The sequence below is a fragment of the Excalfactoria chinensis genome, chromosome 4, assembly GCF_039878825.1.
Source record: "Excalfactoria chinensis isolate bCotChi1 chromosome 4, bCotChi1.hap2, whole genome shotgun sequence".
In the NCBI taxonomy this organism is placed as follows: Eukaryota; Metazoa; Chordata; class Aves; order Galliformes; family Phasianidae; genus Excalfactoria; species Excalfactoria chinensis.
Window position 1 is genome coordinate 40262691 of NC_092828.1, and position 138206 is coordinate 40400896.

Sequence of the window (138206 nt, forward strand, 5' to 3'; positions counted from 1 at the left end):
TCTATGTGGATAATGGGACATGTGGGGTGAAAGCACATTAATTTCTTGTGCCTTGTTTCTCTCAGATGACTGTCTTTTCTGCTGTAGCACCATAACCTTGATAAGGCACTGCTGAACCCACACGCTGCTGGGGTCCTGCTGCCCATCTGCACCTGCTGTGTGTCTGGGAAAATGCTCTGAAGACCAGGAGGGAAGCAGCTTTGCATTCTCTCATCTCTTTTGTACTGGCAAGAACTGCCCTGAACGACATGCTGCTGCCTGCTTCTTATAGGAATTCTATTTGAGGGCTGCTCCAAAAGCAATGCCCCTGCTTTATTATGTTGGCCTGTGATGTCAGGTGTTGGTGGTACGGTAGTAGAGCAGAGGTTGCCAACCTTTTGTCTTGCCTGAGCTACCATAAGTGGTGTTGTCTTGGGCTGCACATAAAATATTTAACACAGTTAATGTATATAATAACAAAACTTATATAAAATAAATCTTTTATTAAAACATTAAAAAACAAATAGAGAAACAAAAGCATGAAGGGCTTGAAAAATCAACCCTATGAGGAGAGGCTAAGGAAGCTGGGGCTGTTTAGTCTGGGGAAAAGGAGGCTGAGGGGAGACCTTATCGCTCTCTTCCAGTATCTGAAAGGTGCTTACAATGAGAAGTCTCTTCTCACTGGTGACAGGACAAGGGGAAATGGCCTCAAGTTGTGCCAGGGTAAGCTTGGGTTGGACGTTAGGAAACACTTCTTTACAGAAAGGGTAGTCAAGTACTGGAATAGGCTCCCCAGGGAGGTGGTTGAGTTGCCATCCCTGAATGTGTTTTAGAGCCATTTGGATGTGGTGCTCAAAGATATGATTTAGCAGAAGGTTATTAGAGTTAGGGTACTATGGTTAAGCTGTAGTTGGACTTGATGATCTTCAAGGTCTTTTCCAACCTGGGTAATTCTATGAAACTAGTGGATATGTGCCATACAATTATTTGTCACCACATGAGTTAGCACTGTGCTGTGTCCCATGCCTTTGTTTCAGCCCAGACCCATTTGAAGTTGCTAGTTCATAGAATTACTCAATCGTGAACCATTTCAGTATGAAATTTGCAGTTGGAACATAATATGAAGTATTCTGGGACAGTAATTTACAGCAGTGTCATTCCTGAAGATCTTTCAATGAAGGGAGCAGCATGGGAAAAAGAAGCATGGTCACTCCCTGCTTGTCTCTTACTATGGGCTGACAGGATATAAGGTAATACATATACAAACATGCACACACACACATGCTGCTTGATAGCAGAAAATGCCAGCTGTGAAAGGAAGGATCAGCTCCCTCAGCAACTCTTCCTGAGAAATTCAGAATCATGGAATTACCCAGGCTGGAAAAGACCTCAAAGATCATCAGGTCCAACCACAGCCTAACCATAGTACCCTAACTCTAACAACCCTCTGCTAAATCATATCCCTGAGCACCTCATCCAAACAGCTCTTAAACACATCCAGGGACAGTGACTCAACCACTCCCACCAGAAGCAGGTGTGTATGAGAAACTTCTATGCTCTGAATGGAGCTGGAGCCATCCAAGTAAGTGTTCTCCAAGCCCGGAAAAAGGATTTCAGCAGAAGAATTCAATCCAACTCTGCCAGATTCATGCATGTCTCGTAGAGTCATGTCCTTAGGGGCTGTAGGACTCTCTAAAGAGCCCATAAAGAAGAGAAAATAGCAGAATTCAGTACAAACTCTACCCTATCAGTGTGGAGTGCAATGCAGTAGGTAATGTCTCTGCCTTGCCTATTGTAGAGTACAATCGGCTGAATTCAGGAAACACAAAGCATCTTTATTTCCACAGTATATAAGTGGAGAGATTTTTCTGAGTAGCACAGTAAATTTTTCATGAGAGAGGAGCAGGCCTTGGTGAGGAGAGGCTGGAGAAAGCTTTCTGAATCCTGCCTTTGTCTGCAACACAAGTCATCTCTCTATAAGTGGTTCTACATGAAGCCCAATTTGTTTCACAAGAAGAGAGACCTCACATGTTATTATCCAGCAGGTAGCACGTGAAGGAATAATTGCTACTTCTGCTTTTTCGCTCCTATTTTGCTTTCATTTCCTATGGTTTTGGTGATCTTTCTTCTGCTCTTTTGTCCACCTTCACTCTGCCAATTTAAAATGTGGAAGGAATTCACAGTAAAGGTGACTTCCACATGTGCTAGAGAAAAGGTGGGATGGAAACGTTGCAATTTCATTACCTATTCCTTTATGGCTAAATTTGGGTTGTTGCTGGGTAAATGGGATACAGTGTGAAAGCAAAGCATGGGCTACATCTGAATCTGCCTCTTATCCTTCTCCAGGCAAGCTACTCAGAGAAAGATTCATGACGTTTGAAGAAGCCGTCCTCAATAGGAGAGCACTTCTCCATCTGATCACAGCACAAGAGAAGGAACACGAAGACAAAGTATGTTCATCTTCACCTTTGCATTGATGGCAAGCCTTGTTCTTCAATATGGGCAACGCACAGTTTGTCAGTGCATAAGGGCTACTATGAAAGCTATTAGTCAGAACTTCTATTCAGCTTGATTTGACCATTGCCTTTGTTTGAAGAGTGTGGGGGGAAAAAAGCTTTTTCTATCTGTACAGATCAGAAGGAGGGAAATAAGGATAGTAACATATGAGCACAGAAATGGAAAAGGAGAGCGTGCTAAAAGGGATCAGCTCCGAACATGCTGCCTCCTTATGAGAAACTTATTGGGCAGAGAGGAGCTAAACTAAGCAGCACCATCTAGTGTCAGGCTAGGAACAGAGCTGGTGCCTTGATCCTTCAGGGACTTCTGCCTGTGTCAGTCAGATTCCTTCCAGAAAACCTAATGCACTAATCCATTAGGAAATAAGCGGTAATTTCTAGATAAAACAGGTCTTAGCTTACTTTATGTTCTTCTCAAACAGGACTTACACAAAAAGTAGCTCTTTCTTGCACTGAACTCACAATTCAATTCAATTTTTTCCCCTATTACGCTGCTGAATGCAGTGATTCCTTGGTCCAGTCTTGTGACCTCGTTTTTCATCTTTGTCTAGTTCCTCATTAATCATTTACATGAAACGGTAACAAACATGCCTAGTAACATTCTTGATAAGCACATATTCATCCACTTTTTTTCCTTTTAGTAAAATCCGTAAAGAGGACGTGGGTTTGGTCTACTCCATCAAGCCATGATATGGGCCATGAACGTGTGATTCTCCCTAATACCTAAAGCTCAAATTCACAAAGGCATTTAAGAGCCCCAAACCCATATTAATATAACTTGCTGTCATATATTTATATATGTGTATATGTAATAATCATTGCTTTTTATGGTCCTCCCTGAAGGTCTACTGAGTCCAGCATGCACACACCAGAATAAAAACTTGGTCAGTGCTACAAAGACTACTGGACGTTCTCCACAGTCATGATTACCCCAGGAAAGGCATGAGTTCTGTGGATAAACAGTGGAAGCACTCAAGTTAGAAGCAAGTTTGAGTGTGCTCGTTTTGAGAGCAAAGAAAAATGTTCAGTCTGAAAAGTCTCTGATTCCCAGTTCCTAAGATTCCATCCCTTGGTATATACCGGACTTTCTGCACCAAATCAAAACGACTTCTGGTAAGTAACATCCAAGACTACTTTGTCTTCTTTCCACTTCACTGCTTATCACTCAAAAGGTTGTTTCCACCACCTTAATGCACTGCACAAGTACCAAGTGCCCGCAGCCCAAAGACAATGGATTGGCTAAGGCCACAGGAGGGACTGGGAACGTCAAGGAGAGTTTAGAACAGCAAAGCCAAACCTCCCACCACTCTGACCCGAAAGACACGCTTCCTACTCTACTGGAATGCAAAGAGCTGTGTGTGCTGACATACTGCCGAACTTCAGGTGCACTGTGTCAGAAGGAAACATCTTCAGCCAAGAGTGGTGTTTGTGAGCATCCTTTATTCTTAGACTGTGTTAGCCTCTAACAAGGGCTGTTTTTCTATGTCTAGGGAAAAAAAACAAAACCATAAATCAGTTAAAACAAGCACATAAAACAAAACACAGGAGAATGAAGGAGAATGAGGTTGTTATAAGGTTTCTTTAAAGAAATAGGAATCTTTCAGCTGCTCCCAGAGGAGCTGTGTTCTCTTAGCAGCGGGCATCTAACCATACAGCTTTAAGTCATGTTTCGATAAGGGAGGTGTTCACTGACTTTTGTTTCAGTGTGTGGTTTCCTGGTCTGTGGGGAAAGCTTATGTTTTCTGTTTTTCAAAAACTGGAATTGTCATCTACATCACATTGACTTGTGAAGACAGAACTCCCTGAGGTCCCTGGGTGGTGCCCACAGTCAGTTTCAGAGGACTGTCATGCAAAGGCTCAGCAGTCAGTTTTGCCTTCAAAGCAGACAGACGAGGTTAATTTAGTCTACTATTGCCATAAGCAAATGGTCATCTCTAGGAACAGTACGATCACACCCAATACCGCTCCAGTTTGTGAGCCTTCCCAACAAACCAGCCAATCACCACTCCTAGCTGTGATCATTACATGACTCTGTTCCCTTCTGCAATATTTGCTAACTAATATTGCTCTCTTTCTTCATTAATGATTTGCAAAGAAACAACCATAATTCATATTCCAAAAGTCGTTCTCCCATGTACCTATTTGCTCACCATTTCTAATTAAGTTCATGAAAGATTAATTCCTTAATTGTGATGTTTATTAATTATCTGTTTCTCCATTTACAGATTGGCAGCATTACTTCTATTCCTTAATTAGCTCACAACAACTGCAGAAAATGTGAGTCATCTCCTTCATTCTCTCTGCCTCTTGGGCAAATTATTGGCTGATTGGTCTTCTAGTCCACCTACTGTCCTACATCTTGCTTGCAAGAAAGCCATTGAGGCCCTGGAGTGTGTGCAAAGAAGGGCAATGAAGCTGCGAGGGCTCTGTTGCACAAGTCTTATGGGGAGAAGCTGAGGGAGCTGGGGTTGTTCAGTCTGGAGAAGAGGAGGCTCAGGGGAGACCTTATGGCTTTCTGCAGCTTGTGAGGAGATTGTGGCAAGGTGGGGGTCAACCTCTGCTCCTGGGTAACAGCAATAGGATGAGAGAGAATGGCCTCAAGTTGTACCAGAGAAGGTTCAGGTTGGATATTAGGAAACGCTGATTCTCTGACAGCGGTGATGCAGTGGCACAGGCTGCCCAGGGAGGTGGGTGGATGTGGCACTGGGGGATGTGGTCAGCAGATGGTCTGGGGGTTGGATGTGATGATCCTACTGGTCTCTTCCAACCCTCATGATGCTGTGATTCTAAAGAGAGCACTCAGGCACCTGAATCCCCTCCCAAATCACGCACACTGAGGGAAGGTCTCTATCCCTCCTCCACTCCTGGAGGTGCCTGCACACCTCCACACTCCACAGGTGCTTCAAGCACCACGGACGCCCCAGCACCCCACCAGGAGCCCTCCGTCCTCCCCCTCTCCTACAGGTACCCCAGCCGAGGGCTCAGCCCAGGCCCTCCGCGCCCCGCCCCTCCGCTCCGTGCCCGGCCTCTCTCCATCCCCTCGCCCGTTGTGCCTCGCTCCCTGCCTTGCCCCTCCGCACTCCGACCGTTGGCTCACGGCGATGGCGGCGAAGCTGACGATGCGCATTCTGATGCTCGTTGTCCTCACCGGTAGCGGTGGCCGGGCTGGGAGGGTGGCAGCGGGGACGGTCCCGGTCCCGCATCGAGGGCTGTGGGAAGGGGAGAGAAAAGGGTCGGGCGAGGGCGCGGGGAGAAGGACGAAGAGTCGGGATGGGGCGAACTCAGGCAGGACCCGGCCGGTAACGCCGCCTCTCTCCCTGCAGGGCTGCTCTTGTGCCCCGGAGCTGATGCCAGCACCCCGGTGAGTGAGGCTTGCCCGCTGCTGAGACCCGCAGCTGCCTGTGCCAGCAGTATGCCTGCCTTGGGGCTGCAGCGCTGCTGTCCCGGGGAGCTGGCCTCTGCGTTCCCATCTGTCACCTGCCGGGTCTGTGCGTGTCCTTCCTGTGTAAAGCCGTGCTTGATATCCTTTGTGTCTGTCTTCCCCAGCCGGCGTGCGAGAAGTACAGCCGTCTGCCTGGATGTCCGAGGGACTACAACCCAGTCTGTGGGACTGATGGACAGACCTACGGCAACGAATGTGTGCTCTGCCTTTCCAACAGGTAGGCACTTACTGCACATCCTCCCCTTCCTTTCTCTGCGGAAACGTTCACCCTCACTTCCCCATTAAGTGAAGAGTTATCACTTGCTCACTGTCTGTTAACTGCGCTTCTAGCATTTTCTCAAAGTTCCTTGCATTGGTTTTTATTGTGATACCTATAAGTAGCTCAACTTGGGTTAACTGCTAGTATTAAGGAGTGTGTCACAGCGTGGGCTTTGCTTGTAGTGTTCGCACAGTTCACACGCTGCCATTAAATACAAACATAGAATCACAGAAAGATTTGGGTTGGAAGGGACCCCAGTGATCATTCAGTCTCAACCCCCTGCCCTGGGTTGGCTGCCTCCTCACCAGTTCAGGTTTCCCAGGGTTCCAGCCAATGTGTCCTTCAGAGCCTCCAGGGATGGGGCATCCACAGCTTCTCTGGGCAGCCTGTGCCAGCAAATAAAACTTCTACCTGCTACATTTAAGATTTAATAGCAAGTGTTATTGTATAGTATGCAATACCGGACTCTTGGACATCTCCCATCAGAAATTTACAGAAAACATGAAAGACCCAGCTGAAATGCAGCTGTAAGTGAAAAGAGTTTACTGTCAAGATCCAATTTCTTGCGCTCCCTTTCACAGAGAAAAGTAAGAATGCCAAATGTTAGGAGAAAATACTGTTGTGCCATTCCGGTTTTCTAACAGTCAAGAATAAGATCTCCTGCTCTCCTTGAAAGGTGTCATTTTATCCTTTAATAATTTCATAGTTTTTAAAACAACTTGAAAACACAGAACATCATACCCTAATAAACACTGTTACGTCCATTGTGACTAGCTAGAAAGCTCTGCAGTGCAGGTTCTCATTACAAATTGAGAGGAGCTGCTTTGTGAATCAAATTGGATGGTGAAGCACCATTTATATTAATATGATAAGAAAATAATAGGATTCTTGTTTCTATCAGAGGGGAGACGTGCAGGTAGCAGAACAGCAGTGATGGACGTTTACAGAATCAGAAATACAGCTCAAGGAAGGGAAAACTAAAATATGTTCCTGACTTCAGGGTGAAGGGAAAGGTTAATTGTGACGGGATCACTTGCAAAATTCAAATGAGCAAGTTAGAGAGAGCATGGGTCAGAATAGGGGAAATATCAAAGGTGTCAGAGGACAATTTAAGGAACTAATATTTAAAACAATGGATGTTTTAGAAGTGTATTTTAACATACTTTTCCACATCAAAGTATGTTTACAAGTGTGCAGATCTGCAGAGTTTGGTAACGTTCTCGCTGGTGTACATCACAAACTATCCAAGAAAATAACAAAATTGGAACAAAAATTGGCAAACCAATTGGCAAACCTGCAGTCTGAGTAACATTTAGAAACCCCAGCAAATCAAGGGGTGCATATAGTGCAACCGGTGAAAAGGGCAGAGAAGAGGCGCTGTCATGATACCTTATCAGGAGCCTATCCGTTTGTGCTATGTAGAATGGTACTGGAGTAAGTTATTAAGCGATAGACACATAGACAGCCAGAGGGGGGGAAAAAGAATGAGTAAGCAAAGCTGACACAGATTTGTCAGAAACAATCCAGAAAAATCCATGAGATAACTTGCCTATCAGAGTAGAAGGAAGCAGAAGTGTTACTCCTTGACTCTTCCTACTGAATTCCCAGCATTAGAACTTCTTCCCATGATACAGACTGTGAAGTTTGGCTTGCATTAGTGCTTTGCCATGGACACTTCAGTCCTCACTGTGAGATTTGTTGTGTGGTTTGATACTGCTCAGGTTTGCAGGGTTTTTACTGGGTTCTTATAGGTAACAAAGCCTGAAGTGAGGCTGTCTCTAAGTTATTAGCTCTGTGTGCGTAATTCATCCACCTGTTCATCAGTTTCTTTGCAATAAGGCTTGCTGCAAGTAATGCAAATAAATGTATTGCTACTTTTAGCTGAATGTATAAATATATTGTCCCTTTTAACTGAATGTTAACATGGAAGAGTTTGCTTTATAAAATGTCTCTGTGAAATGAAAGTGCGGTGCTTCTCCTCTAAAATATTTTCTGTTCTTCTTGCAGCGAAGAAAATAAGAATGTCCAGATTTACAAGAATGGAATGTGCTGATATGGCAGATGTCAACTCTTCAAGCAAATGAGGACAAAGTCAGTCCAAATAGAAACAGCTCATTAAAAGTAGTTTCTCTGTAGTCTGCCCTAGTAAATAAACTTGCATTTTAAACAAAGTCCTGTGAGTGTACTTGAACCACATAGCCATAACTTAGAACCTGAATTTCAATTGATTATTTCATGTAAGACTGATCATAGGGCAATGAAGAGATACCCTGGCAGCTTACCAGGAACAGTCAGTTCTTTGTGAGGCACCAAGAGCCATTTCCCACAGCACTACCTGGCAGCAGCCAGGTTTCAGCACCTCCACCTTGGGCAGCACAAGCTACCACTCCTTTCTGGAAGGATCAGAACCCCTGGGGCCCACAGCCCATGCCTGCCTGCACTCAGTTAGTGTAAAGAATAACTGTTTGCAAAGTGATCTTGTGTGGCTTCACTGGAGGGCAGGAAATTTAGAACAGTGGTAGAATGGGAGTATGGACGCATGCCACAGGCCCTACTGCTTTCTAGTCTTCCTCAAGAAATGACGCCTCTCATTCAGCAGAGATCTACAGAGAAGGTGGGTACAAGAGCTTCTGTATTCGGTATATCGAACACATTCTCTTTCCTTCCTATTTCTGGGGCCATTGACTTTGGAAGGAGTTACTTGGAGGGGAAGGAGTTGGCTTGAAGCATGCTGAATTACCCAGGAACAGAGGCCACAAGACACTGCTCTGGGTCTTGCAACCCTCTTATTCTTGATACCCAGAAATGCTTGGATCAGGCAGCATAAACTTTTCCACTGAATCAAACCAGAAGTATTTCTTTTTGATGGAACAGAAACTCATAAACTATATACATTGCCCATCTTACTGTAATAATTAAACAGAATAACTGAAACAGGAGCTGTCCAAAGTCTTGTTTTTGTAAACCTCTTTGGATTAGACTTTAGCTTTTATGTATTGTATTGTTATTCACCTTCCTGTCAGACAGACAATCCATCAATTAGGGAAACTTTTATCAGGTTTGTTGTAACTGCTGTGGCTGTATTGCCTAACTTCCCTTTTGTTCTTTGCTGTAGGATTTTGAATTGTGCTTTGTAATTCCTGCTGTTCTTCAATCAGTTTAAATGTACGTTTCCCTCTGAAGCAAAGAAAAATATTTCTCCTAAGAAGAGAGAAGCTGATGTTTAGCATTAAGTCATGCTATGTTTGTCTCTGCCAGGAATAAATAAATTCCCAGCCTCCTTCAAATTAAAAATTAAGGCTGGATTTCTTACCAGTGTTGTGTGATCGCTATATTTGATCTGTCAGATGCATAAAAATCCATATATCCCTTTGATTGCTTGATGCATTGACTTGACCTCATCTACTAATGGTATTTATTTATGAACCGGATAAAACCAATAACAAAAAAGGATGTTATCATCACCTTTAGACACCAGTGGGCCATATGCCAAGCACTAGCTTATCACATTTGCGTGACAGTAAGAAGGGATTATATTAGTTTAATAGCATGATTTTGCAAAAAAGACATGAAAGGATCTCTTTTCTGTCTGATCTCAGATGGCTGGATAATATTTTACTTAATTATTATAATTTTTGTCTGTCTGCTTATGTTATTTTCTAACTTCCTAGGATCAGCACAGACTTGAAGTGATTGGGAGGAGAACATGCAGCCATCTGTCTTAGTCAAGTCAAAAGCTGTCACATTAGCTATTGCTGATGATGAGGAAGGAAGGGCAAAACACACAACATATATTTTTCCCTTACTGAAGTTCAGTGTTTCTCTCTAATTAAGAAATTGTTGCAAAAATATACTTCAATGTTGCCTTTAATTCTGCGGTCACGTTCTTTTAAGTACAACACCTATGTAATTTTTGCAGTTTGCTCCAACCAAAATAATAGAAACAACAACAAGAAGAAGGAATGGCCACCATTCTTGGTCAGTGAACATCCTGAGAAATGCAAAGTAGAGCTGCTTGCTGCCTCTGAGGATCTGTGTGAATTTATTTGCAACGCTTTCCTACGTGAATCAATATTGATCTCTACAAATCAGCATTTGCGTTTTCCTGCCAAGCAAGAGGTACGTACCATCCTTAGATCAGAGATTTGATTCAAGGCCTGCCATAAAGTAGGCCGTGAAAACATGCCCCTGGTTCCCTGGATCAGTATGAATTATTTTGTTCCTCACTGCTCTAAAACAAGGGCTTTTTAGTGATTAAATTCCTGACTTTCCCTCCCATTGAAACATCAAAAAGGATACATGCATAAACAAAATGTTCTGTAGGTTTCACACACTGTTGCCCAGCACACACTGTGGGTGTGCTCAGGACTGCCAGACTCCTGCTCCCTGCTTGGTTGTCCTCAGTTTGGCAGTGCTCAGACCCTTCTCTTCAGGCACTGTTTTGGCAGTTTGTAGATTTTGTGAACCAAAGGCATTATCACGCTTGCATGCTTCCCCTTTGTTGCCAGTGTGTTGTTAGCCTCTTCTGTTAAATAGTTACTGTGTTTGTCCTGGGTTGCAGTGGACCATGAACAAGAGCAGAAAGGAGAGGTCTAACATTGAGAACCGTGGTCTAAATTCCACAGGAGACTGGTCAGAGAGGCAAGCATTAATTTATGGGGTTTTAATATTGCTCACTAGGTGGCAGCATTTATTCTTTTCTGCACCTCATTTTGTTTTACGTTCTCAAGTCCAGAAGGGATCTATGAATAACTATTGTCTGTGTACATAAATATTCTGTAGGAGTTGTTTCTTTTCATGCATATTATTAGTGTCATTACAGCCCTGATACACAGTCAAACTCATTAAACTTGGCAGAGTGAACTTGTGTTTTTTCTCATCATTGAATCCAAGTATGTTCACTGCAGAAAACTCTACAGGATAATATTTTGCAGTAATTTTATTCTGTGGACAGATGCCTTGGAAATAAACCTACAGTGTTCACTGCCATGCTTAGGATTACACTTATTATCTACCAGTGAGAAGTTTTGTGAGATTCTGGTACACTTATAACATGCTCTACCTTTCAAGGAGATGTGATATCTTTTCTCTGGACTTCATAAGCAAAAGCATTTAGGGTTGACTTAAAGCTTCAGACATACATTATTCTATTCCTGCATTACCAGTAGAAGAGGCAGAGGTGCTGAAAAATCCTTTGTTGTCATATCTGTGTTTGGAAGTTGTGTAGGTTTGCAACTGTAGTGAAAATTTAAAACCACATGTATTGTTATCAGCTGAGAGCTAGCTAATAGGGAAAGAAATGTTTGCCTACTCTTCTTAGTTGATTATATTAATTTTGCTATATCATCTCCCGACAGACACTACTTTTAGACTCTGCAATGCACAAGCCAGAAGGCATATATGGAATAATGTGCTAGAGCAGGAATCTTGTACACAGTTTCAGCCACCATGACAATAACTGCTTTCTGCCTCACCAGCAGCTGGGCTGAACCTGAACCAAGTAGTCAAGGGAATGTTACCAGAGTAGGTTTTCATTTCCTGACAGTCTTTGGGCAGTGAGAAAGTAGAGATCTCTCTCCTTCTTTTTACCTTCTGCTAGCTCCCTAATCAGACCCTGATCAGAGGACTGAAGACGTTGTGCTGACATCAAGTGGTGTATATGAACAGTCAGGAGAAAACTGACTGATAACTGAAAAAATAGTTTAAAGAAAAAAAAGTGTGGGAAATCCATACATATCATCATAATGTATTTTCTTGTCCTGTTAAGTGTTCAAAAGATCCAAGCAGAAAACCAATTTGATGCTAAGTGATACAGAAGAAAAACCCAAACAAGTATGAGGCACTGGCACAGGTTGCCCATGGAGGTGGTAGAAGTCCTGGAGACACTCAAGGTCAGTCTGGATGCAGCTACCTGGTGTAGCTGCTGGTGCCCCTGTTCACTGCAGGGCAGTTGGGCTAGATGATCTTTAGAGATTTCTTCCAACTAAAATGATTCTATGATTCTGTGATCTCAGTCTCTCAGAAATGCTGGGGGTTTTTTTGTTTGGTTGGTTTTTGTTTTTTGTTTTGTCCATTTAACAGCCCAGAAAACACGTCTTCTCCTATCTCTGAGCTCCTTTCCATTCTACTCTTCTGAATGTGTTTGGGCTCTGGGCATGGGAAAAAAAACACTGAAAAATAGTCTTAAGCACATTCCTTGGATTTTTCTCATCACCACTGCTCTGCTGATGCACTGTGCAGCTGTGCAGATATATATAGGCAGAGATACTGCAGAGAACCTGCCTATTTTGACATGCAGATACTTGATCTGAATGATTGATTGTGTGTCCTGAGGAAGTAACAGGGGAGGCAGGTAGATGCCAAATCAAAAACAGTAGTCAAGCGGTAGGAACTTGTACTTGCTCTGCAGGCAGGAGCTCCTCCGTTCCTGCATGCCAAATAAAGAGTTCAGCATTGTTTCATTTTGTTATCCTCTTCGCTCAGCAGTGAAGTGGTTAACTGTGGTTAAATACTTTATGCAGAGGAAGTACATCGGATCATTCATGCTTCAGCTCCTAATGCTAGTGAAAGACAGCTAGGTTGTGACAGAAGCTTTAAAAAACTCAGCTGGAAGACAGAAGTTGTGCAGTGATGAGATCACGTTTAGTCCTCCTAAAGCACTCAGCCCAACTGAAAGGTTTCATTGTATTTGAAAGGAACGTGTCTTAGAACTAACCCTATAGCAAGGCCCAGGCCCTGATCCAGCCCAAAGACTTCTCTGCAGACCTTCCCCAGCCATATGCTCCCCTCCTTGTAGTGCTTCCTCCCTGTGTCAACGTTTGTCAGCTGTCTGGTGACCTAAGTGGGTGAATGCATCTGGGTCTTTTGTAAGAGTAATCAGTTCCCTGATTCAGTTGTCTGCTGGGTTGCGCAAGACCTTTTGTTGGCCAACTAGGGTGAGGAACAAGACAAGAGGCAGGGAGGAGGCGTTGCTTTCTTGAGGAACACTGGTTTAGCACATGCACTGCACAGCGGTCAAAGGTTGTGTTATTTACATGCTGTCACTGGTGTATTAACTGCTCCATGGTGAGGGCGATGAAATACTGTGCTGCTGTGAGGAAAAGGCAACAGGGGAAGGGTAACATAGGCTGCAATACTGGATCCTCCACTTTAACTGCTTGCTAGTTTGAAGAATAGCCACAGGTTCCTGGACCTTGATGAGCTCCTTGCACAACATTTCACACAAGGTCTTGTTCTACTATTTCACATCCCTACATTCTAAAAGTCATTGATGGTCTTGTCAGTAAAGTATAAATTTGCAGTCAGTATCAACTGAAGAGTTGTATTTAAATTCCGCTGAGGCCATGGAGTGCAAAAGATATCTTAAAGTAGGCAAGTTGAATGATGTGTGCGCCACCGGGGCACACAGGCAGAGGCATTAATATCTCCTGATTTCCAGGGTTTCTGTTGACTGTCTCTTCTGTGTTCTTCATCAGTCAACACAGTGTTGCTGTCCCAAACATAACAAAAGGTTCAGAGTCTCTGATTTTCCATCTCTGCACAATCTGTCTTATGTTTTGTAGTGATACTTTTCGATCTCTTAGCATCAGCCTTCGAGAGGAATCTGGCTCCATCTTCTCTCCAGTAGGTAGTTGTGGATAAAGATGCTGTCCTTCTTTTTTCCAGGATGTGCAAATCTAGATCTCTCAGCCTCACCTTGCACATCCTGTGCTTTGGTCCCTCAAGCATCAAAGTGGCACTGCACTGGACTCACTCCAAGTCCCAAAGTCTTTTTTATTGGGTAGCCCAAACTGCACCCATATCCAGATGTGGTCACATCCAGTCCCAGTACATAGGAAGAATGGAAAGAACCTTTCCATTTATTCCTGTTGTTGCACTCCTGCTCTATGGGAAAGACAAAAGAGAGATCCATGCAGAAAGGTTTGATTTTTTTTCTTTGAACAGAGAGCTAAGACTCCAATTTATCACAGAAATGCTAGCTCCCTTAAGGTGATGTTTATGTGACAGCTCCATTAGTCTTCTCAAATTGTCTGTAGAGCCTTAGCTGCTAGAGATGCTGAAGAGACTGAATATCTCTTTAAGAGTTTGCAGGACAGGAGGCTAAATCCAACACAAGAGCTCATCTCCTCTGACTTTGGCATCCAGAAGTTCGGGTATGCCCCTGAGGAGTCAGTGAAGTCAGGGCAATTCATAGCTTAAGCTATGCTCAGGAAGAGAAATGTCTTTGAGGACAATACCTTTCTGTCCAGGAAGTGTATCATCTGCCTGGACTGATTTGCTTGGCACTTTTAAGCCTAGTGCACTGATAATTGACAAAGCAGCAACAATAGTTCAAGAGGGAATGACCTTAAGTTGCACCAGGAGAGGTTCAGAATGGGTATTAGGAAACATTTATTCACTGAAAGAGTGGTGATGCACTAGAATAGGCTGTCCAGGGAGGTGGTGGTGTTACCATTCCTGGAGGTGTTCAGGAAACATAGAGGAGATGTGGCACTGAGGGATATGGTTAGTGGGCATGGTGAGGATGGGTTGGCCATTAGATGGGGACCTTAGATGTCTTCTCTTAGAGGTTTTGTATTTTTTTTCCAGCCTAAATAATTGTGCAGTTCTATGAATCTAATATGTTCTGTTCCTCTCAATTCTGATGCGGATCTCTAAAATGGCTTTTTGGTCTTGCTACGAGAGCAAGGAACACAGCACAAAATGTAAGGTAGAACTATATCCCACTGCACCATAAGGAAAGGAGTATCCCAACAGCTGACCTTGCCAACTGCTAACAAAATATATGTTTTTTTGTTTTGCCTACAGATTGTATTTACCATGATGACACAATGGCATTCTTGTGCACCCAGATGAGCTGTGGGAATGTTGCTGTCCCATGACAGTTCTCAGTGCACTCAGACCTCTAATCCAGCCTGACAGTCAGTAACACAGGCTGAAAACAGGAGCTAGTTCAAACCGGCACATGTACAATCAAAACAAGCTGCAAAGCATGGGTAACCCCTACAAGCTGATATCCCACTGCAGAGATGGTGATCTAACTCAGCAGTACACATCACAGCAGCACAGGGATGACGCTAAGTTGGTAATGGGTAGACAAACGAGCTACTTGTAATCATCCTGTGATCTGTGTCTGGAGACCTCAATGGCAAGGTGAGATGACACTGTTACCTTAAGCTGTCCTTGATGCCTTGACAAAGAAACTGTGGGACACCAACAGTGCTGTACAGCAGATGGCAGTGAGAGGCCTGGGTAGTGTCATCAGTGGAACACCTGAGAAGGTGAAACAGATTTTCCTTTGCTGCCTCCAGGTGAAAAGATGCCAGTGGAAGGCGGTGCATGATTGAAAGGAGACTGAACAGATTCAGAAAAATAAATGCTGTTTTTTGCTAAGATCACATTCCAGCCTCTGAAATCAGTGCAGATACAGAGGAAAAATGTACACACAAAGAAATGGATTCTTGGCCCAATATCTGCCTTGGAATTGTTTCTAAAAACCCTTGGAAGCAATGGTAAAAAATAAAAAAGGAAGGGAGAGGCATGAACAGTGAGAAGCACTTCATCACTGAGGAAGCACAAGGAAGCTGCTTCTGACACAGGACATGAAGGATGTTGTTTCTTCAGAGATTACCAGTGAGAGCATGTTGGCACCAGGTGAACTCCCTTTGCGGTGACAATCACTTTCATCTCTTCTCCTAGTGGTCTTTCACTTGGAGAAGGTCACTACAGTCCCAGTTACTGGGCATATCTGTCCTTTGGCTCCCCACGTACTGGAAAACTGGATGCACACCAGTCTGATTCTTGCAGCTGTGACAGTCTCTGGTGCTAAAGGTGCTTTTCAGCCTGGAAAAATGAGCAGACAATGTCTTCGATTTCCAATATTTCTTCAACATTTATTAATATTTAAACAATGATATTTATATTATTATATTTATAGCTTTTATGGCCTTGTAAATGGAACATTTTGGTGTAACATTTTGGCTGAAGATGAGCTTTTAGCATTTTCTAAAAGGGAGAAAAGGACAAACTGAGGCAGCAGACATAAAGGAAGAGAGAGAAGAAACTCAAGGGTGCTCCTGCACAATCATGTACTTCTGCCAGCTACACTGGCAAAGCCAAGAGCTCTTCTGAAGGAGAAATTTGGCTATAAGCAGGGGACCAAGGACATGAGTTGTCCTTCTACAAACTGGGCTGCTTCATAACAGATAAAATGAACCAGGCTTTTCACTGCCCCATGCCAATAGGCTTGTTCCCATTCAACTCTTTTCAGACACATTCTCCAGTGTGAGTGCACTGCTGGTGCTCTCTGTACTGGAAGGGCTGAGATCCCTTCTGAGGCTGAGTGCTCCTTACTCCGCAGTGCTAATGCAGGGTATGCAGTATGCAGACCCATCTGCTCTGGCAGAAGACATTCATGAGAAAGTGGTCACAGAAATCCAGTAGGAAGATCACTGCTCTCCAGCAAAACTTTCCTGCTCAGGCTCCTAGCCCATAGATATTCAAACCTAAAATAAACACTGTGCACTAACCCCAGCTACCTCCATTACAGAGTAGCTAAGGATCATGGAAGCTCCCCACAATGTTTAATAGACAAATCAGTCGCTGTGGCTGTACTGGGGAATTTGTCATGACTCAGACAAAGCTAAAGCACAATGCTGCCTTCCACAGCACCTGGGCAGTTCTCTTCTCTATAGGAACAGCCAGGGAAGCTCCCAATGACTGGGAACATCCCAGGGCAATCAACTCACTCCCCATGGCTTCAAGGCTGTTTGAGCAATGACAAGTCTGCCATGAGCATACCCATTTTGGTCAGCCGTGTGGAGAAGACTGTTGGCAGCTAGAACCCAGCTAACTGTGGCACTTTCAGTGCCAGCAGCAAAAGTCAGGTTACTACAGGCTAAAACATGTTCTAAGTTAATGTCACAGAAATCTCTGACAGCTGGCAGCCAGAGGAGAGTACCTTTCTCCATCTCCTGCCCTCCTTGTCCTATGTTGTTGTGCCTGCCCCTGTTCCCACCACCCTGCAGTGCTGGTGAGGCACCACTTTCCTCTTGTCTTCCCTAGCAGCTGGAAACCAGACAGCTCTGGGTGATGCAAGCTGTGCTGCTGCATGTCCAGCTGCTGACCTGTGTTCCCAAGCCCTAACATCAGTCTGTTTGGACACTAGTTTTGAAACTGAGGTATGGAAACACTTTGGAGGCATAGATGGATAAATAGCATTCACACAAATGTTTCTTTCACTGCAGTTTTGCTCACAGACCTGTAAGCAAGGTTTGTTGGGTGCTTCCCCATGTCAACAGGCACCTACCTTTTGTGCTCACCCTCTTGCAGTGGCAAATGTAGTGTCCCAGATGAAACCAGCTGCAAGAGCTGCAGGGTATGGCTGGCTGGGGGCAGTGGCAGGGACCCTTCCAGCTGCGAAGTGTCATTTGCAGGTGCCCCAAGGGTGCCCCAGCAACCATGGGTGTGTTGCATGGAGATACCCCCAAAGACAGTCTTCAGGCTTGTGGTGACAGCTCAGCTGGTGGTCACCTCTCTGCAGGTGCCCAAACTGGTCTGACAGAAACCAGACCGCTGCTGGCTGCGTGTCACCACCATTGCAAGGGCCAGGTCCTGCCAAGGCTTTGCAGCCAACACCCAACAGGCAGGGGCACCCACCAAGCCCCTCACAGCCAGCAGGTGGGAGGACAGCACAAAAAGTCACCTTTTAACTGATGGATGCTTCCCACAGGGCACAGGGTGTTGATATACCACCCCCTCAGAAAAAACACTGAAGAGGCCAGGGATGGTGGCTGGGCCTGGTGAGCATGGCACTGATGGGCTGCCTGGCCTGGGGACTGGACATGGAAATGTGGTCCTTGTCCCTTGCTGTGAGTGCTGAGGGGAAGTACCTGATCACAGTGGTACAGCTGCAAAGAGACGCTCATGGGTGCCTGTGCTTACCCCTCCACATCCCCTAACTACCCTGGTCTTTCTGCTCAGCATGCCTGCAGCCAAAGGTCACACTGGTGACACACCTGGTAGAGTGAGTCCCTGCCCTAGTTAGGGACTTGAGTCAGGACTTAGGAAGCCCAACAGCTTTGCCCTAAAGGTTCTGACAGGGATTGCTTTCTATAGGCATCTCCTAGCCTACCAGCTCCCCTACTTTCACCCTGAAAAATGTGCAACCCTTTGACATGTTGGGAGGGCACTTGTTCTTCTTCACATTCCCCTCTCGTCAGGAGGAGCACAGAGAAAATCTACGCATCTCCTCCTGCCTCTTCCCTACTTTCCTGATCCCTGGTGCTGGATCCAACGTATTCCTGGGCTGGGCACACCAGGCACCTCACACATGTGATGCCCAGCTGGCTCTCTGCATGCTAGGACCTGCTCTGCCTGCAAGCCATGGCAGTACTGTTGAAAAGCCTCCTGGCAAGAAACTGCAAGCATCAGAGCCCATTTTAGTAACTTCAAAACAATCTGGTAAGTAAGAGGGAGAAAAGAATGGAGAAAGATTGTACCCGAGGCAGAGATTGCACATGGAAATACCAAAGAGATTACAGTGTTCTGTTCTCTCAGAAGTATTGGCACAACTGGAGAAGCAATAAAGCACCACAGTTTCCATCAGCTTGGTGGTATCCAGTGGACAAAAGAATGGCAGGGATCTTATTGGAAGCCACACCTGATTTGTTTGGCCTGAATCAGCTCTGATGCTGAGGAGAGACAGCCTCTACCCTGCCTACTGAAAAAAAAGACACCAAAAGGAGAGTGCAGCCCGGAGGGACGGTGAGCAGCCCAGCTCATGGAACGGGGATAGCAAAAGCTCCAGGGAAGCTCCACTTTGGTCAAGGGGAGTTAGCCAGTGTCCTTCAGAGCTACAGCAAGGGAGCAGCCTGAAAACGTGTCCATGGGGATACAGCATTGCCAGGCATCGTTTTTCTGGGGAAAGGCTGTTTAAGTTGTTCTGTGCATCTTTTGCTGCTTTTTTGCCAGCTTTTTGATCAAAAGATCGGTGATTCAGTAAAGTTATGTTTCAGAGTCTCCAGCAAAGGCATTTGTTAGCTGCTTGCACTTCTGTGGAGCAATCCAATGCTTTTCTGGGGCAAGTGGTTTTTGCAGGTAGGAACATCATCAGGTGCCAGAGATATCCTTTGAGTCAGTACTGACCTGTTAGGAAACTAAGTGAAATGGAAGCCAAAAAATTCTGTAAAGCTGTGTAGCCAGAAAACCCCAGCACATCATTATAAAAAAGAAAAACAGGAAAGCAAAGCAGAAGATGGCTTTTGCAGTCCCCTTTTGCATTTGTGTGTCACGGGGAGAAGGGAAGATTTTGTTCTCCTTCTGATGTTGGTTTTCAGGGGGTGGAAGAAGTTTCGGGAAAGTGCACAGGTCACTTCTCTGCTTTCCTCTCCAACCTTTTTCCATCCTGTCTCCACTCTTCTGTAGGGGAATATTCAAGCCAGGATGGCCTTGAGCTATGCGTTCATTTCTCCAAACAAAGCGTCTCCAGCCAACACTCTGCCGTAGTGCAAGTACTTGGATGATACCCAAGTCTCTGCGAGATGAGTCCCGACAAGTGGGATGCCAAACATATGCTGCAACTGCCGGCTGCTCACTGCAATGCCACGGCATCATGCAAAATTGTTGAGTGCACATCGTGCCAGCTGCACTTTTTCCCCTGAAGGAAGGAAGATTTCTTGATGGGCCTGGAGGCAGTCTGCATGCTGCTCCTTTAATCTGACTCTCCTGTCAGAGGGACTGCATCTGGGGCCAGGATATTTTCCAGGTGAGGCACAAACTCCAGCAGTACTTTGACTTTCTCCCAGGAAGAGAAATTCTAAAGGACTTCAGGATCAGAAAAGCGTTAGTTTTTGCCATCCAGATACAGGCAGTTTCACGACCTGACTTTAGCGCTGTTGTTGCAGGACTCCCAGCAGCCCTCATACCATTTCAGTGGCACGTCTCAGCCTGAAATATGTCACTGCCAGCGTTCCCTGTGCAAGTCTGGGCTGGATTCAGAGGTAAGGAAAATAGTTCTTTTTTTTCCACATTGAAAACATTCTCTCTGTTGATAGCAATAAACGATGGAAGAGAGAAGTCCTTCCTATTATTCACATTTTTCAGTGTTTGGGGCACTTGCATGAAAGTAGATTACAGCTCACAAATGCAAGCAGAGCAGCTGGGCCTGCACTCCTGTCCCTCCAGCCACGTCTCCTTGACCTGCTCGCCATGGCAACCCCTGCTCCTGTTGCTCAGCACCAGCTACAAACATGATGTATCCTCTTGGCTGGGTGCTGGCCCAAGACACACAGGTTCGGGTCTTCTCCCAGGAAGTTCCTCTCCCAGCACAACTTAGTTTGTCGTGCAATATCACTGTAGTAACAGCACTTCTGCTTGATAAGTGCCATCCCAATAGGAATATTGGCACTGGTTTGTCCACTCTTTGGCACAGATCTCTTTGCAATACCCACACTTTTGCAATACCCATGATTTAGCCCATGTCTCCCCTCACACTACAAAACCACTCAAAGTTCAGAAGAGTTTTGTCTAATTGCTGAACACACGGTAGGCTTTGTGCTTGTGTTTGTCCAGCTGCTTCTACCCAGGGGCAAGGCTCCAGCCAACTTCACAGCATTATTTTGCATCCACTGCCAGTTTTCCTTTGTTCTGGCAGATCAGCTTAGCCATTGCAATTGTCAGTCCTTTCTCCATTGCCTCTGATTTTCCAGCATCCCCTTCCAACTGTCTGGAAGCTGAGAGAAAATTGCCTCCCCCTCTTTTCACTCCCTAGGACGTCTCTTTGGAAGCTGCTGCCAGATGCTCCCTGTCCTCCCCAGTGGGGGCTGCAGGCTTCCAGGCACTGCCAGGTGTGAGAAAACAGGTCTATAGCAACGGAGGTGTCCTGTCCCACTCCCCATACCCTGCCTGCAGCAGCAGCACAGATTCGGGATCTGATCCTGTCCTCCCTCAGCCTGCCAGCATTGCAGGGCTGACTGAAGCCAAGAGCCTTAAGCCTGGACAAATCATTTACAGGGAACTAAAGTAAAATGAGAAAGAAGCCCTTTCAGGATTTGGTCTTGATGAGCCTTATGGGTCCTTTCCAGCTTGGGATATTCTGTGATTCTATGATTCCCCTAAACCCTCAGGAAGCAGCCCCTCGGTGTGATGCCCCATCAGGAAGCTGTCCCCTAGTCCTGCAGTGACTAGCCCAAGCAGCTCCCCATGCCACCCCTCCCAAGGGCCCCGGCACACATCTAACCATGCGTTGAGCTCTGCCAAGGAGATCAGTGCCAAACCTGAATTACCAGCCCCAAGAGGAGCTGTGGATCTCAAAAGCTCCTGCGATTTGCGGCAGGTTTTTCAGGCCCCCGCCTGTCACACACACGCAAGTACTTAAGCAGTCACCTAAGGACCTGTGGGGTGTTTCTTTTACACGCTTTTGGTCCCTACCAGCCCCAGGTAAGTGCAAGCTTTGAGCTGGGGATGCTGGAGCAGATCTGCAGCTGGGGATGGGCTGGGGGGACAATACAGGGGCTGATCACTGGCAATGGAGGGGCTGGAGCAGCACCACAGGGCTGTGATGGGAGAGCTCTGTGCTGGGACGGGGGCAGGCAGAGACCCCAGGCAGGGAAAACCATGGGGACTTGTCTCGGCCTCAGCAGCTGCTGCACTGTTTGTGCTGTTCCCATCCGATGTTATCTTCCAAAAGGCTGAACGGACAGTTCACAGGATGCATGACAGGTGGCTTTTCCTTATTTATGGTGGGGTCTGGTTTATTTTTAAAGCCTCAGCCCCACCTTATCCTGTGCACTGTGCTGGCTGATGTTATCCACAGCCATACCTCAGCTCAGCAGGGGACAGAGCAAAGCTCAGGATGGAACACGGCTCTGCAGCTGAGCAGCAGAGCAGGAGGTCCTGTTTGCACGGAGAGCAGCTCACTGCTTTGATCCCTACAGTGTTAGTAAATAGCTGCAAGCCAAAAACAGGTGTCTGCATTCCTATTTCAGGCCTGAAGATGGGGAGAACACCGGGGAAGGGGCCTGATAAGCCCAGCAGCTGCCATGAGATCCCACCAGTTTGGCAGGGATTACTGCTCTGAAAGTTTTCCAGGGGCTTCAGATGCAGTAAACAGTCAGAAAGCTGCACATCCAGCCAGCTATTGTGTCTGTCTTTCAAAAAAGCAAAGCTGAGCAAATAGAGATAATCTCTTTTCTAGAAAAGAGACTGCTTTTTTTTTGCCAGGGTAGTAGATACTGACAGAATGAGCAGAGCCTGGCTGGCATCCTGGAGGTAGAGAGGATGCCCCTTCCTGCTTGGGCTGGAGCTGGGAGCCCAGCCCTGAGTGTCTCTTGGGAGGGAAGGTCTACATCCATCCTCCTGCTCCAAATTCACACAGGGTCTGAAGAGGCTGAATCTCAGACATCCCCAATGATGGAGGTGCCCTCACTTCTCTGTCTCTGTCCCATTTATGATTACCCCATCACTCTGAAGATTTTGTTCTCACTATCTAATAAGCTTTTCTTCTGCTGCAACCTTTGTCCACTGGCCATTATTTGTTGGCTGCTCACTCCAAGGTAGGCCCAGAGGTACAGTTAAATGCTCTGTCAGCCATGCCAAGAGCAGCAGCTGCTGCCTGCATAGCCTCTGTGTGCACAGCAATGCTGGTTAGAGCATCTGCAGCCCACAGACCTCCTGCAAGCTGCAGCTGGTAGCTATTCTCACATTGCTCCACCTAAAACCAAGAAAAATGTGACTTCCTTTCTTCAGCTACAGACATATGTAGCAGACCAAGTGTTTTTGGTGCTGTGGTTTCATTTTGACATCCAGCATGCCATTTCTGTTGGGGTATGCTACCCTCTGTCATAGAGCTGAACAAGTGCCATGGTCCCACAATATTTCTGAAAGATGCAGAGGTTGCTTGAATCCTTTCTTGCAGTAGAAAATATATATTTTCCAATGCAGAATATTAAAGCTAGCAGTGGTGTCTTTCAGCAGCTGAGCAGAACAGTTGTGATTCTCCACCTTTCTGTCAGGTTTAAAGGAATATAAGTATGAAAACCATCCTTCCTAGACAAGCGGGTGGTCCTGTGCAGCCTGAAAGCCAGACTTCAAGCATGAGCTGACAGCAGGTAGAAGACATTGTGCCCTATGGGAATACACCTCAGTGACATGGGGATTATCACAACTATAAAGATGAAATAGGAAAGTTAAGAGGCACACGTTTCTTATGCAAAGCAGTGCATACACATTAATGCTCATTAGTGCAGCAGGCTGCAAATGCAGCTTTATAAACTGCTAGGACCTCTTGCTGCTGATGGCCTAGGCTAGACACATGATCCAGAGGTGATGGGTTGTGAGGAGCCCTTTGGCAGGTAGCGTGGAGTTGATGAGACCATGGAGGAGCAGAAGGACTTGGGCCTGATGGTGAGCCTGCTGGCCATAGTGCTGGAGAGCAGTGCTCAGGTCCCAGGGAGCTTCTTCTTCATTCCATGCATTGCTCGCAGAGAGCCTCCAAAGGGCCTCCAGCCATGTGAGCAGCACCCACCAGGCTCCCAGCAGCTCACAGGGACAGAGCTTTACCTGCTTTCTCCCTGTACCTCTGAATCAAGCTTGTGCTATGGAGGTCTGCTCACTGTTGCTACCAGGCCTGCAGCCGGTGCTCTGCAAGCACAGACAGCTCAGCTTGCAGTGCCTGGGCCTCAGGGCCACCTCTTACTGGTCCATCCATGACAGTGGATGATGCCATCCACCAGCACGCTCCATCATGCTTAGGGCTACAAAGATGGCAAAGAGTCTGGAGGGGAAGATGTGTGAGGAGAGGCTGAGGTCCCTGGGTTTGTTCAGCCCAGAGCAGCTACAGCTCCTCGCTGGGAGCGGAGGGAACAGCATGGAGCTGCATCTAGGGAGGGTCTGTTTAGGTAAGGAGCAGACTCCCCAGGGTAGTGGTCACAGTGCTGAGCTGCTGGAGTCCTAACAACATCTAGACAACACTCTCAAACATAGGTTTGGATTTTGGGTGCTCTTGTGTAGAGCCAGGAGCTCAATTCATTGATGCCTGTGTGTCATCCAACTCGGGATCTTCTATGACTCTACAAAAGTTGCTCGAGCCTTAAGCAACCACTGTGTCACAATCAGTATTTGCCAAGTGACTAAAGTAAAGCAGGCTTTCTCACCACCAGCTCTATTTATAAGGCCCTATGCAAATGCCAAAGAATCTTCCTATTTGTCAAAGCAATCTTCAGCAAAGGAGGCTCACTGGAGCATTTGCATTTTGGGATAAAGTTTGGGGACAAGGATCTTCCCAGCTTCTTAGGCAAACAGGACAGCTGGCTCCCTGCAACCTGCAAGGTGATTTTGGAGCTAAGCCTTATCCCAGCAGTGTTGCCATTCAGGTGAGAGCTCTCAGGCACCCGATACACCCCAGGGTACAGTGTGGGTTAAGGTTATCCTTCAGCTGGGAAAACAGTTGGCTTTAAAGCTACGCAATTGGTGGCATAAGCATTAAGGTTACATCTCTAGAGCCAAAGGGAAGGAGAAGCTGTGGAAACAGGGAAGGTGGGCAGTGGGTGGCCCAGCAGAGATATGGGCTGGGCAATGGGAAGCAGGAGAGCAGAGCGAGAAAGGCCACATTTCTGAACCCAGCTCCTCCCCTGCCACCGCCCCACAGCTCAGTTTCAGAAACACAGAGTCAATTCACTCAGAAAGACTTGTGTGTCCTCGGGTTTCAGTTGGCTTGCCTTTGTGCCAAGCGGGAGCACACGTGGAGCCCTGCAGAAGAGAGATGTGGGGCTTAACCAAAGCGTTCTGCTCCCAGCAGCTCCTTCATCTTTTGTCTTGTGATTCCCCTACATAAACTTGCACGGTGGCAGGGGAGAAAAAAGTGAAAACACGTGGCTGGATGCCAGACGTTGTCCCGTGTCCCATAGGATACCTGCATGTTTTTTTAAATTAATGACTTTAAACGAACCCTCCCCCACTGCACTCGTTGCTGTGACATCACTCCCAAGTGACGCCCAAGCCTAAATACGGCTGTAAACAGGAATCGTCCCCACGGGAGTCACGCTGGCTATAAATCCAGCAGCAGAGAGGCTTGCTGAGCAGAAGAGAGGCTACAGCTTCCTGCCGTCTGGGGATGGTGAGGAAGAACTGCTGGGTGCTGCTGGGCATGCAGCTACTGCGACTGGGAAACTGAGGCAGGCACTGCTGGGAGGGGCAGGGCTGGGAAAGGAGCTGTGTCCTGCCTTGGCCAGAGGCTGCTGGGGAAGAGGGAGCTGCTGGAGACAGGGATGCCTAAGCTGGGGCTCAGCAAGCATAGTCCTTCCGGTCTCAGACTTGGCAATAACCCCAGCCCCTTTCTGTAGTGCCTGACCCCACCATCCAGGAGAAATGGCCACAGAGAAATCAGTGACTCCTACTGAAGAGCAGCTGGAGATCCTGGAGTACAATTTTTGCAAGGTGAACAAGCATCCTGATCCCACCACACTGTGCCTCATTGCAGCTGAGACCGGGCTTTCTGAAGAGCAGACCCTGGTGAGTGTGCACGCCTCAGCCTCCCCTTGGCACTGGTCCTGCTCTCCCCACACATGCCTCTGCACCCTACGCACCTCCTGCTTACCCTGTCCTCTGTTCTTCATCATACACCCTGCGATCTTCTGCTCCTACAAGCTCCCTGCTGTACCTCTCATGCTACCCCATTACCACCTGCACCCCTTTGTGACCCATGTACTCCCTCCTTACACTCTTACACTGCACACGACTGCACCCTGTGTACTGCACTAACCAGCCTTTTTTTGCATTGCCAACACCACACTGCACCCATGGAGCCCTGCTGAACCCCACCTCCTCCCTGCACCCAACCAGTTCCTGCCCCTGCATTCCCAAAGCCCCTTCCCCTGTAACTGCAGCCACCTGGGCTTCCGAAATCACAGCTGGATGCCCTGTTGGTTTCCTTATGGCTCCAATGCCCCAGCCCCAGGCTGGACTTAGGGGCTAGCACTTTCAGCACCTGCTATGTGTCAGTAGCTGGCAGCAGGGCCAAGCATGCTGTCCATTCCTTTCAACATAACAGTCCTGATAGTTCATTCTGACAGTCCCAGGTACCCAAATGACCATTGGCTTTGTATTAAGAATAAATTGTGGTCATTTTAAAACAGATGCAGGATAGATACAGTTCCTGCAGGATATGCTGTAGGACATACCTAAACTGTGCCAGTTCTCCACCACTGCAGTTAGATAGTCCAGCATCCCTGGACCTGTATGTTAGGAAAATGTCAGCCTCTCTGAGAGACATGGAGGGCTCTAACTGTGCCTCCAGGGAGAGCCTGCTTCTGCTTGGGACTTGCTGAGTGCCTTGTGCTCCATCTGGCTGCCTGCTGGGTCTCAAAGGCAACCAGCTCCTTCCCAACACCAGGCTGCAGAGCACCTCTCATTTTGACGCAGATGAGTTACAAACTCCTAGATCCATAGCAGGTTTCCTGGGTATAGAAATCAAACATACACGCAAAAGAGATTAGCAGCATTTTGCAGAGTTGCCAAGCATGGTTCTGGAAAACCCAAGGGATAGGAGAGGCAAGCAAACAATGCCAGTATTTAGCCTGTCCCAGGGAAGCATGCTGGGTGTAACATCCAGGGCGCTCCCAGAGATCTGAAGATGAAGGTCACGTTATGAATAGGATCAAGAACGAGCTGCGATGTGCCTGCATTACGTACGGCACAGACTCACCACTCCTGACACTTGGAGTGCTTCATTGGCCAGATATAGCAAGCATTTTAATGCATTCAAGATGCAGATGTACTGAGTCAACAGGACATGATGGTTAGGGACAGGAAGTGAAATTTTTTAGGAGGCAGGCAGGCAATCTGCTGGCTGGATGTGGTCTAAGGCAGAGCTAGCGCGAGAGCCACTTGCACTGAACACTGTGGTTGTCTCATTAGTGACTGGAATGGCTTCAAAAATAGCTGTGAACAAATATAGCAACGGAATGAGCAGCAACAAAGCATGTCACAGGCACATGCCTAAAGACAAGGCTGAGCTGTGCTTCCAGCACATGAGTTTTACTTCTTACTGAGGTGGTGTGGCTCTACCCAACTGCTTTTGTCCAGCATTTCAAATTGCAGCTGAGTTCAAGAGGCACCAGCAGGTCTGGGAGCTGTGTTAGAGGTGCCAAGTCATAAAGAATAATGTAGCCATGAATATTACTTGAAGGCTAAGATAAATTTTAAACCACCTTAAAAATCTGTTTGTCCTTAAATCTGCATAGTTAGTGCCGCTGTATTTTCCCTCTCAGTCTTCCTTAAGCAAGTTAACTTTTGGTTCCTGTTATTTTGGGGCCTGCGATGACTGTTTCACTGCTACAGTCATTTACACAGACTCTATCCAGGAGGCTTAGCCTACTTTCTCTGTTTGCAAGACAAATCTGGACTCACAACAATAAAATGTGGACTCATCCAAGCTGCCAAGGTCTGGAAAGGCTTGAAAGAGGTGCACTCACAGGTGACAAAACCTTTTGGTTATGAACACCTTGCTAAAAGCAGCATCCTGAGTTTCCTTCACCTCGTTCCACATGCTGGCCCAATCCTCACCTTTTGCAAGGCTTCCTGAAGGCTTGCTCAGCCCACTGCACTCAGTCTGTTGTTTTCTTTTTCCTTCCAGAAATGGTTCAAGCAGCGCCTGGCAGAGTGGAGGAAGTCTGAAGGGCTGCCCTCAGAATGTGGGTCTGTCAGGGACTAGAGGATGCTGCTCCTGGCCCCATCCATCTATGCTGTAAACGATGGTGAAGATCTTCAGAGTGGGTTTACTTGGGGTTCTCCTGTCACAAAAGTTTCTAAGATACAAAGTAATACCCTGATATTTAACATAATTTTTATTTATAGAAGATTATATATATATAAAATGTATGTATATGTGTATACAGCTTCTGATGGCTGCATAACTTGTCTAGCAATTATCATTAATAGCAGCTGCACAGACCAGGAAATCTCATGCCCTTGTCCTGGGCTCATGGAAAAGCTGTCATGAAAGGTTCAAGCACAGGACGGAGGAACAGGGATTTCTTTATATAGCTTTAGTATATAGAGAATCCAGAGAGGAGGGCAATTGGAAAACTTGATGTCTTGTTCTTGTGATGTCTTGGTTAGTTTAAGGTGCCCAAGCCAGCTCTGGATATTGACAAGCTAAGCATCATTAACAGACTGAGCCAAGGTCCCTTGAATATATGTCTCACATTTCTGTTAAAGGTCATTGAAGGGAGAGAACCAGTCTTTTCTTTGTCCAAAGCATGAATAAAAACCAAAGATTTTTTGTGAGAGAAGCTGTGTTGTGTCCCTGCCCTTTACCCCTGCCCCAGGAACAGAAGGCACACTCCTCTGGATGGACAACACTTCTCCAAGACAGTCAGCAGGCTCCGTGTTTTTCCCCTCTTGCCACAGTTGGGCAGCCTCTGGTTCAAGGGCACCCTCCATCCATCCACAGCAGCCCACGCAGCCCTGCACACACCCCAGGCATGGGCTGGCAAGATGCTGGTCGGGGGGTTCCCTGCAGGGTCAGAGGCCAGCTACCAGACTCTTTATGGCTATTCACAAGCCAGAGTGACTGTGCTGGGGCACTCCACTGAGGCCAGTTTCTGGTCCATCCTGGCACAGGACAGACTGAAAAGTAACAAGCATTATAACCCTGCGACTGTACCTTGTACAATAGGATCAAAATCCAATTTCAGTAGATCAGTGAGATGATTAGTCTTCTAATAAATCCTCTTCTAGTTTGTGGTTAGCTGCCTCTACTATTCCTGAAGGAATCAGCTTAATGCAGGGAAGACTGAGATACACTGACTGGCACTTAAACTGCCATGCACTTAGAAGAATCCTTATTTTTACTTGTTCTTTTCTTCTCCTGCAACAATACGTTCATTTTGTCCCTTGCTGAAAAGCATCACTTTCACATCAGTATCTCCAGCCTACTGCCAGTGCTTGGATTGCCAATGCCAAGCACACTAAACTCACTGGAAGCCAATAAAATCAGTTTCTCCTGTGCCATGTCCTGCACAGGCTGTGCTGCTCCCATATAATCCAGCAGCCAAACTGTCTCACCCTTGGACCCAACTGAAGCTCCAGGTTTGCCCTGTAGAACGCAGCACAGATACCCATACCCAGTAATGCCACTATTCTTGGGCATGGCAGAAATGATATAGCATCCCATGAGAGGGTTTAAATAGTCTTTTGGTTTCCCCATATAAACCTAGTAAGAACAGTAAGGATATGAAATGTGCCCTTAAAAACATACAAATGCATTATGTCTCTGCTGGGACTATTCTTCTCTGTCTAGAAAGGAGCCCACTCAGCCCACAGCTGTAAAGGGCTGCTGGTTTTATGCTGAGCACCCACCTTATTAGGCGCTGAATTTCCTAATGCTGCACAGGTGGTTGCTGTCAGCTTGAAAAGGACCTTCAAGCAATGAGTCTGCTTTTACAGTTCCCAAGGGATGTGCAGAAAGGGTCATTTCATTACACCTCCGAAACCCCTGCAGGGGTTTCATGATTGCGTTTTTCTTGCTACACCATTACCACCTAACTATACCACAGGTATGACGGTAGAAATAATAACAATGTTACGGTCAGGGTGTGCCATGGAAAGTGGGTGAGGTTTTACAGCATGTTAGTGGTAACTCTCACGTGCCCAGGGCAAATTTGGAGTTGCTCATCCCGTATGGAGAAAGAGCGACAGTGTGAACTCTCCCTTGGTGGGAGAGGGTACCAGGACAGTTGTAACAGCACAGCAGGATGGTGGGTCTGTGGAGACTTTTGAACATACCATAACTCTAATATGTTTAAGGGTTCTCTTTCTTTCCAAGTATCTTTTCACCAGTTTAATCCAGTGAACTCAACAGCCCACAGATTTCTGTGCTCTCTCTGATCGCAGATACGTGAATTTGCAAACCTGCTCTCACTGCATGGTTCTTTCAGGACAGGACAGGGAAAGGGGGAAAGCATGTTTCTGTTTCATAACTTGCTAGGCAACCTTAACAGGTAGGAGATGGATGATTAGCCAGCCTAGGCTGCCCAGACAAACAGAAACACCTGTTATCAACACTTTCATAGTTTACTGAAAGGTACTATGGGGACAGAACTGTTCCCACAGGGCTTTAGGAGCACAGGTGAAGACATATTCCTTAAAGGGCTTACAGACTTTGCAATTTTATTTCAGCTCATTGAGTGCAGATGTCTTAGATGCTATAGAAACACAAGGATATAGACAGTTTGTACCCCAGGACCATGTATTATGCAGCAGTGAAAATGTTTATACTGAATATTTACCAGAACAAAACAGTTCATCTCACACACTTATCACAGTCTGTTCCTGATGGGAAGTGTCACAGGCCTGGAGAAATCACACGATGTGGGCAGCTGTGGCAGTCTCTACCATGCAAAAAACACGGCAGACGGGCACCACTTAATATCACCTGGCTGCAAACTCTCAGGGCACACAGCCCCAGCAAACGTTTCTCAGATGACAGCTCAGCACCACAAAGACCTTCGTGTCAGCGAGCTGCTGCTATGGCATCTCACTGCAGACCCCCTGAGAGATGTCTGCTGACTTATCTCCCTGTCATACCTACGTGCTGCTGGAAACACTGCAAGCACAGCTGCCTGGCACCTTGGTGGGAACTGCTTGCAGGATGCTGGCCCCCTGCCTCCAGGTCAAGACAAGACATGCTCAGGGAAGTAGTACTTTTTTCAGGAGCCAAACAACAGTTTCAGCAGTTTCTGCCAATTGGCTCTCCAAGAGCGTTTCCTTGCAAAGGTGCAAAGGGGTAAAGGACAACTGTACAAAGTCCACCTCCAGACTTGCTGCCTTACAGAGCTAGCATTCTCCTTGCAGAAGGCTCAGCAGCTTGCATGCACAGTGAGCACAGCCACGTTCAAACCTAACATCAAGTGCCACTCCTCAGCTCTGCTTGGACACAGCTTTCCAAAGGCTGCCTTAAGATCCATCTAAGGGAGGAGTTACACATATATCAGTCATGTCCCTCAACTCATGTGATGATCATAAAGCTTTCTCCAGTTCTAGGAAGATGAAGGTTTTTTCTGTTGGCGTTTCTTTGGTGTTTTTTGCTTCGTTATTTTTTTTTTTTAATGATGGCAAGAGCTATGAACAGGCAAACATCCCCACACACGATGTATCTTCAGCAGTTCTACAACCTGAAGGAATTAAGCAATACCACTGACAAGAAGAGAGCCCCAGGAAAACCTTTGCCATTTGATCCTGCTTATGCTTTCCAGAGGGAAATGAGGCCTTGCTGCAGGCAGGCACAGAAATACCCACTTTCTGCTGCCCAAACCACTTTTGAGTTCAATCTCTTGTAAAGCTGTGAAGAGCAGTAAAGCTAGCAGGGCCAACCCAGTGGTACTCAGGTGCATGCAATGCAATGCAATGCACCTGAGTGACTGGAAGAGGAGGAGCCAGGATCCACCCCTTTCCAGACCTCATTTAAGGGTATGCAGCCCAGGCAAGGGTTTCTTGCTGGAGTTCCCTACCTGAGTCCTTCAGAAGGTAAGCAGATTCTTTTCTTTGTTTCTATGCCTGTTGCATTTGAGAAAATCTTCAATTGCTGCAGTCCAGGACTTTGCTATTCTGTTATTGTTGTACTTTCCATTGCTTTACAGCACCCTACAATACAGACTGCCTTCTTGGCTATCAGGAGATGCTACTGGCTCGCAGTGAGCCTGCAGTCAACAGCACCCCCAGGAACCCTCCTGCTATGCTACTACCTAGCCACTAATTTCTTATTTGAACTTGTGTCTGGCATTGTTCTAGCCCAGTTTTTTTCTTTATTGAACTTCACACTTGCTAACCATCTAGTGCTCCAGTGTATCTGACTCCTCTGCAAAGGCCTCTCTTTCCTTCAGGAACTCAACAGCACTTTCCAGTTTAGTGTCATTAGCAAACTTGTTGAGGGTATATTCTACTCCTGCAACTGGATCACTGATAAAAGTGGAGAACACAAGTGGCTCTAGAATGGAGCCTTGGGGGAATACTGCTAGCAATCAGCTCACAATCAGTTGTAGACCCATCCACTACAACCCTTTGAGCTCTGCTATTCATCCAGCTTATTACCTGGATTATCGTGGTCTTATCTGATAGGTGAATAATTTGTTCAGGAGGATGTTGTGAGTGACAGTATTATAGGCCTTATTAGAAATCCAGAAAGATTCTGTGCAACATGTTTCTTTCACCCACCAAGTGGGTGACCATATGATAGGAAATCAGATTGCTAAGGCAGGACTTTGCTTTGATGAACCTGTGTTGACCATGGCTGATAATACCTTTGTTCTTTAATTGCCTCTTAATAGCACCTAGGACAACCCTCTCCATAACTTTTCCAGATACTTAGTTTAGACCAACAGGTTTGTAGTTCCCTGGGTTTCCTTTTGTGCCCTTCTTGTGGGTCAGTATAATGCAGCTTGGTAAACTGCTGAAAGAGATCCAGCTATAACATCTTACTCCTTCAGCACTTAAGGGTGAATCCTGTTAGGTCCCATGTAGAATCATATAATCACAAGGTTGGAAAGGACCGACAAGATCATCTAGTCCAACCATAAACATTTCTAACACAAGCCACTAAACCGTATCTCCTAGCTCCTCGTCCAGATGCCTCTTGAACACTGCCAGGGACGGTGACTCTACCACCTCCCTGGGCAGGCCATTCCAGCACCTGACTGCTCTCAGAGATAAAAAGTTTTTCCTTATGTCTAATCTCCTTTTCCTAATCTCTGTACTTATGAACATTCAGCTGACACAACTTGCCTCTTAGAATTTCATTATACAGTTTCCCTCTTGAAAGGAAAGGCAGGCACTGCTTTTAATGAGGAGTGGGGGGAAAGGCAAAGCCAGGCATTGTTTCCACTGTGTGTTTTGCTGGTTCATTGTAAATCCCCAAGTAAACCATACCCGAGAGGCCTAGGACAGTCTGGACACCCAGCCACGAAGTGGGAGCTGGGTTTCTTACCTGACACGTGAATGTGTAGACAAGTGGCAAGAAACAGCAAAGACCAGACAAAGTGAATTTAAATACCTCGTAACATCTGCAACCTGGGCTGCCTGTCCTTCAGTGTGAAATAACAAGGCTGTAAAGTCTGTATATCTCCTTAGGATACAATCTCTTCACAGCTCTTTGTGTTGTTTTCCTTGGGTTGGTATCCTTGGTCCCTTCCCAGAGCAGCTGCATAGCAATGCACTTGCACACGCTGTGGCAACTGCTCCTGACTTCAGGGTGCCAGCAGCTCTCAGGTTGCTGGATGGAGCACAAGCACCATTTTGGATGATCAACCCCACTACCAACCCACAGTTCCCAGTGGCCCAGTCCAAGTACCCATTGCCTTTAAATGCTGTTTCACTGACCCAGAAGGGCCAGCTGTGTCATTCCTTGTTGGGATAAATGAAACTGAGACCAGTGAGTGGTTAGAGTAAAATGTTCTGCTTTATGCATCAGTTCCAAAAGACAAAGCTACAAAACCCTTGTATAATAAATTTAATTACAAAAAGTTTTTTGCAGCACTCTTAGGACTCAATCACATGACCAGAGTATAGTTACAGCAACACCAATACTAGGAAAGTAATGCACCTCTGCAACTCATCTTCCTCATCTGCTATGCTGACAGAAATAACTTAAAAAATAAAAGAGAAATGTTTCACCCCTAAGACTTCTTGCTGTAGCATGATCTGGACTAAACCAAAATAAGACACTTAGACTGATGAGCCCTGCGCTGGTACCACCTTAACTGCTTTTAGTCGCTACTTTAAATCATACTGTTCTAGTTTTCCCCTGAATGCAAAGAAATACTTCATGTCTTGCTGCCTTTGTTTTCTTGTTCTTATCTGCTAAAGAAGTTGCAACCTGCCCTATTTCCAGGAATTACCAAGTTGCCACTCACCTAAAACTTAACTCCTGACACTCTTCAGAAGTAAGGTCTCATTTCTAACAGAACAATACTGCCAACAGGATTCTGTAAAACCTGTTACCTATAAGCATCTAAACCTGAGACATCAGGACAGTTTACTCACTGGATACAACTTTGTTTCATTAAAATCAATAGTTGACTCCAACCTAGCAAGATGCCATCTTAGCCTAAGCTATAAATACCCTTAACTCTGTTGCCTGAGTGTTTTGTTCTCCCCTATAAATATGCTACGAACATATTATTTTCCAGAGGTATTTTCAAAATGCTATAAAAACAGATTTTCCTACCAACTAGACGTGACTTGCAGAGGAGCTACACAAACAAAAGGGAAATATATCTTTATGTTTCTGTTACCATGTAGCAAACTGCATCAAACTGTAGCAATGTGCAACAGACGAGGATCCCATCTTCCACAGATGCAGACACTGTGTTGTAGGGAAAGAGCTATCACTGCATTTCTAAAACCAGCTGTGCTATCAGCTCCTTGGCATCCTTCATGCTGGAGGAGATCTCTGAGCCATCCTCTGCCACGTGGGTACCAAGCAAGAACATCTTCCTCTTGTCCCCAGTATCAGACAGTGCCAGAGCATCATAGATATCTGTGATGCAGTATGCACCTTCGAGGTCCTAATACCAAAACAAATCAATCAAAACAAGCCTGTTAGTTGTAACAGGGAGGGAAAGTGTCTCAACATCTTTGGGGGCATCATTCTTATGTACCTTTATGAGGTCAAGTTCCCATGCCCTAAAATGCTTTGGAAGCAAAAGGCTTATCCTTAACTTCTTCCCAAAGAAACAAAAAGAAGCAAAGCTACATCCTTATTTCAGTAAGACCTGCATCTTACAGATCTAAAGCTCAGCCTCTAATTACTTCACTTTGTGGTCAACAGGTGCCCTCAGAAGTCCCACGCCCCATCCATGTGGCCTTCTTTGAAGAGCTTCGTTACTGTTTTCAGAGCTGCAGCCAGCCCAAGTTCATCTAGGCACAGGGAACCCCTACCTGTTTGTTGGCCAGAACCACCACTGGCAGGGTGGAGTTGTTCTGGATCAGTTGATGAAGTAGTTCTTTTGCCACAGGCAGCCGGGCATGATCAGCTGAATCCACAACATAGATGAGCAACAGCACTTTGGGCAGGTACATCTTCCAGTACGAACGCAGAGATTCACTGCCCCCAACTGGAAGAGTAAACAGCAGCACAAGATTCACCGAGTAACCCAAACAGCACCACACCCCTAAGTGTAGGCAGTAGGCCTGGGGGTGAAAACCCAAGATACTGAGCCTACTGTATGTGAGACTGGTAATAGTTTTATTCTCCCCATCCAAGTCCTGTACAGGCTTATGAGTATGCTATGAAAAAATCTTTTCATTGTAAGTTTTGGGGTTTTGTTTTTATGGTTGCTTTCTGCCTTGTAGGTTCTTGCTTTCAAGCTGGAAGGGAGAGCAGAAACAGGAACGCTGTCCATAATTTAATCCTAGAGTGGAAAGGGCTCTCATTAGATGTGTTATGCCAGGAACTAATTCAAAGCTCCCACAGCTTTCACACTGTCAAAGCTGCAGAGGTACCTTGGAAGAGATAAAAACCAAGTTCCAGCAGACTTCGAGCTGTCCTTAGGTGGCAGAAGTAATCTTTGCACAGACCACATTTCTACCAGCTCTACTCTGCTGGCTAAGCCTTTCACATTCAAAACAAGGGCTTACGAACATATGAAGCCACATGTCTAAGACTGCTGTGACCATCTGAGGACAATCTGGTGGTTTGTTGAGTTTTAACAGAGGCAAGAATAGTGTACAGTATTATTAAGCACTTCAGGCATATTTTCAGCACTCCAGATCTGTTCTATTCCTTCCAGGAAAAGGTTGGGGGGGGGGGGGGGAAGAGGTCCTCTGCAGGACAACGTGCTCAAGGGTCATGGATGACTTGACTCCAAATGTAACAAACTGCCAAAGTATTACACTTGGGGTTTCCTGTGATAGCTTCCTGCCTTATTTAGGAATTCTTCAAAACTGACATGCTAGCCGGCTTATATTTTTAATGCCCTCAGTGAATTTGTTCTGTTTCAAAGCAATTTTTGCTTTCACTTATGTCAAAATAATTTAGTAGTTTTAAGAACGCACAAAGCAAAGCAACATTTCCCTGCTAGGGAGTACGTGCCTGTTCTAATCATAGAATCATTTAATCCTTAGAATTGGAAGGGACCTTTAAAACCCATCTAGTCCAACCTGCTTGCAGTGCACAGGGACACCTACAGCTACATCAAGTTGCTCAGAGCCCCATCCAGCCTGACCTTTAATGTGTCCAGGGATGGGCCTTGCACCACCTCTGTGGGCAACCTGTGCCAGTGCCTCACCACTGTAAAAGACTTTTTCCTTTTACACAACTTAATTTTTCCCTCTTTTCCTTTTCTCCATCAGCCCCAGCACACCTGCATGCAGAACTGAGATCTACCACCGTTGGAATAAGCCAAAGGGCCAGGACTGACATATTATTGTTGGGGCTGATGCCTCTGGCAGTACTGTGATATTCTATAGGCTCCACACTATTTTCTTTGTTCAGTGTATTCATGCATAGCATAAACCAGGGGTCAGCAACTTACAGTTAACATTTCTTTTTCCTAAACCATCAGCAATACAGAAGAAGCCAGGCACTCCTACCCCTTGCAGAGGCAAGATTCAACCCACTTATCTATATAATGGTACAAAGAAAAGGAACAATATTCTGTCTGTCCAGGACAGCAAGACAAAAATCCTGCTGTCTGCTGATCATAGCATGCCACATAATCACAGCGTAGGCTGCTAACCCCTGCTACAGGCAACAGTACAGACTAAGTAACCAGATAAGAGCACCATGCAGATTTACCTGGCTGAAACTGGCCTGAGACATTTCAACTCCCATGGGTCAGATTGCAGCCATCACATCTCAGTCACTACCAACCTGGACCAGAGAGGGAAGGTGACTCAGAAACAACATGTTCTGCTGAGGTGTGTGTTGTACTGGGCCCGAGCAGTTCCCAAGCAGGTACAGAAATACTGTGGGTTTTTTCAGGCTTAGCTACTGCAGAGCACCTCATTCCCAGCAATGATACTGGGAAACACTGGTGTCTGATATGTACAAGGAGAGGGGCACAGAACAGAAGCCTATCTGAAGAGATCATTTCCCTAAAATGCTTTGCAGACTCCTACAGTATTAGGACTGGGGACTACACTCTGCCTTAGAGGCTCCATCTTCCCATCCTAAATACTTATCTATGTGCCTGGGTACAGCAGAACTCCTGCTGACGTCAGTAGCGAGGTGTACCTGGGCTAGGAGCCAAGTGAGCCAGCCAAGTGCTGGTATGAAAAGCATCAGGAAGGGAAGCACGTGGCCTCCACAGCAATCTAGAGAGGATGCCAGCCCTCAGTACCAGGGGCTGATGGACTCCAGAGCCTCAATTTTCCCCTACCAATATCTACTGAGGCTCTGGAACAAAAGGCATGAGAAGCTTTCCTTCCTGCCTTCTTTCCCCTTACTATTTCTTTTCTGTGCCTGCTCACGTCAGGATTGAGCATCAATGAGAAGCTGTACAAGAAACAGTGGCTGCACAGGGACGCCTCTGCTTTGGACAGGGTTCATTGCCATTGCATTTGGCAGCACTGACTGAGAGCAGAGCTCTATCCGGGCAGGCTCAGACAGCACAGACCTCCCGTGGCACCAGGCCATAATCTTCTTATATCACCAGGGCTGGGCATCAGAATCTCGAAGAAGAAAACAACCCCAGCTCCGTGTTATCAGAGTAGGAGACACAAAGGTTTTACAATAGGGGGCTGATCCCTGGGATGCAGGACAGGAGCGCTCGGCACTAACGCAGCTCACTCACTCTCCAGGAACTCCATCTGGCTCTCCCCGCTGTTGATGCAGACGGCGTTGAAGCCCTCGGTGGGAGCCACGCTGCGCTTCACCTGGTTGGTGGCCAGCGAGTGGAGCACGCTGCTCTTCCCCGCCCCGTCCAGGCCCAGCACCAGGATCTGCCTGCTGGCTCCCTTCACCTGCGAAAGGGAGGGAAGCACGCCCGGTCAGCCGGACAGGGCCTGTCCGCCCCCCGGAGCTCACCGCGGCCGGCCGCCCCGTACCTGCTCGGCGGCTGCGGCGGCGGGAGGAGAGCGGCGGACCCGGCCCCGCACGTAGGCCCATGCCCAGGCCGCCACCGCAGCGCCGCCCGCCGCGGCCACCACCGCTCCGCACAGCACCGCGGGCCGCAGCCGGCTGCCCATGGCCGCCCCGCGCCCGGCCCTGCACTGCACTGCCGGGGGAGAGGCGGCGTCCCGCAGCCGGCAGAGCGGCTCCCCCTACAGACAGGCAGACGGACGTGCCTGCAGCGACGAGGCCTCGGCAGAGTCCCGTCCTCAATTGGCACCGCTGTGGAGCTGGAGGTACACACCGGTGAGCCTGGCCTCATCCAGCTGCCGGCTGTAAGCTTAGGATTCCTTCCTTTCCTCTTCTCGGTTTCTACAGTACCATCAACTCGTAGGTTTACCGAGCTAAAAGAACTGGCGTTTTCATCTTGTAGCGATCCCTAGCGGCTGTTCTTAGCGAGTATGCCTTATTTTTCCTCTAGGCTCACCGGTAACTTGGTCCTCTGAAACACCATTTCCACCCTTGTGTAATATGTTGTGGGGAGGAAAAAATATCTCCTCTTGTTTTCTTAATCCCACTGATAAGTTTAAAAAGACAACTATGAAAGACCCTGCAGATGCTTTTAAGTTGCCAAGTGAGGTTGTGGATGCCCCCAGGCCAGGCTGGATGGGGCTCTAAGCACCCTGGTCTACAGGGAGGTGTCCCTGCCTATAGCAGGGGGAGATGATCCAACCCAAAGCATTCTATGATTCTATGTTTGAAAGAGCAATAAGTGACAAATAACGTTGTGCTTCCTGGCTTTTATGGAATCTGTTTGTGTGAAGTCATGGTAATATTTCCTCTTCAGTCCTTGGCATCAAATCCTTTCAGATACAGAAGCCTTCACTCTCAGGTTAACATTTAGCATCTCCCTGAGCTGTTATTTCTACCCACTGAAAGTCTGTGCATGGGGAAAAAAATGTTTTTGCAACAAGTGGAAGTTTCAAGAGATGTCGTTGAGATTAGCAGTCGGGTGCTAGGAAGGCAGATGTGCATCTTCAAACTCATCACCTGCCTCCGCTTGAGAAGTGCTATGCCTTTCCAGTGCTACCAGCTGTCACAACCAGCCACCTCGTCTTCTCTAGTTCTTGCTTTGCCAAATCCTTTTCAACCCAGGCAGTTCTATCATTTTATGATTCTAAAAACAATCCTTCACAAGTCCAGTATGCTGGCCCTGCGAGTCATTTCTACAGATAAAGCAGCATTTGAAGCAGAAGCTGGGAAGCAGGCACCTCCTGGCACTGCACGTATGGAACAGATCTCATTTCAGAAACACGCTACAAGCTCTCGTGTTTATTTACAGTTAAGAATGCAGTTCCACAGAGGTACAAGGGATAATCAAGTAGCGCAGTTGTCCCTTTTACCCAGCCTGGCTCCCTCGTGACAGCATCTCAGCTGCTCCTGCATAACATCCTGCTGGAGAGCAGGAGATGCAGAAGCTCCCCAGACACACTCAGTAGGCTCCTTAGTCTGGTTTATACTACATGCTAACACTGTTTTGGAGGAAGACAAGCCACAGTAGGTACCAGCGTGAGGAAGACAACATGATGAGTAATCTGGTGCCTATACCAGCCCTCTTCCCCCCAAAGCGCCAACAAAGATTTAAACGTGAAGAGTCTTTTACCACCACTTGTTTTTGACCTTTATTATGCAACCAACATCACCTACTGATGTGTGCAAATTATACATTCTGCTTTTTACCACCCTCCTTTCCCCCCTTTCTTCTTCTTCTGTTGTTGTTTCTTCTTGGTGGCTGGGGCACCAGCAGGCTTTTGGTGCCTGGGAGGGATGACATTACTTGCAGCCGATAGAGCTGCAGCACTGCCGGGCCGAGGGGAGGTAGGTGGGCTGCTGGCAGTCCTACTGGCATCCCTACAGAGAAGACGAGAAGAAAAGACACCACACGAGTTCACAACCACCTGCAAGTTGTGGTACCATAAGCAGCAGCTTACAAGTTAAACAGCAAAAAACAGTAGTTGCCCTATAAAATAGCAGTAGAAAGCCCTATGGATGTGAGAACAATTACACAAGGAGACATTGCTCATCTCAGATGAACTTCAATGTAGATAGCAGGAGGGCCAATCTATGATTGGAAACTTGGCTCAAAGGGCAAGCAACCACCTTCTAACAGATGCTCATTCAACAGCAGAAGTCCCTAACAATGAAAGCAAGGCTTTCAGCTTTTGAATAGTCAGGTAACAGCTCAAGCAATGCAAGAGAACCCTTTCAGTCCCCTCAGTTATGGGGGTTTAAGGCCAGCATCCTCCTTCCCTTATTAAGCATATAGGCAACTCTATGCTAGCTCTCCTGGCAAACACTACTCAAACCAACAGTACCACAAAAGGCTTTTAATGCCTTAGTTTTGAGAGACAGCTGTATAAATGAGAAACCATCATACAGGACTTGCAGTTCCCTGTGTTGCTATTATTTTACAAGTACTTCCTTCTCCATTTTATTTGCACATTAGTACCTTCAAGCATGCCTATTACAGCATGCCTATTACAGCATGCCTATTACAGCATGCCTATTACATCATTTTTGTTTTCAGTTAACTACAGAAGTCTTCTGGAAGAGCAGCTGGTAGAAGGTTTGAGTAACAGAGTACAGTTTCCACAGTGCTGCCCAGAGCTGGCGAGGCGGCAGACACCAGAAAGCACAACCCTCCTAGCCACCCAGGAATCATTTCCCAAGCCAAGTCCAGCAATGGGTACTTACAGTTCAGAGGAACCAGCTGTGGTTGAACCCTGAGTTCCCTTGCCAACCTGGTCCTTCTTCTTGCCCTTCTTCCGTCCACGATAATACGAACGTTCTCGCATTGGAAGCCACCGCTCAGGATCAGGAGTTACCTTGGGATCATAGTTCTTGGGCAGTTTTCCTACAGAACAGTTAGTGCCAGGCAATGAGATTTGAGTCAACACACTAGAGGAGCATCAACAGAAAGTACACAGAGCCCAGCAACACAAGACATTTCATTGTGGGTCAACTATCAAGATGCTCTTCTCACTTCTGTGGAGAAATGCCCCCTACTAAAGGTGTAGTCATGAAGACCTGAGTTAAGTGAGACCCAGACTCAGCAAAGGGCTCCAGCTGTCAGGGAGATCAAAGCTGGCTATCAGAAGAAACAATCCGGTCAGCTCTCTGGATCTGTCAAAAGCTGGGAAACACAACTTACCTTTCTTCTTTTTCTTCTTCTTCTTCACCTCCCCTTGTCTGAAAAGCAAGGCAGGAAACAGTCACTGTGACACAGCAGACAAGTCAAACAAATACTATCTCTAGAAAAAGCCAAACCATTCCCATCTTTCTTAAAGCTTAGTCTGCTGCTACCTGAAGCTCCTTGCAGTTACACACCAGCCTGTCTGCTATAATAATACTCTCATCACAACAGGCGTGGTTCTTCTGCCTTCCCAAAAAATGACTATGCCAGAGCCAAAGCAGCAGACTGTACCCTTGTTCTTTCTGTTGGTTGTCTCCAGTGAGTTTCCCAGCTTTCTTCCGAACATAAGTTGCTCCATGGGAGTTCTCTAGAGCATCAACATCTACCTTCAGCGACATGGTGTCTGAGGAAGGCAAATGTTTGCTAAGACTGCAAAGGAAGAGTTCAGGAATGCAAACCAGGAAGGCTAACATGCAACTGGCAAGGGACAACTAAGTAAGACAAACACCCAGCTTTGTTCAGGTACCAATGGGCAACTTCAGCTTGAATGAATTTAGCCTGATGGCAATACAGATACCAGACAGACCTATGGAGCTAGTCCCAGCTCCCTCAACAATTTCCTGCACTAGTTGGGATAAGCTGCTGACTCACTGCCCTCTGGCTCTTTTTTTTCTTTCTATTTTTTGAGGTGGTGGACAAATAAAAAACTAAAAACTAAAAACTAGCAACTTACTTTGAAAGCTGTTCCAGGTGACAAAAGCTGTACAGGAAGCCTGATACTTTGGATCAGTGAGAATTTAGCCACATTTTGTTGGACACAGCCCTGTATTACTACCACACATCTAAAACTGCAACAGATAAGACAGAGAAACTCTTTTTCCTGGTTTCCCTTAGTCTAAAGTTACCAAATCTCAGAGAGGAAGAGGCCAAAGATAAAAGGGTCCTGGAAGCTCATCTTAATCAAATCTGCTAGGAAATAAAGAAGCTCCAAAAAACTTGACCTGGATATGCAACTGGAAATGTTCTTTGTCCTTCTTTACATAAGAATGGGTCTGAATTTCCCATTAAAGTAAAATCCAAGGAAACAGTGCCCAAGATACCAGTGTCAAAAGGATACACTTTCGCTTTTTCAGGATCCACAAGGGAGTAGGCAGAGATGAGTTGTGCCAAAGTGTGCACATCCTTTGGGTTTTGCCTTTGGAGAACAAAAAGCAGAAGAACCAAGTCACACACTCATTCCAGAGCTTGGCAAACCACACACTGCATGCTACTGCACCACATCTGCTGTCTGTAGGGATAGGCATGTCAGTCTGCGGTCTCTACCACAGCACATCTCCAAACATCACTGATGCAGACAATCACTGTGATGTCATCACAGTATCATTAAGTAAGCAGTGAAGAACAAAATTCTCACAAGTTACAGACGCAAAGGCTGTTTAACAGACAGTTCACTCTCCTCAAACCCCACCAGGTAAATATCCATGGCTTATGCAGACTAGAAAACAATGTGTCCCAGTCATTAAAGTAACCTTCACTGCGCACAAGAGGCCTCCAGGGTAAGTCAATTAGGTTTTCAAGTGAATGTCACCTACAGATCAAATGACTTATCCCCTTCAAAAATATGACTTTGAATGGCAGAACCTGCAGAAGAGAACTCTAGAGGGCTGACAGCAAACCAACACTGTCAGATGCCACCTGGTACCAGAAAGCTTGCAGAGGTCTGCGAGCAGAGAATCCCTTTCCAGCAACCACCCAACTCACTTCCAGAGCTCCTCCAAGTCGCTGATTGCTTCTTTCTTCCTGCCATGCTTTAATTTGAAGTTGGCAGCTTCCCTTATTAGTGACAAATGGACAGGAGACTCTGGCTGAAAGGTAGAGCAGCTGTAATTAGTTCTTTGCTTTCACAGCATACAGCCCAGCTCTAATTGGCTTTAATACTGCAGACACCTGGCTAAAGAGGACAGAGTTAGCACCCTGTCATACAGCAATAGACCAGCTTTCCACTGGTGAGGCAGGACTGCATGGGACAAAGCAGCTTAATGCTCACTCCACAGTGCTTTCTAATAAGAGAGAAAGACTGCTATGTTTGGATACTCATAGCTCTCACTCTCCGTCTTTGCAATGCACCTAGAATAATAAAGCAGTGATAAAACAAATGCTCACTAAATACAAGCTTGTAGGCCTCCAAAATCCCAACTAGATGAACTGCTGGGGCTGGGCAACAACAGGAAAAGCTGAACTTGGACTAGCTGTCCTGGTTTTGGCTCTGAGAGTTTATTTTCTTCCAAATAGCTGGTATAGTGCTATGTGTAGGATGAGAATAATCTTGATAACACACTGATGCTTTAAATGTTGCTGAGCAAAAAGTCCAGGACTATTCAGCTTCTCATACTGCCCTTCCAGTGAGGAGCTGGGGGGTACAAGGAGCTTGAAGGGGACAGAACCAGGACAGCTGACCTAAACTGGCCTAAGGGTCATTCCATACCATATGGTGTTGTGTGGAACCATCAAACTGGTGGGAGTCAGACACAATGCTAGTTAGAAATGACTGCATTACCTCCTCTGTATTCACTTGCCTGGAATTGCTGATACCACTGGATAGCCTGTGTGAAGACCTCAATTGCACTGTCAATGTCTTCCTCATGACTGTACATAGTCACCAATGCAGACACCTGCAAATGTTCAAGAGCAGCTTAAAGCAGATCCTCACATACGTGGCCTATAACCAGAGAGCCTGCAGTTAACGAAATTTCCGAAAATGGTCAATGTGAGCTTTCTGCTCTATTCCCAGAAAGGAATTATTGTCATAGGCAGGATACCCAGGCATGACTTTCCTGCCCGGTTTCTTCCAAAGAAACGTCCCAACCAATCCTTCTCCTGCAATACAAGCTTAGGACTGCATTCACAGAGAGAACCTCCTTGCCCCAGCACCTAATTTGCTTGCCATCAGACATGGTTTCACCAGAAACCCTTTTTCTCCTCCCCATCTCTACCCAAAGAGCCACATAAAAAAAACATCAGCACCAAGGTGATGAGGTACAGAAACCACCCATTTTTCTATACCCTAAACACAACTAGAGTTGACTCAGGGCAAGGAGTTTTGCTTACCATACCAGGCTTGTGCTGCAATTCTTCTATGCTCCTCAGAATCATACAGGCCTTGGTTACACTGCCTTTTTAGAAAGAGAAGAACATGCTTTTAGTGCCATGGTCACAGTTTGCCCTGCCTGCTGGACAGTGCAAGGGACAAATCCGTGAGCTTCCACTACTTCCAAAGATAAACAACAGGGACATAACAATCCCCTTCTCAAAAACATTTTCCTCATTTCCAGGAATGAAGTTCAAAATCCTCCACGTAAGGGATTCCCTTCTTGCTCTTGCCAGAGTCTGAAAGGGTTCAGGAGCAGCTTTTTGCAAGCAGGTTCTTTTCATCCAGAAGCAACTCTGTGCTGTCTGATCGTGTACAAGAATTGTAAAATCAGGAAGCCCCACACTGCTTGCAAGATGCCTCCTGACCCAAAACACATTAAATCCTGTCAGTCTTGGCTTGGTATGAGCCAGCAGTGTGTGCTTGCAGCCCATAAGGCCAACAGTATCCTGGCTTGCATCAAAAGAGGAGTTCCCAGCAGAGCGAAGGAGTTGATTATGCCCCTCCATTCTGCCCTCGTGCAGCCCCGCTCTCAGTGCTGCATTCAGGCCTGGGGCCCCCAGCACAAGAAGCACATGGAGCTGTTAGAATGGATTCAGAGGAGGACCAGAGAGGAAGCACCTCTCCTAAGAAAAACTGAGGAAGTTGGGCTTGTTCAGCCTGGAGAAGGCACAGGAGACACCTCACTGCAGCTTTCCAATACTTAAAGGGAACTTCTAAACGGGAGAGAGACCAACTTGTTACATGGTCTGATAGTGATAGGACAAAGACAAAAGGCTTTAAAATTAAAAAGAGGGTAAATCTATATTAGAAGTCTCACTCAGAGAGTGGTGAGGGGCTGTAACAGGTTGTCTAGATAAGTTATAGATGCTCCATCCCTGGAGGTGTTCAAGGTCAGGTTGGATGGGGTGCTGGACAGCCTGATTAGTGGATGGAAACCCTATACATGGCAGGAGGTTGGAAGCACATGATCTTAAAGGTCCCTTCCAACCTAAGCCATTCTACAGTTGACAAAAATTGTGGACAACTCTGCCAGGGATCTGTGTAGCCTCAACATTCAGGCACTAAGCTATAAGCGTTATCCTCCCATAGCCCTGTATTTAGAATACCCAATTGAAAGCATCTCTGTTCTGCACTCTATCACAACAGTGACTGCAGCAGAGATTCCCCTAAAGACTGTTTTCCTCCAACACTCATGTCATTATAATGTGCTGACACTTTCCCAAAGGAGAAGACTGAATACCTTGAGCAATTTTTAGCTGGGCCATCGTCAGCTTGATTTCAGCTGCATTGGCAGGGTGCTGCTCTGCAAAGTCCTGAGAATCAAAGGATAGAATAACTCAACATGTGCAAGGGTATTAAGATGCTGTTCTGGTGAACCAGATCTTATGCTCAGTCACAGAAAGCTGGCAAGATCCAAGGAAATCTTTACAGCTTAGACAGACGTAAGCATGCAGCAGAAGAGAGCCTCAAACTGTGCCAGTGTTCACTGTCCTCTTGGATTACAATCCCAGACCACTCATTACTTCCCCAAGAGGGCTGCTGTAAACTTCTTGCAAGCAGAGCAACAGAACCTACTGCTTACCCTAGAAAAAATCTTCTACATATATCAGAGGTGCAAGGGAATATTTTCCCTTTTAAAGAAGCATGTTTTATTTAGGTGTAAATGCTTTCCACCAGCATTAAACTAAAATATTATAAGCACAGTCAGATATCCCTGGAAATTTAAACAAGACAAAACAAAGGGAAACAGCACAGAAGAAAACACATAGAGCTAAGTTCAAAAGGAAGCAAGACAAAAGGATCGCTTTGTCTTAACCTACCTGCAGAAGCCCTATGGCCTTTGTATGCTGCTTTTCACGACACAGTTGGGCTGCCTGGATTAGCACAGGAAGCAGATGCTCAGGGCTCTGTGACTGCAGGCTTGCTGACAGTTTGCGGCATTGCTCCGCCTGAGGGGTGGGAGTACAAAATACATTTTATTCAGTCTCTGCAAGCACCTAATACTGGCCTAACCTCCAGTTATTAACCTCCCAATAAGATGAAATGCTAGCAATGAATACCCCAAAATGGATACAAAGAGCCATAAACAAAACCTCTTAGTAGCAGTTCAGATGGATCTAAGAACCCCACACATTCAGCCTCGCTCCTCCTAGTCATCTCTGCATTGCCTTTGCTGCAGCAATACTCAAGACAAGCTGCTCTATTCTTCAAGGAATATTTTTTTCCCCTCTTATGTGCCTATGCCAAGTAGTCATACCTTCTGCCAGATAGGCTGCATATCCATTTTTGCCTAGTCAAATAACCATGGATGGTGCTAAGTCTGTAGCCAACCACTGCAGATCAATTTCTCCTACCTGGTTAGTGTACATTGCCAGCAAAGCTTTGTTGAATTCAATTGCCTGAAGCTGTTTCTTGGAGAGTTTATGCTCAACACCTTCTGCATTGGTCAGCTTCACCTTTTTCTTTGAGTCAAAAACATTTTGGTCCTGGGGAAAAATCACACATGATTAGATGATTTCACTACATTCCTTGAGCAAGAAAATGGCTTTGAATCTGTGATTTAACTACTGTTTAGGAAAAAATGATTATCCCCTTTCTCCATAGAAGCAGACAAGCAGGCTGAGCAGCCACAAAAAAGAACCGCACTGAAAGCAGCAAGGTAATTCTATACCTTGTTAATTGTGATGATATTATTTGCAATGACGGCAAGCAGTCCTACATCTGTTGGCCTGCAAATAAAAAAATGGAGAAAGCACACTATTATTGAACAGTGGTCTCTCTGCAGGTAGAAGAGCAAGTGCTTATTTTAAAAAAGAACCTACTTCAACTTGATTATTTGATTGTAGAGTTGTAGAGCATCTTCTGTACGACCCTGCAGTTGCATGATGTATGCCATCTGACCATGAATAATGGCCAGCTCAGCCTCAATGTCTTCTTCAGTCACATCCTGAAAGAAAATCAAAGCAAAAATATGTTTTTTTAAAAGCACAACAACCTGCCATCTCAACACTTCTCCCATGGCTTCAGCATTCTGCGGGCAAATGTTTATGAGCTCTCTTGAACCACATTAGCAGCAAAGAAACCCAGCCACTATATGTAAAGCCGCAGTACAAATGCAAGTGTATCTGGATTAAACTGGAAATAAAGAAAGCTTCATTTGCTATTGTAAGAGATTGAACAAACTTTTAGTTTGTTCACTGAACCTGCCCCTCTGCTTGAACCAACAACAGTGAATAAAAGTCACCTTAGTTTCCCATCACCCACTCAGCATGTTCATACGTAGCATAAATGGGACACACGGAGATTTCAAACCGTACCCATCCTGCCTGTATAAGTACAGGCAACAACACAAGGAGCACAGCAGCGAACAGCTTGCTGTGTTGCACTTCTGCAACAGCCACAATTGCTGCCCCAGCCTGACAAGTTGGTACCAGCAGCAGTGGCAAGTCTTGCTGAGTAATACATCAGCTTTGGCTGTCATCTGGCTGTTTACAAAATGACCTCAACCTCATTCGTGTTGGTGCAAAGCAAACTTTCTATAACAATATCAACAACTTACAGAGTCTTCTGAGAGTGACTGGCGACACAGCTCTAGAAGAAAAACAAAGGGAAGAATGAAATTTAAAAGGCTCAAGGGAAAAAAAAAGCCTAGAAGCATAAACTGTTTTTGTGTATCCTTTGCAGATGCTGAATCCAAAACCTCTGTAGCATTATGAAAGGCAATTGAGTCTACAGGTTTGGTGATGATGGCAATGATCTTGAAGGAGAAGACAAGATTCTGCTGAAGAAACGTCAAAAACACAGGAGATAGCATCTCTCCCAAAACTGCCTATTGAGAGCAGAGTCACACGCTCATTCTTTCCTGGACAAATTTCTTTGAACCTAGCTGCTGATCTATTCCATCAGGCTCACACAGCAGTTTGTATTAACTACTACCAAAGTCAATTAAGGTGCTTTGAGCCCACAATACTCAGATTATGCAACCCTTTACAGGGAAGCAACTCCACCAGTTTTCAGTACAGATCATTCACTTCTTAACTTTCTCATGTACCACATCAGAACGTTACTTGTTTTACTCTCCAAAGGAATGTTATAAGAGCACGTAGATTCACTAATGCCAAGAATTGCACATGCTCAACAGAACAACTATATCGGAGTGCTGCTATTCTATCATCAAAATCAGGGCAGAACTGACCTATTTATCTGTAAGAGCAAATAGAGCAGAAAAACTCATTTTATGTATCAGCTTTCCTTTTTAAAAAAGGAAAATAAACAACAAAAAAATCCCACACCCCACCATCTCCCTTTCACCCCACTGAAAAAAAATGCTCTCCACAGAAAAAGGAAACCTCATTTGTATTACACTGGTATCATGGCTAATTCAGACCACATATGTATTCCTATACATATATACACATATATAAATATACACACAAATATGTATACATGCACTCACAAAACCAAGAGTTAAGAATGAGGTGTTTCATCTGTTCTATGAGATGACACTTAAGTCTACTTCCCACTTTAAAAAAAACTGCTTAAAAGAATTCAACCTCCATCAGAGGGCTGAAAGAGAGCCAGGAGATGCTACATGCAGTGTGGCTATGGAAAAGAGCAGCACAAGAATGCTTCTGCATGAACACCAGTTCTGTCAAGAACCATCTGGATACCTATAAAAAAGTCTGACGTTAATCAAGAGTTAAAACTTCCTTCTCTCTGTTTTTAAGTATGCCTAGGAAGAGCACGTAACTGCTTCTATCACACAAAGCTTTTCTCACCTCACCATGATTTTACCTTCTGCTTTCTGTAGTTTCTTCATTGCTTCATTCAGCTTTCCTTGTCCAATCAATGCACATGCATTGTTATAACACAGCTCGTAGGTAGCTTCTCGAAGGCCCAAGTTTTCCTAGCATGAAAAGCAAACATAAACCCCAACTGATCTATACTGGCTACAGACACAAGCTATAGCATTCAGATGCATTCAGAGTATTCCCTGCAAAATAAATTTGCTACAGAAAACTATATTTTAGAGGCAATTTTACAAGGGCATGCAACTGGCAAATTTTAAGTCATAGTGCAAAGGATTTTCTTTTGCACTGCACAACAAAGTATGAGGCAATCAACAAGTGAGCAACTCACTTACTGGCTTTACTCTCTCCCATGTACTTTGTGCTGCCACAACAGCAGAGAGGTTGGTTTTTCTTTCTTCCTCATACTCATCCTGGGAGTTGCGGATGAGATCCCGGTATGCAGCAAGACAATCCTCGTAACGCTCCAACCTGTACAACTGAGAACAGGAAGGGATTAGCCATCAGAGCAGCATTTCCCTGTCTCCTTTCTCCCTCCTCACAGACTGGCAGCAGCAGAGCATCATGTTTCAGATTGAACATTACTAATGTTTGCATTTACCTGTAAGAACAAATTGTATAAATGAGATTTGCTAGGACTCAAGTAACGAGAGCAGGTACCTACACAGAGACTTCACAGTTCTTATTCCTAAAATAGTTTCTTTAAAAGCAGCAATTTAAATGGTTTTGTTCTTAGACATCTTTCTTCCAGATTAATGAGAAAAGTTAAATTAATAGCGTCTCAGGCAACCAAGAGAAGACTTGTCCCAAATTAGCTCAGGGGGACAAGGCATCCAGCATACAAAACAGGAAGAAAAGTTTGTTATTACCACTTGTCCATAAAGCTCCTTCAGTTTGTCTGTCTGCTGACTGGCACTCTGAATGGTCTTGAGAGCATTTTCAATGCGATTCAGCCTGTATTCACAGTAGGCCTTCTCAAAGGCAATAACATCACTGCAAGGATAAGACAAAGGTTAATAGCAGACTGGAGTATTCATGCAACAGCTTTTGCCCATCTGAACATACTTATTTAAGCAGCCCTTATCAGTCACAGACTACTAAATTCTCAAAGATCCAAACACCAGAGGTGAGCACATGAACACAGATTACTGAATTATGTTTCTGTTGAATACTGTAAAAGTCTTAAACAACCTCAAAACAGCAAAAGCATCACCACCTTTCCTGTGGGACACAGAAACAGGAGGTACTGCCATAAACTTATGTACCAGTCTACGGGGTCAGATGACATGCATCCCAGGGTTCTGAAAGAGCTGGCTGCCAAGCCACTCTCCATCATATTTGAAAAGTCATGGCTGTCAGATGAGGTCCCCAGTGACTGGAAAAAGGGTCACATCACTCCCATTTATAAGCAAGGGAGCAAGGAAGACCCAAGCAGGAAACTACAGGCTAGTGAGTGTCACCTCTGTGTCTGGGAAGATCATGGAACAGGTTGTCCTGGATGACATGCTAGATCATATGAGGAATGAGCGTGTGATCCAAGACAGCCAGCATGGCTTCACCAGGGGAAAGTCATACTTTGATTCTGGTGACCACCTATGATGGGGTGACAGCATTGGTGGACAAAGGGAAGGCGATCAATGTCATTTATTACGTGGACTTGTGCACAAGGCCTTTGACATGGTCCCACACCACATCCTTATGTCCAAATTGGAGAGATGTGGATTTGATGGGTGGACCACCCAGTGGATGAGGAATTGGTTGAAAGGCCACAAAGAGTGGTGATTAATGGGTCTGTGTCCAGGTGGAGGCTGATAACAAATGGCATCCCCCAGGGGTCTATCTTGGGACTGGTGCTCTTTAACATCTTTATCAATGTGCCTAGAGAGGCTGTGGATGCCCTGTTCCTGGAGGTGTTCAAGGCCAGGTTGGATGGGGCCCTGGGCATCCTGATCTAGTATTAATTATGGAGATTAGTGACCCTGCATGTGGCAGGGGGCTTGGAGTTTGATGATCCTTGAGGTCCCTTCCAACCCAAGCCATTCTATGATTCTGTGATTCTAAGAAGCAGAACTTGAAGTCCAATAAATTTAGGGAAATTACTTCTCCTTTCTGTTGAAAAACAACCTACAAACTTAGATTCCTTTCATCCCAGGGAAGAAGTGATTTGTGAACAAGATGACAATATTTATTCAGATGTAAATATAAATATGGAAGCACTACACTACTCCAATACTACAATGCACTTTTCTGAGAAGATCCTTAACAAAAACAGTATCTGAAATAGAAAACTGCTGCAGCCACACAGTTCTTGAATAGTTATTCTTATCTCAGTCTTTGCATGATGAACAACTTTATTAGGAAGAGAATTAAATCTGCTTATTGACATAGAAGGGGATAGAGAAACTTGACTTGTACTAAAACACAAGCTTTCTTCAAGATCTTGATTTTTACAACACATACAAAGTGCTTGCACTGTCCTGACAGTTAAAGTAACACCATCAGTCTGGCAAAAAAAATGACCCCAAAAAGCAGTATGATGACGTAGCAGAAATGCTGAATCACAGCCTGAACCAGTGATTGAGCACCTGCTGGGAAGGCAGGACCAACGGGGGGGGGGGGGGGAGCTCAGGTGCATGCAATGAACCTGAGTGACTGGGAGAGGTAGAGCCAGGATCCACCCCTTCCCAGACCTCATTTAAGAGTTGGCAGTGGAGGCAAGGGTATTTGTTGCTGGGGCTCCCTACTTAACTGAGGCCTTCCAGAGGTAAGTGGCTCTTTTCTTTCATTTCTATGTCTGCAGTTGCTGTGTTTGGGCTTGTTCTCATCTGCTGTAGCCACAGGCTTTGCCATCCTAATTACTATGGTATTTTCCATCTGTTATTGCATTACAGATGAGAATGTAATGCAAAGCTAACAGCTTGCTGCCACTAGCGAGGGCTTCTCCCTCTTCTCTTCACTCCCACAAAAAACATCTCCTTCCCTTCCACCAACTATGGTGCTTGCCCACATCAACAAGCAAAATCAACTCATAGAGGTAGCTGAAAACTAAATAGAGGATGATCTCTGCTACTGGGAAAAAAAAAAAAAAAGTCAGTAGACCACCTCAGATTGATGCAGACCATTGCTCACACTCAGAGTAAATTGGCATCTTAATAAGAACCCCAATTGCAATGGCTCTGAGCACCTCCTGCTCTTGATTTTGTTACTGATTTGTTCCCTCCACCTGAAGCTGTAGGACTTATCAGGGACTCACAATTTAATGCTTTATAGATACTACATTAAGACACAACTCACCTGGACAAGACTTTAGTGTGGGTGTTAATTACACTGAGGGCTTCCTTGAAGCTCCCATTCTGGATGAGACATACCACTTTACACTGAAGTGCAGTCACATCGTCTTTGTTCATCTGCAGAACTGGAGAGGAAAACAGTTTTAACAGAAGGATCTAACTCTAGCAGACTGACTAAAAGTTTTTAAAGTGCCATGCACTGTTGAAGCTGGAAAAAAACATCCAATAGTTGTATCATCTGAAAAGGGTTCTGGCATGGCTTGCTCATGGAAAAACCCGGCCAGCATGGAAGTGCTCAATATGAGCACTGAACTTAACAGAACTGACTGCTATGTTAACCTGTCTGGAACAGAGCTGCACCAACGGAGCTTTGTGCACCTGAACAAATCTTTCACTGGCATTTCACTTCCAGACAGAGAATGGTGCCAAAATCTGTCTCACAGTGCCACGTAAGGCACAGTCAGGAAGAAAGGGTCAGGAGGCCTTTGGGGAGCAGCTGAGGGAGCTGGGGTTCTTCAGCATGGAGAAGGCTCAGAGACGCCTTATGCTCTATACAACTGCCTGACAGGAGGCTGTGGTGAGGTGTGGGTTGGCCTCTGCTCCCACGTAACAGCAATAGAACGAGAAGGAATGGCCTCAAGTTGTGGCAGGGGAGGTCCAGGTTGGATATTAAGACATGTTTCTTCACCAAAAGGATGCGATGCGTTGGCTCAGTTGGAGCTGGTGGAGGTACGTGCAGATGTGGTGCTGAGGGACGTGGTGCAGCGGTGAGCTCGGCAGTGTTGGATGATGACATGAGAAACCTTTTCCACGTCCATGCAGTGCACTTCAATTCCGGGTGGCAGGCCGATCAAAACCCAGCAAGGCCTCCACGACGCCACACGCCGCTCCCGGCAGAGGAGGGCGGCTAAGCTTCCCGCCCAGCCCCAGGGCTGCCCCGCTCCCCGAGCCCCCCGCCCCAACGAGCACACGACGCGGCGGTGGGACGGCCTCACTCACTCTTGTTGACGGACTTGAGAGCGCGGGCGAAGTCACCGTTCTGGCCGCAGCGGTTCACCTCGCTCCACAGCGCCGCTGCCGCCCCGGGGCCGCCAGCAGCCGCCGCCGCCATCTCAGAGCCGGGAGGAGAGCTGTGGAAGCAGCCCCGGAAGCGGAAAGGCCGCACCGCCACGTACCGATCGTGGGCAAGGGCTGCCCGCGCTCCTCCCTCCGCCTCTCAGAGCGTTCCTTTTCCCCTAGCGGCCGCTGCGAACAGGTGTCGGTGGGGTGTTTGGCTTCAGCTCTCATAAGCGGTGTACGTTAATAAGTGAATAAATGCGACCGTGTCACAGCAGAGGAGCGCTACGAAGATACTCAAAGGGCTGAGGGAGCTGGGCTCGAGAAGACGACATTGCAGCCTTCAAGGAAAGGCAGCACCGGTAGCTGAAGGCAAATGAAACAAAACTCACTTGAGGACCGAGTCACCTGCTGCTGTTACTTCAGCAGGAGTGACTACCATGTTAAAGAAAGAAAGTACACCGTTAGTACTTGAAACAAAACACTCTTTATTGTGAGAGTATTTTTTTATTTATTATTATTTTATTAAATGTATGGAATTCAGACTGCTATTTAAAATTGTTGATGTTCAAAGCTGTATAGGATGGCAATGCTGTCTCAGTGCCTACTAGAAGGGAAGATCACACCTCTCAACTGTTGGCTCATAAAACAGAGCTGGGCTGTGTGAAGTCAGTGTGCAAGTGAAAGAATGTCATGCTGCAATGTGCAAAAAAAAAAAAAAAAGGAGAAAGAAAAATGCATAGCCAACGAAGACACAGATGGTTCTACAGCCTGGAAATGCAGAGTAGCATTGCATTTGAGAAGCAGGCTAGCAGCACAGGAACTTGTGGGATCAATCACATAGTTCCTAACCAAAAACCAGGAGACAGTAAACTCAGAGTTGTACCAATCTGAAGCCTTTCTCCTTTGGAAGGGCAGACCAACTTAGCTACTAGTTTAGAACATTCTTTTGAAGAATCTATGGCTTGGGGGTCCGAGATGCAGAAGTGTCATTAAAAAAAAAAAAGGTCAGGAAATGAATGGTTTCACAGCACTTCATCATCTTTGAATGCCACAGTCATATCCAGTTTGGTGAAGCACTTGTTCATGGCTAAAATACTTCCTGCTGCTGACTGGCTTCTGCATTTGACACCTATTTATTCCTCCACTGGTACAGATAAAATTGAGCTCTGATTTTATGCAGAGGATGACATTAACGAATTAGCAGTGCTGTCTTTACATGCTGGTAAGAGTTTCACAATCCTATCAAATAAGTTCCCATGATTGCCATTTGTATTCAGATATTAAAGCTTTGCATTTTATTTACATCTGTGCACAAACATTACAGCAAAGCTTGCTATCCTGTGCATTTTCATTCTACTTCACTGTTACATATCACCAAAGCAATCAGCAGCTTTTGTGCACAGTAAACTTCTTAGAACTTTCAGATATAATTTAGCAGTAGGTTTGGTCAAATTTATCAGTGTTTGTGGTACAGCCAAACTTGGTTAACTGGCACTCATTCGCTACCTCAAGATGGAATGTCTAATGGCAAACTTCCTTAATGAAAGAAATCCAGACAGTTGAGAGGTACGCTAAAAACGTCTTAAATACTTGATGACACACGTGTAATCTTACAGAACACAAGCCTACAATTACAGACATAACATTTAATCTTTAACTCAAAGCGCAGTAGAACTTATGAACAGGCAGTAAAGTCAGCTCAGCCAGTGACTTCCAAAAGTCATGCATCCGCTGCACTGTGTGAAGGAAAAAAAACAGTGTGTGGAGGGGGGAAAAAGAAAAAAGAAAATCATTCTTAAACAACTTTAACATAAAGTTTTAATTTACATTTGAAAAGTTTTTATTCCATTCATGGTATGTATAAAATAAATTAAAAAGGAGAAAAGTTTTGTATACGCTTCAAATTAACACATACCAGTAGTTCCATAAATGAACGTTTTACCCTCTTCATGGTAAAAAGTTGACATGAAAGCTCAAAACAATACAACAGTTATAAATAGAATTCAAAAGATATTTGTTTTTAAAAAATTTGAATTTATATATCAGTTTTCCCCTCCCCCTACAACGCAATTTGGTTTTGCATGTCATAATATTACCACATTTACAGAGTATCTGAATGTCACATCCACACAAAAATTGATAATGAAGCAGGTAAAGTGCTAGCGGTGCTTAAATTTAGGACTTTCCCAAGTAACTCCACCTGCTTCTCAGCCTCTTCCTTAAATGAAGGCTACCAACATTCATTACCCAGTTTGAGGTACGGGCAGAAGAAAAAGTCTGTAACTGGTTCGGCACCTACCCTTGCCTCTTCTAAAATTATACCAAGCTGTGTATCTGTCAGTGAGAATGGTGGTGTACAATTATTACGTCAGTTCAGTTTATATATAATTTAATCACCACATTAAAAAAAAAATAAAATGAAGCACTGTATTAATGCTAAAAAAAACACCCAACTTTAAAACATGGTTTCAAAGCAAGTTTAAACATTCTTGTTTCAGCTTTAAAGCTTCACATAAACACTGAACGGAACAAGAATGACAAACTAAGAGAGCACCTAAAACATACCAAAGGTAAAATCAGCTGTCTCTTTACTTGATAAAAACCTAGAAACCCATCAGCAAAACAGTAGTACACAGAACAAACAAGGTGAAAAAGGAGTGTCTAAAATACTGGAGAGGCTTGCTACACTACTTCTCTTTATTGCCCATTCTCTCATTTGTATGGATGGCCACTGAAAGACAAGATGTCTATGATAGTTCTCTATCTTCCTTTCACCACTGCTGCCAGCTGAAGTCATCGTTGCTGCCAAAGACCAAGAAAAATCCTAGGATCGTAGCGAAGATGACTGTATTCCCCGTAAGAACAAGCGCACACGCGCCCCAGTAAATCTGTGAACAAGTGGAGTTTAGTTAGATACACCCTGAACCAAACACTGACAAAGACAAAATGTAACATATTTATGTCACATTATAGACAAAATTTCAGCAACTGATCCATGATGAAAGACAATGGTACCTCATTATGCCCAGAAGGCTGGGTTTGACCAAATCATAGTAAGCCAAGCAGCACTGCACTTTCTACTAGCCCTGTTGCTAGCAGGCAAGGACATTTTGTTTTACATCCAGAAACAGTAATGTGAGGCTAGGCAACAGCATCAAATTATTGCAGAGCTCAGCTATACTCGCTAGCCACAGGAGTTTTTTTTTGTTGGTGGTGGTTGGGTTTTTGGTTTGTTTGTTTTAAAGACAGTCAAGGATGGAGGCCTGGAAAATATCAGCAGATGGTACAAGAAACAATAACAAAAAACAGAGGTGAATGTTTTCCAAGGAGAGTAACGAAAGGGTGTGAGCCATTCAAACTGACTGGCTGGGTTGTTCTTGACCGAGATGTACATTCCATAGTTTTTGATTTAGTATCCTGTGAAATTCAAGTGAACAAGTCACTTTTCAAAGGATACTGGTGGAAAGTCATGCACTGGGAAAGACATCGTGACAAATCAGACGATTAAAAAAAATAAGATCATCTGTCCTTCAAAGAGATTGTTAAAACACACTGTTTATATTGTTATATTCAGACTCTTTTAACTCAACTATTCTACAAATTGCCCTCAAGGTATTCTGTGAACTTCTGTATTTACTATTGGCCAACTAAATTTTCATGCTCATTTTTTTCCTGCATTGCACATAGGATGTTTGAGTTTAGTCCACGACCACAGAAAGCAATCGGCAACCACATCTTTTTTGCCATACTTTCATTTCTAAGTAGTTTTTTTGTTGTGTTTTTTTTTTCTCCTGAAGGAACTCCTGTTGCCACCACAGGCATCTTAAGTATGTATTTACAGAAGCTGCACAGTGCATTAACATTCTACCTCCAGTTAATATTAAAAAGAATGTTTTTTAGCAAAGAATATTTTCAGAGATTGAAACGCTACTCACCAGTTCTGCTCTGGCAAACACTATAGGCAGTCCAAATGCTGAGACGACAATGCCTGTTGTGAGAAATACAGCCAGCTCCTTGCAGGCGTTACTCGTCGCATCTGTGTCATCTACTAATCTTCTTGCTATGCAGTATGGGATAGGGGAAAGGATGTAAAAAAACAGAACAAACAGTGGCCAGTATTGGCTGAAAAAGAAAGAAGAAGGAAAGTTAACGTTAACTTCACTTACTTCCTGCTCTTCCCAAAAATCTATGTGAGGTACCTTCCCCATCCAGTTCCCGCATTTGGGAAAGATGGGCACAAACCCAGGCAAAGCGATCTCTTCACTTTGGAATAAAATGACATTAATCCAACATACCGTACTTGTCAACTGCCTCAGCTGACCTCAACCACAACAGAGATCTCATTCAAAGGATGTTCACAAATCAGGGTTTCACCAAGCAACCTTAAATCTAACACTAGCTCACACAATGAACTTAAGAGCCAAGAACCTGTCAGCTTTACTTCTGAATTGCAGAGAGACCTTTGCAAAGTCTTCAGCTTATCTTTGCATGTAAACTTTGAGTACATACATGGGACCTGAGTATCGTTCTCTGCCAATACTCAGAAGCCACAGAGCTCCAAACCATTTGATCCATATTTTTTTTGCTTCATCTGTTCAACCAACATCGTATCTTTTTACCGCTCACAGCTCACCAGGCACGTCAATGTAGCTGTGCGTGATTTGAGTAGAACTTAGATCGTGTTATTTGAAATGTGACAGTGTAATAATCTCATTGCTAAAGGTTTGTGCCACCAGCCCAGACATTATAATAGAAAAGCAGACACGTTACTTGTACTGAGGAAGAGCACAGCCCAGCATCAGGAACATCAGACCCACCGCTCCCCCGAAGGACAGGCTGATCAGAGCTGCGGAAACACAAACGCCGAACAGGTGAGCACTGCGATCAGCTACAGCCCGCAAACAGCCGGAGAGACGTCCCGGAGACAGGCCGGCCCTGCCGCTTTAGCCGCCAGCACCGCGCACGGGCCGGGTCTCACCCCGCCTCCCCCAGGCGCCTGCAGGCTGCAGCCGCTCCCACCCCACACACCTTTGATGCCGGCCATGGCGCTGCGCGTCCCGCTGCCGGGAAACGGAACTGCGTCACCCCCGGAAGAGGAGGTGTCATGGATGGGTAACCCATGACAGGAGGGTAGTACACAAGTCACTTCCGCTGTCCTCCCCTTCCCATGGGCTGTGCTCCCCGCCATGTTCCTTCCCTTTCTGGCGCGGCCGGCCAATGAGCAGCGTCCTGCGTCAGGAGGAGCTTTGAGTCAGGTCGCTGTTCCTTAGAGCTGTTGTGGGGATGGACGGGGCAGCTGCTGTGTTTTTCCTGCTCCTCTGCGCTGCTGCCAGCACCGCATGGGGCTGGGACCAACAAGGTGAGAGCTGTGGGACTCGGGGTGTGCCTGGGGACCTTCTGGTGGAAGGAGCTGTGGGCTTGCGGCCTCCTCTTTACGCTATCGCTGTAACAGCGGGGTGAGGGTCCGGGGGGACTGAGGCTGTGGGAAAGGCCGCTCGCTGAGAGACTCTTCAGTCACATCGGCTGCTGATTCGGCTGTGGCATCGGGTGGCGCGGGACGCGTTGTGGGGCGTTGAGAGCTCCGTGCGATTCCCCTCTGCCTCCAAGAGTAGGATGGTGGGATACAACCGTACTGAAGTCGCTGTTGCCCATTGCAGGGGTCCTGCTGCGGGACGTGCAGGTGCTCACTCTGCACCGGGGCCGCTACACCACGGCCCGGCGAACGGCTGCGGTCCCTCAGCTTCAGTGCACTGGAGGCAGCGCTGGGTGCTCTGATATCCCTGAGGTCGTTCAGTGCTACAACAGAGGCTGGGATGGCCACGATGTGCAGGTAACAGCGGTTAAAGTCAGTTAAACTGATATGGAACCCTCCTCATACAGAACTGGTGACTTATGGGGGAGAAAGAGGAAGCAACCAGCTGCAGTATCACTTTCGTTTCTACTAGAGAACAGCTAAAGATCACCCAAGATACTGAAAGCATTATTTGTGTGTGTATATATATATATATATAAATGGATTATCCATGAAGGTTTTAATGTAAAAACACTATCAGTCAAACCTTCATTGATGTTAGTTGACATGTTGCTTGAATTTATTCAACCAAATCTAGGCAAATCCTTGAGATTACCCTTTTTTTGGTATTGCCTAATGTATTCACAGTTTCTGGAACGTAAAGGATTACAGGTATTTAATTACGTCACTTCTGCCCTTTAAAAAAAAAAAAGACAAAACTTTTATGATTTGCAAGTTAATTAGATTTCAGGATGATGAGGCACTTTAACAACGATTTACTTGGAGATATGATAATATCTCTTCATCCCTGGGAGACATTCAACCTCAGCCAGGATGAGACTCTAAGCAACCCGTTATAGTTGTCCCTGTTCCTTGCAGGAGAGTTGGACCAGGTGACCTTTAAGAGTCCCTTCCAACTCAAATGATTCTATGACTTGCTTTTGTGTATTAATAGTTTGCTCTTGTCTTTCAATAAAGAGCTGTTTTATTCGATGCGACTTGCCCTCTGCCATTAGAATGACCAGTAATCAAAACTGAAGTTTAGTATTGTAATTAATATAGTATTGTAAAAGTACATCCCCCATTGGAATTTTATATTGGTCTGAACATAAATATAATCACATGCACTGGTTTTCAGGCTGCCAAGATCTATTTTTGTAACTACATGGGTGAGACATTTCTTAAGTAACTGTTGTAGATTGGATGGCTTATTTTTAGAAGTGCTGCTGTACCTAAAGAAGGGATACTTGAAAAACTTGTCCAGTGAAGAAATTGACTTGTAACGCTTGTGCTCTAAAGATCATTTTAACTCCTAGGAATTTTTAAAAACATTCCTAGCTATTCTCAGGCTCCAAGTCCTGTTCAAGGATAGGAGAGCTGAGAAGTCCCTTATTCTATTGCTTTTTATGTGATTTCTCCTAGCTTACAGCTTTGTCTGCATACATTTGGGGATGCAGGCAGATGAATTTTCATCCTTAGAGAAGTAGCTGCTACTTGGTTTTGTGTTTATTTTTTAGTGGCAGTGCAAAGCAGACTTGGAAAGCACTCTTCGTTTTGGACAAATTGAAGTGAGCTGTGAAGGCTATAATTATCCAGATGATCCTTACATCTTAAGAGGGTCCTGCAGTTTGCTGTTCAGGTTAGAGCTGACGAAGGAAGGTGAACGGAAAGCAAAGAACTTCGGAGGCTTTGGTTCTGGCTACTATACATCAACAAAGGATTCTTCTGATTCTGGTGCTGGAGCCATTTTTGTAATTGTTCTACTGATTCTTGCCTTTGGTGCATACAAGTTCTTCCTCAGTAACCAACAGCCCCAGCAGAGTTTTGGTGATAGTGATGGATCCACTCATCCTTCCTGGCAGAGTCACCAGGCACCTCCTCCTCCTGGTTTTAAGTCCAGCTTCACAGGTAAGACCATAAGCCATTATTTAGTGCTCCAAAACAAACATTATCTTATTTTCAGGATGTTCTTTCAGCTTGGCATACAGAATGTTTCCTGTGAAACTCATTTAGCTAGTCTGTATTAATTACTTTCTTGTATTAGTGGTTTGACATGGTTCTGAGTGTTTACGTTAGGTTTTTTCAACCGAAAAGACTGACTTCTAAGCCAGTGTTCAGCCATGCTGCTTTTGAGTGAATAAATTGGTTTATCTCCCTGATTAACATAGCACAGTTTGATGGGTGTATTATCCAAGGTGAGCACGTATTTCTCCCAGTGCATTCAAAATGAAATGCAACATCAAGTCACATGTAGAAGTCTGATTTCCACTGGTAACATAAGTCAGAATTATTCTTCTGTGTTGCTTTATGATACTTGATTTCTGCTCCCTTGTCTGCCTGCTCGAGCAAATTAATCTTCTTCATTTTCTTTACAATTTTATCGAACTTGTCTGTTTATAAAATCTGCGGGCTCTGACTTTACTGTGTTTTGCAGACATGGAGACTGTGAAATAGTGAAAGCTGATTTCTGATGTAAGATTCTTTACCTTTGTTAGTTTGCATCTGCTTGTTGTTTTTTTCCCCTGCTTTCCAAACTTTGAGGTTACCTTTCAAGACAAGCTTAATCAAGAATCAATTGAAATCAAGAAGAGCTTAGTGCCTAATTTGCTATTACATTTAAGGGTGTTATTGCAACAGCCAGCCTGAGGAGTAAGTGCTATTAACTGATATATTTTTCTTTTTTCTATTTGCCTTAAGAAGACAATGGCTTTGGGACTCGTTCCAGTCATGAAACCAACTCAGGACCAGGATTTTGGACTGGATTAGGAGCAGGAGGCTTGCTAGGCTACTTGGCTGGCAGTCAGAGGTAAAATAGAATACTGTCAAATTTTAAATATACAAGATTTCCACTGGCTTAGTGTGTACATCTATATTGTTTGTGAGTTTTCAGACATGTCATTCAGACTCTATAATCCTACCTTTAGAACAGCTTTCAGGTACAATCTGTAGCTCTAGCAGCAAAGACATTCTGAACACCTTTCTTGAGGAGAAAGATTTGAAGTTCTTGAGGTTCTTCATTCTGCTTTAAGTGCATTCTCTGACCTGACTTGGCAGCTTGCAAATTTAAAATGAACATCTGAACAGTCTGTACCCAGACCAATTTCAAATACAGATAAAAATATGAAGCATGAAGCCACTTGTAGGTAGTTCTCTTGTGTCAAAGTCATCTCTCCTGTAGTTAGTATGGGTGACACTTGATCTTCTGTGATACTTGGTGCTGTTAAACTGAACAGCCTTTTCTCTCCAGTCTCCTAATGGCCTGTGTATAGAAATCCAAAACATGGTTTTCCACATAAGTTGCATTTTTCCATGTAACATGCATTTTTAGACGACTTTCAAAAGCCATTTCAGTGCTGAAGTAAATAGCTGCTGGTCATTGCCATACGCTTTGAAGCATTAAAGATGCATCACTTTTCAGGAAACAGTTTAAGGGAGGCAATTGCTGCTGTTTTAGCCTCCACTGGAGAAAATATGTGGCTTCTGCAGGAACTTCTCAGAACTGAAGCAGTTTCCTGTAATTGTCAAAGAACTGCACGGATGTCAAGCCTAATCTAGGAATCTGATGATACAGCAAATTCAATATAGTAGCTTTACTGGGAGTAAGGAAGGGTGGGCAGGATTAGTGAAGCATCTTTCCTTCTCTGTGTGAAGTGTTTTCCTAGTAACAGCAGGAGACTTAACAGATGATAGCTCAAACTCTTTCTTCTTAATTAAGGGACGAAGTGTTCGCTGTGCAGTCTCTGTCTCAAAAGTCAAGCAACATGCACCTGGACAGTGATTCATCAACTGTAGAAACAGTCTATAATTTCATTTTGAGTAAAATTTTAAAGGGTAATGGATGAAAGGTCAGATTTTGTTCTACTGTGCTAACCTTACTAAGGATTTTTTTTTAAAGTTAGGATACATTTGAAGGTTTCTTGACTTGATAGATAAGTACTTAATATGTGATACTTTCGTTTAAGCACTGTGTATGTATTTTGTACATACAGGTCTCTTGATGTTCACCCCCTAGTTTCAGTGGCTTCTTATTTAAGATTAGTGGCCTCAAAATGTTTAAGTCCAAACACCTGAACAAGCTTTCTAACTAGGGCTTCTTTTCTTTGAAAACAGTCTTTGTTCCACTGTTTTTTGGTGTTTTTTTTTCCCTCCTCTTCTACGTGCTCCCTCCATAAGTAAAACTTTCTTGTCTGAGGTCAGGTTTTCAGAAGGGAAGATTTATTAATTCATTTGCAATTGTTCTGGTGTCCTGAAGAATGAGGTTCAACTTCCTTTGGAAATTCTACAGCTGTTATCTCTGCTGTCAGGGATTATATTAATTCCTTTAAATAAGGAGGTTTCTATGTTTGGGAAAAAATGCCTGCTTACAATTCTCCCTCTGATTAATTTGTTTGGTGTGGTTATACCTTAATTATCTGTAATGTTACTAATGAATTCTTCCCACTCTGTTTCTCTCATCAGAGCACAGCCACGCTCCTCATATTTCAGTACATGGGGAGATCCCACAGCTGTACCTCCAATGCACAGGCAGTACAGCAATTCCACACAAGGCAGCAGTACAAGAACTGCATCTGGTAAGGCGCAAGAACTTTTAATCCCCTGAAGCTTGAGAAACTTTGATCTGTCCAAAATGCAGATATTAAGTGAGGTTCAGCAAGTATTCCTAGCTATATTCTGGTCAAGTTTGCACAGATGTACAAAGCATTGATGGGCACATAACTATTTCCTACATCTTTTTCTTACAGAAACAGAGCAGAATTGTGTGGAAACCTACACTGAGCATTGCATCACCTGTATTAGGGTAGTCTTTATCTGTAAGGTTAATTTAAGACTTTCTCCTTTGGGACATGTATTAGTAGCATGCCCTTCTCTAGCAAACATACAAACAAACAGGAAACAAAACAGCAAAAAGATGATTGTCTGCAAAGAATATTTTTTCTGGCCTGTCAGTCCACAACTAATGCTTCCTTTTGTAATTAATGCAAAAGTTTGACTTGTCTTATTTAGGAGCTTTTAGCCTTTGGAGAATTGCAGAGAACTAATTGGAATGGCTGTGATGAAGCTGAGACATTTTTTTTATCCTTTGCAGGATTTGGTGGCACAAAGCGGAGATGAAAGTCCTTGATGTTACTACATCTGAGTGATTGGACAGTACTAACCCCTTTTTCATTAGCAGTAACAGCTGTTAGAAGAGATGTGGAGGACTAGGCAAATAACCGCTCTCTTTCCCATGTGGAAATGTGAACCTTCACTATTGCTTACTTGTACTGGAGCATCTGCTATTTCACCATAACAGCTTCTTCTTGAAAAATACAAAATAAACTTGTCCTCATTAAGACTGATGACGTTACGGTTGCTTATATATGAGGAATTATGGTAAACAACTTATTGTTCTGGGCTTAATTTCATTTAATGGGTTTGCTGTTTTGTTTGGGTTTATTTTCTGTAATCCAGAGTCTGAAAGGCATAATGTCTAATCATGCTAACACCTACAGGTTGCTGATCTTTGAAACTACTTCTGCATATCTTTTAAATTTCATGTGATGTTATTCTGAGTGCAATCCGCTAGTTGGATGAGGGTTTTGCTTAGTGGAAAAGAGTAAAATTATGTTTCTAGAGAAAACAATCTATGCTGTGTGATTATTGGAGCCAAGACATATAGAGTTGAGCTGCACCATGTTTATCTAAGCAACCATGTGGATCTGGGGTGCTTCTAGCCTGATTATAGCCTAAAGTGGAACAATATGGTTCATGGCCCAGAGGTTTGCTGGAGCTCTGTGCTTGGAGATATTAAAGGCCTGGCTGGGTGGTGCTTTGAGCAACCTGATGTAGCTGTAGGTGTCCCTGTTTGTTGCACAGGTCTTGGACCAGATGACCATTAAGGGTGCCTTTCAACTCAACTGATTCTATGATTCTTTGTTTAACTTGGATTTTTCTTCTGGAAGACTTGAGGCAATTCAAAGTAAGGTGACTGCAGATGCTTTGCTCCCATTGCCATTTTCTTTTTACTGTGGGTGTGAGTAGCACTGTGAAAATGTCTAATGTGAACCGGCTTATATCTCAGCTACTGCCTTTCCTGCTAGATGGTCTGTCCAATGCATGATAAGCTGAAGGTGCTCATTGCAAATGCAAAGAGGGCATATTGGAAGGAAGGAGCTGATAATAAATCTTTATAGCCCAGTATAGCAATGTATTTCAATTGTGGAGTTCTTGCTTATTTGTAATTTGAGACTACAGTCAATACTCTACTCCAACTAATGACTTATCAATGAAACTGGATTTTTTTTTTCTAATTGGGTAGTTTGAAGTGATCTCAATAATCGTATGTTATAAAATCTTTTGGATGTTTTTTTCATGTGTATTTGTATCCTGTATGATGTCTGTTTTGATGCATAAACCTGATGACCTGTGCTAGTCTGCTGAACTTGTTTTATGGTATTTTTTCATCTCTGCTTGATAAAGTAATAAAAGTAAGCAAATAAAGGGCATTTTTTTGTATTTAAAGCGGTAGCTTGAGGCCTGCAGGAATGGCACTGGCTTTTTTTTTCCAGAGTTGATCATGTCTCAACAACTTCTTGGTTGGTGTAAGAACATCCTTTACCCTCAGCTGCAGAGCCGGTAAGCTGTGTATTTCATCTCAACAAAGCAATGCTGCAAGTAGTTATTCTATTGATTGAGTTTTCAGTAACAAAATATTCAACCGTATAAAGGAGTTAAGGAGTTCTTGTGAATCACAATTTCACCTCCAAGTCTGTAGGAAAGCTCTGTCATGTTAATAAGTTCCTAGTTTTACAAGGTGATTAGTTGAAGTTATGATCACTGTTTTTGCTCTTGGTTGTGGGTATAGCAAGAATCTAGGCTGGGACCAGAGCTCATAGCTATACTTCTTATACTGCAAATGTGTCAACTCTTACTAGTGTCATGGCCTACCAATCTGGGCTGTGTTAGCAATATAAGGTTAAACTGAGGCCTGTGAATTCCAATTTCAAAGCTACTGTGATCCGAACATCCAGGACATGTGTGAGTTTCCTGAATAAGAAGGAACTCGTGGAATGCAGCTACAAGTACATATTCACATGAGAATTTGGTCTTTCTGATCGTCTGCCTTCTGCTCCTGGACAGAGTTTTGGTAACGTTCTTAATTTCGTAGTTGAAAGGCATGTATGTTTAAATTGTTAAACCATTTTGAATAATAATTGCAATTCTGCTTTGCTCTTGGGAATAGTTCTCTAATACTCTTGTGCCCTCACACGAAGCCAAAGCTTATTAGAGAAATGAAACTCCTGGTTTTACAGCCGACTTCCTCTAAAGCATGTGATGAAAGAAAATAGGCACACACTGATAAGTATTCTCTATCACTGTCTTGTGACTCAACTCCCAGGTCACATCTGGCTAGTTCATCAGGCTCCTGCTATACAGCTTGCTTTTTCCTTTGGGTGCAAGGTATGTTTGAGACTTCTCAACAGAGTGCGATGGTATATTTTGTGCGCTTTTTTTTTTAATGTTCTGTGCTCGCAACTTCAGGTCACAATGATTCAGAAGAGAAGTAAAGCCATGCGGCAGAATTTCCAGCAGTAGGCGCTGTTTCACTGACGGATTGCTAGAATAAAGTAGCAAGCAATGCCTGCCTGCGTAGGCATATGAAAACTGTTAATGCAGCCTTTTTGCATCCCGCACTTAGGACCAATTGTAAGTCCCACCTTATTAAGGCAAATTAACCACAGTTGTCAGTGTTTTCAGAGTACTTATCAACCAGTGATTCTGGCACAGAAGTAATCTAACTGCCCACAGACAGCAAAACCACACACACACACCCCTAGCAGAGATGAAGTCTGTACCAAGAGATGCTGTTGTTTCATGTTACGTGTGATGAAACATTCAGGCATTTGTTCTTCCTTACATACGAGGGCAGTTTGGGGTAAAGTGCTGCTTGGTAGAAGCTAAGTATCTTGGCATATCTACCTGAAACCTTTCTCTGCAGCTGATTCTTTCAGTTTTCCAATATTCTTTCTGGCTACAGTAGTTTTAACTTTGTATTTAACTTTTCTATTGCTGCTGTGTTCTGGCAATGCTAGTGAATATGATCAACAGCCCGTATTTCTTGTCTCCCACTGTCTTCTGTCTGAATAGTTTCCTTTTTTCCTGCTGAGTGTCAGTGTTTCTTCAGTAATTAAGTGACAAGTACTTGCAAAAAGTACATTGAGATGAGAATGGCTGCAGAAGGTTGAGAGAAAAATCAGGAGAGCAAACAAACCTACAGGCTGTGAATTGAACTTTGTGGGGATTATAGCTGTGAAAAGAGCTTCTTTCAATCTTTAGGCAGACGAGTGCTTTTTGTCGAGGATATCGTATTGACAACTAGTTGCTGGGGCAGATTAAGGGCTACGAAGAACTAGCATCTAGTAGAGCTGAAAGCAGCCTTTCCATCCTACCTTAGGAATTGACTAAGAATTCTATGACCAGGCAGCTGGCCTAAGGTATGCTAGCTCAGCCATTTCATAGGCACGCTGTTAAAAGAAACTGTAGGCAGGTGTATGTTTAGAGAGTTCACATGCTTCTGTAAATGCCGCGATCAGAGTAGCGGAAAGATGTTGAAGTAGAATGGCTCTGCAAAGCTGATCTTCACATCGCTTCATCAGCAGTTCATTTTGTACCCGAAGAGGAGTAGTACTTTATTTCTGTGGGTTTACATAATACTACCAGTGCTTTCTGCACCACTTCAGTGAGAACAAGATACTTAGAACTGCAACAGGTTTTCTGTTTGATAAGGTTGGATCTGGTTAGAGTTCCTTGTTGTAATGTGATAAACAACTTGCAAAGAACTTATATCAGTAACAGGTGAAGTTAGATCGGTAGAGAAATTCATGTGGTTGGAAACATAGACTGACAAGCTGATCTCTTTTGGAAACAAGTCAGAATCTGCCCAAAGTCAGCTGAAGCAGCTCAGAAAGTTGTTTCTACCTTTGCTTTCAATGCAAAGACATCTGATCAACACGAGTGGAAAGGCACCTGCTGCTGACACCTACTGTCAGCCCTGAAACGTTACTTTCCTTATAGAGATGGATTCCATGTTCTCATAATGATGTTACAGAGTTTGATATTCTCTTGGATCACTTGTTTGGTTAAGTCTACATGCTGTCCTTCTTAGTAGGTGGAGCGTTTCTTTTTTTAACAAGGAGCTGTGGATTAGACTGTAACTGAGTGAGCAGAGCTGGAACGGTGCAAAGAAGTTGGGAGAGGAAGACTGTGTTTGAATCTTGAAAGCCATTATGCTCAAGATAGTAACACATGCCCTTTAGTTAAGCTGTTGCAGCTGCTAAAGAGAAATTAGGATTTGGACAGATGCTGACTCTTATATTGCAAGGAACAGACAGCATTCTTTGGAAAACAGCCAGAGATCTTTAGAAAATGATGTTGGATGCACTGGTAAAGCCAGTCAGTGCAACGAGGAGTGTTCTTGTGCTCTGTGTCTGCAGCATGCGCTCAATCTGAACAGGACATAAAAGAGCAGCACATAAATTCAGCTGCTGGGTCAGGCTGTCACTGATACTTTCTTTCCATCCTTGCTATGAAACATGGCTGTAGGCCCAATCATGCATTTTCAGTCTTGCTGGCTCGGTGATGAGTACACCTCAGAACCCGGGTCCCGTTTGGTTTATGAAACCGCTTATGGTAGCACTCCGTAAAGGTCACGAGATGAGAATGAAGGTAAGTACATCAGGGAGGGAGGCATTCTGTGACTGGCTCAGAAATCCCCGAATAACTTCATCTCGTTAATTGGCCTCACTTCCCACTAAAAGGCTTTCTCCCTGCTTACTTACACAAGCTTACTTTCCATAACAACTCGCTTTGCTGCTGGAGTCCACTGGGACCAAATGGCTGCCGCCCGATGGGCACTGGGACAAAAACACGGGGGCAGGGATGTGATGTGGTTTTTCCTGTTTCTTTTCTTACCTTGTGGGCAGAGTTTTGTTAGGCTGACATCAGCTGAATAGGCATTCGAGAGTAAAGAATGAAAAAGAACGCATTCATAACCGGGTTTTGAAGCTTAACTGCCCATCTAGGTCAATCGGCACGTTTAGCTGATATTGTACTTACCTGACTGTGACTGTCTTGAAACTGTGCTGCAGCCCCACCGCTGGGCGCAGAATTGAAGGAACACTAAGCAGGGGCTTTTCTAGACGGTAAATGAGTATTCTGCCCTGTGGAGCTTTACGGGCACTGAAAGCCACAGAGTCACAGAGCTCATCTTTAAGAAAAGCCTGTGTAAGTCCTGGGAAGTGCAGAAGAGAGGGACACTGTTTGGTTCCTAAGCATTGTTTCATGCTGTTAAGAAGTGGTTTCTGTCGCTGAAACAATTTGCTGGGGGTGAAGTGGAAAGGCCGCACAGTTTTTATGTTTACCTAGACCGCATTTTCCTTTCCACCGGTATAGTCACACCAGTGCAAACAGCAAAGGGTGGGAAGCTGGGCTGGAGTAAACAGTTACCTGAACTGATTAAGTAATACTGCTTTCTCATCGAAATACTGTTGGGTTTCTTTCCACTTCTGAGGGTGGCATGATTCAGGGAACCCCCCCCCCCCCTTCCCTTCTGTCCACCCTCTGACTCCTGTCCCTGGCATCAGAAAGAGATCGATAGCAGGGTTCAATATTTTGTGGCACTTGCACTGCAGCAGGTGGAGGGGGTGGGCTCGTGTGTTGGGAAAGGAATGACTTAGGGAAGGAGGTGGAGGAAGGGAGCACGTATCGATGGGCTGAACGTGCCGAATGTGTATGTTCCAAGCCAGCAGGCGTAGGAAGCCCTGTGAGAAGCGGATGGTGGGTTAAAAACAGATGTGGTTTGGAAAATTAGGTGGAACTGCTGAACCTGACGTGCATAAGCCAGACTCTTCTCAGCAGGAGTTATTGAGAACAGACATGCAGCATGAGCTGGGAATGAAGGGGGAAAAAAAACACGGTACGGGATCGCGGTGAGAATGGCTAAGCCTCGCTACATAAACACGTATTCTTTCTGAATAGAGCCTTCCTCCGCTATTGTTTCTCTTACCCAATAATTGGCTTTGATGTCCCCATTACATGCTCTCTCCTCCCCACATAATCCCTGTCGCTGTCAATTAGCCAGTGGCAGAGCAAACAACAAAGAGGGCTATTGCTTAAGAAACAACTGCTCATCCAGGGAACTGTTGTCAAATACCAGAAGCACTGTTCTTTACTCTGCGATTCCCCGAGACAAAGGATGCCCTGCTTCAAATACAGCTGCTGTGGAGAGGCTCCAGTTACACCAGAGCAACTTCTTCCATAGCAGAAAGGCGATTAAAACTGGGTTTACGCGTGGCAGCTGCTCCTCTGCTCAGGTTGTGGCACTTACTTCAAGTATGAAATTAACCTTCCCTTGACATAGTGCCTGGCAAGTGTATTTCTCCACATTAGGAGGCAGGAAGGGTTTGTGCAGGTGATGTAGATGGTATACAGCGCTCATCACACTGAGGCAGGCCCTCCATGCTCTGGCCTTGAAGTCTTTTGGAAGCTGTCACATAAATGGGAACTGCTGGATACGGGGCCTCTTTTGAAAGTGTTTCATTTCAGTTTCTGCTCAAGCTTCTGCTCTTCTGTTTGAGAGCTTCAGCCAAAGCCACCATAAATAGGAAAAAGCAAAACAAAACCCTACACTCTGCCAAAATCCACAGTGTCTGAATTAGCTCTGTACTGTTTACTCAGGCAGGTGGCCGTCCAGTTCAGCATCACAGATGCTGGTCAGCCAGCTGCTCACCTGTCCCCATTCGATCTGCTCCATGTCCAGGCTGCAACCTGCAATTGCTCACGCTTGGCTGCATACCACAGGCAATATGTACTTCATCTGGATCAGATGTGACTGCTGCATGATCACATTTCTACCACATTAGCCAGGGTCTGTGTTGGTTTGATGAGGCTTGGTGAAGCCTACAGAAGGGCAAAGGCCTGATCTAGTAGTGCAAAGGAGCAGTGAGATGTGGACTGGAGATGCTGCCTCTAATGTGAGGCCTGAAGGCACAAAATTAACCATTTGTAACACCTCACAACAGATAGGTCTTGTCAGAAGGTGTCTATGCTTTGAGTCAAGTGGCTGTGGTGTTTTAGGTCTGGCAGAGGCACCCAAACATGGAGCATGCTGCTTAGAATCATGGAGTCACAGTATATCCATCCGGAGTTGGAAGGAGCCCACAGGAATCATTGAGTCCAACTCCTGGCTGTACACAGGACCACCCAAAAATCAGACCCTATGTCTGCTGTCCCAATGCTTCCTGAACTCCAGCACTTGGTGCTGTGCCCACTGCCCTGGGCAGCCTGTTCCGTGCCCACCAACCTCTGGTGAAGAACCTTTTCCTGATACATAACCTTGCTTGGCCAAATCATAGCCAAAGCAACTTGTAACAGGCTTATTGCCTTATCTGAATGTGATATTTCACACTCCATGAAATTATGTCTTCACTGAAGCAAACAGAAACTTGCTTCTTTCTACTGCCATCCAAGAACGCAGCAAAACCATAGCAAATGCAATCTGTTCTGTGTGCTTTTCTGAAGGAGCTAGTAAAGAGCAGCTAAGTCTGGCTAACTATCTGTGTGCTGCTTCTCAAACAAACTGACCCTGAATTGCTCCCTTTTTTTAGCCAGCAAGGGTGGGTCATAAGAGCTAGAGCGGCATTTCCACCAGCCCTTTGAGTTGAAATAAACTGAATCTGCTGATAAAAAAAAAAGAGATTTTTGGGGAGGGTATTTTTGATGTCTTCTTTTCTTCATCCCATTTGCTGCATAGATGCTGAAATCTTCTACTGCTTCAAAAAATCTTCTACTACTTCAGTGTTCTTCTGCTTGAAAGCGACGATGATTTCTTCCATCCATCCTGACAAAGCACAGAGGTGGTGATGCTACACATAGCTGGAAACTGGCCCACAGTGACCTTTGCACACAAAGTGTGTTATGAGCAGCCACAAAGAGACTAAACAGAAATGAAATGGTCCCATCAGAGGTGCTGTAGAGTATGTATGTGCTGTGGCAAAGCAATTAACATTGAGGTTATTTTAGAACACAGCAAACATAAACACGTTTTTTAGAACATTAGCATGAGGAGAGACAGCAAATTGGTGCAAATGGGTGCACTTGCAGAGAACCAAAGTTGAGAAATCTGGTCAGACAGGTTTCCTAAAAGATTAAGAGATCTCTGTGTGAGAGAACATCAAGGTACTATTAAGATAACATTAACGGCCATGCTTCCAGAGGAGCATAAGGGATCTGGTCATTAAGAACAAAACAGAGGCGAACCAGACTGTACAAAAAAGCCCTTCCGTGGAATGAACTTAAAGGGCACCTATGTCAAAACCTGTTGGGAATCTCGAATAATTTAAGATCCTTTAGCTGCTACAAACGCGGTGCCCTTATTTTCCTAACGGATGGGTGCGAATATTGAAGTATGTTTTCTATTACAAACCCACTTCCAACTGCCTGCTCCCCCAGCTCATCCAGAATGGAAACAATCCATCTTATAGTTAAACGTTTCTTGTTTTGGCAGAAGTTTTTATTTACTATTGCATTTTCTTTGTTGTTTTTTTCTCCCTGCAGACATTACGACCTTTGATGTGGCTCATTTCTTTCAGAGTACATTACCCACTGCAGGATTATCTACATTCGAGCTGCCTGCAAAGCATTCCAACCACAAAATGTTTGCTGCGGCCACTTCTGTGAGCTGCTACGGATTTCTTGGGGTGCACATGTGGGATTTCTGGAAAGCGCTGGTAAGAACTGACAGCATTTGGCTGCTGGAGCCGCTAACCGGGTTGTGTCACTTGACTTTTAGCCTCTAAATCTGATGGAGCAGCCACTGGAGTTAAGGGGGCTTGTGAATGGCTCAGGCTTGACTTAGGGGTGATACTCAACTTAGAGCTCAAAGGAGCTTTTCATCAGGGAACACGTCTTTTGTGCTGATAAGGAGAGCATTGACCAAAGAACTATGGGTGAATAAGGCAACTAGGAAGAGAGGTAGATAGCGGTAATGCACTAGGAAGCGGGACTACATCTCTGCCTGAAGAGGAGATGACAGGCACAGCCTGTATTAACAACAGCGTAGCTTTCATCCAGACATCCCAACTGAAAGCAAGAGAAACCGTTCGAGAGCCAGGAAGCAGGAGAAATGTCCAACCTGAACCTCCTCCTGGTGCAACTTGAGGTCATCCCCTCTCATCCCACTGCTGCTACCTGGGAGAAGAGGCCGGCCTTTACCACACCACAACCTCTTTTCGGGCAGTTGTAGGGAGCCATAAGGTCAAGAACCGTAGAGATGTGGCTTTGAGGGACACGGTCGGTGGGCACGGCGGGGACGGGCTGGGAATCGGACCGGATGATCCGGGAGGTCTGTCCCAGCCTTAATGATGCTGCGTTTCCATGAGAAGAGCTCGGGCCGAGATTCCCAGCGGCGCCCCTCAGGCAGAGCGCAGCACGCAGCTCCCGCTCCAGCCGCACGCAGGCCCGGCTCGGCCAGGCTCAGGGCGGCCCCGCCGCGCTTCCGCCCTCCCCCGCCCCCGCGCCCCCCCGCGGCCGGGCGCGGTGCCGGTGTCGGGGCGGTGCCGGTGTCGGGGCGGGGCCGGCGGCTCCGGTGGAGGCGGGCGGGGCGGGGCGGTGCCGCCGCTGCGCGCTGTGTGCTGGAATGCGCGGCGCCTCCCGCCCGCAGCGCCGCCTCCCCGCTCCGCGTCCCGCAGCAGCCCCGCGGCCGGCCGGCCTCGAGCCGCCGGTGAGTGTGGCGGGCCCGGGGCCCGGGCCCGGGGGAGGAGGCGGAGGGAGGCGGGAGGGAGTCGGGCAGGGCGAGAGGCGCTGTCCAGGGCTGATCGGCGGCCGCGCGGCGGGGGGGGGCCGGGCCCGGCCGGGCCGCGGGGGGGATCAGCACCACGGCTAAGGGGCCGCGTCGGCCGCCCGCGCCGCGCCTGCCGCGGGGCCGTTTCCCGGGCTCCGCCGCCGGAAGACGCCTCGGCCGGGCCGCCGCGGGCCCGAACGGAGAGAGGGCCCCGGGCGGCGCTCGCCCTCCGTCCGCCGGGAGACGGGGCGGGAGCGGCCGCCGTGACCTTGCCGGAGACGCGGAGCTGCCCCCCCCCCACCCCGCGCCGGGGAGCGGGAAGCGGGGCCCTCTCCTCCGTCTCGGCCCCCCCCCCCTCGGGGCGGCCGTGCCCGGACGGGCCCCGCGGCGGCGGCGGGGAGGGCCGCTTTGTGTGAGCAGGCAGAAAATGGCCGCATGCCTGGCTGCGAGGGAGGGAGGGAAGGAGGGAGGGCTGCGGGGGCACGGCCCGGCTCCCCCGGCCGCCTCCCGGGGCGGATGCGGGCCGGGCCGGGCCACGCGGGGCCGACGGCGTTTCGTCGGAGGCCCCGGCCCCCCCCCGGCCGCCATGGCGGGGCTCGGCCCGGAGCCGCGCTCGGGCCGCTCTTCCTCCGCGGGCGGTCTTGCCGAGAGGAGGCCTTTCCGCAGCACGGCTGCTCACAGGTGTGCTTTTTTTTCCCCTCTCAACAGAATCGCTGCTATGGCGACTCAAGTGCTGGGACAGTCCGGTGGGAACGGCCTCTTTCCCGGCGGCGCTAACATCGGCATGGCGTTGTCCAACGACATGTATGACTTGCACGACCTTTCCAAAGCCGAGCTGGCGGCCCCGCAGCTGATCATGTTGGCTAACGTGGCCCTGACGGGAGAGGTGAATGGCAACTGCTGCGATTACCTGGTGGGAGAGGAGAGGCAGATGGCCGAGCTGACCACGGTGGGCGACAGCAACTTCTCGGACAGCGATGCGGAGGGCATGGACGATAGTCATGCTGCGGAGAGCGACCGTGACGCCTTGGAAAACGTGGAATTGAGCTCTCTGGAAGCACCCGGTGTGGAAACCCGAGGCACGGACGCTTGTCCCCCACCTGAGGCTCCCGGCGCGGACAAAGATGTCCCGTTGGAAGCTCCGGGCACTCCGGAAAGCTCCGAGGACAAGTGTAAGAGCCTGAAGAACAAACCGTTCCGCTGCAAGCCCTGCCATTACGAGGCCGAGTCCGAAGAGGAATTTGTGCACCACATCAGGGTTCACAGCGCTAAGAAGTTTTTCGTGGAAGAAAACGCGGAGAAACAAGTGCAGGTCAAGGAGTCCGATTCCTACAGCACAGAAGAGGTGGACTTCTCCAAGGGCCCGATCCGCTGCGATCGTTGCGGCTATAACACTAACAGATACGATCACTACCTGGCTCACCTGAAGCACCACAATAAAGCGGGAGAAAACGAGAGAGTGTACAAGTGTACCATATGCACTTACACCACCGTCAGTGAGTATCACTGGAAGAAACACCTGAGAAACCATTTTCCCAGGAAAGTATACACCTGCTCGCAGTGCTCCTATTTTTCAGACAGGAAAAACAACTATATTCAGCATATTAGAACCCACACGGGTAAGTCCTCAGTTTCTGTTGATTTAAGTATGGTAACGGTAGAGGGAAAACGAATGAATGAAGCAAAACATGGTTCTTCTGTTTGCAGTTGGTTCCCCCTCGATAAGGCCCATTGCTGTTGTATGTGTAGTGCTGTTAGGTTGTATCATGAGTTTGCTTTGAGCTCCAGTCTGCAAGCTCTAGAGGACAGAGAAAATCTCTCATCTCAGGGGCCTGAGAGAAGTTGAAAAACATCTTGTTTAGGGATTTGAGACTTCTTTTTTTTTTAAAGGGAGCATGACAAAAGTGTGCATGTGATGGTTGTCAGGGTATGCCATGTGGAATCCTGGTGTAGCTGCATCACAGCAGGAGCCCATACTGCATTCGTTGGCCTGTAGGAAGCCCCTGGGAGAGATTTCGTCTCGATTTCCTGCCCTCTTCTCCCATCCATCAGTTTGCAATCCTGAAGAGAAGTGTGGAGCTCCTTTCTGCTCTGATTTATACCAGATGGGCCCATGTGCCAACAGGGCCTTGGGTTGTGCAGCATCTCTGTGAGCTGCAGCTAGTTGGGAAACACCATGCTGAGGTTCCTACTTGGAAGGAACGGGTTCTCCTTGGAGGTTGCTTCCCACTGCTGACATCCATTCTGCTGACACAAGTTGGAAGCACCATGTTCTGCTGTGATGGAATCCGGAGGGTATGCTGTGGTTTTCAGTGTGTTAATACTCTTAACAATAGCCATGTGATGTTGTTTAGAGGATAACGTCGTTTAAAATTGCTCTTGCCTCAGCCTGAATGTAGGTTCTTGTAAGAGATGCTGGACAAATGGTTGTTCTCCAGTTTTCAATGAATGTATTGAGGGAGGTAGTGAGAAGAAAAGCAGGCAGAAATGACCAAAGAGCAGGAGAAAGCTTAAAAAAAACCTGCCAGGAATACATGGCCAAGCATGAGTCCATGCTGTGTGCCTTAGATCTGTCTTGGCTTCCCATTCTCCTATTAGCCTGACGCTGAGTGCCCTCAGAAAGCTCTCGGTGAGATTTGCAGGAACTGACCCTGAGCAGGTTTGAGGAAACGCCGTTCAGACTGTGCAGAAGCTCTGAGAGTGGCAATCTGAGACGATCAGAGAGGGAAACTGCATTCGCTGCAGGATTCACTTCACAGCGGGTTGCAGCCCTGGCAGAGGGCAGAGCTCTTTGCATTGGCAGTTGCTAAGCTCTGAGCTGATGAGAACGCTCAGGACTTGTGTATTACTTAATGGTCTTTAAAAACGAGAACACAGTAGAAAAAGCAAGTTAAACGATATAGAATGTTATCCGGCTCCTTTTTTCTCCTTTAAAAATCAGATTTTTTGGTTCTTTGGTTTGTCCCATCTTCTCATTGTTTCAACTAAGCTGAAGATGAATGATGATTTCAGCACTTTTTGGTTTGCTCTAGTGCTTGCTTTCTCTGCTGGGTCGTCTTAGCAGCTGGCAGATAGGGATCTTCCAGCCAATTCCTACTTGATTTAAAAAGCTATCAACTATGCGGATTCATTTGAGAACGTGCCTTGCTTCCAATAACGTGGGTTTTGTCCCAGAGTGTTTAAAGCTAAAGAGTATTAGAAGAAAGAATGAGCTACTGGTAAGTGTGCTGATTCACCAGGCTCAGTGCTTCTGCCGGCACTACTGTGTAATTGATTGCCTTGCAGACTGCTAACATAACAGCACTGACTGTAATGAAAACTGTCTGAACAATACGAGTGTCTTTGGCTTATAGTTTTAAAGGAGAAAGCATAATGAAAATATCCCTTGGAAAGGAGTCAGGCGATGAATTCAGGTTGCTGATAAGGAAGCTGCAGTTGTTTTTAACTTGATGTTCCCGATTGTTGCACCTGACTTACTCTGTGGGAAGAAGCCTCTTTGCAGATAAATGCCTTCTACTGCATTTGAGTCGGTTGTCTGAAACACCGACTCTGCTCTGCTGCTGCAGGAAAGTGTTTTTTTTTCCCCTCTATCCTGGACTTGTTGACACTACTCAACTAAAATGGCAGTAAAATACTCCTTTCTTGTTTCCCAAGTTTGTTTCCTGGTGGTCGGTGATCCGAATTGACTAACTGAGGGCTCCCATAAATAGCAGAGCTTTATCTCTTGAGTGTCTTCTGGAGAGGCTTTTTTGGTGGCTTGTTTGCATGTAATGAGCTTGCAAGATGCCATTAAGTCCTTTTGCAAATGGCACTGTAAAGCAGCCCTTACACACGTATTTAATTTTTAGGTGGCAATAGCATACATAAGTTGCATTCATCACGTTCATCTAGTATATTTTGCTCGTGTGCTTTATAGAAAATATAACGTCTTTGCCACGTTGTTGAAGTTACAGATAAGATGTGAAATGTGAAGTACTGGAAATAGCACGACTGTGTATTCCAGGACCTTTGGCCACGTATTTTAGTCACTGAAAAACACAGCCGTTCCTTTATGACAAAGCCCTACCCCTCCCTGGGACATGACCTAATCCTAACTGGAAAGGAGGGGGCAGGATCTGGTTGGTAGGGTGATTTTACATTTAAGCGGTGATCTAATGAAGAGCGCTAATCTGAACGATGTGATGGCTGGAAGAAATGGGCGATTTGCCTGCATTACAAAGGTGTCTCCTCCGGGCAGCTGGAGGTCTGTGCCGCTGCAGATAGAACTGTCCACGGGCTGTATACGGGATGTTTGCTGCTGAGTCTCGGTGATTGGGAGAGCACAGTTGGCTGTATGCTTTGTCTGGTGTAGGAAAACACGGCAATATGATTCTCATCTTGTCTGGAATGAATACATCGAGTGAAGATGTGCTTTTCCCTTCCAAACTTCACGCTCATCCCTGCTCCAAACTAAAACCCAGCTTGCAGTGGGGACGAGGCAATCTCCATCTCTCAGATGCACTAGAAGTTGGAGGCCAAAACCAACCAAACAAACCAAAACCTGGTGCTTTGATCCACATCTTCCTACCAGATTCTAAAATTGACCGCCTTTACTTTGGGCATGCCTTTGCTTGAAGAGAAATTACTGATACTTACACAACTGTCTCTTGTGAAGACAAAATCTGTGGCAGGTTAGTTTCCATTGGATCTCCAGAAACAATGATTGCAGGTGAAGGAACTGCAGGCATAAGTCTTCAAAATGTTGCTGCTGTACTTCAACTATCACTGGTAACACAGTTTCACTGAGCCAGGCCCTGCAGTTTTCCACATCCCAGGCTTAAACATGAAAGTGAGGTGAAGCAAAAACCTGGCTTCTTGGGTCATCAGAGTTCTGGCAGGAAGTACTGTAGAAAAAATGAGCTTTGGTAGCTTAGGATTTCTGTAGGGGTAGCTGTTCCAGTCACTTTTTGCCTGAGAGCCATCTGACCCCAGATGGATGTGGGGATGTGCCTTTCATATTCTGTCCCTTTGCTGCCCTGGACATTAAACATACTGGTTCACCTGAGGCATATGCTTCTCATAATGGCCCTGTTCTGAGAGAGAATGTGTTTTCACATACAACTTGGGGTTCTTTGACAGCCTGGCTGGTATGGCTCAGGAACCAAAGACACACAAAGTCGTGTGTCTTTCACTAATTAATTTAATGTTTTATTTTGTTTTTGCAGGAGAGCGGCCCTATCAGTGTGCTATGTGCCCCTATTCCAGCTCTCAGAAGACCCATTTAACCAGACACATGCGCACCCACTCAGGTTGGTAAGCAGCAGCAGCATGAAAAAGGGGTGGTTCTGTGTGACACAAAGTTGTCATCTCATCCAGCGTGTCCTGAGCTTTAGCTACCTTTCTCTTTTTTTAACAGCTAAGGTTGTTCCTACCCACTAAAGAAAAATATGTCATTAATAAAAGCGGTGACGGGGGATTATGTCTTCTTTTCTTTCACTATCCAGGATGTATTATGAGATTCATAGGACCTCTGTAGTAGTTTTGTAGTAAATTCGATATTGTGATAATATGATCAGGCTCTTGTTTTCTGTCTGTGGTCATAGATCAATTCAAATCAAGTAAGCTGAAACAGGTATGGACCTCTGAGAGCCTCCCCTATGAAGTCTGTGATTTAATTTCATCCAGCAGGATGATTAATGACCATCTGAGGAAATCCTTATAATTTTGCTTAGTGTTACAGAAAGATAAAGAGTAGTGCCTGATTCTGGCAAGGAGACACGAAGGAGGAAAAAGCAAACTTAGAAGAGTGATTTGATCTTGTGGTACTAAAAGCCAAATTAGCAGTTCTCGGTAGCCTTTATGACCCATAACTGGTCATAAAGCTGTGATATTAAGAACTCCCTTTTCTCCTTTGCTCTGTTTCTCCTGTTAGTCTTATGTTTAAATGAAATAATGGCATTCGTATGAGTTTTTACTCCCATAATCATGCTAGACACAAGCACAGCTGTGCTTTGTGACCCTCTTAGGGGAGCTCAGATGGATTTCAGCTCATGCGCTTGGTTTGCTAATATATGAATTAATCAGACTTAGGCGAAGTTCTAATCCTATGAAACAGTAATGAAAACGTCCTGAACAGTCATTTCAATTGCAATAGCTGAGACAAGAAGGCAGTTTTAATTGTTTTGTGGTGAGGGTTTGGACCCATTAAAAATAGGCAGCTTTAAAATGATCTGCCAGTATTTTAGTTTAAGACTTTTCAATTGAAACATTCTGCTTTCAGAAACAAAAAACATTTTTGATTGCACATCTTTGCTAAGTATGAATTTGTAAATGGTTTGGTCAATACGGTACCTTTGCAACTGTTTTTTCATCATCTTTTTCTTCTCTTGTCTGTGCAAAGAGCAAATTTGTGCTAACTGGAAGGAGGTGAAAAGTGGGATTTGCCCTGGGTCATTGAATTCAAGGTCTGGGAAGGAGAGCATGAACTGTGCTGATGGAAATGGGATTGCACATGGGATTCTTGCTGTCATAAAATCATAGAATGGCTTAGGTTGGAAGGGACATTAAGGATCAGATAGTTCCAACCCCCTGCCATGTGCAGGGTTGCCCTCCACCAGATTAGGCCGCCCAGGGCCCCAAGCAACATGGCCTTGAATGCCTTCAGGAATGGGATGTCCACAGCTTCTCTGGGCAGTCTGTGCCAGGGCCTTGCTGCTCTCTGAGTAAAGAATTTTCTCCTAACATCAAACCTAAGTTTCCCCTCTTTTGATAGAAAACCAGCCCTCCCTCCCTCCCCCAACACACCTTGTCAAGTCACTATTGGACTGTGTAACAAGTCAGTTCTCCTCTTGCTTATAAGCTCCCTTTGAGTACTGGAAGGCCTCAATGAGATATCCCTGCAGCCTTTTTTTCTCCAGACTGAACAAGCTCAGCTCCCTCAGCCTTTCTTAGGAGAGGTGCTCCAGACTTCGACTTCTGAGCTTCTTTGTGGCCTTCCTCTGAACCTGCTCCAACAGCTCCACAAATTTCTTGTGCTGTGGGTCCCAGGTCTGGATGCAGGACTGCAGGTGAGGCCTCATGAGAACAGAGGAGGACAACCTCCTCCCTCATCCTGCTGCTCACCTCTCTTGATGCAGCTCAGGATACAGTTGATCTTCTGGACTGCAAACACACATTGCTATCTCATGTTCATTCACCAGTATCCCCACGTGTTTCTGGGCAGGACTGCTCTCCAATGAATTTTTCCAGTCTGTACACATATGTGGGATTTCCCTGACCGAACTGCTTGGCCTTGTTGAACCTCATTAGGTTCTTGTGGTTCCACTTTTCAAGTCTGAACCGGTCTCTCTGGATGGACCTCTCCTCAGGGGACACTACTCATGTCCAGCCTCCACCTGGACATAGAGCCATTTATCACAACCCTCTGACTGTGACCATCCAACCAATTATTATCCACCTAATAGTCCAGTCTTCATATCTCTCAAATTTAGAGGTAGTGATGTGGTGGCAGGACCATGTCAAAGGACTTGCACAAGTCCAGATAGACTATATCAGTTGGCCTTCCTTTGTCTATGGATGCTGCCCCTGGTGAAGCTGTGCTGGCTGTCTTGGATCACCTGCTCATATCTCATGTGCCTTAACATCTCTTTCAGGAGCATCTGCTCCACAATCTTCCTGGGCACAAAGGTGGGGCCCACCAGCTCGTAGTTACTATGGTTTTTTCTTTTTCCCTTTCTTAAAAATGGGAGTGTTGTTTTCCTTTTTTCCGATCACTGGAGACTTTGCCTGACAGCAGTGACTTTATATATATGATGGAGAATGGCTTGGCAACCGTTCCTTTGGAACCCTGGGAGGTATGTTGTCTGGCCCCATAGACTTGTACAGATTCAGCCTCATGAGATGGTCTCAGACTTGGTCTGCTTTTACAGTGGGAGAGATTTTGCTTCTTCTTACTTCCATCCTGAGGACTGGGGGACATGAGAGGTGTAGGAAGCCTGTGTGCCAATGAGACTGAGGCAAAGAACTCGTTGAGTACCTCAGTCTTCTCCATGTCTGTTGAAGTCAGTTCTCCCTTCTCATTTATCAGAGGGAGTACGCTCTCCTTTGCCTGTCTCTTCTGTCCAGCACATCAAAAGAAACCATTCTTGTTATTCACATCCTTTGACAAGTTCTGTTCCATCTGCACTTTGGCTTTCCTACTTTTTGTGATCCCATTTCTATATGCCTAAATGGCATTCCTGTATTCTTTGTAATGCAGCCATCCCTGCTTCTACTGCTTGTACTTATCCTTCTCATCCCTCAGGTCCTTGCTCACCCATGCTATTTTCCTGCCTCCTCTGCGTGATCTCTTTATGCTGGTAGATGAAGAGCTCTTATCCTCTCAGAAGGATGTTCCTAAAGTGCTGCCAGCCCTGTTCAATTTCTCTGGCCCTAAGGACGGTTTCCTCATAGATCAGGGGTTCTCATCCAGCAATTCCTTAAACAGCCTGAAGTTTTCTCTCGGTTCAGGGTCCTGAAGTTCAGGGTCTCTTTGCCAAGCCTGTGTTCCTCAAGAGTGTGAACTTGATGAGAGCACAGTTGCTACAGCTCAGGCTGCATCTGATGACTTAACCTCTTTAATGATCTGCTGTGCACTGGTGTTTTATTAACAGCTGAAGTTAAATTAATCCTTCATTAAATAATAACGAGATGCTGCAGGCAGAAATGAAATCTTCTAGACTCCTGAGCAAGCACCACCCACCCTCTTGCCAGAGAGGCAGCACAACCATGGACATAAGGATCTAGAATGACTTTTCAGTATACCTAGGAAGTGGCATGCATTAGTTTTGGAGACCAATTTTTTAAGTGCTAGTTTAGGTCTCAGTGGCACCACTCAGTTTAATTAGTATAGGCAAAAAAGTTCTCAAAATATTTTTGGACTTGGGTTATTGTGCTGAAAATGTTTTTCCTCTTTGCTTTGGAGTCTAAATGAAAAGCTGATTCTGCTGCACCGGTGTGCACTAAACCTTGCATTTCAAAAACACTTGTGCATGCAGGAGTCATTTAATGCAGCTTTCAGTAATAGTAATGTGACGGCTTTAGACTGCCTATGTATTTCTTGCCAACAGTAGCCTGCAGCCAACCCGTAAATGTGGCATAAATGAGACACTGATGAACTCCACTGAACTGAATTTAATAGAGGCAAAAATCACTAAGGTGGCATGTCTTTCTCATGCTTTGTCTTTTGCTAGCTCATTTTCCTTTACTTCCTTTTCAATGCAAACATGAAGTATGATAAATCTGTGTAAAGTTGGACTTAATTTGTATGAAACTTCTATTCATCAAATGTTACATTTCCGTTTTTCTACAATGCATTCAATGGACCAGTTGGGTATGGATTCCATTTGCTAATAGTACTGTAGAGAGATCTCTGCCGGTATGTATGCATAGCCAGAACTTGTGACTTTGTTACTGCTTGTTTGGTTGTGAATCCCCTTCTTCCCAATCCTTGCCCTTTCTCTCTTTTCTTTTTTTGTATATTGTTTTTGGTGTCTCGTGAATGTGTTTGTGGATTTGTGGATTTCTTAAGTTGATTGTATTTAATTTTAAAGGCGCATGGATGTGTGTATATATATATATTTTTTTTTCTTTTGAGTTTCATATTTCTGTGCTTGTCTTAGTGCAAAGTGATTTCCTTCCCAACCCTCTGCTTAATAATCACCATAATTCCTTCCACCCTTCCTTCTTTAGGTGAGAAGCCATTCAAATGTGATCAGTGCAGTTACGTGGCCTCAAACCAGCATGAAGTAACTCGTCATGCAAGGCAGGTTCACAATGGGCCGAAGCCTCTGACTTGCCCGCACTGTGACTACAAAACAGCCGATCGCAGCAATTTCAAAAAGCACGTTGAGCTGCACGTCAATCCGCGCCAGTTCCTTTGTCCTGTTTGTGACTACGCGGCATCTAAGAAGTGTAACCTGCAGTATCACATCAAGTCCAGGCATCCCGATTGTTCGGACATCACCATGGATGTTTCAAAGGTGAAGCTACGGACTAAAAAGAGTGAAGCTGACTTTGCTGAGAGCATCGGTGACAAAGTAGAGAAGGAGCAAACAAAAGGGGATTCGCCCACAAAGAAAACTGAGAAAACTGTGAAAGTGGAGAAAAAAGAGAACTTAGCGAAGGAAAAGAAGCTGACAAGCAACGTTCCTGCGCGCCAAGTGACGACCAGAAGTCGGAAATCGACTTCAGAAAACAAGGAGGTAGATATTAAAATTGAGAAAAATAGTGAGAAACCGTGTAAAACAAAGAAGGTAAAAAGAAAGGCCGAGGCAGAAATAACTTTTTCAAAGCAAGAGCCTGCGAATGATGCCATCGTAATGACAAAAAAGAAAAAGAAAGTAGAAAAAGTAGAAACTAAACCCAGAGACTGCCAGGAAGCTCAGAAAAGTGATGATGTACCAGAGGCAGAACCTAAAAAGCAAAATTCCTGCCTTAAGAAAAGCAGAAAAAAGAAAGCTCTGAAAAGTAAGCACAGTAAGAAAAGCAATAGACTTGATGAGGAGAAGATGGAAGAAGAGGAGCTGGCGGACGAGTCTCATCTTATGGTAGAAGACAGATGTGTTAAACTCGACAGTCCGAGAAGCAACCAGGAGAAGGAGGAAGATCGTGCTGGCCCAGCACCATTAGACAGTAACGTTGGTCATACTTGCAAAGGAGAGAGCATCTGCGCCAAAGGAAGTTGCGTAGAAGAGCCACGACAGCTTTGTCTGTCAGCTCGGGTTGCGGACACAGAGGCTGAGGTGAAGGATCAAGAAATGCCTGCTGCAGCAGTGGAGAGCAAGGACACTGTCTGTGAAAAAGAGGAGAGAAAGGTGGATATGGTAAAAGACCCAGACGAATCTTCTCATGCAGTGTCTACTGAACAAAATCTGGATGGACCCGTGGATGTACTACCAGATCTGGAGCCCAGTAAGGAGCCAGAGGAAACCTGCTTGGCAGAAACTGTGAGTAGCCCAGACCCGGTAGACCTGACTAAGGCACGCATCCTAGAGACAGAGCCACCAGCAGGTGCTGTGGGAGTGCCTGTGCCCCCAGAAGGGTGTATGCAGAGCCCTGAAGTAGCTCTGGCCTTATCACCTCTGGATAACCCAGCAGCGAATGAATGTCAAGAAATGGATGAGGATGAGGGCATCCACAGCCATGAGGGCAGTGACATAAGTGACAACATATCAGAAGGCAGCGATGATTCGGGGTTAAACGGTGCTCGTTCTGTACAAGAAGAAACCAGTCCGAAGACATCACAAGGAGCTGCCAGTAGCACAGCAGTCAGGGAGAACTATGTGTGCATTTTTTGTGACCGCTCGTTTAAGAAGGAAGGTGAATACAGCAAGCACCTCAATCGCCACTTGGTCAATGTGTATTATCTTGAGAAGGCAACGAAAGGGCAGGAGTAGAAATAGCTGTGGTTTGGGGGCATGTGTATCTTTTGTAAGATCTTATACAGCTTATGTACAGATATTGTAGATTGTTGGGTTTTTTTAAAGCATGGTTTTCTTTAGTGTCTGCATTGGGATTTCTTTTTTTTTTTTTCTTTTTTTTTTTTTTTTTTTTTTTTTGAGCTGAAAATATTTTGGACAACTTTTTGTGTAATGACCTCTTTAAATATTGGATCTCTTCATTAAAGAAGTAGGTAGGGTGTATGAGGCCATGTCCTGTATGATCTGTCTGCTTATAGTTTGTTAGCCGATGCATTTGTTTTATAAGTTGAGCTTTAGGAACAAGGCTGTAGCTACCCATACACAAGTTGGATGTATAGAGCCACTGGCAGTTGCTTTTTCTTTTAGCAGCCAACTCCTCTTCCCCCTCTCCTCTGCTTTTGTTTTAGTTCTTCTTAATGCATCTTGGTGTTCAAAGTGGTAAAAACTACTCAACGCTTGTTCTACCAGAGAGATAGCTTCTATTACATAAATGAGCACTTTGTAAGACAAATCGAAGTTGGCTGGCGATGGACGTAACTGTTTAAGATAATTATAATCGTGAACATACATTTCAGATCCCCTTAGTATGAACAGTGAGCCAAAATTTGGGGTTAGTCCTTCCAACTTTTGTTTGGAGAACCTCTGTCTTGATTAATATCTTATTAACTGTTATGTGTCTTTGACTCTGTTGTAGGGGGGAGCAAGATTGTTATTTTTAAGTATTTGCTTTTTTTGTTGTTGTTGCTTTAAAGGCTTAAGATGTTGCACATTGTTTTTGTTTATACCTATGCAGATAAATCTTTTAGGAATAGCGCTTGTGCAGAACACGTACACTTTATATATGCATGTTGGGTTCCGTTTGTGTAAGCTTTCCTTACTTTGAACCGTTCAGATTTGTTGCTTACCATGGGCCAGTTTTCTGTGATGTTCTTTACGGCAGATTTTTCTTCTTCTCATGGGGTATTGCTAGTTGTGCATAGAATTATGAGCTGTTTGGCTGTGTTATTTTTGAGTAGCTTTAAAATTTTATATAGTTCTTGAGCAAAAGGATATCAACGCAGTTTCAAAACACTATCGTATAGGGTTTTGTTTTTTTCCATAGAAATGCCACTTCTGATATTTTTAATACATATACAGAGTAAATAAATTGTAATTTATAGTTTGGGATCACCAGACAGGAAAGTAATCACTGTCAGTGAAAATGGCACGAAAATCCTACAAGTCCAGGTGTTGCTTAATTTTTTGTCTCTTTTAATTTCTATGATGGACAGCAGTCAAGCTTTGTGAGCTTAAAAAAAGTAAATAATTACCATAGATGTTAGATTTTGATGAACTGTAATTGCATCTCACACTGAAGAACAAAGACAAAGTGACTGGTAAGCAGCAAACCTGGCAGTAAAGGCTGTAGGAATCCCTGTTCCTTATTCATTCAAGTTTCATTTAATAGAATCATCCCGTTTCCCCACAGGAGAGGTAATTGGTCGCGTAAGCGATCAGGTTGCGATCTCAGGTCTATATGCAAGAAATACCATACTGGGAGTTTTTCGTTCTAAGCAAATTTTCTTCTGACACACACAAACATGAGAGAGATTGCGTACCTGCCAGTGGCAAAATGTGAACACAATCTGAACATACAGGGAAGAAGCAAAAGCCTCCAGTTCCATCTACTCTGCAGAAGACTGTCTTTAGATCCCTTGTCAGGTGCAGCAACTGGGGGTGGCTTCTCATCAACTCTCCAGAAGCAACTTTGGAGGCCAGTGATGTTTGCAGAGTGGAGCTGAGGAGCTGATTCAGTGTTTGTCAGTGTGTTTTAGGCACTCACGATGTGTGTTCTTTGAATTGGTTCTGTGAATGTAGGTTTCTGCAACAAAGCTCATTTTTTTTCTCCCTGTCAGCATGTCGTCTTCTTCCCTTCCCTCCGCCCACAACCTTGAATGAATAGAGAACAACAAAACTACGTTGCTTCTCCTTTTGGGAGAGATTGGTAATAGGAGGCCAAAGATTTGAGAGGGAGGGCATCCCTCGTGGCAGAAATAAATTGTATAGTGACTTTTTGTTTGCTTAGATAGCATTCAATCCTTACCTTGGCTGTGACAATCATTGGCAACTGAAGATCAAGTTGCAACTATATTTATGCTAAATGTTAAGAAACTTAGTTGAGTTGTTTTCCTAAACAACCAGTTGTAATAGTCTTAGATGTATTTCTTTCTTTTTTTCTCTTATATGTAAATGTTGCCAACGTTTGTGAGTAACATGAGCAGATGCTGGAAATTCCAGTACCGTGCAGAGATATTGTAGCTCCCCTTATATCCTTGCAAAGAGCCTTTGCCATCTTGTGAGAGACTTCAAGGACTTCAGCCATGTTCAGACAAACTTGTGGACTGGCCTGATAATTATTATGTATTTTTAAATGGAAAATGTGGTGTACACTGACTTAAAATGTCTCTTGATGAGATAAAAACAAGGGTGTGGTTTTCTGAGGTACTGCACTGCAGATTTCTAGGAAGTGGTCGAGGTTTTACTGCTTGATCTAACAAGAACTCTTTGAAGACAGCAGTGTTTTCCTATCACAAGGTTAAAGCTGAAAACAGACTATAGAAATATTAAGAAGACAGGTCTCTTTGAGACCCTCAGCAGCAATGTGTCGAAATACTGCTGGTGCGTTACAGTGTTGGAATTCTCTGCTGGCTTATGCCCAAGATTTGGGAGTACGTTACGTTAAAGCAGCAAAGATGTACTGCATCGTATGTACCTAAAGGGTTAGAAATTGCTAGTACTGAATATTTGTACCGGAGAATCCTAGTTAGGTGAGCCATCAGAAATGATGGTTTTACTACAATGCATCTCCCACTAAACGTTGACTTCTTTGTCTTAAATTCTTAAATTATTTTGTGTCGGTTTTGCCAATAGTAGCCTAAGAACTGTAGGTGTGTTCAACCTCAGATTCGTGAGTCGAAGAGTTTAGCACGACGACAGCTCTACACTGCCAGTCCTTGGTTGAGCAACGTGGCATTTAGGGTTTTCATCTCTATGGATCTATCCATGCAAAGTAACTGCCTTGAGAAATGATCCAGGAAGTGGGTAGCTAGGCAGTCGTAATCCGTGGTATTGTAATCACGGCTGGACGAGATGGTTTTAGTTGTCTTTTCCAGTCATTAATGATTCTGTGATTCTGTAGTCGCTATTTCTGGGTTTTGGTGATCTAGGCTGGACCTTCATTTATTGTCAAAAGAAGAATGTTTGACATCTGCCAGGACAGTTAAGAGATGGTAGCGTCATTGATTTCAACAGATATAATATAGCTGAAAAGTATTAACCCAATTCAAGAGGTTTCTTGACTGGCCGTTGCGTAGATACGTGGCATGCATATTAACAGAATCCAGATAGCTAATGGAGTTGTTTCATGTGTACATACGTTTCGTCCCTCTAAAACTATCCTAGTTAACTCTTGTAAGCTGGCATGGAGTTGTGTTTGTGACATTTGGTTGCACCATGTTTTGATGCTTTTACAGTGCAATACTTGTATTCTCTGAATAAAACCAAAGGTAATTTTGTGTTGTTGTTTTTTTCATGTTCTCTACTGTAGTGCATGATGGCCTTTTCTACGTTTTTTAATAAATGTAAAGCCAGATCATACATCCTGTTTTCACTTAAAAGTATGTTTTAAGTCTTTTTGTTCCAAAACGTAGTGTAAAGTTAAACTAAATTGCGTTATATTAACCCTTTCAAGTGTATTTTCCTAAGCATAGTTCTGATTAAATAAACTTTATTATGGAACTCATTGCTTCTATCTGCCACTTATTAATAGCTACAGAAAATGCCTTGAAAATGCTAAAGAAAATGAAAGGGGCGTGTTCTGGCTTTAAGTCTTACAGATAAACACATTGAAGTTGATGGTAGAGCAGGAGCAGGATTTGTACCCAGTCCTAACTGTGGGCTGCCATGAGATGCCCTGAGAGCGTGGCATAGAGGTGGTAGGTCTGAGTGCTTCTCTGCTTCTTTGCTGTGTGAGTTAATTATTTCAGACTGGTTCAACAGAGGAGGCCCTGCCCTTTGTACCATCAGCTCATATTTTTACTCTTCAGAAAGGGACAAAACTAGGTGAAATATAATAGAAATGATGTAAGTGGATTGCTAGTGGGAGAAACCATTTCCCCTTAAACCTGCATCTTCATATAGCTTCTTGCCTTGTGGCAGAAAACGGGGTAAAACCTACCAGGTTGCAAATGTGCTACTTTTTATACTGAGTTCTGCTTTATGCCTAGTTGCTTCTGTTTTGTTTGTGGGATTTTTGTTATTGTTAAACAGAATTGGGTAGACAAGCAGAAGTGCAGGGCTATGTGGTACCTTGCAGGCCAGCAGCAAGGAAAAGCTATGACTCCTTTGGACTCAAGGCAGGCAGCTGAACCAGTCAGTTGCCCACAGGTTGGTGGAAGGGGCCGCATGAACCCTTCTTAGTGTCTTTCAGCACAGTCCAGGGCAGCACACTCCAGTGGCTGCTGTCTGCAGCAGGGGCTGTGTCGAAGGGATAGAGGAGTTCTGTGTCTGCTTGGGTTTCCATCACAAAGAGCTGAAGGATTGCTGGGGCAAAAAGAGGGGAAGTGGTGAGCAGTCTCAGAGGCAAGGACAAGAGCAGTGCCCTGGATGGGTTACCCAGGCAGCCGGGACTGTATGCACCATGAGTGCAGGCACAGATACCTACAGCCTTCAACAGCAAATCAGAAAGTGAAACTGCAGAGAGCCACTTTGAAGTGGAGATTTCAGGAGCACATGCTTTCGGTGTACCATCTGCTTGGGTGGATAGGAAGCAGGTACTTGAAGCCCGTGGTCCATTTAGGCTCACAGCCCAGTGCACCTCTCCTGCATTACAGGCCATTTTGGGAACATTAATGGAGGTGTCATAGTTTTGTAGTGCTGCTGTCAATATTCCACATCATAACATCATGTGCAGTATAGATCATCCATACTCCAGTTCCGTAGAATAGTAGCATCCCAGGTGCTCAGCTCTCGGAGAAGAACTACATATCCCAGAGGACGCCGCGGCCAGAGATAAGTCACGGGAGGAGGACATCTATAATCTCACTCTCAGGCTGGAACTCTCTCTCTCTCTCTCGGACTCTCAGGGAGTGAGAAGCATTCCTGCCGTGTCGCCTAGACTTCACAGTAGGCCTCTCGGTTTTCGGGGACTCTCTCTCTCTCTGTTTTTGTTCGATTTATTAGCCCAAATCATTGTATTCCGATATCATATTTAGTAAAATAAGTTTTCCTCCTTAGATTGCTGCCACTGTTTTATTTTCCCTTCCTTTCCGGGGCCCCGGGAGGGGAGGGAGGGGAGGCCCTACGGGGCGGCTGCCCTGTCACAGATACAGGTAAATCTAGGTAACCTGTGACAGATTATTGGTGGAGGATGCGGGCAGATTGCCAGCAAAAGTGGGCATAATTTGGGCAAAAGTGGGCAGAAGCTGCTGTTTTTCTGCTTTTTTCCTTTTGGCTTTTACAGAGCTACGAGTTTTTTTTCCTTTAAGGTGCTATCTAAAGTTTACGTTTCTGCGCCTGGGAGCTTGACCTTGAAATTCCAGGCGAACTGTCAACATTCAGGAGTAGCTGTACACTCTGAGCATTGCTATCTTGCTTTCGTAAAGAAAACAAAGAGATTCTCTTGCTCTCTCAGAGCACAGCTAGCTGGCTCTGACTTTCACAGTGTCTGCTAGCCACTACCAGCTATGAATCTACTCTCCATTCCAGCTGCTCTGTTTAAGGGATTGAAAGCAATTATGATCTTCTCAACGTATTGGCCATTTGTCCATCCCATGATTTTTTGTTGTGGAATTATGTATATATATAACCTAATAAGGGCACTGATGGAGACACCTGCCTGGTATTTATATGTGATATGGTATAATTTGAATGTTGGCACTTACATCCCAGATGAAATGGTTAACTTTTCAAACGCTTGCTTCCCAGATGGAATAGACAATTTTACAGACACCAAGATTCTCAATCCAGTGTACAGGCTGTACTCTCAGATTGCCGCACACTTTTCAATAGCTGAGTTAGTGCTCATACTTGTGGCCATGTTATCAATATCAATGAATGTAATCCTATGCATTCGTTCTATACGGAAGTCTCCTCCAAAACCAGAGAATGCTGACTGGCAGGGAATATGGAAAGGTTTAGGAAAGATCTTAGAAGCATGGGGACCCCCAATGTCATGGGATTTCACTCTTGAACACCTGAGGGACCCTGAGAAATTAAGTGAGTATTTGGGTCAGAAATCTAAGGAGGTAAACATTATTTGGGGTTTGGCTTATGCATACCGTGCTCTGTATAATACTATTCTGGAGAGAGAGAGTTTCCGATCTGAGATTCAAGCCAAAAAAGGAAAATCCCAAGTCAACTCTGATCAGTCACAGGAGGCACCAGTAACGATGTCAGTTGCCCCTGTGGAAGGCAAGAAATGGAAACGGGTGTCCACGCGTCTAGAACGAAGAGAAGGAGAAGCAGAGGAGGCAGCAGAAGAACCAGGCCCCTCGTCTGGATCGGCACCGAAAAAGGCAAAAAGAAAAACCAAGAGGCATGAAGAAGAGACTGATGATGAGGAGGAAATTACTTATCGTCGACCTCTGAAGCTGACTGAAATCCAAGGCTCAAGAAAGGAATTTACACGACGTCAAAATGAAGGTGTCCTTGCCTGGTTGCTTCGCTGCTGGGACAGTGGGGCCAACAGCTTGTCCCTAGATGGTAACGAAGCTCGCCAACTAGGAAGTATTGCCCAAGACCCAGGTGTCGACAGAGGAATTAGCAGAAGTTCGGATGGAGATGCCACTCTCTGGGAGCGACTGTTAGAAGCCGTGAGAGAAAGGTACCCCTACAAGGATGCTTTGAAGCCTAAAATTATTAGGTGGGATACCATCCAGAAAGGTATCCAGTACCTGAGGGAAATGGCCATGATGGAAATGTTGTACAACCCTGGTCCAAACGAACGTGATCCTGAGAAAGTGAGGACCGGTCCTGACATGTGGCAGAAACTCACAAGTACAGCACCAGAGAGATACGCACAGTCACTGGTAACAACTTTTGGAGGATACGAGGACCAACAGAGAAGGCCTCAAGTTGTTGAACTGATTATCACACTTCAAAACATCGAACAGCAGCTCCCCCCACTGCGCGCCGCAGTTTCTGCCATCTCACGGGTAGAAGACCGACTAGATGAAATGTGCAAGAAAATGTTTCCATCAACGAATCGTAATGATCCTGTGGTAGTATCAGAAACGACTGACGAAGGTCAATTCCCGTATGAGCCACCAGGTTTAATGAAGGATCTGATCAAACTAGTCCAGTCCTACTCCTGCCCTGTATCATCAAAAGTCTCAGCTATTAGACGCACACGTTTTCCAGTTCGAGCAAGGAACAACAGTACAGTTCCACCACGTGTTTCCATGTGGCGCTACCTACGTGACCGCGGAGAAGACATGAGGAAGTGGCACGACCAGCCTACTTCTGTACTACGAGCACGGGTGAGAGAACTACAAAACATCCCAACCACCAGCACCGTTGCTCCAGTCATCACAGGTAACCAATAGAGGGGCCCTGCCCTCAGTCAGGGGAGGGAGAGGGATAATAGAGTTTATTGGACTGTGTGGATTCGATGGCCTGGCACATCAGAACCACAGGAATATAAGGCACTGGTGGATACTGGTGCACAGTGCACTCTAATGCCCTCCAGTCATGAAGGGACAGAATCAATCCATATTTCTGGAGTGACTGGGGGCTCTCAAGAATTGACTGTATTAGAGGCCGAAATAAGCCTCACTGGTAAAGACTGGCAAAAACATCCTATTGTGACTGGCCCAGGGGCTCCATGTATACTGGGTATTGATTACCTCAGAAGGGGGCATTTCAAGGATCCTAAGGGGTATCGATGGGCCTTTGGAATAGCTGCTGTAGACAACATTAAGCAGCTGTCTGTTTTGCCTGGCCTGTCAAAGGACCCGTCTGTTGTGGGGCTGCTACGAGTAAAAGAGCAGCAAGTACCGATTGCTACAAAGACAGTGCACAGGCGGCAGTACCGCACCAACAGGGATTCCTTGCTCCCTATTCATGATTTGATTCGCCAGCTGGAGAATCAGGGAGTGATCAGTAAAACTCACTCACCTTTTAATAGCCCCATATGGCCAGTGCGTAAAGCCAGTGGAGAATGGAGGCTAACAGTAGACTACCGTGGCCTGAATGAGGTAACACCCCCACTGAGTGCTGCTGTGCCGGACATGTTGGAACTCCAGTATGAGCTGGAGTCAAAAGCAGCCAAATGGTATGCCACCATTGACATTGCTAATGCCTTCTTCTCCATCCCTCTGGCCGCAGAATGTAGGCCACAGTTTGCCTTCACCTGGAGGGGCATTCAGTATACCTGGAACCGTTTGCCCCAGGGGTGGAAACACAGCCCAACCATTTGCCATGGGTTGGTCCAAACTGTATTGGAACAGGGTGGTGCTCCTGAGCACCTGCAGTACATTGATGACATTGTTGTGTGGGGTGATACAGCAGAGGAAGTTTTCACAAAAGGAGAGAAGATTATCCAAATTCTGCTACAAGCTGGTTTTGCTATTAAGCAAAGCAAAGTAAAAGGGCCTGCCCAAGAAATTCAGTTTCTAGGTATAAAGTGGCAGGATGGACGTCGTCACATCCCAACAGATGTGATTGACAAAATCACTGCCATGTCTCCACCAACTAACAAGAAAGAGACACAGTCCTTCCTGGGTGTAGTGGGCTTTTGGAGGATGCACATTCCAAACTACAGCCTCATTGTAAGCCCCCTTTATCATGTAACGCGGAAGAAGAATGAATTTGCATGGGGCCCTGAGCAGCAGCAAGCTTTTGAGCAGATAAAACAAGAGATAGCCCGTGCCGTGGCCTTGGGGCCAGTACGAACGGGACAGGATGTAAAGAACATCCTCTACACTGCTGCTGGAGAGAAAGGTCCCACTTGGAGTTTGTGGCAAAGAGCCTCAGGAGAGACCCGAGGCCGACCCCTGGGATTTTGGAGTCGAGCGTATAAGGGGTCTGAAGAGTGCTACACTCCAACTGAGAAGGAGATCTTAGCCGCATATGAGGGGGTTCGGGCTGCTTCCGAAGTAGTTGGTACTGAAACGCAGCTCCTCCTGGCACCTCGGCTACCAGTGCTGAACTGGATGTTCAAAGGACAGGTTCCCTCCACCCATCATGCTACCGATGTCACCTGGAGCAAGTGGATTACGCTGATTACACAACGAGCGCGGATGGGGAACCTCAATCGTCCAGGAATTTTAGAGGTGATCATGGACTGGCCTGAAGGTAAAAAGTTTGGAACATCACCAACAGAAGAGGTGTCACGTGCTAAAGAAGCCCCACCATACAACGAGCTACCAGAAAATGAAAAGAAATATGCCCTGTTCACTGATGGATCATGTCGTATTGTAGGAAAACATCGCAAATGGAAGGCTGCTGTGTGGAGCCCCACACGACAGGTTGCGGAGGCCACTGAAGGTAAGGGAGAATCAAGTCAGTTTGCAGAGGTAAAAGCTGTCCAGCTGGCCTTAGATGTTGCTGAACGGGAGAAGTGGCCAATGCTTTATCTTTATACTGACTCATGGATGGTGGCAAATGCCTTATGGGGGTGGTTACAGCAGTGGGAACAGAAGAACTGGCAGCGGAGGGGTAAACCTGTTTGGGCTGCTGAACTTTGGAAAGACATTGCTGCCCGAACAAAACGTATGGTTGTAAAGGTGCGTCACGTGGATGCACACGTGCCCAAGAGTCGGGCTACTGAAGAACAACAAAACAACCATCAGGTAGATAAAGCTGCCAGAATAGAGGTGGCTCAAATCGACTTGGACTGGCAAAATAAAGGCGAACTATTTCTGGCTCGATGGGCCCATGAGACCTCAGGCCATCAAGGAAGAGATGCAACATATAAGTGGGCCAGAGACCGAGGGGTGGACTTAACTATGGGCGCTATTGCACAGGTTATTCATGACTGTGAAACATGTGCCATAATTAAACAAGCCAAGAGGATGAAACCTCTCTGGGAGGAAGGGCGATGGCAAAAGTACAAATATGGGGAAGCGTGGCAGGTTGATTATATCACCTTGCCACGATCTCGCAGTGGTAAATGCTATGTGCTCACCATGGTGGAGGCAACTACTGGGTGGCTTGAAACATACGCAGTACCCCATGCTACCGCCCGAAACACCATATTGGGTCTTGAGAAACAAGTCCTGTGGCGGCATGGAACCCCAGAAAGAATTGAATCTGATAATGGGACACATTTCAAAAATTCCCTTATAAATACTTGGGCCAAAGATCATGGCATTGAATGGATTTATCATATTCCCTACCATGCACCAGCTTCTGGTAAAATTGAACGATATAATGGGTTGTTGAAAACTATGTTGAAAGCAATGGGTGGTGGAACATTTAAGCACTGGGAAAAGCATCTAGCAGAAGCCACTTGGTTGGTCAATACTAGAGGATCTGTCAATCGTGATGGTCCTAGCCAATCTAGCCCCCTACACACAATAGAAGGAGATAAGGTCCCTGTTGTACATGTAAGGAACATGTTGGGAAAAGCTGTTTGGGTCCTTCCAGCCTCCGGAAAAGGAAAACCTGTTCGTGGAACTGTTTTTGCCCAGGGACCTGGGTGCACTTGGTGGGTAATGCAGAAGGATGGGGATGTTCAATGTGTACCACAAGGGAATTTGATGCTGGGGGAGTGCAGTCAATAATTCTATGTATCTATGTATATATGTATATATTTGCATGTGTAGTGTGTTTTAGTTATTATAATTATACATTCAATTATGTTACATTTAAATGTACTATTTAGCTATCATAGTTTTATATACGTGTATATATGTATATATATATTAACCATGATGTAATAATGTAGAATAAGGGGTGGAATGTCATAGTTTTGTAGTGCTGCTGTCAATATTCCACATCATAACATCATGTGCAGTATAGATCATCCATACTCCAGTTCCGTAGAATAGTAGCATCCCAGGTGCTCAGCTCTCGGAGAAGAACTACATATCCCAGAGGACGCCGCGGCCAGAGATAAGTCACGGGAGGAGGACATCTATAATCTCACTCTCAGGCTGGAACTCTCTCTCTCTCTCTCGGACTCTCAGGGAGTGAGAAGCATTCCTGCCGTGTCGCCTAGACTTCACAGTAGGCCTCTCGGTTTTCGGGGACTCTCTCTCTCTCTGTTTTTGTTCGATTTATTAGCCCAAATCATTGTATTCCGATATCATATTTAGTAAAATAAGTTTTCCTCCTTAGATTGCTGCCACTGTTTTATTTTCCCTTCCTTTCCGGGGCCCCGGGAGGGGAGGGAGGGGAGGCCCTACGGGGCGGCTGCCCTGTCACAGATACAGGTAAATCTAGGTAACCTGTGACAGGAGGGCATTTGGGGGGACACGTGCCAAAGCAAACAAACTCAGGCTGCCAGTTGAAGCAGCATGCCCCTGCTTGCAGGGCAGTGGGGATACGCAATACTCCTTTGCTTGTCCCAGTTTGGTGTCCCCTAGTCCTCCATTCCAGCTGGGGGAAGATGGGGAGCCCCCTGCAGTACTCCAGCAAAGGAGCTGTTCTGCTGAATATGCTCTTTTCTAAAATAGCTCTACATAATTGCACCCAGCCTGTGCACACTGAGCCATGAAGGTCAGACCTTCCCACGAGGCTCAACCCTCCCAGTCCTGTCTTTACACCTCAACAGAGGAGCCAAAAACAAACGTGGTTTGAGATTACATTAGCTCTTCTCTACAGATGTTAAAAAATGTCTTGCCTTTCAGGCTGTCCGGCAGAAGCATCAAATAGACACCAACTTTGAGAAGCACTTCAGAGCAGGTCCTCAGCTCCTGTGTAATTCAGCCCTCAGAACTCATAAAAGGTATTTCTGTGTTTTCATCAAGGCACTAATTGCTTCCACATTAAGGTTGCTGAGGTTTGACATCTGTCCGGAGCACATATTTTTGTTCCTAGCTGTGGCTGTTGCTGTCTGCTCTTATGGCCTGAGTGGAGTCAGCAAATACAGAATAGGCTTTGCAAAAGCACTTAAAACACCCACGCAACTCCAGTCCTTGTGCTGGCCCAGCTGCCCCACTTGCACGTCTTGGATAACACTAAAGAACACATCATGGGAGGGCACGCATGTCCTTCCCTGCACATCCCATTTCAGGCAGAAGGCCTTTTCTCCTGGATACAATTCCAGCACTGGCTACTGGTCTTTGTGATAAAGGCTGTTTCCAAAAATCAGGGGACCTGCTACACAAAACACAGCTTGCCTGCAGTTTTTCACGGCCAACTCCTGGGCTGGGGCCCCGTGCTGTCACAGAGAAAGGCCTTCCAGTTTCTCTTTCTGCACTTGGTATTGTTTGCCTTTTATATTGTGTCTTTTCCAGACTTACAGCATTAGAGGAATGCTGTAGGAGAGGCCTGTTTTTACTTGTCAAGCTTGTTTGTTCAGGCCATGTCTAGACCCTTTTCTTGATGCCCAGTTTTGCTGGTAGAGTTGCGACCATTTCTATGTCCACTTCTCCAGGACTGGTGAGTATAACCCTCACTAAAGACAAGATGCTGGTAGAAAGAGTTTTCTGTCTTCTCCCATTATGCTTAATGGGAATGGGAATACTGTGGCCAGCAGGACTGGAGTGATGACTTTCCCCTCCTTGCTTAGCTCTGGTGAGACTGCACCTTGCGTAGTGTGCTCAGTTGTAGGACCCAGACTACAAAAAGGCTCTTGAATTGCTTGAGAATGGGTAGAGGAGAGAAAAAGAATAATAGTGAAGGGACCAGAAAACCAAAGATATGAAAAGTGACTGAAGGAACCAGGGCTGTCTGGGCTAGAGAAAAGCCTGAGGAGAGACCTCATGGCTCTCTACAACTACCTTACAGCAGGCTGTAGCAAGGCAGAGGTTTTCTCACCCACAGACCTCTGTTCTGAACAACCAAGGAAGGAAGCAGAATGAGACCATTCATGCTCTGTTCACCTGACTGTTGTGTGCGTTTGCAGTCTGTGTGGCCAGCTGTGTACATGTCTGCTGTGTGCACATGCCAACTGGAAAAACTTGAGCTGCTCCTGTGGTTGGACCTGGCAGCTTGGAGATGCAGCAGTCTTAGCCCTCTTTGTATCATGCCGCATGATACATTTTCCTCTAATAGAAGCCATTTTGCTAGTGCTGTTGTATAGTTTGCAGGATGCGTGCCCACACAAAAGTGCTTTGTTGGTGATTTCAAAAGAAGACAAAGGAGTCTTGAAAAGGTTTGTTTAATTGTACATCCCCAGTTTCAGAAACTTTTACACAAGCGAAAGGAACAAAATCAAAGCAGAGAGCTATCAGGAGCAAACCTGCTTTTCTTTAATTCTTTTTTCCTGTGTCCAGAAGTAGGGCAATGCCCCAGATACTGAGGGGACCTGATTTTTGGTCAATAATGTTTAATTACCACAAGCTCCTGGGAGTGTCATACCCACACCAGAGAATTCCCTGCTCCTCTCCCCACCCTCCACTTCCTCCTGCTTTAGAAACAACATAAAGGCTCCAAGAACCAGGTGATGGTTTCTGACCTGTGAGAGCACATCTGCAAGAAAAGACCTACTTTCTGAGAAGCAAAGTCAGCCCAGGGCAGGCAGCTGAGCTTCCATGCTGTATTTCAAGAGGAAAATGGGAAAGAGGGTTGTTCCCTGACACTGCCTGATCCCAGGGAAAAAAAACATTTGCCCTCACAGAAGGAGGTACGAGCCATTCAGCTCACCTGAACTAGCTGCAGCTCAGTAGTTATATTAGACTTGTGGTGCCCTAAATCAGATTTACCTCACATAGACCTCCCTTGAAACTGTGCCTGTCTGCCTTTTAGATGAGTCTAAGCTCTTCTGAACGTCAACAAGCATCAAGGTCCTGAATCCTATCTCGCTCAGACGATGGTGAGTGCTATCTGTTCCCCACAGTTTTCAGGTTTTCTACGAGGGAAGGAGGCTTTTTGGTTCTGTAGGCAGCAGTACCTGGGATCCGGGCCCCTCTGATGCTACTGATATATGGTAAAAGGGGAGGCTCCCGTACCACCACTGTGGTGCCCCTGGGTGTATAGGCTCGGAGCAACAGTTCCTCTTCTGCATGAGCTGTCACCGCCACCCAGCCTGCAGAGCAAAGAAAAAAAACATAGAGCCAGTAGGAAGAGTTGCTCATATGAGAACAAGGGTTCTCACACAAAGAAACGTTGAATTACCTGCAGAGGAAAGTTTGATATCTGCGACTGCCTCAGTAGTACCAGTTCCTTTCAGTGTAATGTCCTGAGGGACGAGCGGGGGGAACTCTTGCATTCGCTCTTTCCCACCCATTGGAACCTAATGTCAAAACATAAAAAAGATTTAACAGCTAAGAGATGCTTCAGTACTCTTATGTTAAACTGAAGAGCAATGCACAAGCAGGAACAGAGATATTAAACTTCTGTTATTTAAGTAAGAGCTGGTATGAATATCCTTACAAAAGATACTTCAGACTTGCAAAGAGCAGAATTGGGATCACATCCAGACCAACCTAGCCCAACGAAGCCCACAGCTCAGGAGTGAGCAAAGATGGAGTGCCTGCTACATGAGCCAGCTGTTGGCCCAAGCCAGCCTCCTTACTGAGGGTTACATCACTTGTATGTACACTCAGTGTGTGCAGGAAGGTTGCAGCCAAGATAAGGACAGCTCACCCTGTCCCCCGTCTATGTGTCTGTGGCAACAGCAAGAAGATCAAAACAATAAGATAAGTAGGGGATGTGTGGGACAGTCTGCCAATCTGCAACCAAACGCCCATGACAGCACGTGCTTCTCTTACCTTAAAGAACTCTTGCCCAGCATGCTTCTCATACATGGCATCTGCGCTAGTCAAGGTAGCAATGTGGACTGGCAACATCCTAGAAGCCACAACAGAAAACCAGGCAGGTTTTTCTCCCTGAAATAAAACAAAGCACGTGTTGTTCATGCTAACAGAAAAGCAACCTCTAACTGCTCCCTCTTGCTCCATTTCCTTGCTGTGTGTTGAAATCTTGTCTTTTACTGGTGTCCTTGCCTCTGCATGTCATGGGAAGCCCTTCAAGGTGAAGGTGTTTATTGGCATTTAAAAGCACTGATGGTTTTATATTATACTGCACACTGGTAACAAGTATCACCACTCTCCATCCCAAGGCATTTTTAGTGCACATGGTGCTTTATTAACAAACTTACCATCTTGAAAGCTGCAGTGAAAGGAGGTGGAAAAGCTACCTGGACTATCTTTTATTGTTTGGTCCTATACCAGAAGATGAAGCTGCTGCAATCCTGTTTTTGCCTACCTGTAAGTAGTCTACGCGTCCTAAAGCTGCTAAAAACAAGACCATTCCTGGCTTGAGAATGAAGGTCCGTGGAATGATGGCTTGTGTTGGCAAAACCTGCTTCACTTCTTTCTCTGTTAGGAGATTCAAAACCTGAAACATAAATTGAGCAGTCAGGACACACTGTTTGCTGTGATTATTCAACTTCAGAAGAAGGAAGACCACGCTGTCTCCAGTTTCAGGGAGAATTTCTCTGGGTGATACTGATATGAACTCGTTTTAACAGTCCTGTACTTCTCTTCAATAGAAAGTGGGTTGACATACAGTTCCTTCACAAAGATCACAGCATGCACCATTCAGAAACGCAACAGCAGAAACACGATGGACCCTGACCTCCTGAAGCACAGTGCCACAGAGTACCTACACAGTTTTCCTTTACAATCCCTGGAGTATCAAAACACCAGCGAGCATCCTTCACTTCGTTGTATGTGAACTCTTCTCTTTCCACATTCTTCTTAGGGATATGGCGTGGATCTTCATCTGTGCTGTACGACAGCATGTCAGGGTCAAAATCAATCACAGAGCTCTCCCGACGTTTAAATGTTCTTCCAACTCTTCCTGGATTAAAACGAAAGGTTTCCTGTTCATTCATTTATTAACTCGCATTTCCTCCAGTTGGACAACTGTCCCTCCCCTTGATTAATAGGGATGCACAGAAAGGTGATAAAAAATGTCGTGCGCATGTTCAAAAGCCAAGATGCCAACAGATCCCTTCTATAATTCCTGCTTAGCACTCCTTAAGCCCCAAAACCTCAGCAAGGACCATATACAGACAGCATATTCTTCTCATTGAGTTCTTACAGAGCGGGTAGAAATTGCTTGCCAAAACCAGATGCATTCATCAGAAAATTAAGGGCTTAACAGTCCTTTGTGTAATGCAGCATTTCCACCAGGACCTTCCACCACCTTTTCCACAGACAATACTCACCCACTAAGTAACCTTGCTTTTTAAGGCGATTAAGGTGCTTTTTTTCCTCATCACTTAGCTGATCTTCTGTTTTTAGCGCCTCTTCTTTCAGCCTCTCCTGCCTTCTGAATATCCTGTCACAGGTAGGGTTGATAATTGGAAATTTCAACAAGTTCAGCGTTGTTCCTGGAAGAAGAAAAAAGAGAAAGCAAAAAAGGTGACACATCCAGACCTCTGGGGTACCTGTCATATTTAAGCTCTAAGGAACACGGATAAAAATGTACTTGGAGCCATCTAATAAAAAGCTGGAGGTGGAACTAAGCATCAACACCTGCTCTGCTTAAAGTCTCCCTCCCAGAGTGGAGGAAGTGTGTTACCATCCACTCGGTACCTGCTCTCTTGTTGAAAGGTTTCTCATGCACTCTCACTAATTAAAGTCATGCTGATGCTGGTACAGTCGTGGGTCATCCGAGCTGATTCTGCACAACAACTGCCCAGCAGATGATAGGAAGGTCGATCAGACACCTGAGCAGCAAAGCCTTGTGACCCTAGGGCCCGAGTGTGATATGGGGATGGTGCTGGTGCCCCTCACCTGGCCAAGATGAGACGGTGGCCCTGTTAACCACGTCGGGGGCTCGCGACTTGCAGTAGTCGGAGAACAGCAGGGCATTGAAGAGCGTCGACTTGCCCGAGTTGGTGGCCCCCAGCAGGTAGACGTCTCCGGCGCACTTCCAGGAGCGCTGCAGCCGGCTGACCAGCCCCTCCATCCCGAAGCCCGTCTTGGCACTCACCAGCCGGACATCCACCAGCTGCTCCCGAGAGATGCCGGCCTGCAGGCATGCGGCCGTCACTCTCTGCCGCAGCCGCCCCAGGTGCCCGGGGGAGTCAGCCGGCAGCAGGTCCACCTTGTTGCCCACCACCAGCAGCCCCGCGGCGGGCACGTCGGGGCTCAGCAGCGCGGGTAGCTGGGGTAACACGGGATCGGGCAGCTCCAACACATCCAGCGTGTAGAGGAGCAGCGGGCCGCGGCCGTGCCGCGGGGGGCTGCGGAGCGCGGCGCTCAACACCGCGCGGTGCTGCTCGGGCGGCAGCTCCAGGCGCACTAACCGGCCGCCGTGCGCCAGCACCCAGCACCGCTGGCACACGGCATCCCGCAGCCCGGCCGCTCCGCCCGGCCCCGCGCACAGGCTGCGGTACTTGTCGGCCGGGACGAAGCCCGGCGCCGCGCCGTCGCGGCACTGTAGCTCGGCCCCGCAGCCCGAGCAGCCCACGCCGCTCGGCGGCACAGACGGGTCGACTTCCCCCAGGAGCCGCTCCCCCCTCGGGGCGCCGTCCCTGCCCGCCGCCCGCCTCCGCACGGCGGCTCTGACCGTCGTCGAAGCGGCGGGTGGCGGCTCTGGCTCCGGCTCATACTCGAGGAAGACGAAGCGCTCCTCCTCGCCGCCCGCCGCCGCCGCCCAGCGCCGCGCTGCCCAGGGCCGGGCCGGGCGCAGGCGGCCCAGCAGCACCCGGCCCAGCTGGAGCATGACCGGCAGCGCAGCCCGCAGGAAGGGGAAGGGCGAGGCTTAGCCCCGCGCATGTGCGCTCCTCCCCCTTCCCGCCGCCCGCCTTCCTGTCGCCGTCGCTCGGCGGGCGCTCGGTGCCGGATTTTCGGCTTCTTTCTCTCCTGTCCCGGCCGTTCGCGGCTCCCTCCTCGCTGCCACGATGTACGACGCGGACGAAGGTGAGGGCGCGCCGGCCGCCTCCCGCCGGGCCTGTCCCCCGCGGCGTGTGGCCTTCTGCGGGCGGCCCCGGCGTGGCGGCCGCGGCCTGACCCGTCCCCCTTTCCCCTGCAGATATGCAATACGATGAAGACGACGACGAGATCACCCCCGACCTGTGGCAGGAGGCGTGCTGGATCGTCATTAGGTGATGCCCCGCTCGCTGTGCTTTGTGCTGCTGGGACGGGTGCGGCGCGGTGCACGGAGGCCGCGGGCTTTGCAACTAGGCCGGGCCGCGTGTTTCGGCGTTTGGGGAGCGCTCAGCTGGGCTGCGAGGCCGTTGTTTGGGTTAGCAGCCCCCTGGTCGGCAGGGATTACAGCCACCTAACGGCCGTGGAGCAGCTGGTGAACCTCATGAGGTCCAACCAAAACAAGTTACAAGGTCTTGCACCTGAGTTGTGGCAACAGCCCCTACCAGTACCAACTAGGAGCAGGTGGATGGCAAGCTGGGCCTGAGTCAGCAATGTGCCCTTGCAGCCGAGAAAGCCAGCTGTATCCTGGGCTGCGTCAAAAGAAAGTGTGGACAGCAGGGCCGGGGATGTGATCTCACCCTCTGATCTGTGCTCATGAGACCTCACCTGGATACAGAGTTCTGAGTACAGGAGGGACATGGAAACAGTCCAAGGGATGGAACCCCTCCTCTATGAGGACAGGCTGAGAGCGCTGGGGCTGTTCAGCCTGGAGAAGAGAATGCTCTAGTGTGACTTGAGAGTGGCCTTTCCAGGGGGTTTAAGGGTCCCTTCCGACTCAGACATTTATGTAATTCTGATGCACTGGCACAAGCTGCTCAGCGAGGTGGTGTAGTCAGTCACTGGAGATGTGGTGCTGAGGGACATGATTGGTGGGCATGGGTAGGAAGTTGGACTAGCTAATCTTAGTGGTTTTTTTCCAACTTGAATGATTCTATGATTCTAAGTAAGAAGTGATTATAATTCCATACCACGCAAGTGACGTTGCCCACTGCTGTCACATGTGAGGAAATAAGGATGCAGCTATGCTACCAGGCCAGCTCTTTCCCAGCAGAACACCAACAGCCAGGCCCTGTGGCTCCTCATGCTGTTAAGAAGTGCACATTGTAAGCAAAAAGTGTTTTTCTTCTGAGCAGGAGTCTTTCCCTATGTGCAGTGGGCAGAGAGAACAGCAAAGCCAAGGTAGCCTGAGCTCTCCGGGCTTCAGAGGCTTCAGGGCTGTGAGGCACACAGCCTGTGTCTTCAGGTCATCCTGTTAACAATGAGAGTGCAGGGCTTGGAACGTCGGCTTTGGTTTCATAACTGGGCTGTGTTGGGTTGTGTCTGGGCCACACAAAAGCTAGGGGAATTTAAGATAGGGTGCGTACAGGGCACAGCCAGGAGGTGGCAGCAGGTCTGTCACTTTGCAGTCTGCCTTCAAACACCAATGAGAGTTGAGTTTAACGTTTCTGAGCATCTGTGTACACAACCCGTGCCTCGGGCAAAAAGTATTTTCTTACTGTATTTCAGAGCTTGTGAAGATTTTGGAATAAATTTACCTTAAGCTTGCTGACAAAACACATCACTTAAATTAAGATATCTTGTTAATGTGTTTGTTTTTTTTTTTCTTAGCTCCTATTTTGATGAAAAAGGTTTAGTCAGGCAACAACTGGATTCTTTTGATGAGTTTATTCAGATGTCTGTGCAGAGAATTGTTGAAGATGCTCCACCGATTGATTTACAAGCAGAAGCCCAGCATGCCACAGGAGAAGTGGAAGAACCGGTAAGTGGAGGCGAAGGGTTTTCATAAGCAAAATGAGTAGGTGGTACCTTGAGTAGGTGGGTTTCATTCAGTCTGTGTCTGGAGAGACTGAAGTACAGCTGAGTTAGGACACAGCCAGGAGGATGGAAGTGTAAACTGCTTGGATTCTATAAGGCAACTGTGAAAGTGCTGAGGATGGGAGCAGGCCTCATCAACAGGGATTTAGTGGAGCAAGCCAGCTTGCCATAATACAACTGTGCTTTGCTGGGATTTTTGGTTTTTGATAGCTTTACCGTGGCAGAAAAGGCTTAAGATTAAAAAGGATTTATTAGGTCTGGGTTTTCTAATGGTGCCCTTCCTTACCATCTTCCATTGGTACCATGTTCCAGATTATCTAAGGTCTGCTCTTTGTGAAGACTCATGAAGTGTGTGAGGGTACAGTGCGTGTCCTGCATTGGTTGTGATGCTTCTGCTGTTCACTGTGCTGTCTCCCATATGGTGCAGTTCTGTGTATGTCAACAGTGATGATCCAGTTACTCAACGTTTCTGCTTCCCTGTTGAGCTTTAAGGGAACTTTAGGAGTTCTGAGAGTCAAATCTGTTGTTTTGACTGTTCCTTTCCATTTTCTGTGTGTGCATGCATTGTTTAGAGAGAGTAACAGATTTCTTTTAGTTCCTTAGTTTGACATAATGCTCATTCTTGGGTAGATGAACATTCATAAATGTTTGCAATTCCTCTTAATATTTCCTCTGTTGCTCTGCGTATGTTATGTCTATATTCCCTAGCTGTGCAGTCCTGTGGATGCTGTATGAGCTGTATGCAGTTAAGTTTGGATCTCCAGCATATTATGTGATTAACTTTGCCCAAGACATAGTATTTGACTTGAGGGTAGGTTTCTTGCTCTTACTTATCCAGTTAAAGTTTTAAGAGTATGGCCTAGATATGAGAAAAGGAAAACTTGGTTTTTCCTTTAGTTTTACTTGTTGGCAATCTCTTGCCTAATTGGAGAATGCCGGATTTAATTAAGGAGGCTGAGTATGATTGGACTAATCTGAGGTGACTTGCTGTTTCTCCCTCCCTCCATGTTCAGCTTTGCATGTTGGGGGCAGCTAGGGTAGTATGTTTTAAAGCACACTAAAGTGTTTTTACAGCCATGCTGAGAGATGAGAATTACAGTAAATGTGTGTTCTGTGTGCTTACATGAGAACTTGTGAATGTTATTTCACACAGCTACTGCTGCAAATCCAAGAGAAAGGTGTTTCTTTGGGTGAGAATTGAGAGCTAGCTGTGCTGGAGCTTTGGTGGTGTGCTACAGCAGTCCTAATGGCTCAGATACAGTTAGATAACTGCATGGAGCTAAGTTTTGCTTTAATAATATTCTCAGCTGGCTTCTAGGGGTGGCAGCACTGCTGTTCTTTGTTTGGGTGAGTTTCTGTTCTGCAAGCGGTCACAGTGTGAAACAGGAACTCAAAGAAAGGCTTTCAAGGCAGTGGGTCTTTCAACTTGTTCATGTGCCGGTCGAATGATTGGCTTATGTTTCTATACCCTTCGATTTTAGTTGGTGAAGGAATGCTCTGGGGACAGCAGCTCTAAAATCTCGTTGCAGTGGGAATATAGACTTGCACCTTTTTGAGGTGTCAGTTATCTCATTGTTTGTGTTGGAGTAAATTTGCCTTTTTATTTTATACTTAAGTAGTTTTATCTAAAGCTATGTCAACAATATACATATATACTGGGCAAATGCTGTTTGTTAATGTACTCACTCTGACTTATTAGATTTTGAGTTAGTTAGCTGTTTTACAGGAAGACAACATTATTTGGGTACCTTATATCCTATTATGGGTACCTTAAACAATGATTTTGACTCTTCAGTTACCTCTGTGTGTTTCTTTTAATGAGGTGCCTAGAAATTATTGAAGGTTCTTGAGTGATTGGCACTGGAACAGGTTGCCCAGAGATGTGGTTGATGTTCTGTCCCTGGAGATTTTCAAAGCATGACTGTATCGGGCCCTGGGCAGCTTGATTTAGCTGTGTTGTCCCTGTCCATTGCAGGAGAGTTGAACTAGATGGCCTTTAAAGGTCCCTTCCAACTCTAAGGATTGATTCTATGATTTGCTCAGCTAGCCAATAAATAGGGATTGTTTCCACACCCTGAATACGAGGACATGCAGCAGTGTTGGGTATTAAGCTCAAGGGCTCCACTTGAATAACTAAGATGCATGGTTTGGCCATTGCAGATAAATGTCTGCTTGTTTTCCAGCCCCGGTATCTCCTGAAGTTTGAACAAATCTATCTCTCCAAACCTACGCACTGGGAAAGAGATGGAGCACCGTCACCTATGATGCCCAATGAGGCCAGGCTGAGAAACCTTACGTAAGAAACATCTCTGTGATGGTTAAAACACAAGGAAGGACTGGCTCTATGTTATTAACTGCTAGTCTTTTTGTTATTTAGTCATTTTGACAATGTAATCATTACTGCTCTTATTACTGTTTCTAATTGTTAAATCCAGATGACTTGATAATAGTGCTCAATATGATCAATGAGTAGAATAATTGTGTTAGCTTTCTGCACAGGCTGGAGTAGTAACTGAGAAAACAACGCAATGGTATTTTTCTCCTGTAGGTATTCAGCCCCCTTGTACGTGGATATAACTAAAACGGTTATTAAAGAAGGGGAAGATCAGTTACAGACCCAACATCAGAAAACGTTTATAGGAAAAATTCCTATCATGTTACGATCAACGTACTGTTTGTTAAATGGCTTAACTGACCGTGATCTTTGTGAACTGAACGAATGCCCTCTGGATCCGGGTGGCTATTTTATCATTAATGGATCAGAAAAGGTAAGGGATGGTACTTCACATAGTTGCCTTTACAGGCACTGGAAATCCTGTTACTTATTTCCAATTCTTTTGCCAGGAACACAAACATTTTGATTACTGCAGGCAGTCCTAATCTTGGAGAAGGATTAACTTAGTCCTTTGCTAGAACTTTGTGAACCACCTTTTCTTCCCCTAGATGTAATTTTTTTCCTACATGGCAGAGCATCACGCACTCAAAAACATGATCATGTGTCGGAGGAGAGTATTTCTTCCCTTGCAGTTTCTGGGCTGTTCACAGCTATAGAGATGTGTTTTATAACAAGGATAGGCTTATCCTTTTCCTTTCTTTCCTCTGTTGCTCCTCATTCAACTTTAGCAGAGCATATCCTCTCCACATGCTTGTGCCTCAGTGATGAAACTGACAGCTTTTTGTTACTTGACACCTGGAGAAATACAGCAGAAGAAAAGGAAAAATAGTGTTTGTCCTTGGAGGAAAAACAAAAATCTAGCTTTTACTATCAGAGCTGGCAGTAGAATTCGTTTGCATAGTTAGTTCATTGACCTTGGAAATAGATAATGACATGCTTCCTTTATCAGTGTTGTGGCTAAAACTAATGCAGATTTCTCAGCATGCCTAGCAGATGTGGTGAGTGCTTCTCAGAGGAATGTTCTCTGAGTCTTTTTATTTCAGTTGTTCTGTATTAACAGGCCATAAGTTTTGCTTAATGCTGTGCTTTGAAAATGCTGAGTCTAGTCCAGCTGAGTCTGGCAAATTGACTTCATGCTGTGAACAGCTTATAATCAGGAGAGAGACAGGCTTTTTACATGGTCTCCTAGGAATAGGACAAGGGGGAATGGCTTTAAACTGAAAGAGGAGATTGAGGTTAGATGTTAGGGGGGAATTCTTTACTGAGAGGGCAGTGAGATGCTGACACAGCTGCCCAGAAGCTGTGGGTGCCCCATCCCTGGAGGCACTCAAGATCAGGCTGGATGAGGCCCTGGGCAGCCTGAGCTGGTGCCTGACTTAGTCGGTGAGTGGCAACCCTGAACATGGAACCAGATGATTGTTAAGGCCCTTTCCAACCCAAGCTATGACATGATGCTATGATTCTATAAAGAAACCCTGTGCTTGTTAACTATCATTTGTCCTTTTATGTTCTTGACTCTACACAGGTTCTGATCGCTCAAGAAAAAATGGCCACAAACACAGTATATGTGTTTGCAAAGAAAGATTCCAAATATGCTTACACGGGAGAATGTAGATCTTGTCTGGAAAATTCCTCTCGACCAACAAGTACTATATGGGTTAGCATGCTGGCCAGAGGTGGGCAGGTATGTCTAAGCAGTAATAATCCCCTTGCTAGGGCTTGCATTGAAGGTTGTTTGTAGAGATTTTGATCCTGTCCTGTGTCTTCATGTTGTTTACTTTATTCATGTTGTTTATACTTTATAAGGAAGAACATGCGAGAGGTTGGGAATAGTTTTAAAGAAATAATCACTTGCATAAAGTATCAGAATAGCTTCATAATCTACTGAGAAGTCCTATTTTCCTGTAGTGCTTGAAAAATACATTTGTAGTGCATCATCCAAGTTTGGAAAGAGTTTTATTAAAAGGCAAAATCATTTTAGACTAATGTATATTATCCCCTGTCTTTTTAGGGTGCAAAGAAGAGTGCTATTGGTCAGCGCATTGTAGCAACGTTGCCATATATCAAACAAGAAGTGCCAATCATAATTGTCTTCCGTGCACTAGGGTTTGTGTCTGACAGGGACATTTTAGAGCACATCATTTATGATTTTGAAGATCCAGAAATGATGGAAATGGTAATATGTTAAATAACTTGTTTATTATCTTAACCTTATGTGATTGATGTCCAGGTGTGGCTACTCTTGTATTAGTGTTTTGTTCATTTTCCAGTTTAATTTGTTTTCTATTAGAAGCCTGAAAAACTTCCTGCTTTACCTATTCCAGTGAGTGTTTTAAGTGAACAAATCACAATGGAAATTGTAAAGAGCTAGTGAATGCTTGGAGAGGTAGGTTCTTATGCTGCTGCCCTTGACTTTAACTGCAAAGTCTCCATTTATGCCTGAATCAGCAACAAGCCTAGTAAATATTTGAATGAGAACTGTTGTGTGAAGCCTGAACTAATTTTTGTGTGCTTCCCACATGCTCTGTTCTGTTTTGAAAGAGCTGCTATAGTAAAGCCAGAAAGCAGTAATTAGTAGTTCCTGAAAAGAATCGTTAGCAAGCTACTGCATACTTTCTATCTCAGTGGGCACCATAAGCTTCAGGGTTTTGCTGTAATTTGTTCAATAGGTTAAGCCTTCTCTGGATGAAGCCTTTGTCATTCAGGAGCAAAATGTTGCTCTGAACTTCATTGGGTCAAGAGGTGCAAAGCCAGGTGTCACCAAGGAAAAGAGAATCAAGTATGCTAAGGAAGTCCTGCAGAAAGAAATGCTTCCACACGTTGGTGTCAGTGACTTCTGTGAAACCAAGAAGGCCTATTTCCTAGGGTACGTTGGTATATACTCAAGTGTGCTGTCACATCTGCAGTTGGTCACCGAATACAGATTCGATGCATGTTTGGAAAAGCAAATAGGAGCTTGTTTTTAACCTCAGTCTTCTGGATACTCAGTGATAAATTTTAGGGTGTTCGTCTGTTTTCCTAGCTTAGAAAATGCAAATGATGATTAAACAGCAAAAATTAGAGAACAAAAGCCTCCAACATCCCCTGGATTCAAAGATGGATGGCAATGATCAAGTACCCCTTTTCACATCTCTAGGTGAAAAACATACAGAGGTTACTAGTTAAATTGTAGGGTGTGATAACTATTGACAGTCTGTATGTAATATAAACCCACTCTTTAAAACCTTTGGTGCATCTTCTTAATCACTGCTTATTGTTATGCAGATAAATCACAGCATTGGGTGACCTGTCCTTTTACTTCAGATACCTTGTTGTGTTCACGGTCTCTCAAGCTTAAACAGACTGTATTACTGCCCAGGGCAGACATGTAGCAGAAGATGCATTGCCATCATGATGTAAATACTGTGTTTCAGTTATCTAGAATTTTAGTGTGTTATCAGCTCTAAGGACATAAGTACTGAAGTTTTAACTTAATCTAAAATGGGCAATCTTTAGGAAACAGTTCACTAATGTATTTAATGAAGGTATGTGTTCTTTGCTGTGAATGCTGATGGTTTACAATATGAACTTATTTCCTTAGGTATATGGTCCATAGATTGTTGTTGGCTGCACTGGGCCGAAGGGAGCTTGATGACAGAGATCATTATGGCAACAAAAGGCTGGATCTTGCTGGGCCACTGCTGGCTTTTCTGTTCAGAGGGTAAATATATAATATATTCTTTAGAGATAATTAATGGAAGAGTCATTGCCAGTTCTGGGCTTCTAAATAAATTGGACTATTGTATTGAGGCGGATAGGCAGACTTGGGTATCTCAGCTTATATCTGGTCATGGCTTTGTTTCAGCTTGCTTTGAAGCATCTATTCTGCATGTTCACAAGCAGATTAGTTTGGTGCTTGCTTTTTTGTTTTTCTCATTTTCCCTTCATTACAAATCACTTTGTTCTGCTAAGAAGACTGGTGACTATTTTTTTCCCCACCCAATGTTGAATTAAACAGTACTGTTTAATCTTATTTCTTGACATCTTCTCCAGAATGTTTAAGAATTTGCTGAAGGAAGTGAGAATATACGCACAAAAGTTTATTGACAGAGGGAAGGATTTCAACTTGGAGCTGGCAATTAAAACGAGAATTATTTCTGATGGTTTGAAGTATTCATTGGCCACTGGAAACTGGGGTGATCAGAAGAAAGCTCATCAGGCCAGAGCAGGTGTATCTCAGGTACAATTTTAGTTCTTTCAAATACATCATTTCTGGAGGCTGCTGATGCTTTGTTGTTGAAAGAGAGAAGATTTAGGTTGGATGTTAGGGGGAAGTTCTTTACTAGGAGAGTGGTGAGGTACTGGAACAGTCTGCCCAGGGAGGTTTTGGATGCCCCGTCCTTGGAGGTGTTCAAGGCCGGGTTGGATGGAGCCCTGGGCAACCTGATCTAGTAAACATGGAAGTTTGGTGGCCCTGCCAGGCAGGGGGTTGGAGCTTCATGATCCTTGAGGTCCTTTCCAACCCGGGCCATTCTGTGATTCTAATGTATTGTGATACCTGCCAGAACGCCACAGATAGGAAGCTTTGCCTAACTGAGTTTCTTGTTACATTCAGGTGTTAAACCGCCTGACTTTTGCATCAACACTTTCCCATCTGAGACGCCTGAATTCTCCAATTGGTAGAGATGGAAAGCTAGCAAAGCCCAGGCAGCTGCACAATACGCTGTGGGGAATGGTTTGCCCAGCTGAGACTCCAGAGGTAATGAACATAGTATTTTCATCACTGCTTATATGTGCCAAACTGCTTTGATTTTAGTCATCATTCTAACCTTGGTGGTTATGTGATGATGGTCATGGCAGTTAAAGTGATCACCTGCACTTTACTTGAAGTACTGGCACGAACATTTAGCTTTATAACTAACTTTGAGTGGTAGAAAATAAGATACATGAAATAGCATCTTTTGTGTACAGTTCCTTGAGGGCTTAAAACAAAGCTCTCTGGTCTTGGTTTGGAAGATCAGGAGATCTTTTGGTTTGGAAATGCAGAATAATCTTATGTTTCTCCTAGGGCCATGCAGTAGGACTTGTGAAGAACTTAGCCCTGATGGCTTACATTTCTGTGGGGTCTCAGCCATCCCCAATCTTGGAATTCTTGGAAGAGTGGAGTATGGAAAACCTGGAAGAAATATCTCCAGCAGCAATAGCAGAGTATGTGTGAACAAAATAACTTAAACAGATATAAGGCTTTTATTACCTGCGCAACGCTTCAGGGTTTTATGTTTTATTTTTTTCCCCTTTTTCTAGTGCTACCAAGATTTTTGTTAATGGCTGCTGGGTAGGAATACACAAAGATCCAGAGCAGCTTATGAATACCCTAAGGAAGCTCCGTCGTCAGATGGATATCATTGTGTCAGAGGTACAACTTCAAGACTTTGGGGATCTTTGGAGATGAGGGGGGGCAGCATATTGGGAATGCTTTGAAGACTAAATGTCCTTTGCCTTTGGGAAATTTTGTTATCCTATTTTGTTCTCTGTAGTTCTGATTCCAGGCTGAGGCTTTGCTTTCTTGTGCAGGTCTCAATGATTAGGGATATTCGTGAGCGAGAAATCCGCATCTATACTGATGCAGGCAGAATTTGCCGACCTCTTCTAATTGTGGAAAAGCAGAAGTTGTTGTTGAAGAAAAGGCATATTGACCAACTGAAGGAGCGAGAGTATAACAATTACAGGTGAGAGGTGTTTCTGAGATGTAACTGAGGATCTAATTTTCCAGCTGGGAAGCTATAAGTTCTCTTAAATTGAAGGAGAAAATGTTTAAAGCTTTGAGCAGCGCAAAGATGCTTTTGCTGCATGGCAACTTAATTCACTTTTGATACAACTAATGCAGCTGTAGTATTAATAAGGCAGAGAAATCCTTGTTCTTGGTATTGCTGAAGTGACCCATTTTATGTGCGTGCTGAGTGCTTCAAGTATTGATTATTAGTTGGCAGGACCTTGTGGCCAGTGGTGTAGTAGAGTACATCGATACACTGGAAGAAGAGACTGTGATGCTGGCCATGACTCCAGATGACTTGCAGGAGAAGGGTGTTGCATATTGTTCAACATATACCCACTGTGAGATTCACCCATCCATGATCCTGGGAGTGTGTGCATCTATTATTCCTTTCCCTGATCACAACCAGGTCAGTGCATCACTTCTGCCACCCTGCTTATAAGGTTGGTAGGAAACCCACAGGCGTATGTGTTATAAGAGCCATATGTGCATTTATAAATATCTGTGTTGCTGTCTTTCCTTGTCTGTCTAGTCTCCTAGGAACACATACCAGTCTGCTATGGGTAAACAGGCAATGGGAGTCTACATTACAAACTTCCATGTTCGTATGGACACGCTGGCCCATGTTCTGTACTATCCTCAGAAGCCCCTTGTAACAACGCGCTCCATGGAGTACTTGCGATTTAGAGAGTTACCAGCGGGTATGTTGTCAGTTTGTGTTTATTAAACAAAAAGAATACTGTTTAAACCGTCATAACTCTGTGCATAATACCTAAATACTTAGCAAAATTATGTAATTTTAAAAGGAACTACGGGTTAAATGTTAACTTACAGCTCAATGCTTAGTCTACAGTGTTCCTAGTTACAGCTAGAACTGCTTTTCCACAGTCGGCTGAAATGGAAACTGGAAAGGATGTGTTTCCTGTGTAAGTTCTCCACATGAGGTCACTCCTGAGTTGATAAACTTAATCTCTCTTTGTACCCAGAGTTGCATTTACTGATACAGCATGACTTTTCCACATGAGCTGTGGAGGTTATAGCTTAGAAAAGGGTTGAACAGCTTCACTGTGAAGAGACAGGCTTATTTTAGTTGTAAGTAATGCTTGTTTGATATGTACTCATGTTTTCAAAGTATTCATTCAATGCATTACAGGTATCAATTCAATCGTAGCCATTGCATCATATACAGGCTATAACCAGGAAGATTCTGTCATCATGAACCGTTCTGCTGTTGACAGAGGCTTTTTCAGGTGTGATTTCTCACATTTTTGACTGTTTGAGAATTGAAATAAGTACTGTAATGAATTGTTCAGAGGCTGAATACACTGGAAGGTATCCTTAAAAATGGGGGTGGAGGGAGCTTCACAACAAGAATGGTCAATGTGTGTCTTAGCAAAACTCAGCCAGTAATGGTTCATCTTCTGCGTTGCTTGACTTCCCACTCTGCGTTCCTGGCTCTTCCCTTTTGGTCTTGTTTTCTGTGTTATGTGTTCTGTTTATGCTGCTTAAATGAAAACATGTTCTGAGTTTTTTGTCACATGAGTTGCCAGTTACACGAATTCCTTAATGACGATATTGTAGCTTTGTAATAAAATGGTGTATTCAGTAGCACGTCAGTTGCTACCAGTGAGGATTGGTGTGTGCCTCTCCTTATTAGGAACTGCTGTTGAGACAACTGGTGGCTGATGTAACTGTGCATTATTGCTGGATTTTAGCTGTATAACCTTAATTGGTCAACAGATCTCTGCTTTTATTCATCTTTTGAACCTAAAAACCGTATGCTAAGTGTCTTGCACCTGCTACCTGCTAATGTAGAGTGAATATGAGATTCTTAGATTTCTGTGGTTCATGTGAAACTTGTATGGAATCTCCTGCATTCATGGCAATGATGCTGTTCTTAAAGGTTGTGGCTTTGCTGTGTTAGCATCACAGCAAAAATAGCCAAAGGCCCAGAGAGAAGTCTGTATAAATGGAAAGATTTCCACTGAAACTCAGCATTGCAAGATAGCAGAAGTGCTTGCAAAATGGTGGAGTTGAGCAGAAAAGTAATAGGAGATTGATTTGATGAAGATCAAGGGCTCTGAGCACCCTGATGGTAGCTGTAGGTGTCCCTGTTCATTGTAGGGGAGTCAGACCAGATGACCTTTAAAGGTCCCTTCCAACTCAGACGATTCTCTGATTCTAAGATGGGAGTCAGCCTTAGGAGTAATAACTGCTCTGCAGATGGGAACATCTCCCCAGTTCAAAATAAAGGATGCTACTTATAGGTATTTTGGCAGTGTCTCAAAAGTGGCCATCAGTGCCATCTGAAACATTTGTGTTTGTTTGTTGTGGATTTTTTTCAGTCAGATTAACAAGACTTTAAAGGAAAAGTTGTGTGGCATGCAAATTGTTTTGGTTGTCATTGGTGACGGTAGCTTTAATACTTGGCAAAATGGTGCTTTAAGTGAAATTGGCTTGTACAGATGAAGGAAGATGATGCTGGTGTCACAGCAAATATATCTGTCTTTGTTTCAGATCTGTGTTCTATCGCTCATACAAAGAGCAAGAGTCCAAAAAAGGATATGACCAAGAGGAAGTTTTTGAGAAGCCTACCCGTGAGACTTGCCAAGGTAAGACAAAGCAGGGTATGGAGAATGAGTCTGTTGATTACAGTTGTGTAGGGATGATTGCTGTTGAACTGATTCAGCCTTTGAGACACATTAAACAGCAGAAATGTGCGTGTGAATAGGAAAACGCATCAGCCGAGATGTTCACTTAATATTATCTTCAGACATTTTGTTATCAGCAGGCTGAAACTGTTAGCAGGCTGGTTGAATTTCTACACAACATCCAAGTCTTTATGCTGAAAAGCCTGGGGATCTGTTTTTTTTCTCTCCCCCAAGGTATGAGACATGCCATCTATGACAAACTTGATGACGATGGTTTGATTGCACCTGGGGTACGTGTGTCTGGGGACGATGTCATCATTGGCAAAACAGTAACTCTGCCAGAAAATGAAGATGAACTGGAAAGCACTAACAGGCGCTTCACAAAGAGAGACTGTAGCACTTTTCTGCGTACTAGCGAGACTGGTATTGTAGATCAGGTCATGGTAACCCTTAACCAGGAAGGATACAAGTTCTGCAAGATCAGGGTGAGCACCAACCCATACGCGTTTTCTGCTTAACCACTTTTTTCTGTATCTAGTTTACCCATTTAATGTTTTCCTATGGTTCACAGGTACGGTCTGTAAGAATCCCTCAAATAGGAGATAAATTTGCCAGCCGGCATGGTCAGAAAGGAACCTGTGGTATCCAGTACAGGCAAGAGGTAGTGATTCCTTTACCGTTTCATCTTCTCTGTGTTTTTAGCATTGAAACCAAAATGAGTTAAGTCATCTCTTAATGAGTAAGTCATCACCTTAAGTTTAGGTAGGATGTGTTCAGAAAGGGATGCTACTGTTCCTTACAGTGATATGTTGGTTGATGCTCAGCTGCACATGAGCTGACAATGTACCCAGTTGGCCAAGAGGGTCCATGCCATCCTGGCCTGTATTAGAAATAGTGTGATCAGTAGGAGCAGAGGGGTAATCATCCCCCTGTACTCAGCACTGGTGAGGCCACATCTCAAGTATAGTGTTCAGTTTTGGGCCCCTCACTACAAGAAAGGCATTGAGGCCCTGAAACATGCCCAGAGAAGGGCAGTGAAACTGGTGAAGAGTCTGGAGCACAAGTCTTATGAGGAGCGGCTGAGGGAGCTGGGATTGTTTAACCTCGAGAAGAGGAGGCTCAGGGGAGACCTCATTGCACTCTACACTTCCTGAAGGGAGGTTGTGATAAGGAAGGGCTTGACCTCTTCTCCCAGGTAACAAACAGGACCCGAGGAGATGGCCGCAAGTTGTGCCAGAAGAGGTTTAGATTAGACATAAGGAAAAACTTCTTCTCTCAGAGGGTGGTCAGGCACTGGAATGGCTGCCCAGGGAGGTGGTGGAATTGCTGTCTCTGGCAGTGTTCGAGAGGCATCTGGATATGGAACTACAGTTTAGTGGCTTGTGGTAGCAATGGTAATGGGAGGATGGTTGGACTAGATGATCTTGTGGGTCCTTTCCAACCTTGAGGTTCTATGATTCTATGATCTCAGGGCCCTTGAAATACTTAAAAGATACAGTTAGAATCTATGGACTGCTTTTCTTAAAGCTGGAAAGTACTGACTGCCTGTTTTGGTGCTCTAGGATATGCCCTTCACCTGTGAAGGCATCACACCAGATATCATCATCAATCCCCACGCCATCCCTTCCCGCATGACCATTGGTCACTTGATTGAATGTCTTCAGGGGAAGGTAAGAAGAATATTTGATGCTGCATGTTTAAGGGATATGAGTTAATATCTATGTATATGTTTTTTATTTTTTTGGTAAATATACACAAGCAAGCATTAAATACACATAAGTGGTAAGTGCTAATGCAGTTTATAAAGAAAAAAGATTGTTCTCCATTTACTTAATGGCAAATGGAAAAGATTCTTCAGGACCTACAGTCTTGTAAATTCTGTCCAGCAAATCATCTGTTGCTTTGATTCCAAATGCATCCTGTCACCTAGAAAAAGGAGTAGGAAATCATTGATGCTGTCCAGTTTTGAAAACCTCAGCTAGATTCTGTAACCGGTAACGAAAGAAGATACAGCCCTATAGTGGGTGGGGAATCTCAAGTTCTGACATTAAAAGCTAAAATTATTTGAAATGTATTGCTTGATGCTGAGAAATCCGACCAGCTTTTGCAAGTCTTTTCTCTGCAGGTGTCAGCAAACAAGGGAGAAATTGGTGATGCTACACCATTTAATGATGCTGTCAACGTGCAGAAGATTTCCAATCTTCTATCAGATTATGGCTATCATTTAAGAGGAAATGAGGTACAACCAAAATATAAATTAGTTGTATTTTTAATGTGTTTGGCAGACAGTAAGGCTTATGGTTCAGTGATTGCATTGACTGCTTTAGGTCCTCTACAACGGCTTCACCGGGCGAAAAATCACATCACAGATCTTCATTGGTCCTACATATTATCAGCGGCTCAAGCACATGGTAGATGACAAAATCCATTCTCGTGCAAGAGGGCCCATCCAGATACTTAACAGACAGCCCATGGAAGGTAGATCTCGGTAAGGATGTTTATTATTTTCTATGCAGTCTTCCCTTTGGAGTCTTTAGCTGCCAAGTTAGCTGCTTTTTCTATGGAGTGAAGCCCACACCGGAGTGTGTAGTCTGTCAGGAACTGTGGTTGCTGGAGCAGTCTGTTCCAGAAGAACTGTGCCCCATGGAAAAGCATGTATGCTACAGCAGCTAGTGAAGAACAGAGGGCTGCTGGGAAGTTGCAGATTGGAACTGTCTGAAGAGGAAGGAGCAGCAGAAACCAAGTGTTTTACTTGTACAGGAGGAGGGGGTATGAAGAATAGTCCAGAAGCGACAGAGTGATGCTGCGCCAGAGAAGAAGGGACAGGAGGGCAGAAACTGTTTTCATTTTTATTGTAGTTTCTTGTTATCTTGCTTTGGTTTTAAAAATAGATTAATTTTTGCCAAGTTGGGTCTGTTTCACCCATCATAGTACTGGGTAGGTGACTGTCCTTGTCCAGCAGGGAGGAGCAGAGGATGATTTAATGGTTGGCATCACTCTGCTATACAGTTGTGCTGTACCTGTCTGGCATCTGATAGCTGCTTTACAAATACTGAGCCACGTGCCTGCAGCAGCAGAGGAAAATGAATGCCCAGATTTACTCCTGCCTTGGAATATTGCTGTTCTGTCTCTGTCAGGTTACTTGTTGTAGCAACAAGCACTGATGAATCGTGCCAGAGAGCTCAAAGAGGCTTTTTGTTGTTTTGTTTTTTGTCCTTAGTGATGGTGGACTTCGCTTTGGAGAAATGGAACGAGACTGTCAGATTGCCCACGGAGCGGCCCAGTTCTTGAGAGAGAGGTTGTTTGAGGCATCAGACCCATACCAAGTCCACGTATGTAACCTCTGTGGAATCATGGCAATTGCAAACACGAGGACTCACACATACGAATGCCGGGGATGCCGAAATAAAACACAGGTAAGTAAGTGTGGGATTCACCACCCCGTGACTCAGAGGAAATGTGACTCCGGTGAACAGGAGGAGGGAGAAGTTATGTTGAAATGAAAATGTTTAGAGAAAGATGAGAACAATTGCTTAAAAGCTTCGTAACTACTTACTGAAGCGTTTACAGTGTCCTAGTTGATTTGGATGTTTCCTGTTCGAGTGCTGGCCCATCACTTGGAAGGAAGTGCTGCTCAACTGTTTCACAGTGGAGAGGTTTGAGAAGTGAACAGTTGGAGAGCTTATTTTTAGAATATTAAACAGTAAAGCTCTGGATTGGAGGAATTTAGAACTGTGGTTGTCCCCACAAAGATACTTTATGCCTCCCAGGGGAGGCCTTTTGTGTAGCACTTCTTTGTCATGACTATTTATAGCATGTGCTTTTTTTTTTGTACAGTAGTTATTATTTATAGTGTTTGTTCTATAGTGTGTGCGTAGCTACAGAGCTGCGTCAAGGCAGATTGGCAGCAGAGATAAAAAGAATAGCTTTAAATAGGTTTCTTGGTGTGCTGGGAACTGACGGCTGCAGCTCATGTTGGGGCTGCTTGTAGGGATGCGTGCTGGAAATGTTACCTGCAGTTACTGCATAGGAGGCATGCTTTGCTGTGCAAATGCACCCCTGTTTAAATTACTTTTATTGAATGTCCTATCCCCTGGCTGCCATTTTTATTTTCCTGTTGAAAAAGTTAATTCTGGATAGCTGTTCTGTAGGCTCTACAGACTGTCTCTGCTTCCCTCTTGCTTTATTGCTGCCTTTAAGCAATCCTCCTTAAATGCTTTTATGCATAATTCAGAATCGCAGAGTCTGTAGTTGAAAGGGACCTGTAAAGGCCATCTGGTACAATGAACTGGGACAGCTACGTCAGGTTGCTCAGAGCCCCATCCAGGTTGGCTTTTAATGTCTGCAGGGATGGGGCATCTACCACCTCTCTGGGCAACCTGTGCCAGTGCCTCACCTCACTACCCTCACTGTAAAAGACTTTATATCCAACCTAAATGTACCCTCTTTGAGTTTGATAGAATCATTCAGATCCAGTTTTGAGCCAAAAAACTCGACAAGTTAGTTGTGTAGTTAGTTGTTACTTTAGGAGTGCTAATCAATCAATCACTTACAACTCTTTTGCAATCTCTTCCCAGATATCCTTGGTTCGAATGCCCTACGCCTGCAAACTCCTCTTCCAAGAACTGATGTCTATGAGCATTGCACCTCGGATGATGAGCGTTTAGCTTCCTAAAGAGGTTTACGAAGAACGTGAGACTTGAAGTATTTAGGTTTTGTTTCATTTTGTGTAGGCTGTGTTTAAAATAGTCTTACTCATCAGCTGTGTGCTTTTTAAAAGTATGTTTATTTCCTGTAAATAGAATGCAAATTTGTAATCAAACTCGTGAATCTCTTTTATTTGTATAATCTGCAAAAGAAGTGTGCAAGCAAATGGGTAATCAAAGAATAAAGGAGGTAAGAGAATGATTAGTGAGCTAGAAAAAGCCCGAGGCTGCGGCTTTCCAAAATACTAACTTAAAACGGTACATAAGTGAAAGTCCTCACATCACAGCTCTGCACCATCATCTGCGGAAAAACAGAAACATGTTATGCTGTGCTGCACACTGTTCCAGGGGGTAATGTCAGAGCTTGGGAAGCAGCCCAGGAAGTGAGTTTTCTGATGTCTGATCTGAGGGTGCTTTCTTTTTCTCCCCTCAGGGAGGAATCCGGCTGCAGGGGGAGGGTGATAGGTGGCATTTTTCTGGGCTGAGATCACTGAGAAATCAGGCACCAACTCCCTAAGGGCGTAGCATAGAGCTGTGGAGCAGCCTGTTCCATCTGACAATATTCCATTAATAATATCAATCAGCTCCTTCTCAAAAAACGGGGCTTGCCAGCTTATTGCTTAGCTACAGGCTGCTTACTTGGGAGCTTTCCTATAGCTGACAAGAAACAGTGGTAGCTGTGTGCACAGAAGACATAAACCACAAAGCAACACACATAGCACTCCACCCTCGCTCTTCCCCTCACAGTATCTCTATCTTAAATTCTAGCTCACAGGTTCTGCTGCTTGTGGCACAGCTCAATAATATCAGTAAGAATGATGTCTGAAAAGAGACTAGCTAAAGAACTATGGTAAAGGCTGCTGTGCTTGAAGTGATGCTGGGATTCGTTTTACACTGTTGATATTGTCCCAAAGCCTTTCAGCTATTCAGGGATACAAGGATCCAGCTTCATCCTTCTGATAAAGCCACTCTGTTTAAACTAAAGAAAGATTAAAGAACTTGGAGTGCTTGGACTCCCTGCTCTTTCTTGGGCTGGTTATGTCAATCCTGCTCCTGGGAGAAATGAGCAGGCTTGGAAGTGTTCTGAGAACACTGGAATTAAGGGCAAGAAAAGCAATGTAAGTTGCTTTATTTAAAAAAGAAAAGAGAAGAAAAAAATCTACCCCAAAGCTGTTTTTCATTTGGCATCTTAATCTGCAGAACATTACAGCATTTTGGGTTACTTGAAAACCCTCTGAGAATTCTAGCAGCTGAGATGGGCTGGCAGTGTCCTCCCAAACCTACTGGAAACTGCATCTCACTCTGACAGTATTAAATAGGAACAGTCCTTCTAGATCAAGTAATTAAGTAAACTGATAGGGGAGAGAGCTACTGAGTGTTCAGCCACGCTACTTACCCTTTGTCAAGGCTATTTCATGCAGAGTTTCCACTACATGAATTTTTGCAGAAGCTGTTGCCTCTCCTTTGGCATTTGATGCGTGACACTCATATTCTCCAGCATCTTCTTTGCTCAGAGGAGATATCTAGGGAAAGAAACACCCCCTCCCCAATAAGTATCTTGTGAAGAAGCAGAGATACTTATTAAAAAAAATGCCTTAGGACAGAAATTAGTTGTTAATTTCCTAATTAAATAATGGGATTAGCAGAAAGGAGAAAGTATTTGTTAACCTTTCAAGACCGCACTGACTGCATGACTGCTTCTGCCTGCTCTGAACAGCTGTTTGGTGCATATTGTGATGGTATTCTCCAGGCTGGTTTGGGACAGGCCTCTCCTGGGCTTCAGCCTAGCATTGCTGCACTTTGCTAGGCCAGACCGAGCTTGCTGTAACACTCCCTTTCTTTTAGCATTGACTTAGTTTGGAGCTATGTTGGAGCCCTGCACGCTTGGCAAGGTGCCAGAGGCAGGAATAAAAAAGAAAATGCTTCCAGGAACATTGTGCATCTAGGCAGTTCTGCAAAATGACTGGCTCAATATCTTCCCTCTCCATTTCCACCTCTGCTTTGGCATGTGCTGCAGGAACCACTTCGCCTGACCTGTGCCAGATTCTCTGCAGCTGGGAGCCATCGTTCTTACAGACTGATGCAATTCCCATACTGGGATACAAAGCAGCTCCCTCCCTACTGCTTCCCTCCAAAAGTGCCATTAGCCTGCAGGTACTCTGCTAGCTTAGAATGCCTGCTGTGGGACAGCCGATGGCTTCTGCACTGTGCTATTGTGCAGCAGGTGCTGTGTGTCACTGGAGCAAAGACAGCTGCTAAATTTAAGTCTCAGATGAGGGTCTTAGGCCCTCTGTACTGATTACCTTCTAAACCTTTTCCTCTAAGTGTCCTATCCATTGCCATACATCTTCTGTAGAGGGGTTGTTTGCAAACTGCACTGTTTGCCAACAGTTTGCATGTTGTACTTACCAGTACCCAGCCAGTCACTTCATGTTTCTCAGGGCCCCCTCGGGTCTGAATAGCCAGATTTTCTCGGTCACCAGGCAGAAGCTCCATTCTCTGGATACCATACTGTCCTTGAATGATCTAAACAGAAGGTCAGTAAGGTGTAAGGGTTTGGGGTCTCATTTATGCTAGAACTTACTTATAAAAAGATCAACATTAGTTTTGTATGACTATGTTTTGTGTGGAAGCAGTATTTTCCTAGCGCTGACATTTAACCTCATCCTGTGTGTGCTACAGCTCCAATGTGTGCAGTAGGGCTGTACTCCCCTTGCCTCAGTGGGAACAGAAAGAGCTGCACAGCTTTCTGGTGTGCCTGCTGCTGGGTACTGCAAACATGCCCCACACTGGTTTTATTTCACAGAGTATTTGTGCATGCTCCCACAAGAGCGTTTAAGCCATTAAGCTATGCTCCCATTGAACAAGAAGGATTCAGCCACCTGCAGCTGTTGGTACCCCAGCTGCCTTCTGGCTTGGGGGGCTGGCAGAAGCTGACTGTGGTCCACACACACACCTTTCCTGAAGATCCCATTATTTTAGTGTGGCAGCAGCAGAAAATCGTGTGTGTGAGCACTGTTCCAGTCTGTCCCCATATGACCTAATCCTAGAAGCAGATCAGGGACAGCACTCGCATACTTCTGCTGCAGCAAGCCTAGCATTCCTCCAGGTGGATACAGCATCAGTGGAAGAGCAGCAGTGTGTTCAGAGTGAGTTATTCTCTGCTGCTAGCTATCTATCTCAACCCAGGGTCACACAGTTTCTTGAGTCCTATGGCTAGGGTCTTCTCTGCTCAAGACTGGCCCCTGCCCTGAGCCAGGTGTTAGCAGCACCCTGCCTCAATCAGCACTCTGCCTGCTATATCAGAGCTAACTATCCCATGCTCCAGTGCCTCATGCTGGGTCAGCTGTGTCCAGCTGCCTCAGTCACTGCCGTCAGCAGGGTGACAACAGGTCAAGGGACACTGCCTACATGCTCTGAATACCAGGAAAAACACAAGTCGTGATCCGCACTGAAACCAACACAAGTTTAGAAAAACGATGATTAAAGATAGATTAAGCAAAGCCAGATGTTTAGGGGTGGGAAAGAACTGCACAGATGGGAGACCTCATCAAAGACGTGAATTTCTATGAGCAATTTCCTATGACTTTATGCCCTGCTGCTTACTAAGCAGTCTCAGCTACCTTAGCTTTGCTAGACATTAGGAGGTCCTAGTAAGGCCCTTACCTTGTTCCAGGTGAGGACAGGGGTTGGGATGCCAATGACTTCACAGCTCAGGTAGATCTGTGCTCCTGTCACATTCCAGATGTCCTTAGGAGGGGTCACGATGGAGGGTCCTGCGAAGAGGAAGAAACAATTCTAAGCACTGTGGGACTGTAAGGCCTTTTCGGTGGGGCCTGTCGCTTCTGATGTGTTTTGAGGACTAGGTGAGGAGGGTGCTTGCTTGGAGCGTGCCATCTTTGTGTGCCATGTGGTCACAAAGTACAACTTCAACACCAGGTGGAACAGAGAAAAGGACCTCCATCCCAAACTCCTTGGAAGACACAGGGGTCCCAACTATTCTCCCATGCCAGAGATTGCTTTGCTGCAGTCTTCTCCCAGCATGATTTTAATATGCAACACAGCCTGTGGCAGATGGCCAGCAGAATCCAGTATGCAACATTCAGCCAAAGGGGGCTGGCTGTGGAGGGTGGCAGAGCTCTCCTTGGAAGGGATCCGAGAAGGAACCAGGTGAGCGGAGAGCTCTGCTTTCCCCAGGCAGAGCCAACCTCTGGTTAAAATTAAATAAGGAGTTATTTTCAAAGCCTGACATGAACAAAGCTGTTTTGCAGCTCTGCCTACGAGATGTTTACCCCTCGGGCTGGAAAATGTCCGAGACGTAACCCATACCCCACAAAGGGAAGAATTGTGTTACTGTTTTATCCCTCTTTAATAGGAGAACCACTGCTGCTTTGCAAAATGCACCTATTAATGTCCCACAAGAGGAAGTGCGGACCAATGGAGCCCATAGTGTTTATTTCCACTTATTGACAGCTTGAAGAACACAGCTGATTTTCCCCTTCTGCACTGAAAAGGTAGACTTCTCTTCACAGCAAGGCATTTCCTGTGGAAACAAGGGCCCTGCCCCCAGCCTGCACATGCACCCTACCCTCCAGAGCACCACTCAGGTCTATCTCACTGCAGCCCACATTCACCCTCACAGAGGTATCCCAGTCCTGCATTTAACAAGCAGCAGCTGCACAGAAGCGATCTGTGTGCCCCTAGAAGACCGTTAAAACCACCACATCTTGTGATCTGTAAGAGCCAGGTATCAGGTTTCCTCACAAATATTACAGTCCACTTGTACAGAACAAATTCCGTGAGCTGAGAAAGTCATTGATGCAGTGCTTCATTATGCAGCTTAACCTATTGCTGGCTGTGCTGCTGCAGAGACTGGGCATGGGCCAGCAGAGAGGTGTTTCAAAGTCACAGCTGTCCCCACAGCAGGGCCACCACAGGTCACACACTCTGCTCCCCTTCCTCAGGGCAGCCACTTCCCCAGGACATCAGCTATTGTTTTTCTGGTGTCCCTTAAACAATGAGGTGCACAGCACGTTTCCAAGCTGTTTAGCTCACCCCACACCCTGCAAGGCCATCCCAAAATACACATGATGCTCCAACCATGCGAAGTCCCCCCTGACTGCAAGGCACCTTTCCCAGGGGAAGATTTCAAGGCTGCCTAGCAGGAAGGGCTACGTTCACCCTGATATCACACCCTCCTCTTCATCACCAGGTGCTGGAGCTCTGCATCAGACAGAAAAACAAACACAGCTGCTATGAAACTGCCACAATCTGCCACTGCAGAAATGAAGAGACCCTTAGTCTCTTAGCGTGCATATCTTGCTCTAATGGTGAGGAACATGAGACACTGCCTTTGGCTGCAAAATGAACAGGGAGCATTCATGGGACTCTGTCTCCATCTGAGGCAGCCCTGAGACCAACATGGAATAAAACTCCTAAAAAGATGCAACAGTGTCGTGGGAAGAGTCAGTTTGGTCTCCTGGGATATCTTACTTTAATCCACATTTCCAAAGCTCCAGAGTTGGGCTTCATCCTCCACTAAAAATAAACCATAAAGGCCAAGAAGTCAACAGATTTAAAGTAGGACACAGTAACACAGCAGTATCTATAACCCACAGTGTGTTGACATGGCATTACATTCTATCCCACAGCCCCTCTCAGTAGCCCCTATCCTATAGGCAAAAGTGGGCCTCTGCAACAAGACAACAGGCAGGGAGTGCCTGAGCCTTCCGTGGTCTCCAGACAATGTGAACACATTCCCTCTTGCAAGTGACCACCCCCCCTCACTTAGAGGACCTCATGTAGGGAGCAAGGCCACAATTTGTTCAGCAGAATCAGAAACAATCCCACCTTGTACAGAGCAAGAGCTGATTCATGGCAGAAAGAATGCTCTCTGATCCTCATCTTACATCCTGCCTCCCTGAGCTCCTGTTGTTCTAACTGCAAGACTGCCCATGCAGAGGAACCTTTCTCTGTCTTCTACCCTTAGGCTAAGAACTCGCAAGCTGCACCTGCTGATGAAAACAGTCACCAAGAGCAGAACCCAGGCCCAGATGATGGAGACATCAGCCTGGCTGAGTGGTCTCTGCTTTCCACTAGAGGCTGGCTCTGGGGCTCTGTGCTGCATGCAATGCAGCCTGCTGCAACTTGCCCTGAACGCACAGACACTCCTTCAGCTGACGGGATACCACAGACTGCTGATAGACATCAGCTGCTCTCCACAGGCACTCTAGGCATTTCCCTGTGGCTCTCATCATTGTTTGTAAGATAAATAGCTCTCTCTGGCCCGGGAAGGGGCTTATATGCAGAGCCAGTGCACTGTGCTCATTCACTCTGGGCGAAGAGCCTGTGCATACAGGGCTTGTTTGTTCCACCAGTCACAGGGAGCTGACGATCTGCATTATGTCAGCAGTCAGAGGAGTCCCCATGGTTATTATTCAGTTGCCTTTCTTCTAAAGAAGCATACGGCAGAGCCTGCGACTCCCTAGATGAAGCTCCCACCCAAGCCTGCCCACCCATCCCTTGCTCACACCACAAGGACGGTGCATTCCTACTCAGGGTCAGTGAAGCTCCCACTCTGTGGAGTTCAGTTCCACCACCTCCAGAGTCATAGAATCATTAAGGTTGAAAAAGACTTCTAAGACCATCCAGTCCAAGCCCTAGACCATCCCCACCATACCCACTAACCACTTCCTTCATAGCCACATGCCCATGGTTCCTAAACATCTCCAGGAATGGTGACTGCACCACCTCCCTGGGCAGCCTGTGCCACTGCATGGCCACTCTTTCAAAGATGTTTCCTAATACTCAACCTGAACATCCCCTTGTAAAACATAAGGCCATTCCCTCCTGGCCTATAGCTGTTACCAGGAAGAAGAGTCCGACCCCCATCTCACCACAGCCTTCCTTCAGGCAATTGTAGAGAGCCATGAGGTATCTCCTGAGCTTCCTCTTCTCCAGACTGAACAACCCCAGCTCCCTCAGTCACTCCCCATTAATACTTGTGCTCCAGACACCGCCGTTGCCCTTCTCTTGCTCTGCTCCTGCCTTAATAACACAGGGACAACCCCACAGTCACTGAGGGGCAAGTGCCCGGTCATAGGGGACGCAAAGCCTCACAGCCCACAGGGCCGCTCCACTCACAAGGAACGATCTATGAGGCTGTCAGGCCTTCAGAGAAGTCTCAAAGTTACTTCTCTCCACAATGACCAGAAGCAATTCAGCCTTTTCAATTCTTGGTCTTCCACTGTCAGCACCAAAAGCTCGCACTGAATTGTCAAAGAGCAAAGGTCAGGCACGCTGGTGGGCTTGGCTGTTCTTCCCAAGCCTCAGCTGGGAATCCAACTAGACACTCCCTCTTCCTGCATGCTTTTGCCTCTCTGAGCAAAACATCCAAATTCTTTAAGATAAAAGGACCCAGACTTTGCTAAAGCACAAACCATAAACCAGCAACCAACGCAACAACTCTATCACTAAAATCAAAGGGGCTGCAGGTATGGCACTGAAGACAAAAATGGGCCCGGGGCTAAACACTGAGGGCCACGGCATTTGGATGTGTGTGGGAAGCCCTGAACACCATAAAATGAAGCAGAGTACCACACACTGAAGCGTGGGCGTCAGCCTGGTTCCCAGCCAGCCCTCCTGAGTGCTGCACTGCTTCGCTGGAGCCCTGGATAAGATACAGACTGGGAACATTTTGAGACAACTAATCAAAGCAAAAGCTAGACAGCTCGCAACCTCTCGCAAGCCTGAAAACAGACTGACTACAACCTCTTAAGCCACTGGGAAAGTATTTTCCCTTCAAAATTCCTTTATATGGAGAAGGGGAAACCTTCTGTAAGCAGCATCTGCTAATTCCAGCTCACATGCCCTTAGCTGCTCCTTCCCAGGGCAAAGCACTGAGAGGCAATAGCAGACGGGAAGTATAAGCATTTCCTATCCTTCCCCATTCCCCGAGTGCCTGCGTGACTACAAGCATCCCTCTTAACCTCCTCCAGATAGTGCTTCTCCCTCTCCTCATACCAGGCCTTCAAGAGCCCAAGGAATTACAGGGAGAGCTCTGAGGACAGAATCCCAAAGGAGATGCCCACTTTAGCGTAAGAAGAGGAAATCATGTTCAGCTCCTGCCAAAAGCCTTTTTGTTAGGCACCATGAGGGCTGGGAGATGTGGAAACTAAGCATGGCAGCATTTATTCACGGTAAAGCACTCAGGGCTTTCAAAAGTCCAACCTGATTAGACTCGTTACTTGATAATCTCCTATTTAGTATGAACCTCAAAGAACTTCAGTCCAACAACGGATTAAACGCATTTTTTAAACCCAGCATGCCTTTCCAGCAGCAGAAAAACAAACATGGGAAGGAATTTGCTGATCTGAAATCATTCCTTCCTGGTGATTTTTAGTTTTCCGTGATGACTGGCAATGAAGACGCAGGTAAAACATGGGATCCTCTTGGACAGCAGAAGCATTGCATAGTCCCAGCCATACTGGTGCTCTCCTAGAAGCGTACCAGTTTATATGCTGAGTAATACATTAAACAGACTCCCTCGTAAAATGTAGCACCGTAGCCATAAAAACTTAATGTGTATTAAACTCCAGTGAACCCAAAACTTTTCAAACAACTAAACGCCTTTTAAGGAGGATTTAAGGGCACTGATCTACAACTGTGGGAAAGAAACCCACAAAGCTGCTGATTTTTTTGTCAAAATACAGGCACAGCATTTCAGCCCTGGTTAACTGCCTCAAAATCCCAATGCAGAGTGCTGGAAAAGCAAGCACCACACCAAACCCCCATCACGTCCTCACTCTGTGCCTTAAAGCACGCTAAAAACCCCTGTGCAACCACACCGTGCACCTGCTGTGCCACACAGTCTGTGGATGCAGCATGACGATGCTTGCAAGATTCACCCACAAATGCAAAGCTCTTCTTTGCTGTGGCAGAAAGTGGGCAGCAGGCCACTGCCACAAGGCCCCCACCAAAGAAACCCAAACCGGCTTCACATGAGAATGAGGGGATTTAGTTCACTTTCCAACCTCTTAGCAAAACCTTACCTAATCCTCTTACACCAGCAAGAAGAAAGAACTCACAAAATGCAGCTATTACTTTAAGTCCTTTATATCCCAGGGAAGAATGAACGGGAGGAAAGGGCTAAATCTAAGCCATGTGTTAATTAAAAAGCACAAACCCAGAGGAGCTTCTTACAGAATGTGATCTAATGTGAACTATGATCTCTGCTATCTAAGAACCTTGGAAGCTTTTTGAACTTAATGCAGCTGTATCAAAAGAACGCGAGGCAATGTCAGTGACAAAAGCGTGTCCCCCCCCAGCATCCTTTCCCAAACACACCCGTTTCTGCTCTATTCTGACAGTGGATTAAAAAAAAAAGCTTTAAACAACAAACAAACCCCTCAGAATCAAAATACTGATTACTGGCCAAAATAAAATTACTGATTGTAGATCAACAGTTGAATTCGGATGGAAGAAGCCAGCAGAACTGATTTACATTTCTCAATTTAAAAGCGAGGAACTTAGCTACAATCCACTTGCAAAGCAGACACAACTTCATGGGACACCAATGCAAGGCAAAACCACTGATGAGGTCAAGTGGTATGAATGTGGGGGAGGAGAGGGTGCTATCTGCTCCTGCATTTCGACTGCCATGAAGCATTTGCAGCAAGGTCCAAACCAGCACCAGTTCCATGACAAACACCATTCTCTGAAGCCCAACTTTGTGTTGTTCCTGTGCAAGGTGATTGGTTTCCACTAGAGAAGGAGAAAGCTGTGACAGTCACAATGAAACAACCCAGAGATCCCAACACTATCAGGGACTTCATTCTTGGGCTGAAATGAAGCAACTCCAGCAGTACTTCCAGCAGTCACAACATGCCCCTTCAAGCAGACATCTGCTGGTAGCTAATGATAAGAATGACTCAGAGAGATTTATTCTTTCTTGCACTGTTTGGTCAACAAGCGCATGCCTGGTATTTTTCAGCTCAGAGAGATCACCATGCCAAAAAGTCTTCTCACATTTTGATGGGGCTTTGTGCTTTGAGAGTTTGTTCTGCCTGGCTTCAGATGAGCCATGCAATCCTAATTCCTTGTAGCAAGTGGTTTTGCATAGCAGTAGGTACCGCAGCTGTCCTGCCCTGAGTCCTAGCTACCTGTAAATTGCTTCTGCACATGCACTGCATAATTAATTGCAGCCAAAACTTAAAGAAGTCGTGAGTCTGCCCTGACGATCCTTGCTCACCTGTGTGATATCAGTTTGCCTCTGAGCCAACTCAGAGCGCTTACATGGGCAAAGCATGAGCCCAGCTACAAGGAGCACCACAGCATCACTGGCTGCTTACCCAGAGCAGCTGTGCAGGCCCCCACACATCCATTTCTTCAGCCCTTTTCAATGGTCCTGCCCCTGTACAACCCACTCCAGAGAGGCCTGGCTGGATCCCCACACCTGCCAAGTACAAGCATAAAGGGGTTGCCCCCATCCTCTCAGACTTTACTCAGCTGACTTCCTTTGCCCACCAGCTGGAACTTCTGGCTGCTATGGAAATCCTTTTTTCTGCATGGGTTCATTATTTTTGTACAAAGGACACAGGCGTCAGATTAGGGATGTCTGGAAAACAAGCAGCAGAAAGAGAATCACGAGGACAAGGTCAAGGCACACTGTGTAGAGCCAAGAACTGGCTCATTCCCCAAGTTGTTCCCAGCTGCTGGATAGCAAGCAAAACTGCAGAGCGTTGCACAGAAAACCCCATGGCAGGCAAGCTGGAGTTGTATTTTGTCAGCTTTGTCAAATAGCACTTTAATGAACTTCTAGCTCCTTGGAAATAAATCTGTTGTTGAGAAATCTGTGCATCTTAAGTAGAGTTTTGCATGTTAAGCCTTACATAATTCCCCAAGTTCTTTGCTTATACTGCTCTACTCTGCAAATAATCTCTGTGAAATCCAATGTATGTATTCAAGTGGTACTTCCTGTGCATTTTAGTGCCTGAGAAATTCTGTCAGACACTACTATTCAAACTGAACTTTAGCACGCATAGAAGTGGCCATACAGCAGAGATTAAAGCTTGCTCCGCAATACTTCCCTCCAATAGGAAGGTACTTATACGTCCTTAAAATGAGACTGTTCAAGAGAGTCAACCAGCATTTAAGAGAAGTTAATTAAATGGGCTTACTATGTCCACACAGTGTTGCCTATAGTAAATCAACAGGACTGACACTCCCAGTGCTTCCTTTCAGACCCTCTGAATACGTGGTACATGTGGGACAGAGAGAGAGACAAGGCAAGAGAATGGGTATGAGATGCTATCCCAGTTAAACCAGAAGTAGGATCCTGAGTCTTCCCCATGCCTGCAGCTGATCCCTGTGATCAAGGCAGAAGAGGCTTGTTATGAGTCACTCTCACCTTACTTGCAAGGTGAGGTTTGGGCAAACAGTTGCAGGAATAGAGAAAAGGACAGAACGGCACCATTTCCCCCCACTTGCACCTTCATGTCCTGTCTCCTGACCTTCTTCTACCCCACCCTGAGCATGGGGTGCAAGGGTGGGTGAAGGGGAGCCCCTAACAACAGATGCATTTCTCTCTTCCTCTGGATGCCTCATTACCAGATGCCTCCCTTCCTGCTGACAACAATGAAGGCCAAGAGCAGTCAGAGCTCTCCATTTCCTCCTCCCCAGGACAAGCTTTCAGATAGGATGAACAAACAAGCAAAGCTAAACAAAAGCAAGTCCTCTCTGTTTTGATATAACCCCCCCAAAAATAAGAAGAACCAAACCACACCCTCCCCCCCAAAAAAGCACCAGACAAATTAACTAAAAATAACCCCTAGAAATAACAATCTGCTGCAAATATGTTTTTTCTGGATCTCTACTCAGACTTGAAAGGCTGCTCCCTCTTCCCTGTTGTCCCCAAATGACACAAACCTGATAGCCCAGGGACTGCATGCTAGAGTTCCAGCTGCCACACCATTTAGTTTTCCAGCAATTCATTAAAGTGCTACCTTCTGTCTGGAAGACTGAACCATCAGGGCCTGGTGGGATGGATGTCATCTCCTGCCACTGTTTCAAAAATCACTGTGCAGATTACATCTCTCCTTCCCAGTTTTAATTGCTGTGAGTCCCTGTGGCCTACCAAAATACTTCCAGATGTTCGGACATCAGGTGAGTGGGCCGAGTCCTGGCCTAAGCTGCAAGCCACAGAACAACACATACTACCAGAAGAAGGACAGCAGCGCGAGGAAATGTGTGCAGCCAAAAGAAGGCTGAAGAGGCTCTGCTGGAACACTGCTAAGCAGCCCACACTTTTCCTGCTCTGCTCCCTCCTCTGAGATGCTGGGTGAGAGCTCTCCCAATAGTAGGATTCAAAAGGAGAGTGACCCAGACATCTTAGTGATGGCACTGCATGTCACTGCTAGAGTACGTTCCAGCAGAGTTCTTTAACCCATATATATGCCCTGCTGCACATCTGCACACCCAGGTGGGTCACCTCCAAGGCAGGGACACTGCTTGCACATGGGGTAGCTGTATCTAAGGCCCTCTTCAGAGAAGCTGTTGCTATTATGGACAGAGGATGAAGGCTTGTGGGTGCTGCTGAAGGCAGACAGGTCAGAAGCCTCCTGCCTAATAGCTCACGCTTGCAGCAACTGTGGGGGGACATTAGATACCCATTAACACGGACGTCCAGAGCAGTGGATTCAACCAAACGATGCTCTCTCATGTTAAGAGGTTTCCTAGCAGAGGTTCTGCAGAAGAACCACTTGTTTCTACAGTGCTGCTTTTAAGCAGAGCCTTGGGAAGAACCGAGCTCCTGTTCAGAAGTGCTGCAAGCACCGACCGCTCTCTTATTCTTCTACTCCATGTGACAGCATCCCACACCACGAGCCGCGGAGCAAAGCACCGACAAGCACTAACAGCGGGGCTGTGCCGGTTACACCGCTGCTGAAAACAAGAACGAACAGCCGCGCTACTTTCTATTTCTGGAGCGAGACTGAAGCCTCACACCAAGGCGGCTGGCTCCGGGCAGGGGACGACGGGTCCCCGCGGCACCGCGGAGCACCACAGCGAGCAGCTCCCCGCCACGCCCGCTCCGTGCCACCGCCCACCCCGTGCCCCGCACCTTGCTCGCAGGCTCCCTTGCTGCGCTGGCTGATGGCGGGCTCGCCGCGGCTCTGTGCGCGCAGGCTGGCGGCTCGGAGCTGGCAGCCGCTGCCGTAGGTGAGCCCGTCGCTGCCGCACACCGGGTAGCGGCTCTTGCACACGCACACGCCGACCGGGGCGGCGGGACCGGAGGCGGCGGCGGGACCCGGGGCGCCCTTCGCCTTACGGCGCTTGCGGCTCTTCACGCACTCCAGCCCGGCGGCGCAGCGCCCGCCGCCAACGCCGGCGCCGCCGCACGCTTCACCCTCGCCGCGCCCGCACTGCCAGCAGCACCCGCAGGCGTCCCGCACCCGGCCCAGCGGGCAGCCCCGCGACGGCAGCGCCGGGCACCGCGCCGCATCGCACGGCCCGCAGCCACCCAGCTCCGTCACCGCCAGCACGGCGGGCGTCAGCAGCACCAGCGCCCACAGCACCGGGGACGGCATGGCAGCACGACGGCCGTCCGCCCCGCGCCGCCTTAAGGCACGGCGTGGCAAACCCCGCCCCGGGAGGCGGCCGTTCCCCCGCATCGCCCACGGAGCGCCGGCCCGCCCTGCCCGCCGGGCGCCATGTTGGCCCCCGCTCCAGTGGCCGTTCTGCCAGCGAGGACGGTGGTCAGTGTAACGCCGTGCTCAGCAACACCTGCGGAAGGCTTGAGGGGGGAAAAAAGGGATTTTCTGTCATTATGTTTGTTATCCATACCTCTAACGAGAACGGGAAGTTGTGCTGTGTCTGTTACGTCAGTACTTTCATCTGTCGCCAAAGCATAACATCAGAAATGAGCAGCCTTGTCTTGACAGAAAAGCACTCATGCATCTATTTTTTGTTAACACTCTTCCTTCATCCAAGACTTGTCCTTTTTTGGGTTCCATTTTCTTTTGAGGCAGCGTTAGGCAGGCTCAAGTATTACTGTCGGCAGTCACTGCATTTTGCTCAACAAGCAGCACAAGCGCATGCCACGTGTAATACATGTGGGCTTCAGTGCAAATAAGCGTGTGCTGAGAGCACAAGGGGAAGAGTCAGCAATGCAGTCAGCTGACAACTAACATCCACATCCTGTAGATCCACCTGCAGGACCAGTGGGTACACAGAAATATGCTGTGAAACCCCTGGGTTGAACAGAAAGGGATTTGGAGGCCTCTGGGGCACCAGAATGAACTGGAAAGCACTGAATTAAGCAGACAAGGACTTTGGAAATGCTTGGGATGCACTGAATGGCATGTGCAAGGCCTTGGACAGAACAAAACAAGAAAGGACAGGTCATCGGTGAGCACAGGAAAACACTCTGAGAACCCTGAGACCAAAGAGAAGGTGCTTGGAGGTCTGAGTGTGAGATGAAAGCATTCAGAGGTGTGTTGGTCAAGCAAAGTGAATTTGAAGGGGCTTGCGCTGAACTGCAAGGCTTTGAGAGACAACTGCTGAGCACAGAAAGGCAACTGGAAGCCCTTTTGGGGCATCAAACTTCATGATAAAGACTTGAGCCCGGGCCTTAAAAAGGACATTCTGCATGTCACATCAGACACCCACTGTGAGTTCCCTGTGTGGAGAAGAACCTGTGGGCTTTGCCTGCCAACGGAGCCATTGCTCAGAGAGAGCCTCTGGGAGGTGGTGAGTGAGGGCTCACCTCTTCTGATTCCATCCCTTGTTCTTTTTCCTTCTCTCTGCCATTCCCACATGCCAGGCACACCAGGTCTGGATGAAGACAAGGCAGTACCTCTATTGCTCAAGTTCCCACCCATTATTCATAGGGAACGATCCCAATTCCCTCCCAGAACCACTTAGGAGCTCTTGTGGGGCACGCAGGTAGAGATAAGATGCTCCTCCTCTTCCACGTCTCTCCACTTTCTCTTCTTTGCTTTGGACCTGCCAGCTTCTGTGTGTCTCGGGAGCAGTCTCCTCATGATCTTCCGCAGCAGGATGACGTTTGCTTCCATCCGGCAGAGCTCCTCAAGGATACTGCAGGAGTTCCTGCGGTAGCTGTGAGTTCCCGTGCAAGCTGGATGTGGATGGCTCATGTCCTGAAAACAACAGGGCAGTGGGCACCATGAAAGGGACAGGAGCCAAAAGGGCTGTTATTCCTTGTCCTACGCATTACTGACACGAGTCCAGGCCTTTGGTTGCAGCAGTCTTGCACCGTTTGGCTGGCCTGACCTGTATCACTCACCTCCTTCCATCTCCTCCTGGCCTTGCTACATACAAAAATGGCCACAAGGAACATCCCGCTGAGCAGGCACAGGGCTGGGCCGTTCCTGCAGATCACCTCCATGACTGCCACGGTTACATCCAGCTGGGCAAAGGAGGGCAAAAGGGGGTCCTCTGGGTAGGACAGGTTGGAGATTTGGGCAGTGTCCTCAGGAGCCGTGTCCCACGTAAGGGTGGCCCAAGAGGGGTGGCTGGAATGGCCAAGGCTGCCAGGGAACAGAAAAGCCACACAGAGCTTAAACATGATGGAGATCCCCATGTTGAGCACTGTGCTGCTCCTTCCCTACTGTGAACATCTGGTAACGCACCAGGTGCCCCACAGTGCAGTCACTGAAGGCTCCATGATGTCACAACGACTCTGTGGGCACCCAGCAAGTGGGGAAGGTTCTGGAGGAGGCACAGCCTGGGGGGAGAGATTTCTCAGCCTGCTGCTGCCATGGCCATCCCTTCGCTGTAGGGCTGCCCCCACTGGGGCCTGGCCTGCAGTCCTGGGGGCTGTGCTCCAAAATGCTCAGTGAGGAGGAGCTGTGCCAGCAGGGGGGCAGTGCTGGGCACTCCCTGACCAATGCTCATGTTCAGTGAGTGCTGTGCCCATGCTCAGAGGGGCAAAATGCTATTGCATCTGTGCACTGGCATACTCATTGTCTCTGCTGACATAGGCAAGAACAGGTTTCCACACCCAGCTAGGATCCTATGCATTTTCTGCCCTTTTCCCAGTCGGGACTGAGAGTGTGGCCACAAAATGGCATACGAGAAGCTGAATGCAGACAGCTTTATCACCTGGCTGCTGGAAGTATGAGGTTGTCATCTCAGGAACGTTGTTCAGATGGCAGAAGTTAGGAGCTCGCGCATAAAATCACAGGAAATATTTCTTAGCCAGTCTGTTCCCCTCAAACTAGAGGTGCCACTAAAAACTTGTGGTGACGTTCATGGTCAGCATACAGCCTTGCTTGTTGTACAGGGGCTTTCTAACCTGCAGTCCCAGTCTCTGTGCCCTTGAAATGAGGAAAGGAGAGGAAGAACACTTCAGTCCCTTTCCTTCATTCCCCTCGAGTCTCTTTACCTTGCTCTAGTGCTTGAAGAACCTCTCTTCCTTTGGGAGGACTCATTAGCTCATACTTTGGTGTAGGGGGGCCTCTAGTGTCTCTCCGTGACTCATGTTTTGGCCTTACAGCCGTAGCTATGTATTTCTGCTCAGAAGACTTCCATGTGGGACACAAGATAAGGGCTTTGTAGCTCATGCAGGCAACTGGATGAGAAGGACACATATGAGTTGCATGTCCATGAGAAGAAGGCAAACTCACTTAAGGGACTGCTTTTGTTCAAGGATGTAGTTGCAGGAAGGGGTCCCCTCTGCATTGTATGTGGGGTCTCAGAGCAGTTTTGGGTGACCCATAGCACAGCAAGTCTTGGTGCGGAATGGAAGCTTCCTAGTACACTGTGGGCAGCTCTTGTGTTGTGGGAGGTTCCAGGGCAGCTCTTGGAGTCCCAGAACAATTTTTGGGTCCTGTTACAGTGGGGGTGCAAGCTCAGCAATCGTGGTATGCAGCTGGAGGTCCCAGTGCAGGGACACACATCACAGAACAGAGAGAAGCCTCCAGGATGAACTCTGGGGGAGTCGTGAAGTTCTGAAGATTATGGACTGAGGTTTCTGTACAAGAGCAACAAAATGCATTCACTGCTTGGACCTGCATCTATATCTATCATCTCTTGAGACCCACAAACCACACTACAGCTGCATCTTGGCATGGTCAATCTCATCCACATCCTCTGGCAGAAATTCCTCTGGGGTCTCTTCCTTGGTGATGTCTAACTCCCATGCTAAACGAGGCTCCTCAGAAAAGCATCCAGTTGGCTTTGAATACCTTTAGAGGAAACTTCACAGCCTCTCTGGGCAGCTTGTTTGAATGGTCTGTCAGCCTCAAAGTAAAGAAGTTTTTCCCTAATGTTCACATGAAATGTCCTGTATTCCAGTTTGTGCCCAGTGCCCATTGTTTTGTTGCTGGG

General features: G+C 45.9%; 10 protein-coding genes across 16 annotated transcripts; 5 read left to right on the forward strand and 5 right to left on the reverse strand.

Moving 5' to 3' along the window:
• Positions 1-5504: 5504 nt before the first annotated feature.
• SPINK2 (serine peptidase inhibitor Kazal type 2) lies at positions 5505-9510 on the forward strand. Of its 2 annotated transcripts, XR_011903432.1 has the most exons (5): positions 5505-5645; positions 5819-5856; positions 6042-6154; positions 8204-8810; positions 9312-9510. XR_011903432.1 is itself a non-coding variant. In XM_072335498.1 (4 exons), exons 1-4 carry the CDS (start codon positions 5597-5599, stop codon positions 8247-8249), a joined length of 246 nt encoding a protein of 81 aa, XP_072191599.1. In that variant the 5' UTR covers positions 5505-5596; the 3' UTR covers positions 8250-9126. The 2 variants fall into 2 exon arrangements, 1 of the variants encoding a protein (XP_072191599.1); XM_072335498.1 differs by lacking the exon at positions 9312-9510 and having other exon boundaries at positions 8204-9126.
• Positions 9511-25194: 15684 nt separating this feature from the next.
• On the forward strand, positions 25195-28472 carry HOPX (HOP homeobox). Of its 2 annotated transcripts, none has more exons than XM_072335499.1 (3): positions 25195-25310; positions 25537-25705; positions 27828-28472. In XM_072335499.1, exons 2-3 carry the CDS (start codon positions 25562-25564, stop codon positions 27903-27905), a joined length of 222 nt encoding a protein of 73 aa, XP_072191600.1. In that variant the 5' UTR covers positions 25195-25310; positions 25537-25561; the 3' UTR covers positions 27906-28472. The 2 variants fall into 2 exon arrangements, with proteins under 2 accessions (XP_072191600.1, XP_072191602.1); XM_072335501.1 differs by having other exon boundaries at positions 25210-25368.
• Positions 28473-33626: 5154 nt separating this feature from the next.
• ARL9 (ARF like GTPase 9) lies at positions 33627-38660 on the reverse strand. Of its 3 annotated transcripts, none has more exons than XM_072335510.1 (4): positions 38545-38660; positions 37984-38152; positions 35129-35304; positions 33627-34755 (listed from the first exon to the last, which is right to left on the reverse strand). In XM_072335510.1, exons 1-4 carry the CDS (start codon positions 38560-38562, stop codon positions 34576-34578), a joined length of 543 nt encoding a protein of 180 aa, XP_072191611.1. In that variant the 5' UTR covers positions 38563-38660; the 3' UTR covers positions 33627-34575. The 3 variants fall into 3 exon arrangements, with proteins under 3 accessions (XP_072191611.1, XP_072191610.1, XP_072191612.1); XM_072335509.1 differs by lacking the exon at positions 38545-38660 and adding an exon at positions 38237-38417; XM_072335511.1 differs by lacking the exon at positions 38545-38660 and adding an exon at positions 36987-37061 and having other exon boundaries at positions 37984-38104.
• Positions 38661-39552: 892 nt separating this feature from the next.
• On the reverse strand, positions 39553-53892 carry SRP72 (signal recognition particle 72). The gene is made up of 19 exons (XM_072336790.1): positions 53682-53892; positions 52687-52807; positions 50262-50385; positions 49728-49871; positions 49379-49490; positions 48144-48175; positions 47407-47531; positions 47256-47313; positions 46939-47070; positions 46405-46533; positions 45825-45897; positions 44542-44606; positions 44010-44105; positions 43195-43298; positions 42551-42628; positions 41725-41862; positions 41452-41489; positions 40995-41154; positions 39553-40151 (listed from the first exon to the last, which is right to left on the reverse strand). Exons 1-19 carry the CDS (start codon positions 53791-53793, stop codon positions 39977-39979), a joined length of 2016 nt encoding a protein of 671 aa, XP_072192891.1. The 5' UTR covers positions 53794-53892; the 3' UTR covers positions 39553-39976.
• A 315-nt stretch (positions 53893-54207) lies between these two features.
• On the reverse strand, positions 54208-58997 carry LEPROTL1 (leptin receptor overlapping transcript like 1). Its single transcript, XM_072336794.1, has 4 exons — positions 58770-58997; positions 58512-58587; positions 57677-57863; positions 54208-56629 (listed from the first exon to the last, which is right to left on the reverse strand). The coding sequence occupies exons 1-4, from the start codon at positions 58927-58929 to the stop codon at positions 56513-56515; spliced, it is 540 nt and encodes a 179-aa protein (XP_072192895.1). The 5' UTR covers positions 58930-58997; the 3' UTR covers positions 54208-56512.
• SARAF (store-operated calcium entry associated regulatory factor) lies at positions 58893-65738 on the forward strand. 2 transcript variants are annotated; one of them, XM_072336792.1, is made up of 6 exons: positions 58893-59100; positions 59399-59571; positions 60771-61161; positions 61951-62059; positions 63712-63824; positions 64340-65738. In XM_072336792.1, exons 1-6 carry the CDS (start codon positions 59025-59027, stop codon positions 64363-64365), a joined length of 888 nt encoding a protein of 295 aa, XP_072192893.1. In that variant the 5' UTR covers positions 58893-59024; the 3' UTR covers positions 64366-65738. The 2 variants fall into 2 exon arrangements, with proteins under 2 accessions (XP_072192893.1, XP_072192894.1); XM_072336793.1 differs by having other exon boundaries at positions 61954-62059.
• Positions 65739-73893: 8155 nt separating this feature from the next.
• Positions 73894-89057, forward strand: REST (RE1 silencing transcription factor). Its single transcript, XM_072335622.1, has 4 exons — positions 73894-74011; positions 74780-75690; positions 79276-79359; positions 83780-89057. Exons 2-4 carry the CDS (start codon positions 74790-74792, stop codon positions 85483-85485), a joined length of 2691 nt encoding a protein of 896 aa, XP_072191723.1. The 5' UTR covers positions 73894-74011; positions 74780-74789; the 3' UTR covers positions 85486-89057.
• Positions 89058-98800: 9743 nt separating this feature from the next.
• NOA1 (nitric oxide associated 1) lies at positions 98801-103351 on the reverse strand. The gene is made up of 7 exons (XM_072335073.1): positions 102402-103351; positions 101831-101995; positions 101267-101460; positions 100864-100995; positions 100368-100484; positions 99772-99889; positions 98801-99682 (listed from the first exon to the last, which is right to left on the reverse strand). The coding sequence occupies exons 1-7, from the start codon at positions 103333-103335 to the stop codon at positions 99477-99479; spliced, it is 1866 nt and encodes a 621-aa protein (XP_072191174.1). The 5' UTR covers positions 103336-103351; the 3' UTR covers positions 98801-99476.
• Positions 103352-103402: 51 nt separating this feature from the next.
• Positions 103403-120866, forward strand: POLR2B (RNA polymerase II subunit B). The gene is made up of 25 exons (XM_072336577.1): positions 103403-103532; positions 103645-103717; positions 105150-105300; positions 107540-107652; positions 107905-108124; positions 109277-109435; positions 109763-109927; positions 110421-110617; positions 111332-111451; positions 111784-111970; positions 112346-112489; positions 112799-112938; positions 113035-113146; positions 113305-113459; positions 113714-113912; positions 114036-114204; positions 114657-114753; positions 116021-116115; positions 116389-116639; positions 116726-116815; positions 117717-117824; positions 118280-118393; positions 118482-118642; positions 119375-119570; positions 120732-120866. The coding sequence occupies exons 1-25, from the start codon at positions 103514-103516 to the stop codon at positions 120819-120821; spliced, it is 3525 nt and encodes a 1174-aa protein (XP_072192678.1). The 5' UTR covers positions 103403-103513; the 3' UTR covers positions 120822-120866.
• IGFBP7 (insulin like growth factor binding protein 7) lies at positions 117965-134495 on the reverse strand. 2 transcript variants are annotated; one of them, XM_072336579.1, is made up of 6 exons: positions 133978-134495; positions 124527-124636; positions 123270-123386; positions 122257-122383; positions 121111-121161; positions 117965-118080 (listed from the first exon to the last, which is right to left on the reverse strand). In XM_072336579.1, exons 1-5 carry the CDS (start codon positions 134441-134443, stop codon positions 121142-121144), a joined length of 840 nt encoding a protein of 279 aa, XP_072192680.1. In that variant the 5' UTR covers positions 134444-134495; the 3' UTR covers positions 117965-118080; positions 121111-121141. The 2 variants fall into 2 exon arrangements, with proteins under 2 accessions (XP_072192680.1, XP_072192679.1); XM_072336578.1 differs by lacking the exon at positions 117965-118080 and having other exon boundaries at positions 120922-121161; positions 133978-134494.
• Between the last annotated feature and the right edge of the window lie 3711 nt (positions 134496-138206).

Coding starts and splice junctions, on each gene's coding strand:
- SPINK2 (XM_072335498.1), top strand. CDS start 5,597: ATGGCGGCGAAGCTGACGATGCGCATTCTGATGCTCGTTGTCCTCACC. Junction 5,646..5,818: donor GATGCTCGTTGTCCTCACCG/GTAGCGGTGGCC, acceptor CTCTCCCTGCAG/GGCTGCTCTTGTGCCCCGGA. Junction 5,857..6,041: donor GAGCTGATGCCAGCACCCCG/GTGAGTGAGGCT, acceptor TGTCTTCCCCAG/CCGGCGTGCGAGAAGTACAG.
- HOPX (XM_072335499.1), top strand. CDS start 25,562: ATGGCCACAGAGAAATCAGTGACTCCTACTGAAGAGCAGCTGGAGATC. Junction 25,706..27,827: donor TTTCTGAAGAGCAGACCCTG/GTGAGTGTGCAC, acceptor TTTTCCTTCCAG/AAATGGTTCAAGCAGCGCCT.
- ARL9 (XM_072335509.1), bottom strand. CDS start 38,377: ATGGGCAGCCGGCTGCGGCCCGCGGTGCTGTGCGGAGCGGTGGTGGCC. Junction 38,153..38,236: donor CCGCCGCAGCCGCCGAGCAG/GTACGGGGCGGC, acceptor TCCCTTTCGCAG/GTGAAGGGAGCCAGCAGGCA. Junction 35,305..37,983: donor CCAGATGGAGTTCCTGGAGA/GTGAGTGAGCTG, acceptor TTACTCTTCCAG/TTGGGGGCAGTGAATCTCTG.
- SRP72 (XM_072336790.1), bottom strand. CDS start 53,793: ATGGCGGCGGCGGCTGCTGGCGGCCCCGGGGCGGCAGCGGCGCTGTGG. Junction 49,872..50,261: donor AGGAGCTTTATGGACAAGTG/GTAATAACAAAC, acceptor TCCTGTTCTCAG/TTGTACAGGTTGGAGCGTTA. Junction 45,898..46,404: donor AGGCCATAGGGCTTCTGCAG/GTAGGTTAAGAC, acceptor TTTGATTCTCAG/GACTTTGCAGAGCAGCACCC.
- LEPROTL1 (XM_072336794.1), bottom strand. CDS start 58,929: ATGGCGGGGAGCACAGCCCATGGGAAGGGGAGGACAGCGGAAGTGACT. Junction 57,864..58,511: donor TGTGCTCTTCCTCAGTACAA/GTAACGTGTCTG, acceptor TTTCTTTTTCAG/CCAATACTGGCCACTGTTTG. Junction 56,630..57,676: donor TGTTTGCCAGAGCAGAACTG/GTGAGTAGCGTT, acceptor ACTTGTTCACAG/ATTTACTGGGGCGCGTGTGC.
- SARAF (XM_072336792.1), top strand. CDS start 59,025: ATGGACGGGGCAGCTGCTGTGTTTTTCCTGCTCCTCTGCGCTGCTGCC. Junction 59,101..59,398: donor ATGGGGCTGGGACCAACAAG/GTGAGAGCTGTG, acceptor TGCCCATTGCAG/GGGTCCTGCTGCGGGACGTG. Junction 61,162..61,950: donor TTTTAAGTCCAGCTTCACAG/GTAAGACCATAA, acceptor ATTTGCCTTAAG/AAGACAATGGCTTTGGGACT.
- REST (XM_072335622.1), top strand. CDS start 74,790: ATGGCGACTCAAGTGCTGGGACAGTCCGGTGGGAACGGCCTCTTTCCC. Junction 75,691..79,275: donor GCATATTAGAACCCACACGG/GTAAGTCCTCAG, acceptor TTGTTTTTGCAG/GAGAGCGGCCCTATCAGTGT. Junction 79,360..83,779: donor ACACATGCGCACCCACTCAG/GTTGGTAAGCAG, acceptor TTCCTTCTTTAG/GTGAGAAGCCATTCAAATGT.
- NOA1 (XM_072335073.1), bottom strand. CDS start 103,335: ATGCTCCAGCTGGGCCGGGTGCTGCTGGGCCGCCTGCGCCCGGCCCGG. Junction 101,996..102,401: donor CACCGTCTCATCTTGGCCAG/GTGAGGGGCACC, acceptor TTCTTCTTCCAG/GAACAACGCTGAACTTGTTG. Junction 99,683..99,771: donor TATCAAACTTTCCTCTGCAG/GTAATTCAACGT, acceptor TTTGCTCTGCAG/GCTGGGTGGCGGTGACAGCT.
- POLR2B (XM_072336577.1), top strand. Junction 107,653..107,904: donor GCCAGGCTGAGAAACCTTAC/GTAAGAAACATC, acceptor TTTCTCCTGTAG/GTATTCAGCCCCCTTGTACG. Junction 114,205..114,656: donor ATTTAGAGAGTTACCAGCGG/GTATGTTGTCAG, acceptor AATGCATTACAG/GTATCAATTCAATCGTAGCC.
- IGFBP7 (XM_072336579.1), bottom strand. CDS start 134,443: ATGCCGTCCCCGGTGCTGTGGGCGCTGGTGCTGCTGACGCCCGCCGTG. Junction 124,637..133,977: donor CAAGGGAGCCTGCGAGCAAG/GTGCGGGGCACG, acceptor TCCTCTTCGCAG/GACCCTCCATCGTGACCCCT. Junction 123,387..124,526: donor CTGTCCTCACCTGGAACAAG/GTAAGGGCCTTA, acceptor CCTTCTGTTTAG/ATCATTCAAGGACAGTATGG.